Raw genomic sequence first — 123,004 nt, forward strand, 5'->3', positions numbered from 1 at the left:
TATTGATTTAGTCAGGAGGGGAGTAGGGTTGTCAATATCTGTGCTAAGGTGAGGATACAATACATTTCCACAGGAGGTTGTTACTCAACCCCATTCTAGCTTTAGTCAAGGAAGAAAAAAATATATAGAGGTTTTAAAAGACATTGACTTGTACATGAAAGCATGAAATCAGGCACATAACTGTATAGAAACAACCCTACAATAAAGCAGAAGAAATTAAAAGTATAGCTCACACATTGCTTAAGGAAACATCTATATTCAAAATAAATATGACTCTCCTTCAGCAACATAAAAAATTTCATGTTACATTCTTATTCAGTTTATTGTATGCTACAAGAGTAGGGAATAAATTAAAATCCATTTCTCAGAATTTTTTTCAATAGTTTAATTTGTCTTTCAAAAAAAAACCATAATTAGGAATCTGATGACCCTATTTCAGATATGGGAAACTGATACCAAGGAACTTGTTATCTATAAAGGCTTCTAAATACAGGAAAGCTATTTCCCTAGAATCCATCCAAAGTAAACAAGTCCTATCTCCTTAATGATATACTCCTTAATGAACCATAGATTTTACTCAACAAAAAAAAAGCTGCATTAATCCATATGGTTGGCAAAATAATCCTATTGGGTTTTATGATATCTAAAAGTTTTTTTAGTAGACAAAAAGTATCAGGCCCAGACTGGTAGTCTGTGGATTCTGGCTTCTGTAAGATGCCATAGACAGTCACTATTAGTGGGCTGGTGGTGGGCTGTTTGGGCCTCTGTATAACTGAAATGCCAGGGCCTATTTTTAAATCCAGCCCAGTATGGCATGGTGATCCAAATTAAGAAAAGATCCCAGATTCTGAATAATAGATCCCAAACCTGAATTTTCAGCCATAGCTTGTAAGCATAGGTAGAGCCACCTGTACAAATGATGAATAAATCTAACAAATATTAACTCAGTGAAGACAGACAGGGCTGGATTTCCAAATTGGCAGCCCTAAGGCCGCCCCCGGTCGTTGCCCCCCCCCCCCCCCCCGGGAGTGCGCACGTGCGAACAGCATGCATGGAAGGCTGCACTTGCATCCGGAGCAGTGGGGAGAAGTCCCCATTGATCCGCATGGGAACAAAACCTTTACATTTTGGTGCAGTGGGGCAGCATGCTGCCCCCAAGTTTGTGCCGCCCTAGGCCCGGGCCTTTGTGGCCTCTCCACAAATCCAGGCCTAAAGACAGATATTGTTTGCTATGCTTTAGACTACATAAGGGTTTAAGATTATTTAAATTTCCCTGAGCTAGAGTTATAAGATTTGAAAAAGTGCATCCCTTTGTGCTCATCTAACAGGCGCTTGTACCCCAGGGAAAGCTGAACTATGGCGTGATCAGCGGATCACTGTATCAGGAGGCACAGATAAGTCCTGTCCTCACTGCTTACCCATTGCAGCCTGTGCCTCCTGCCTCCCCATAACTTGGATAGAGTCCTGCCTAATGCCGGCAGTGATTTATTCAAAGGGCTACCCTCAGAGAAGACATTCAGAAAGAGCAAAGTTTAAAAAAATGGCCAATTTTGGCTTTTTATTGCACTTTTATGTAAATTTCGCCTTTAATGTTAAGTGTAATAATGTATCTTCCTATGAATTACTTTCGAAGGCTAATCTAATGAAATCTTTCAAGTGCAGAAAAATAAAAAGTATACAAAAAGTCACAGTTCAGTAAATTATTCAAATTAAAAATTCAAATAGCAAGCTATAGAACACGGCAAAATAGCATCTGCTGTTACCATTTGGCGATGTTTAAAATGACACACCATTTACTCAAATCATTTTTTACTTAGCATCTAATCTTGCCACAGAAAAAACTAAATCTACATGAAATCATCCCAAGAGATGCCTGAAAAAGGGGAGAGAAATCCAAACAGTCGTGGGATATATGTACAATACAGTAATGTTTGAATGAGCTAAAAAGTCATGTAAGGGGAGTAGATCATTTAGTACATGTATTTCATATTGATTAGGTGTTGTTACAAGTTCCAGTCACTGGAAGGTTCTGGAAGAAGAAAGGTGGGGGATTGTCCTAGGAAGTCTATAAAAGCGAGTTAGTAGTTAAAATAGTCTCTAATTATAGGGGAGAAATGATGATGTTGTGGGCCTGAGGACCTATTTTTACTGAAGCCTCTGCAAGAGTTTCAAACCACCCAAAGGACAAAAAGTGCATTAAAACACACTCACAAGTGCAGATAAGGGTGCAGGTAGACTCGTCTTGTAAAAGACAGTCTCAAAAACACTCCACATCACCCAGCCAGAAGGGCCCACCTTCATCCCTTTTATCCCCTGACCCCTTCTCTACAAGAATAGGGGAGTCCCTTTGTTCCACAATCTCCAGCCAGAAGGCCTACAATGGTAGAAGAAAACAAGCAGACCTCCATGGAAGTCCTATCAACATTCGGGCCCATAGCAAGATCTAGTTATGGGGTAAGAAGCCACACCCCCTGATCCATGCTAAGACCCATCAAATTCTATTGCACCCGATCCATGAAAAGATAACAAAAAAGGTGCATGTGACATAAGTGGAGGAAAAAAAAAATATCAAAAAAGTTGCTGTGTGCAGAACCAGCCTATCAGCCAGATTTTAAAAATTCTCATGCCGGAAAGGTAAAGAGAAGGCACAGTGTAAGGTTCCAAAATAAAGTGCAATGTGCCTGCCAAGGTGTGGTAATCCACCATTCCATTGTTGCCAGCACTATGCCCAGAGGATCAATTGAGCACTGCCTTATTACCAAGCCGGTGAAAAACCAACTACTGAAAAGAACAGATATTACACTTGGGGGCATATTAATTACAGTTTGTAAGCCAACATCACCAGTCACCTAAAAGTTAGAAAATAAAAACAAAGATCTGATTTCTATGGGCAACATCACCGGTGATGTTGGCTTACACACTATAATATATAATGTGTATAATATATGCCCCTTGTATCTTAGTCAAAAGGCCGAGAGAGCAATCCTCAGATAATAGCCCAGGTGAGAGCTTTGCTATTCAACACCATTTAGGCAGGCCAGCTAGTGTTAGGGCCGCTTCTGTAAAGCTCATCTTAGTTGGTGAGAGATAGGGTAGGACAGCTTGCTGAGCAGCTAAGGAATGATGGAATTAGTACCCCGGCAGAACTTTTGAGTACTGCCAGTGACATTATCGTGGCTAGATATTTACTTAACTGTTAACTCTATAAACTGTAAGTAGTGACCCTTTTGTTCCAAACCCTAGGCCGGACACCCTCTGAGCCAAGGTGGTCCCTTTGAGATAAATCATGACCTGTAGGGCAGCAGTGTGTACCATGAGCCTGTGGTGTTTTTTATGTGAATTGTGGATCATATAAGGGACAAATGTATTAATATTCATCTTTCAATGAGATTAAAAAGTTAGGGTTGCATTACACTACATATACATTTCCAACAAAAATAACTTTTATATATACAGTATATATATGCAAAACTTTAAAAATTGGCAATATTTTCCAAATTAAACGTTTTGTTTAAAAAATGTACTCATTGAGGGTGATGTTGAGAGAATATGGTTGTTAGTTTGCGAATTCACCTTGCTGCAAATTTTAAAAAAAGCAATTACTGTATTTTTCAATTCTTTATTTCAGTTTTTATTTTCTTACACATTTTCTGTATATAGTGTAGGAGTAAAAGCATGTGATAGAATAATATATATAGTACATGAATTATGAAGAAGAGAAAAAAAATTCAGGGCTACTGTACATCAACATCTATTGACAAGTCATAACATCATATTGCCAACACATTGTACAACATGGGCTTCAATGCAATACAGAATTCAATAAAGACATGGGAAGGACATTAACAAAAAAAACAGTGATAGCTGGGTACAAGGACAAGGAAAAAATGATGTGAAATTGTAATATAAAGATAAAGCTTGTTTGACTTGAAAATATTGGAATATTTGCAGAAGACTATAAATCATGGTCTAATAAAAATAAATGAAAAATACTTTATTAAAGGACCAGAGTACCTTTATTTTTTACATTTTCCCTATGGGATTGCCTAATAGAAATATTAAAAGCTGTATATATATTTATTTTCCATTCGCTTTATTTCCCAAGAGATCCTGTGAAGTTGTTATTGGCTAAGGACAATATGGGGCATGACCTGATGGTCAAGGGCACATTGTATGAGGGAATTAGAATTAAGGTTAGCTAATTAGGGCTGTAAAAAGCAATACATACAAAGACAGCTCCTTGAAATTTGTTTTGCAGCCTATATGCTTGTACTAAGGACAATTCTGTTACAAATAAGGGTACCTTGGCCCTTTAGGCTAAGTCCACAATGGGCTGATTATCAGCCAGCAGATAAATTCAGGCTGAGATTCAGCCCCTTCGCTGCCATCAGCCTTTTCCTGTGTCTGCACCTGGAGCCACTGCATCAGCCGAGTGCAGGCACAAGGAGTGGATTTCACCATGAAACACGCGAGTATGCATTTCACACCAAATTCTGTTCTGTTTGCCTGCACCCAGGCCAACGCAGTGGCTCCAAGTGCAGACACAGCATAGAGACTGATTATTCACAGGCCGAAAATCAGCCTCAAAGCACTTTGTATGCACTAGAGCAGTGATGCCCAGCCAGTGGCTTGGGAGCAACATGTCGCTCTCCACCACGTTTGGTGTTCTCCCAGTGGCCTAAAAGTGGGTGCCCATTTTTAATCTCTAGCTTGGAGACAAGTTTTGGAAGCACAGAGACTCCAAGCAGAGCCTCCTCCAGGCCAGTAGTCCACATGAGGATACCAAATAGCCAATCACAGTCCTTATTTGGCATCCCCAAAGAACTTTTTTCATGCTTGTGTACATCATGAGTAAAGAAGATTCCTGCACTAGAGAATATATATAAAGGAAACAACTCTGCTGCAGCATCGCAACTTTCCCAGTTAAAGGTTTTGGAGAGAACATTTACTGCACTACAGATTAAGTCACCCGGTATTCATCATGGAACAATAGGTACAACATAAGAGCAGCGAGTGAGAGTTATACTATATACTGAAATCACTTTCAGCTTCCTGTCTGCCTGCTTAATTGAAATGCCACACATAATTTCTTCCTGTTTCTGGTGCTTCTGGACATCAAGACTAAAACAACAGTTCTATGTAAAGCAGTAAAGACAGATGTATTATGACAGAGGAAGGGATCTGTTAGAATACAGAATGTGCATGTTATGTGCATGTTATGACTATTTTACAGTTACTCCATCAGCAGTAACCTAAAGAAATACATTTTCTATAGAAGTCACTGTTCTGCTGGGTCCTGACAGGCAAATTCACATGGAAGAATTACATAGCCTATGCAGGAAAAGGTGATGTACCGTGTTAGCCAGTCAAAAATGTTTACAGGGTAACCCTTTTGAAATAAAAAATAACAAAAGTGGTATAGAGGTGATACCTTTATTGGCTAACTAAGATAACCATAGCAAGCTTTCAGAACATTTTAGTTCCTTTTTCAAGCTGATTATATGACTTTGTTAACACCTTCCACATAGATATTCTTTTTTTCTGGTTATCTGATCTATGAGCTAAATGTTGTATAGATATCAGAGAGCACCACAGCTTCATTGTAATCAGCTTGAAAAAGCTTGCTATGGTTATCTTAGTTAGCCAATAAATGTATCACCTTTATACCACTTTTGTTATTTTTTATTTCAAAAGGGTTACCCTGTAAACATAGCCTATACAGTGTCATGTTAATAAGGGGAAAATATTCATGAAAGATAATTAAGTTTGCTACTTAAATTGAGCAGGCAAAAGTATGATTATTTGAGATAACAGAAAAAGATCATAGAAGCTGTAAGGTGGCTGGACCTTTTATTCATAAAAGTGCTTGTCCACAAGTGCAATTTGAAGAGAATTTTTTTTTCTCTTCAATGTTTTTTTCCCACAATGCATTGATTTTTTTTTACCAGAGTTCCCCCAGCATCATTGCAGTCACAAAGGGGCGATGTACTTTCATTGCCAATTGGACACAATTGCATAGAACTCTGTCTTTCTGATAGTTTAGGTGCAAATGTTCTGGGCACAAAGGGAACATTTGAAGCTACTGCCTGGTCAGTAGGAGCGTCAGTAGGTGCAGTAGGAGCATCAGTAGGTGCAGTAGGAGCATCAGTAGGTGCAGTAGGAGCGTCAGTAGGTGCAGTAGGAGTGTCAGTAGGTGCAGTAGGAGCATCAGTAGGTGCAGTAGGAGTGTCAGTAGGTGCAGTAGGAGCGTCAGTAGGTGCAGTAGGAGCGTCAGTAGGTGCAGTAGGAGCATCAGTAGGTGCAGTAGGAGCGTCAGTAGGTGCAGTAGGTGCATGAGTAGGTGCAGTAGGAGTGTCAGTAGGTGCAGTAGGAGTGTCAGTAGGTGCAGTAGGAGCGTCAGTAGGTGCAGTAGGAGCGTCAGTAGGTGCAGTAGGAGCGTCAGTAGGTGCAGTAGGAGCGTCAGTAGGTGCAGTAGGAGCGTCAGTAGGTGCAGTAGGAGCGTCAGTAGGTGCAGTAGGAGCGTCAGTAGGTGCAGTAGGAGCATCAGTAGGTGCAGAAGGGGCGTCAATGGGTGCAGTAGGAGCGTCAGTAGGTGCAGTAGGGGCATCAATGGGTGCAGTAGGCATGTCAGTAGGTGCAGTAGGAGCGTCGGTAGGTGCAGTAGGAGCGTGAATAGGTGCAGCAGTGCTCAGTTCAGAATGGAAGGCAGGAAGCACTGAGCTCAGCTGAGCTAAACTATACGGAAGTGCAAGAAGCACATTTTATGGCAAGTACATTTAATGAAAGTTGTTTTACGCACAACTGACTGCAGGGAAATTTCTGGAACAGCAATTGAATTTGCAGACATAAATGAGCCCTAAAATCTTCTGTATAAAAGGAAAATGTATATTTTCTTAAATTAAAGGTGGCCAGGTGCATTTTAGACACATGCCATAAAGATATGTTTTCAAAAGGTGTAAATTACAAGGTTAAATTACTGTTTCTTAAAAAATGTTTTCCAACTTTATCTTTCTATAAACCAGATGGCATTGGCGAGTTATGTTTAATCCCTCAAAAAATAAATCAAATGTCAGAACATTACGTCTTCAATAGAGAGCTTTATATCCACGGCAATATATGGGACATATGACGTATCACAGGGTAGAGTAAGAATTAAGCAGAAGCCAAGGAAAAGTTGCTTTATAATGAGGGCATTATGGAATTCCTTGCCTGGGGATGAATCTCCCGAATCGGTAGATAACGCTGACAACGTAATACCTGTAATATAGCTTTAACATGGTCAGTGTTCAAGGTTATACTTGATTAGACCAATTATGTGTTTGAATTGAAATCTGATTGCCTGGCTGGGACCACGGGATCAGATAGGATTTTGTTTTAATCCTCTTGAGGCAAAATAACTTTAACAGCCAAAACCCTCAGCAATATATTGATTTATAGAAAAATATTTTTTCAAAAAGAGAGAGAAACACGGTTATTTTTGCCTAAGGAGCTTCGTCATACAGATGAAACCAGAGTTATCACAAAGCAAAATCTCTGCAGCCAATTGCCAAGCAGCACTCTTTGGGCTCAATTAAAACCGAATTGGCTCACGATAACCTGCTGCAACTAGAGGTCCCACATGACTGATATAAATCACTAAAATAAATAAATATAGGTCAACATACATTTGTATTCTGTTAGAGAGGAAAATTTGAAACCATCTTGTTGGGGCTTAAGTGCCTCTAGGCAAACTTAAAAAATAAAAAACTTTATAGAAATTAAATCCTTTGAAACTAAGAGAAATTAAAACAACAAACAAGCAGGGTATATTGGCCAATTAGGGCAAAATATATAGTGTATGCAGAAAATTTGGCAAGATGTGTTATAGCACAATTATATATAATTAATAGAAATCATAAGCTGAAAAGGCCTTACTTGCTGTGTAAATGATTGCCCATGGGTGGACGTAATTATATGACTCTATAAATTACAGCTCCTCAAACAGTACAATAAATAACTGGGAAATGAGTGCAGCAGTCACACAACTTGTTTTATTAATAACGCTAATCCGACCCTTTAACTGCCAGCGGCTGAGGCTGCACTGTCATTGGCAGTTTAAGGGTTTAACTATTCATTTTAATAGACTGCAGATTATTATTATTATTATCATAATATTTAGAGCAACTGTTGAGGGGTACCAAGTGAAAAGAGAGACACCTTTAAAGGAGAAGGAAAGGTAAACATCGCTGGGGGGTGCCAAAGTGATTGTGATCGCTTACCTTTTACCCCCAAAATATTAGGCACCCCCAGTGACTTAGCCTTTCCTTCTCCTTTAATGCAAACCCAAGGGTTGATATTGCAAATATATTAAAGTTAAAGCCAACCACAGCCTTTAGCAGGAATATCAGTGCCCCCAAAATATCCCCCCAGTAGCCCCCCATCTTCTTTTTATGCTGATTCACTGCACATGCTCTGTGCTGCTGTCAGTTACTGAGCTCAGGGACCCACTCACAATATACTGTAAATATTAAAGACTCCTTTACTACTCAATAAATAAAAAATATTGTATTTATTTCAATCCATTTAAAGCATTAACAACCCCATATGGATAGGCTTATGCGTTTCATGCTTACACAGCATTTAATCACAGGCACCAAAGAGGAAATACACATGTGATATACGTGTTTGTCACCTCCCCTTTACCTACTTTTATCTGTTCTACTGTCTGCGCTGATAATAACCAACCCTGTAGCATCACCAGCGCCGGATTTTTAAATCCGGGGGCCCCGAGGCCGCCCCCATTCGTGCCCACCCCTGTGTTAAAAACACACTAACAATCCCCCCAATCGCGCATGTTTGAACATCTTTTCTCTTCCCCCCCCTCCCACCCGAGCTGGCGCAAGTGTGCACAGGCATTTATACTCCAATACGGAGCTCTGGGGAGCAGTCCCCATTGCTCCATAAGGGAGTGAAATTTCAAAATTCTTTGCAGCAGGGCGGCATGCCACCCCTAAATTTGTGGCCTTGCCACAAATCCAGCCCTGAGCATCACCTTCTATGACAGAAGAACTTTTCTGCTTGTGGATTTGCAAAGACCCCTTAGCTTAGCTTCTCAAAAGCTGCTCAGAGCTAGCAGTCCTAACAGAATCCAACTTTGAATGCCTGGATCATTATTCTTATGGAGATTCTAAACCTTTAGGCTGTTGCTATAAATTCAGTATAACAGATATGGTATTTCTAGCCATATTCATTTCAGGGTTTAGTTCTCATTTAAGTAAGCATTTACTACGAAAATGGACTACAAGCACTGTAGAAAGTTTATTTTATTTGACCTGCCATACAACAGCTGAACATTTTTTAATAAAATAGTACCCGAAACAGATAAATAGATTTGCATAGAGCTTAACTCTGAAAGGAACCAGCTATTAAACTTTCAGAGTAATAATCCAAGACTTTTGATTTAGTCCATTCCCCAATTATTCTTTCAAATGATTTATGGGGCATGGTTACCCTATATGACTATTACTTTTAAACATCCTGCTATTACCCATGGTGTGCTTGATTCATTGACTTGAAAATGGGCTGGTCCAAAACAGCCCATAATAAGTAGACAGGTCTGCTGTTACCAAAAAGGTGCCATTTTACACACTACTGCAAATTTAGACGTGTGATCTGGCATAATTTGGAGTATTTCTGATGTTGATGTTGGCATTCTTATGTGCTGCCCTTTCTCTATCTATCTATCTATCTATCTATCTATCTATCTATCTATTAACTCTATCATCTTTCTTTCTTTCTATCTATCCATCCATCCAACTATCACACACTACTGTGCACATAGGCATTTGCTCTGGCATAATCTGGTGTATTAATGCAGGTGATGCTGGCATTCTTGTTTGCTGATCTATCTATCTGTCTGTCTGTCTGTCTGTCTGTCTATCTATCTATCTATCTATCTATCTATCTATCTATCTGTCTGTCTGTCTGTCTGTCTGTCTGTCTGTCTGTCTATCAATCCTGTACGTAAGCAAAAGAACACACAGGACTCTTCGTGTTGGAATGAAACACAATCTGGTTACTTTTATAAAGAAAGTGAATGGGAAGTGAAGTCAAGCAGGAACTCAGGTCACTGAATATTATTACTATACATCAACACTTATTTATTATTTTTAATATCTTACCCAGGTCTGTCTGTTACTTTGCTCTCTCAGTTGTCCAAAGGAATCATTTATAGTTGAAAGCAGTATAAGACTGTGTCTGGATACAGCAAAGGGGGATCAACCAAGTGTGAAATAATTCTTGAGCAAAACGCTGTTTTTATAATAGCTACAGCAGCTCACAGCAGAGATGAAAACTGTGGAACAAGTACTACCTGAAGCAAACATAATTTGGATTTATACTGTGACTCTGTTACAGCAAATTCTATAACTTTCTTCTAAAAGTACTAGCAGCCTTTGGTTTAGGTCTCAGATATTATGAGGTCTCAGAATGTTTTTTTTATCAGTTAATATTATTGCATGTACAAATAAAACATTTACAATTAAGAAAAATAAAACGAGATGGGACTGATGTCTCTGTATATGTTGCTGGGAAATTTAAGCCCTGGATAAAAATTATTTTATGATTGTGCCATTTGCCAATCTTACTTTGCCTATGCCACCCTCTGTACTTAGCAGACTTAATGCCAATGGTTCTTTGGTATGGCTCTTCTTTTTCAAGTGGGGGTGCTAAACATATGCACCAGGATGAGGGCTGTACAGGGGCAATTTTGGCCTTACAACTCCTTCGTTTTAAACCAGGCACCTGCTTTATACTGGCCTCTGGTCTTCCAGGTTGGGCCACGGGAGGCAGTGTGATTTGGACTTGGCATGTTGTGTCTCTTGTGACTTTCCCCCTGTTTCTTTCCACTGTTTTGTTTCCACTGACTAACACCACTAATGATAGGCGAAATAATTCGCCAGGCATGGATTTGCGGCAAATTTCTGTGTGTATCCATTGGTGGATTGTTTTACGAAAAGGGCAACAAAATTCACTGTGGAAAAAAAATGAGTAAAAAAAATGTATAAAAAAAATTACGTGCATCAAAAAAATTGTTGCGTGCATCGTTTTTTTTGCCCCAAAATTTTTTTGATGTGCAACATTTTCACCACTTCCAGAATTTTTCGCTGTTGAAAGATTCGCAGATTTTGTAAAAGATCCATTAGTTTGCGATATATTAATGGCTCGTGTATTATATAGCGGTTAATGTACCCCCTACTGTAATTTACAGAGATATTAGAAGTCACCAAGGAGTCACAGTATGTGACCATATGAAAGACGAAGCCGCAGGGTGAGTGCTTTTATACAGGTTATATAACTCCGAGGTGATTACTAATATCTTTGTAAATTTAAGTAGGGGGTTAAAAAGAGCTGAGGAGGAGGAGAAGTGAGGGAAGGAGCCAAAACTAGACTAGAGAGGAAGGTGGGACAGAGGGAACAAGACCTGGTAGGGTGGGAGGACAGGAGAGTTACATTATGTTGACGACTGAAGACAGAGGGACAGGGGAGCATGACCAGAGAAGGGGTGGCATGGGAAGCAGAACCCGTGAGGAAGGGTAGGAGGGGATGCCAGACTATAGAGTTACGAAAACAGAGGAGCAGTGAGACTGAAGACAGAGCGGGACCAGAAAGGGAGGGACAAGTGGAGTGAAATCTGAGGGAAGGAAAGAAATGTGTGTGGGAGGGAGACTGGAGGAGTGAGCGTGGAAGTCATTTGTGAGAAGGGACAAGGAGAAGGGAGAGGTGCAGGGAAAGAGAAGCATCAGCAGCAAGGCTCTCTAGCTTATACATGGCATGTTTGGCCCCACAGGGAAATTACCAAACTGTAGATTATATATATATATTGGGAAGGATCACATTTTAGTTTGTAATACTGAAGTTCATGTAATCTGCTTTTATTAACCACTGAAAAGTTGTGATCTTTACTTTTATATCGTACCGTTTGCAGCCTTTTAACCCTTGCATATCCTGGTTATAAAGAGTGGTATTATACCATTACACCATAAACCAATCACAAATCAATTTGTAAATATGCAGCCAAAGTTTAAGTGGCATTTTAGCTTTCATGGGAGAAGTGCAAGCAAAAACCTATGCAAAGGATGCTAAAAGTGGGACAGGATGCAAAAACCATGGCAATTTGTGCCCCACACTTAGGAGCAGATTTATCAAAGTGTGAGTTCACCACACCCTATTCATTACTGTGGGATTTTTAGAAGTGTGTGTTTACCAAATGATGAACCCTGCAGTTTTATCAAAATGTGAGATTAGAGCTCACCACACAAAAATTCACCCACTTTCTATTCATTCCAATGAGATTTTTAGAAATGTATTTATCAAAAGGTAACTTTCACACATTGATAAACACTTCTAAAAATCCCATAGGAATGAATAGAAAGGGGGTGAATTTTTCTGGTGAGTCCTAATCTCACATTTTGATAAATCTGCCCCTAATTTCCCCCCATAGATAAATGTACCTCTAAAAACCCCATGGGAATGAATAGAGAGTTGATGAATTTCTGCTAAGCTCTAAATTTACACTTTGATAAACCTTCATTTCTATACAAATTTCATCACTATTACTCACACATTAATCACACAAGGAGCAAAACAAACTTGATTTAGTAACTAAAATCTCATATTACTGCAGTCAGGCTGTGGTTTGATAATACATAAAGTGAATTAAAATAAGATCACCACCACTAAGTGCTGAGAACATTATGAAGGGCTAATTAGTAGTAGGAACGTTCTGAAGAGTGTACACAAGTAGTAAACATAGATCCTTCTGATTTTTTTTCAGTCCATTAAGAGTAGCCGGAAACTGTAAAAAGATTTTTCTTGTTTATGTGAAAGAAAGAGATGAACATCAATATTTACTAGCTTGTTGTGTCTTCAGTGCCAGGCTTGCTGAAAATAGAAATTTCATTTTACCAAAAGCTGAGAAACATAATCAAGTACAAATACAAAGCTATAATTAATTAGAGAGCAGTAGGGATAAATCACATCAAAGACGCATCTAAAAATAATGAAAATCTAAAAAAAAGGAGCTCCACATTGAATAGAAGGTATAGGAATATAAAGAGCCTTTTCAAGGGATGAAGCAGCAGGTATCTGGTACAATGGGTCCATTTTCACCTTTCTTTCATCCATTGAACTAATGCTTTTGTTCAAAATGTAGGCTGAACAATTATACCTTTTAATAACCAAAAGCAAAGACGTACTAAATGCCTAAGAGCAAAATTATAGTTTAGAGTGCAAGGAAACCTTTGTTTCAAGGCTTGGAGGTCATGTTTTCAAGAGAAAAAAAAAATCATACCTGTGGTTTCAGAAAATATTTCTCATTATCCTTTTGTTCCAATTCTTTGGGATCTGTGTTGGAAAAGACCTAGGGAAATGTATGTGCGAGTAGCAGCACCAATGCCAGATTCACACTGTTTGTAGCCATCGTGCCTGCTCTACTTTTATGTCAAGTCATATGATGTGGGAAAGGAATTGTATATTATATATTAAATCAATTAAAAAGAAAAAAGTAGAAGATTTACTGTGTTAATAGCAACAATATATAGGAAAGTTAAAGGGGACCTATAACCCCGATATAAAAAGCTATGTATACTACCTGTTATAAAGTTATTTAAAAATCTTAACTGTCAATCAAATGTTGCCTGCCCCGCCTCTATGCCTCAGGGCAGTCAATTACATTCACTTTCCATTCAGCACTTCTTAGATGTCACTGCACTTCTATCATTCCCGCTTTCTCCTCATGGAGAAAACTTGCACAAAATGGCACCTGCCTGCTTGCGGTGATTGTGAATTTCTAGACCGAAGCAAACACAATTTAAATAGTTTATATAGTCAAAGGAAAGTTTATTTTTCCTCAACTAACGCTATAGAAAAAAAATTTGAATATATACAGTATATAGTCACTATTCTAGTAACAAAGCCAGAATGAAAACTGTAGAAGTTCTTAGAAATGTATCACATTTACTTCAAATATTTTCATTTTTCATGTATACATACGCCGTACCACAGTACTGATGATTACCCCAAAGATGAAGAACACAGACTAGAATTAAGCTGTAATCAAATCTAAACTACAGAGTGGTTCCCATCAGTTTTCAGTGTAGGCGGGGCTAATGATTAGTCTATGTGCAGTTAGGGAAGTTGTTATACACAGATGGTGTATTACTATTACAGAGAGTATAGACTGATCATAGCTCCATTTTACTTGTATGCAAAGTCAGGAAAATGTATATTTTCATGGAAAGCCCTATAAGTAGATGTTTTTTCCACTGGGGTTTGAATCACACATATGGGTAGGTGCTAAATAGATCTCAACTACAGACCCCTATAAAGGTAGACCTTTTTACTGTTTGTGTTTCTTTTCATTAGAAATGGCTGCTTGTGTTAAACAGAAACCTACACTGATGGAGATCTAATCAACAATTAGCCATATCTGTGCTTCAAAGGCTTAGCTTAAAGAGAATGTCTCTCAATGGAAGAATTTGAGGCAGAAAATAACTTAGTACCCACAATTCCTTCTTTCGTATATGTGAATTTTAAACAGCTGTCTCATTGGTTGTAGCAACTGAGGCATCATTGTCATGGTTACAGCTTAATGCAGAAATACCGTATATACTCGAGTATAAGCCAATCCGAATATAAGCCGAGGTACCTAATTTTACCTAAGAAAACTGGAAAAACTTATTGACTCGAGTATAAGCCTAGGGTGAGAGATGCAACCGCTACTGCTAAGTTTCAGTAATCAAACAAATAACAGATAAATAAATAGATAACTTTAGGGAAAGAAAAATGCTACAGCAGCAGACAAAAGAAAGTTTGGGAAGGTTAAGGAAGCTGCCATACTAATTATCAAGTACTTGGACCCCAGTGTACAAGTCCCACCACAGTACTACAATAGTAGTTACAAGGGCAAAATAATTCTTGATGCTGGACTTAGTACAAATTTAATTTTTGTAAATAACAAGTTATTGTACCAATTACTTACTCTGGCTCGTTGTGCAGATGGATGTGCAGATGTAACATGCTCACCCTCCCTCCCTCTATTATTTATACCCTGGATTTATCCTTGTACTCAGATTTTTGACCAAAATTCAAAGTAACGCTTTCATTTGATCCTGTGCTTGATATCTATATGAAGCTTATGTGCCCCTACTTATATTTTTCTCTGGGTTTAATGCAGGCCAGTGGCAGTTAGTATTGTGCAGTATATTGTGACACCATGGAATGCCAATGGAGGATAAAAAATGACATATTATCAAGTGCCCTGCTGCCTTAAAGGTCATTCCATGGGTGCACATAAAAAGTAATATGACAGTCACTTGAACTGTATTTGCACAATACACACACGCACACACCTCTCCCTGTAGCCGGACATACCTTTGAAGGACATACTTCCCTCCCTCCACCCCTCCACATGTGTCCATGCTTACCTGGCCTAACGCACACTCCTGCACATAATAATCGCACATAACTCTCCCCAAAGCCGGATGTGAAGTGTCGCACATAACTCTCCCCACATAACTCTCCCCAAAGCCGGATGTGAAGTGCGTGCGTGCCTTCGAGTGTGTTCAGCCAGGAAGCCAGAGTGCGCGTATGGCCAGGTATGCACAGACTCGACTCATATACTCGAGTATAAGCCGAGGCTTACTTTTTCAGCACATTTTTAGTGCTGAAAAACTCGGCTTATACTCGAGTATATACGGTAAGTATATGGGATGCCCCCTTATGGTCAGAGTTAGGACCATAAACAGTTTAATTCCTCTCCTCCAGCTCATAGTGCCCTTGTATACATTTTATACATTATTCTAGACGAGCTTTTGTGATTTTGTGCCATTTTTAAAGATGGGCAGGCAGGGTACCTCTTCTACTGTGTCATGCACACTGAATGCTTAGGAAGTGCCTAGAAAAAGAAACAGAGACAGTCTGGGCAACACGAGAAGAAAGGCTGAGTGCGAGTAGGTTAATAACTAAATAATGATAAAAACAAGGTGTGGATAAATACCTGACTAGTGATGGGTGAAATATTTCGCCAGGCATGGATTCCCGGAACAATTCGTTGCACGTCCAAAAATTGTCGCCGGCGTCAAAAAAGAATAGTAGCAGGCGTCAAAAGAATAGCAACGCAATGAAATAATAGCCGCGGGCGACAAAAGAATAGCCGTGCGACAAAATAATAGCCGTGCGACAAAATAATAGCCGCGGGCGACGAAATAATAGCCGCCCGACAAAATAATAGTCGCGGGCGACTAAACAATAGCCATGCGACAAAATAATAGCTGCAGGCGACGAAACAATAGCCGCGCGACAAAATAATAGCCGCGGGCGACGAAACAATAGCCGCGCGACAAAATAATAGCCGCGGGCGACGAAACAATTGCCACACGCCAAAATAATAGCCGCGGGCGATGAAACAATTGGCGGGCGACAAATTTTTTTTGTCGCACAACATTTTCGGCGTTTCGCGAATTTTTCGCTCAACAGATTCGCTCATCACTATACCTGACAACTACAGTACCTATTCCCCAATTCTATGGTCAGCACATTCATATGGGTCTTTATAATAAAAATTCTTCTGGACTTGTTGGGCCTAATTGTTGCATGCTTCTTAAATTGCAAATATATTCTGAGCTGTCATATTAAATGAGCCCAGAAAGCCTACAATCCCTGCAGTTGGAGATCAGCAAAGCCATTTTCACACTTCTCTAGCAGAATGAAATAACAAACGCTCAGGTTAATTTTGTTCCAGAACAATTCAACAATTCTACAAATTGTTGAATTCAACAAATTCGAATTATATTTACTTGAAATATTGTTATTACCAAAAGGAAGCACAAGGAATAAAAGGGTTATGGCAATATAAAATGTACATTGTAACATCATATCGACTAGACAGTTTATTAGATTTTACTATGACCTTTTGGAAACCTTTGTCCTGTGAAATGGAAACACAAAAGTACAAGCTCAAGGTTTTCGTTTTTCATTCACGTGTTGTATTGATTTGATATTGCATTTAGAATTCTAGGTATTTTGAGGTCCTGTTGCGCTTTAGTGCATTTGATTTTAGTCAAAAGTATGCAACTATGTGGGTATAATATATGTGTATATGTATGTATAACTTTTTAATAAAGGACTACAAGGATACTCAGTGCTGTACAATCTTGCAATATGCAGAATTACACACAGGGAGGACAAATGTTATAATAAATAAGTATAGATACACAGAGATTAAGTGCCATGTGGTAACAGAAACCGTAGGAAGGAGGTCCCTGCCCCATAGAGCTTACAGTCTATGTGTGAGTACAGTACTTGGTAGACAAGGTAATAACCTAGACCTGCTATTTGATTAATGCTCTAGTTAATCATACTCACTTCAGACCTCAAACTAAACCATGTACAGGTATAGGACCTGTTATCCAGAATGCTCAGGACCTGGGGCTTTCCGGATAAGGGATCTTTCTGTAATTTGGAGCTCCGTACCTTAAGCCTACTAAAAAATAATTTAAACATCATTTAAACCTAACAGGATTGTTTTGCATCCAATAAGGATTAATTATATCTTAGTTGGGATCAAGTTCAAGTTTCTGTTTTATTATTACAGAGTAAAAGGTTTGTAAAAATTTTAATTATTTTCTTACAATAGAATCTATGGGAGATGGCCTTTCCATAATTCAGAACTTTCTGGATAACAGGTTTCTGGATAATGGATCCTATACCCGTATATGTTTATTGTGTGTCTTTAGATAAGTCTAATTTTATATTCTGGATAATTACAATTATAACAATTGTGTACAAATATTTATAGCTTAAAGAACCACAAATAAGAAAAGAGGAAACAATTTGCAGATGCTCTATATTTTCCATGTTCTTGTTAATCACAATGACAATAAGGATATGACTATGAGGCCATTTTATAATAAAAACACTGATCTTTTTTAATTTAACAATTTCATTGTTACAGCATAGAAAACAATAGTCCAATTCTGTTGTATCTAATATCACCAGGAAGCTAGAATCTGGACAGGGGCCATAGCTAGGCAGTGAGGAGTACTGACATACATAGAAAATCAGTGCATTTTACTGCTCAAAGCATCAAATTCATTCTGATGAACTGACATGTATCTGCCCTGATAATGTGTTTATTTGTTAGCACTTTCCGGAATGCCAGGAACACTTGGCTGACAGTCAGGGAAGTGTTGTTAAATAGGAATTTAGATTGAACTGCTGGGAATCCTTCAGGATTGCCAAGTTCCGTCTTATTAATTTCCCCACATAAATCTACTTAAATATTGATGTAGCACTTCCTATTTTAAACAAGGGCCAAAGTTGGCATTATAAAGAACGTAACATGCTAAGAACAGAGTTAATAACAAGGGAGGATTGTATTTGAGTGTTTCTTTGTACATACACGCAACTAATACACTTAAAAATAAATGATCATTATCTCACTTTGATGAATGTTATAATGAATTAAGAATAAAATAATCATTAATTCAGCTTTAATTGTTACCTGGCATCATCATAACCCCATAAAGGCAAGAGGCTACAGTGCAGGTCGTGGAATGCCCAGGTGACTTTTAATTTCCTTATGTGTTACACAGGGCACATGATTTTATATAATACAAGGTTTTAATAACATAACATCAGTGACTACAGTAAACACCAATAACAGTATTTAACGCTATATATTTTATATTTCTGTATAAATGTGAGACAAAAAGGTGTTGATTAGCGTTCTTCTAAACCACTGATTCTTCTTTTCAATGACCAATTGTTGAAATAGTTGTAGAAGTATTGATTTCTTATTTAAATAAAGACCATTTAATTGCTGATGTCCAGCACTTTCCTTTCAGTATATCTGAGGCATTACCAGTATTAGTATTTCTTGCAGGCAGTGCTTTAATAATTTCAAACAGCTGACAAGGCAGCGGACAGGAAATCATTACATGCATAGCGCTCATGGTGGGCTCCAGAAAAAGGTCAGTGGAATCGCTGAAGTGTAAAAATGTTCTTGTTTAGTTCCCTCCCTACCTCAAATAAATCAGTAGAATCAGGGTGCAATAACTTTCCCAAGAAAAGTTTCAGACTTTACCAAATAACATGTTTGAGCAGCTAGAATAATGGTTACTGGGAAAACATGCAACGATCAATAAATGCAGTTAATCACATTCTAATAAGTCAGCGAATAACGGCACCATTGGGTGGGTAAATGAGCTTGACTTTATTCCATACTACAAATTCATGTCATGAATGAATTTTAAGTTTTAATTCATCCAATTAGAATTTAAGCATTTTAAAACATTTAAAAATTAAAAAATTCTTTCCAATATATATATATAGGTGATAGCAAACTTGGCCAATTCAACAAGATGGTAAGCCTTAGGGGGACATTTACTAATGTACGAATGATCCGAGCGTATTGTCTGCGACAATTTCGTACCTTGCTCGACAATTTCGTACCTTGCGACAAAATTTGTGCGACAAAATTGTATTGTCACGCCGAGTACGAAAGTTTCGGATCCATTCAAGCTTCGGTATTGTGACTTTCCTTGGGCCAGGTTGGAGCTGCAGAGTGCCATTGATTCCTATGGGAGACTTTCCTTGGGCCAGGTTGGAGCTGCAGAGTGCCATTGAGCCCTATGGGAGACTTTCCTTGGGCCGGGTTGGAGCTGCAGAGTGCCATTGAGCCCTATGGGAGACTTTCCTTGGGCCGGGTTGGAGCTGCAGAGTGCCATTGAGCCCTATGGGAGACTTTCCTTGGGCCGTGTTGGAGCTGCAGAGTGCCATTGAGCCCTATGGGAGACTTTCCTTGGGCCGGGTTGGAGCTGCAGAGTGCCATTGAGCCCTATGGGAGACTTTCCTTGGGTCGGGTTGGAGCTGCAGAGTGCCATTGAGCCCTATGGGAGACTTTCCTTGGGCCGGGTTGGAGCTGCAGAGTGCCATTGAGCCCTATGGGAGACTTTCCTTGGGCCGGGTTGGAGCTGCAGAGCGCCATTGAGCCCTATGGGAGACTTTCCTTGGGCCGGGTTGGAGCTGCAGAGTGCCATTGAGTCCTATGGGAGACTTTCCTTGGGCCAGGTTGGAGCTGCAGAGCGCCATTGAGCCCTATGGGAGACTTTCCTTGGGCCAGGTTGGAGCTGCAGAGCGCCATTGAGCCCTATGGGAGACTTTCCTTGGGCCAGGTTGGAGCTGCAGAGCGCCATTGAGCCCTATGGGAGGCTTTCCCTGGGCCAGGTTGGAGCTGCAGAGTGCCATTGAGCCCTATGGGAGACTTTCCTTGGGCCAGGTTGGAGCTGCAGAGTGCCATTGAGCCCTATGGGAGACTTTCCTTGGGCCAGGTTGGAGCTGCAGAGTGCCATTGAGCCCTATGGGAGACTTTCCTTGGGCCGGGTTGGAGCTGCAGAGTGCCATTGAGCCCTATGGGAGACTTTCCTTGGGCCGGGTTGGAGCTGCAGAGTGCCATTGAGCCCTATGGGAGACTTTCCTTGGGCCAGGTTGGAGCTGCAGAGTGCCATTGAGCCCTATGGGAGACTTTCCTTGGGCCGGGTTGGAGCTGCAGAGTGCCATTGAGCCCTATGGGAGACTTTCCTTGGGCCGGGTTGGAGCTGCAGAGTGCCATTGAGCCCTATGGGAGGCTTCCATAAGGAAAGGATCAAAGTCAGAAAGGTTTTCCCGCTGTTTACAATCGTTTTGTGACTTTTGTGTACAATTATTTGTGACTTTTGGAGCGATAATACAATATTATTGCAACTATTACGATTTTTTTCGTAAGCATTTTCGTGATATTTGCGATCATCAGAAATTATACTATCCAATCCAAATTTTACTGACTGTTTAAACTGGTTTAGTTTAAATGGCACATCAACCACTTCATTTATATTAGTGCCTTCACACATTCAATTGGAAAACTACTAGATATATTCCAAACAATTTATCTCTATGTGACCATTATAGCCACTAGCTATAATTTTTTTTTTTTTGCATGCTTTTTTTTTTTTTTTTGCATGCTTTTTTTTTTTTTTTTGCACAGTTTTGCATGCTTATGTTGTCATATTATTGTGTAAATATTGGTCACAGCACAATGTTTCAATCGAAATATATATAGGGGGGAGCATGAGACAAAATGCAAAATTTCTGCAAAAAAAGTGCTTAATTTTTATGCCATACACGACATGTTTCAGGCCCCTTTATTGCCCTTTATCAAGTGTACATAACAAAGCAGTTAGTGAGTTTTAAACACAGTCATACCCACCCCCTTCCTTTGGTAGCCAATCAATTCAAAGCATACTTAACGCTTTAGTATCCTTCGTGTGCAATTAATAAGATTTTAGACACAAATCACAGCGCTATTAACACATTAATGTCCATGATGTACAACCTTAATAACCCTTATATAGTGTTCATCAAACGCATCAATATACATCCAGAGTCCATAATCCATGTGTACCTAAACCAAAAATATCAAAAAAGTACAAAATTACAATTAAATTTTTTTTTTAAACCACCATAAGGAACTGCACATCACTGTGCCTACCTATGCACTTCAGGGGTTACAGCAAACACTACGTTATTTTATTTCATAGTGGCTCCTACCGTTCTCAGAGGCTTGCAAACTTCTATATACATTTTATCATTATAGTAATTTCCTTAAAAAAATCCTCATCGAGCAATATATTAGTGCTCAACTTTTACATTAGTCACTAGCATTTTTAAACCTCAAATTGGTTGAGACAATTCGCAGTTGGTCTTTGTTCCTTATTATTCTGTTCTATTCTATTGCTGGGGGTTTGATGCATTAGGTCTGGAAGGCTGGGTGCAGAGGACCTACCTAGTACAGCACAATGTTTCAGGGGTTAAGTTGGCCAACAGGCGCCTGTTACAATGGAAAACTTTTTTGAAAGGAATAGTTATGAATAGGTTTTTCAAAGGGGATACAGATAGAAGAAAACGTTAACAAAGAGGGAAGAGGTGAAAGAAATGAATTGGATAGTACATTCACATAAAGGGACCTGTTATCCAAAACCCCCCTGGTCCTGTTCATTCTGGAAAAGGAATCTATCTGTAATTTGGATCACCATACTTAAAGTGTACCAAAAAGGTTATTTAAACATTAAATAAACCCAATAGGCTTGTTTTGCCTCCAATAAGGGGTAATTATATCTTAGTTGGGATCAAGTACAGGTACTGTTTTATTATTATAGAGCAATAAGAAGTCATCATAAGAAGCATACAACTAAACCTTAACAAGGAGTGAAATATAAAATGACCTAGTAGTACCATGGAATATGTCCGTAGTAGTTGAGCCAAACAATGGACAACAGAAATACTATATTACTATCATTGCTGATGACTGAAGTTCCCTTTGTATTCAGTAGATATGGGTGAAAATGTAGATTCCAATTCAAATTCTAGTTTGTCACATAGAAAAGAAGGACTGTGTTCCTTTTTCTTAGTAAGAATTTTAGATATTCCAGAGTTAAATAATTCCCTCAAAAATATTTTCCAGGATTTTACATTATTTTTTTTACAATATATACCAACAGGAAACTACGGTATCCATATTATTTATTATTACTTATGAAATATGCAGTATTACATTATTCATTATAAACGGTATATTTGCTATAACCATTCCTTTCAGTGGGCAAACAATAACATCTATTCCACTTCTAGTCTGCGTTTTCTTGGGTTATTTTTTTCTTTTTATTTGTATTGCTGAGTTTTCATGAGCAAGCTGCTGTACTGCAAGAATAATAGCTTTAAAGTTCCCATTCATGAACATCTACATCAATTTTCAGGTACTGTGCCACCTCCATGAATATGAATTAACTATGAATAAATGGTTCAAAGGGATACTGTTGGTGCTATAAAATCATGAGAAATATATATATATGTATACTTGTATCCTTATAATATATGTATACCACACTCATTCGAGAAATAGTGCAAATAAGTGATTTATTGAGCACTGCTGTGCTCTTCCTCAGGGACAAACAACTTTTTTTTCAATAAATCACTTATTTGCACTAGTTCTCGAATGAGTGCGGTACCTTTTTTGATATAAAAATATATATGTTTTTCACTCCAAATGAAGGTTTCTGTGTAAAAAGCCCATTGCCTGGGTGCAGTCTGGAAACAGGAATATCCAATATGTTTATATATATATGGGGCAGATTCATCAAAGTACGAGTTCGAATCCCGAAATGGGAAAAATTCGGATTAGCAAATATCACAAAAATGCTTATGAAAAAATCAGAATAGTCACGATAATATCATATTGGTGATGCGAAAGTCACAAAATTTTTGTATCCGAACGATCATAAACAGTGGGACTTTGATCCTTCTGTGCATGATTTTGGAAGCCTCCCATAGGTCTCAATGGCACTCTGCAGCTCCAACCTGGCCCAAGGAAAGTCTCCCATAGGGCTCAATGGCACTCTGCAGCTCCAACCTGGCCCAAGGAAAGTCTCCCATAGGGCTCAATGGCACTCTGCAGCTCCAACCCGGCCCAAGGAAAGTCTCCCATAGGGCTCAATGGCACTCTGCAGCTCCAACCTGGCCCAAGGAAAGTCTCCCATAGGGCTCAATGGCACTCTGCAGCTCCAACCCGGCCCAAGGAAAGTCTCCCATAGGGCTCAATGGCACTCTGCAGCTCCAACCCGGCCCAAGGAAAGTCTCCCATAGGGCTCAATGGCACTCTGCAGCTCCAACCCGGCCCAAGGAAAGTCTCCCATAGGGCTCAATGGCACTCTGCATCTCCAACCTGGCCCAAGGAAAGCCTCCCATAGGGCTCAATGGCACTCTGCAGCTCTAACCCGGCCCAAGGAAAGTCTCCCATAGGGCTCAATGGCACTCTGCAGCTCCAACCCGGCCCAAGGAAAGTCTCCCATAGGGCTCAATGGCACTCTGTAGCTCCAACCTGGCCCAAGGAAAGTTTCCCATAGGGCTCAATGGCACTCTGCAGCTCCAACCCGGCCCAAGGAAAGTCTCCCATAGGGCTCAATGGCACTCTGCAGCTCCAACCCGGCCCAAGGAAAGCCTCCCATAGGGCTCAATGGCACTCTGCAGCTCCAACCTGGCCCAAGGAAAGTCTCCCATAGGGCTCAATGGCACTCTGCAGCTCCAACCCGGCCCAAGGAAAGTCTCCCATAGGGCTCAATGGCAGTCTGCAGCTCCAACCCGGCCCAAGGAAAGTCTCCCATAGGGCTCAATGGCACTCTGCAGCTCCAACCCGGACCAAGGAAAGTCTCCCATAGGGCTCAATGGCACTCTGCAGCTCCAACCCGGCCCAAGGAAAGTCTCCCATAGGTTTCAATGGCACTCTGCTGCTCCTATCCGGCCCAAGGAAAGTCTCCCATAGGGCTCAATGGCACTCTGCAGCTCCAACCCGGCCCAAGGAAAGTCTCCCATAGGGCTCAATGGCACTTTGCAGCTCCAACCCGGCCCAAGGAAAGTCTCCCATAGGGCTCAATGGCACTCTGCAGCTCCAACCCGGCCCAAGGAAAGTCTCCCATAGGGCTCAATGGCACTTTGCAGCTCCAACCCGGCCCAAGGAAAGTCTCCCATAGGGCTCAATGGCACTCTGCAGCTCCAACCCGGCCCAAGGAAAGTCTCCCATAGGGCTCAATGGCACTCTGCAGCTCCAACCCGGCCCAAGGAAAGTCTCCTATAGGGCTCAATGGCACTCTGCAGCTCCAACCTGGCCCAAGGAAAGTCTCCCATAGGGCTCAATGGCACTCTGCAGCTCCAACCCGGCCCAAGGAAAGTCTCCCGTAGGACTCAATGGCACTCTGCAGCTCCAACCCGGCCCAAGGAAAGTCTCCCATAGGGCTCAATGGCACTCTGCAGCTCCAACCCGGCCCAAGGAAAGTCTCCCATAGGGCTCAATGGCACTCTGCAGCTCCAACCCGGCCCAAGGAAAGTCTCCCATAGGGCTCAATGGCACTCTGCAGCTCCAACCTGGCCCAAGGAAAGTCTCCCATAGGGCTCAATGGCACTCTGCAGCTCCAACCTGGCCCAAGGAAAGTCTCCCATAGGGCTCAATGGCACTCTGCAGCTCCAACTTGGCCCAAGGAAAGTCACGATACCGAAGCTTTAATGAATCAAAAACTTTTGCAATCGTTGCAACAAATACGATTTTGTCGCGTAAAATTTGTCGCAAAATATGAAAAAGTTGCGCAAATTAACGAAAAAAAAATGCAGAAAATATGCACAGTTCTACAAATTAGAAAAAATACAATTTTTTTGTATTTGGAAGCAATCGTACAGGATAAAATTCAAACTAATGACCATTATTTCTCAATCTTGATTTTTCCTTCATAATATTATATGATCATAAAAAATATTATTGTTTACCACCTACCATAAATGTTTGGTAGCCTTCAGTAAATACTCTGCACAATATCCTACACTAGATATAGTGTTCAATAACAAAAACAAGGTCATTTTCATAACATCCACTTTATACAAAACACTTAAAAAGTATTTTTATGAGTAATATGAGTGGTATTAATTCCACTGTATTTTGTGAAGATGCATTAGTAAAGAAAAAATCCATTTATTCCTGTTTTGTGTTTAGAGCTGCAGTGCTGTCTTATAAAATTCAATATTATTTTTATAATGAGAAGATGGAATAAAAAACCCTATAATGAACTGCCATATAATTGTAAGAGCATGCCGGTGCTACAGTATGCAGATGCAGAGTTTATGTATTTTTCTTTCTGAGGTTTTGCATATTAATTCATACAGGGGGAATTTAACATGTATTTGAGGAGGCTCTGTAATATGGTTAAAACATGGGTCACTTTAATAATGTCTGGTCACAGGATCATTAGTAAATTGGCACACCTGCTAAAAACTGAGTAATGGGAATAGGCTCCTTCATTGAAGATGAGTAAAAATGATCATATCTCGAAAGCTGATCACGATCATTAGGCTGTAAACAAATATGTGTGTAGATGGACATAGTGGTGCACATCATTTCCACATCTATTAACTGGATTACTTTCATTTAAGGGTGGGCCTCATTAAGTATCCGGTGAAAGGCAGACAGGGAGTCCATGTTACCCCTTCCGGAGGAGAAACACATTAGCAATGTATCTTCACCACGTTGCACATAACAAGACAACATTAGTATAGACATGTTCCCATTCATACCAATACATAAAGGAACTGGCATAGGCAAGGGTGATATTGGAGCCAATATCTGTGCCCTGCAGCTATAAGAATTAGAACTCTTTTAACTTAAAGTACTTGCGATTTAAATATCAGATCAAGTCGCTGTATATCTTGTATATGAAGAATGTAGGCACTCACGTATATTAGAGTGCCTGGACTATTTACAACCCACCCTAATAAACCTTAATTACTTTCACTATCTTCACAAGTTATCTCTATCTATCTGTAACTTCCTAATTTATTGCTTGTAAGCACTTCTGTCTGATCTATCAGTATAAATGTTGTGCCATTTCAGTTCTCATTTGTATTTCGCCTGATGAAGGGGCCTTAAGGTGGCCATACACGAGCAGATCCGCTCGCTTGGCGATGTCGCCAAGCGAGCGGATCTTCCCCCGATATCCCCACCTACGGGTGGGCGATATCGGGGACCATTTAGGTAAAAAAAATAATAATCCGATCGTTTGGCCCTGGGGCCAGACAATCGGATTATGTGGGCGGCAATGGGGCAGTCGGATCGGGGACCGCATCAACGAGCCGATGCGGTCCCCGATCCGACCAGATTTTCTAACCTGGCCGATCGAGATCTGGCCAATTTCAGGCCAGATATCGGTCGGCCAGGCCGCTCTGCTCTCCCCATATACGGGCCGATTAGCTGCCGAATCGGTCCAAGGGACCGATATCGGTAGCTATAGTCGGCCCGTGTATGGCCACCTTTAGAGCTCCGAAAGCTTGCAATGTATTTTTATTGTTAGCCAATATAGGTATCATTTCTACAATACTCTTGTATTTGTGTTTTGTTTTTTTTTTATTATTACGTATATTAGACACACTTACTGTGTCTAGGTGCATTCATATGTTGGTCAAAAATATTTATATTAAATATGATCAAGTCTCATTTATTAGTGGACTGGGTTCTAGTGGATTTTAGGAATGTCATATATAACAAGGTTAATCCACAGCCACATGACCTTTAATTCAGACCAACTTAAACACACTGCCTCTCTCTCTCTGGCACTTTGCACTTATGCCATTGGAATTAAATCTTTGTTTTACTTGTTGCTTGGGTCGTTAGTGGCAGTTGTTACATTGTATACATATATACCTTTAACAAACTGATTATTAAAGTGTTTATAAATCTGTAGTGAAGAGCAAAATGGGCACAGTTCCCATTAAATAAATTCACACCATAAGAAATTCTACACTTTTTTTATTGTTTTTTTTTTTCTCTGAAACAGAGCACATGGCAAAGTTCTAGCATGGATTTATGAAAGTATAACAATAAATACAAATAAATACAAGTACAGTTGAAATAAGTTAAGAATCTAAGAGACAAGAGGATCAAAGTCCCTGCCCCGTAGAGCTTACAATCTAAATGATTCATGTCCTGTCTCAGTGCGGTTCCCAAACTTTAATTAACATGCAGGTATTTATTCAAATACAAATTTGAACTAGAAAGGGAAATTTGAGAACAAACTTCATGTTGGGTTGAAAAACATGAAGTCACTTTCTTTAACCTTGGACCACAGTTTTATAGTAAAAACCACTGTGCAAAGTTTGGGGACCCTGGTTTTAATAGTGTGCAAAGTTTGGGGAGTGTAGCCTCAAAGCAGTTTCAATTTCCCCATAAAAGTCAATGGGTACAATTTTATTGGCTGTTGTCGGCCCCTCCCACTTTGCATTTAAAAAAAAAAAAAAAAAAAAACTTGAGTGCGCAGTCAACCAGTGACTGACTGTGCAAAGTTTGGGAACTCTGGCATCAAACCAATAAAATTCAATAGGTAAAATCTGATTGGCTGTTGGTGGCTACTCCCACTTTTCAAAACTAAAACTGCAGTCCCCTAGTGACCAAGTGTAAAAAGTTTAGGGACCTCGGCTTTATTACTCTGAGAATGGCAGCAGGTTGGATTTCTGCCACGTCAATAGGTAAAATCTGATTGGCAGTTCTCAGCTCCGCCCACTTTTGGGCATCCAGCAATCATTTGGCTGGCAGTAGTTTCAAATTCCCCGGGTGAAATTTGATTGGCTCTTGTTGGCCCCTCCCACTTTCAGATAATCCAACAAATGTTGCTATTTCATTCAGGGTGACCCCATGATTATGTTATTCAAGTTTGGGGGGTGTAGCTTCAAAGCTGTAAGAGTGGCAGCAGTTTGAAAATCTTCCCTGTCAAAGTCAATGGGAAAATTGGGGGGTTAGGAGCGGTGCCACAAAAAGACGGGGGGTGAGATCGCTTAGAAAATCACAAGCAACCTGCTCCGCTATAGGGCGAAGAAGTGTGGAGAGTTTGGGTGCTGTACCCCTAAAACTGTAGGAGGAGTAGCGTTTAGAAATTGGGGGGCGCTAAAAAGAAGAAGAAGAAGAAGCAGAAGAATAAGCTAAAGTCGAAGAACAGTATTTTGGGGTTTTCAACCCAACACAATAAATACAAATATTGCTTGTTTTTCTATAGCGACTGTACCCTATAAATTTTATACCAGCCACTAATGTTTAGGAACCAACTATAAAGACAAACAACATGCATGTCCCCTGGTGAATTCAGCCGTGAAATGAATTGGTGCTATAAATCAACAACATAATGTTGGTGAAAACTATTTGAACCTTTATTTAAATGGTAATAATTCCATTCCACCAAGGACAATGCTTGCAAGATACATACAAGCACTACAAAGTATGCATTAATAGTGCAAAGGGTCTGTTTATGACTTGGCTGTTTTCCTTCAACGGGGACAGAGATATTGTGGTTCATTTTTATTCAGCTGCCTTCATCTGGGTTATTTAGAAAGCAGTGTAAACCAGCTTATAGAATAGGAACATTCTCTGGTGGATACAGATGCAAATAACATCCTTAAAAATCAATACAAATATTGACAGTGCAAAAATATGACCTGACAAGGTTTACTTCACCTTTGACTTCAGTAATAAAATTGTACTATAGAATCTCAATCTCAAACAAAGCATTCCAAATTATTTTTGATGTGTTACTTACACACTTAGGGGCAGAGTTATTAAAGTACGATTGCTCGGAATCCGACATTTTCGTACTGAGCATATTTTCTGCAATGTTTTCGTAGCTTTGTGCGACTTTTTCATACTTTGCGACAAAATTTGTGCGACAATACGATCGTGTTGTCAGGCCAAGTACAAAAGTTTCGGAATTTATTCAAGCTTCGGTATTGTGACTTTCCTTGGGCTGGGTTGGAGCTGCAGAGTGCCATTGAGCCCTATGGGAGACTTTCCTTGGGCCAGGTTGGAGCTGCAGAGTGCCATTGAGCCCTATGGGAGACTTTCCTTGGGCCAGGTTGGAGCTGCAGAGTGCCATTGAGCCCTATGGGAGACTTTCCTTGGGCCGGGTTGGAGCTGCAGAGTGCCATTGAGCCCTATGGGAGACTTTCCTTGGGCCAGGTTGGAGCTTCAGAGTGCCATTGAGCCCTGTGGGAGACTTTCCTTGGGCCGGGTTGGAGCTGCAGAGTGCCATTGAGCCCTATGGGAGGCTTCCAAAATCCTGCACTGAAAGGTTTTCCCGCCGTTTACGACAATTTCATGACTTTCGGATCACCAATACGATATTATCATGACTAATAAGATTTTTTCTTAAGCATTTTCGTGACGTTTGCAATTTCCTTGGGCCAGGTTGGAGCTGCAGAGTGCCATTGAGCCCTATGGGAGACTTTCCTTGGGCCAGGTTGGAGCTGCAGAGTGCCATTGAGCCCTATGGGAGACTTTCCTTGGGCCAGGTTGGAGCTGCAGAGTGCCATTGAGCCCTATGGGAGACTTTCCTTGGGCCGGGTTGGAGCTGCAGAGTGCCATTGAGCCCTATGGGAGACTTTCCTTGGGCCAGGTCGGAGCTGCAGAGTGCCATTGAGCCCTATGGGAGACTTTCCTTGGGCCAGGTTGGAGCTGCAGAGTGCCATTGAGCCCTATGGGAGACTTTCCTTGGGCCGGGTTGGAGCTGCAGAGTGCCATTGAGCCCTATGGGAGACTTTCCTTGGGCCAGTTTGGAGCTGCAGAGTGCCATTGAGCCCTATGGGAGACTTTCCTTGGGCCGGGTTGGAGCTGCAGAGTGCCATTGAGCCCTATGGGAGACTTTCCTTGGGCCGGGCTGGAGCTGCAGAGTGTCATTGAGCCCTATGGGAGACTTTCCTTGGGCCGGGTTGGAGCTGCAGAGTGTCATTGAGCCCTATGGGAGACTTTCCTTGGGCCAGGTTGGAGCTGCAGAGTGCCATTGAGCCCTATGGGAGACTTTCCTTGGGCCAGGTTGGAGCTGCAGAGTGCCATTGAGCCCTATGGGAGACTTTCCTTGGGCCAGGTTGGAGCTGCAGAGTGCCATTGAGCCCTATGGGAGACTTTCCTTGGGCCGGGTTGGAGCTGCAGAGTGCCATTGAGCCCTATGGGAGGCTTCCAAAATCCTGCACTGAAAGGTTTTCCCGCCGTTTACGACAATTTCATGACTTTCGGATCACCAATACGATATTATCATGACTAATAAGATTTTTTCTTAAGCATTTTTGTGACGTTTGCAATCATCAGAAATTGTCGTATCCAATCCGAATTTTAACCATTGCGGGATTCCAACTTGTACTTTGATGAATCAGCCCCCTAGGGTGTCATGTTTTGCATTTAACATATTGCACTATTAGTTTTATTTTGTTTTATCTTTCATGCGCTTCCTATATATTTATTTTGAGAATCTCAATAGAGAATGTCACATGGGGCATTCAATCACTGCTGTCCTCTCAGAAAGACTTATTACTCCTTATTAACAATGAGAGGAAAATGTAGTCTCCACGTCATATACTCTTAAAACATTGTAAAACCTTTTCATTTTTCTAAAGTACTAAAGCTGTTATTGTGTGCTCCGCTTATCCACAGATTTCAGCTCCATGAAGCCCTGAGGGGTAACTAAAGTTTCAGTAAACATTAAATTCAGACAAATCATGTTAAAGACCTACAAGAGACAGAAGGTACAGAATCTGCATGTGACATCAACAGTGGATATATGTGTCTATGGGGTGGAATGAGATTGAAAGCACTTACAAGGTACAGAGACCTTTCCGCGGAGTTCTAAATTCTCTCCAGCCCTAGGATAAAAGGACATTGGATCCAGATAACGTTTACAATATCATTTGAAGTCAAAGCTGTGTTATTTATGTTTTCGTATGTAGGGATCCCCAAGATTTGGGGCCCCTAGGATGGGTTCTCCTTAGACAGGCACTAGAGGGTGGCCTTAGGGAATTGGACACCTAAAAGTGGTCCTAGATGTTATTCTGCTGAAAGGGAGTTTCCCCTGCATTTCTCACCAGCAACCACTAGATGGGGTGCTGGGATATATAAGGGGATGCAGCCATGTGCTGAGGGTCAGACATTTTAGCCCAGGGGCTGCTCAGGTAGTGTGCTCCCCTGGCACAGTTTAGATAGTAGTTCTATAATAGGTCGCTCTAGGAGTGATATGTAGGACACCAGGAGTTTAGAATGGGCGGACATTGCCCCTCCAGGAGTGGAAGTGAGGTTAAGACCTCCCGGCATTACATCAGCCGGAGTGCAGGGCCATAAGTGGCTAGGTAGGTGGACAAGGTCACCGCTAGCCCAGGAGGCTGTATCTGAGGGGGCTTAGGCGTAAGTACCGGGGTGGGCTGCCTGTGGTGATGCTGCCTAGCGCGAGTACCGGGAAGGGCCCCAAGAGGGGGTGCCTTCTGGCGTGAGTACCGGGGAGATCACCTAGAAGGAGACACTTGGCGTGAGTACCGTGAGTTGCCCAACAGGAGAAAGCTCTCAATGAGTAGTAAGGAGGTAAAGCCCTGCATGCTGTGTATCCATAATATGTGCCACTCCTGGAGAGGTCCTGCCCTAATAAACCAATTCAATCTTCTGCATCAAATCTGTTGTGTATCTGACTATTTCCTGCACAAGGATCACCTACCTGCCGGTAAGCTACTACCCCAGGGAGGGGCAAGGTACTGGGGGCTGTGTGTGGATCCCAAGCAGAGGTACTAGAGACTGTTAAGTTCCCAGGGGGTGGATTATAGTTCCACAACACCATCCCTGGGTGGAGGCACGCCATTTAGGGGAGAATCCCTTGTAAACCCCCATAGTAAGCGGGGGCTCAGGACTCCTGTAGCACCAAGTATAGTGCTCCAGCGGGTAGTGCCACACAAGCATTTAAAAAGTGGGCTACATTTGGAGGCACTGCTGAGATCGTTTTGAGAACTGTTTACCAGACAGGGCCCTAAAGGAACTGTGGCCTAGAGTGTCTGTGCACCCTTCTCCCAACTGGGCTAGATTTGGGCCACCCTGATCCGCACCCCCTGGGGGGGATTTGGCGCGAAAGAGGAGCAGGGCAGCTCCTGGCCAATTGGATTGCAGGATAGTGGGCGCCAAGAGAGCCGGGGAAGACACGTGAGATTGAGGCATGCCTGAGGGTGACGCGTACCTGATTTTGCATATTGACCGCCCCGTGAGGTTCAGCGGCCAATAGGAAATGCTAGAAAGTGTGCCAAGGGCTGAGGAAGTGATGTGGCCAGTTAACGTCACAGCGGCCATCTTGGGAAATTCCGAGTTCGCATTCAGCAAGAGTCAAGTGAGTGAGCTCCTCTGCGATATTACAGCAAATATGTCTGCCAAGTCCGGAACCGAGCAGGGCAGTGTACTGTCGCTGCATGAGAGACCGGCGGATGGCATCGCTTACGGTGCAGGGTACCGCTACATGTGGGCTGGAAATTTTGGGTGCACTGTACTGCGCCACACTGCACAGCTGTAACTGAGTTTAAAGGGGAAGTACCACCTACAGTTTTGGTGTACCCCTCAGGAGGGACTTGTGTTCTCCCAAGAAGGGACTGTTGGGGGATGGGAGAAGGATACCCACACCACAGCCAACCGGCTGGTTGGGAAGCAAGGACTGCTCCTGTTTGACTCCCGGAGGGGAGCTTTTGTGTTGGCCATGGAGGATGCCAGGCCCAAAGTTGACCCAGGAGGGTCCATCAGTCTAAAGAGGACTGATCAAAGTACCCACCCGTTGGTGGAAGGTATCCCAGGGTGCTGATCACCTTGGGACATGGACTCCCTCAAGGAGAGGTGGAGATATGATTGATTGAAAATGTTTATGTGTTTACTATTTCCTTGCAGGCAACCCATTGTACCCTTGGCAGACCTCAGGAGAGGCTGTTGAAGTGTGATGTAAAAGTATTGTGTAAGGTATTTGGGTTGTGATGGGATGTGTCAGCCAGGAGGTGACAATTTTTCAGCAGGGGGAGAATGTAGGGATCCCCAAGATTTGGGGCCCCTAGGATGGGTTCTCCTTAGACAGGCACTAGAGGGTGGCCTTAGGGAATTGGACACCTAAAAGTGGTCCTAGATGTTATTCTGCTGAAAGGGAGTTTCCCCTGCATTTCTCACCAGCAACCACTAGATGGGGTGCTGGGATATATAAGGGGATGCAGCCATGTGCTGAGGGTCAGACATTTTAGCCCAGGGGCTGCTCAGGTAGTGTGCTCCCCTGGCACAGTTTAGATAGTAGTTCTATAATAGGTCGCTCTAGGAGTGATATGTAGGACACCAGGAGTTTAGAATGGGCGGACATTGCCCCTCCAGGAGTGGAAGTGAGGTTAAGACCTCCCGGCATTACATCAGCCGGAGTGCAGGGCCATAAGTGGCTAGGTAGGTGGACAAGGTCACCGCTAGCCCAGGAGGCTGTATCTGAGGGGGCTTAGGCGTGAGTACCGGGGTGGGCTGCCTGTGGTGATGCTGCCTAGCGCGAGTACCGGGAAGGGCCCCAAGAGGGGGTGCCTTCTGGCGTGAGTACCGGGGAGATCACCTAGAAGGAGACACTTGGCGTGAGTACCGTGAGTTGCCCAACAGGAGAAAGCTCTCAATGAGTAGTAAGGAGGTAAAGCCCTGCATGCTGTGTATCCATAATATGTGCCACTCCTGGAGAGGTCCTGCCCTAATAAACCAATTCAATCTTCTGCATCAAATCTGTTGTGTATCTGACTATTTCCTGCACAAGGATCACCTACCTGCCGGTAAGCTACTACCCCAGGGAGGGGCAAGGTACTGGGGGCTGTGTGTGGATCCCAAGCAGAGGTACTAGAGACTGTTAAGTTCCCAGGGGGTGGATTATAGTTCCACAACACCATCCCTGGGTGGAGGCACGCCATTTAGGGGAGAATCCCTTGTAAACCCCCATAGTAAGCGGGGGCTCAGGACTCCTGTAGCGCCAAGTATAGTGCTCCAGCGGGTAGTGCCACACAAGCATTTAAAAAGTGGGCTACACGTAAAAAAAATAAAATAGGTAATAAATGTTGTGCCTCTTATTCCTTGGTAGTCCAAAGCCCCTCAGCTACTGACAGGTGAGGTGGGGATTAATTGGGATAGTCATTTTTGAACAAAAATGAAAGTTAAACAAAAAGCCAAATCTTGAATGAGCCCATTAATAACCATGGATCCTAAACTTGCAACCTACTGTATGTTGCAGACTGAGGAATTAGTGACGTCCGTCTGGCCTGCTACTAACACCTATATGTTTACGACTGGAACAGTGGCTGTTTTATCTCTTTATTGTGGCAGCAGGGAAACCAAGATGTGGGGCTCAATGTATGTGACTAGTGATGGGCGAATTTTTTTGCCAGGCATGGATTTGCAGCGAATTTCCGCATTTCACCATTGGTGAATTGTTTCGCGAAACCTTCCGTGAAAATTTGCAGCGGAAAAATTTGTCACATGGAAATTTTTGTTTGTGGTGCGTCAATTTGGGCGTGGTCACGTTAAGCAAAACCACTGGCAACAGAAAAATAGACGTGGGCGACAATAAATAGACACGGGCGGCAAAAAAGACACGAGCGACAAAAAAATTGCGCGACAAATTCACGGGACAGATTCGCTCATCACTATATGTGACTGCTTATTACTGCTAACAGTTCAAGTCTGTTCTGCAGTATTGGAGCATAACATTGTAGATGTTATTGCCATTATTTCCCCATTATTACTGTATTACTTTTCCCAGAATTACTTTTTCCTTGCAGTAAGCAACCTGGTAATTGTAACTATAATAATACAATATAAAATTAACTCTTACTACAGAGAACATCCTATGGGATTTCTGGGTATTTAAGACAAACAAATTTTTCCTATGAACTTGAAATGAGTACAGGTATGGGACCTGTTATCCAGAATGCTCGGGACCTGGGGTTTTCTGGATAAGGGGTCTTATTCAAATTCACTGACCTTACCCCCCCACCCTTCCTTAATAAACAGGGCAATTTGTTCAGAGCTCCCTTTCTACCTTTAAACAAACAAACTTCTCCCTTGTCCAAGCAGCAGCCTTTGAGCAGTATATTATAAGGGCCATCTTAGTTGACTGGTAATTAGTTAAATCGCCTCTTGACGTTGGAAGTTTGTTGGGGTCATGAAGTGATAGGAAGTACTAAAGTGAAACTAGCTCCATATTCTTGTTTAGTGCCAGAAACTAAAATAATAGATATTTCTTTATTAAAGCAATAAACAAAAAGTACTGTATATACAACACAAGGCCTATTCATTGAGCTCATGTAGAAAAGGGGTGTATACATACTGGCCATTTGGAAAAAATGTTCAATTTCTGAAACAATTTATATGGATTATCACAAATAATTTGTCTTGCACATATCAGCCGAGCTACCATCACACAATGTTTTCCATTTGTTGAATGTCAAAATATATAATGATATAATGAATGAAACCATTTCTTTATGGAGAAATATATGCATGTGAGGAGAGATGTCTTGGAAGGTCATCAGTTCTTCCACATAAAATTTTTATTGTGTTTGAGTATTTAATAAATCAGTTTATTAATTCCAACTAGAGTAATTGAAATAAAGGACATTTCAGAAGGCATAGCTGTAAGGGAGCCCGCAGGATTCAATTACCAGAGCACGAGTTCATTCATAAAACAACAACACCGAGTTTTTCATTCACAATATAGTTTACATACATAATGCATCTCCTGTCTGACACCCAATCAAAATTAGTAGCCAGTGTTAATGTCATTTACAATAAATCATTCTGATGTATTACCTGTCACCAGTATCCTTGGTGCACTTTGTAAATGATCACAAATGTTTTGCAAAGTTACCTTGGCTGCTGTGCATATTGATGGGGTCCTGGTTGTGAGTAGACTTTAATTTTCAAAGGATCACTTCCTGGGCAATGAATAGATCTTGAAATATTTTCCAGCATTTTCCACCACATTCTGTATGTGAAACCCACACCTTCACCCACTAATAATTATTAACTACTTTCCTCTTGACCTTCCTATATTCTTCCCCTATATAGAGAGAGCAGCACTACCCCTTTAATTTATAGGATAGCTGTACGGGTGCTGGTAAAAAGTAAATATAAACTGAAAAACCTACCTCACTCACAAACAAGTGATTTATTGAAAAAAATCCAAACTGTTTCGATCACTACCGTGCTCTTCCTCAGGGACCAATAAACCCTTGTGGGGTTAATCACTTGTATGCACTGATTCCTGAATAAATGCAGTACCTTTTTTGGTTTATATATATATATATATATATATATATATATATATATATATATATATTTAATACCTATATTTATAAAGCCCTCTGACTGAGAAACCTATTCATTTCCTCCGCAAGTAGTTACATAATTACATATAGGTTGAAAAAAGACCAGAGTCCATCAATTTTTAACCCTTCCAAGTAAACCTAGCACACACAAAACTATACTTACCAATCTAGGTAAGTAGTTATAATAAATCCTCTCTTCCAAACCACAGAAAAAAAACAAATCATTGAGCCACTTATGTATGGGGGACACTATAGGAGGTTTATGAAAGTATGATCTCATACCTGTGCTTATAGTTAGGGTATCTGGAGCTACCATGGGCGTCCACAGAAGGGGGCAAGAGGGGGCACTTGCCCCCCCCTGGAAAAGTAGCAAAAAAAACAAAAACCTTACTCCGTTTCTGCACTTTCCCCTCAAGCCCGTTTTTGCTGTGCTCCGATTGGATCTTTCTTCTTGTGGATTCACCAATCAGAGCACAGCTTCCTTGACAGACAGTAAAATTGACCAATCAGAGCACAGATGCACACAGGGATCGGGAGATTTTGCAAACTGGAAACAGAAATAAAGACTGAAAAGATGAATCTGCAGCTGTAACTTTACCTAAGAACCAACTCTCAACTTTTGCTGCAGATTTCATCCCACAGGTACTATACACAGGTACTATACACAGGCACTATACACAGGTACTATACCCAGGTACTATACCCAGGCACTATACACAGGCACTATACCCAGGTACTATACCCAGGCACTATACCCAGGCACTATACACAGGCACTATACCCAGGTACTATACCCAGGTACTATACCCAGGCACTATACACAGGCACTATACACAGGCACTATACCCAGGCACTATACCCAGGCACTATACACAGGTACTATACACAGGTACTATACCCAGGCACTATACACAGGCACTATACCCAGGCACTATACCCAGGCACTATACACAGGTACTATACACAGGCACTATACCCAGGTACTATACACAGGCACTATACCCAGGCACTATACACAGGCACTATACACAGGTACTATACACAGGTACTATACCCAGGTACTATACCCAGGTACTATACCCAGGCACTATACCCAGGCACTATACCCAGGCACTATACCCAGGTACTATACCCAGGTACTATACCCAGGTACTATACCCAGGCACTATACCCAGGCACTATACCCAGGCACTATACCCAGGTACTATACACAGGTACTATACACAGGTACTATACCCAGGTACTATACCCAGGCACTATACACAGGCACTATACCCAGGCACTATACACAGGCACTATACACAGGTACTATACCCAGGTACTATACCCAGGCACTATACACAGGCACTATACCCAGGCACTATACACAGGTACTATACACAGGCACTATACCCAGGCACTATACACAGGCACTATACACAGGCACTATACACAGGTACTATACCCAGGTACTATACCCAGGCACTATACACAGGCACTATACCCAGGCACTATACACAGGCACTATACACAGGTACTATACACAGGTACTATACCCAGGCACTATACACAGGCACTATACACAGGCACTATACCCAGGCACTATACCCAGGCACTATACCCAGGCACTATACCCAGGCACTATACCCAGGTACTATACCCAGGCACTATACCCAGGCACTATACCCAGGCACTATACCCAGGCACTATACACAGGCACTATACACAGGCACTATACACAGGTACTATACCCAGGCACGATACACAGGCACTATACCCAGGTACTATACACAGGCACTATACACAGGCACTATACCCAGGCACTATACACAGGCACTATACCCAGGCACTATACCCAGGCACTATACAGTTCTAAAGAATCACTAGCTGACATTAAATTGTTTAATTTATAATCTATCCCCTACCCTAACACATGGAGGGTAAGTTAACTCTTTCCCTCTGAAAAAGCTCATTGTGTGTTTATATATGTGTTGTTGTTTTTTGCACTTACTATTTTTTTTTGTTTTGTCATTGTTTTGTTCATTTATAGTAAGTTACAGTGGGGCCAATGTTGTGTATCAGTGCCAGTGTTATAGTGCCAGGGCCTGAATATCTGCCATCAGTACCCACTGCTCCTCATGGCATATAATGTGCTGGGTTTGTAAATACGGGCTGCGTCTCACTGTATATAATGGGGAGTCAGTACCCACTGCCTTTCTTGCTATAAAACTAACATAAACACATCTAAAGGGGTGGTTCACTTTTAAGTTAACCTTTAGTATGTTATAAAATGGCCTATTCCTAGCAACTTTGCAATTGGTCTTCCTAATTAATTTTTTTGAATAATTTGCCTTTCTCTTCTGCCTCTATACAGATTTCAAATGGGGGCCAAAAAATATTGCTCTGCGAGGCTACAATTTTATTATTATTATAATTTTGTATTACTTATTTTTCCAAGTAGGCCCCTTAACTATTCATATTCCCATCTCTTGTTTAAATCACTACCTGGTTGCTAGGGTAAATAAGACCCTAGCAACCAGATAGCTGCTGAAATACCAAATGGAGAGCTGCTGAACAAAAAGCTAAATAACTGAAAAACCATTAAAAATAAAAGTGAATTCGAATGCGAACTACCCCTTTAAGCTAACTGATCCCAAACACAAATGTTTGCAGATCCCCTAACAGAAGTGCGCGTATGAATACTTTTACTACTAATACTAAACATTTTAGGGTAAAAAAAAAAAGCACCCCCACCCACACTTTTGTACAGTATCCCTGGGAGTCAGTGGGAACGGCAAGAGGTAGTTGGGAGGTTAACTTTTTACGTCAGCAGTGAATCCACTAAGTGTCACATTAGCTGTAGGTCAGTCTGTGTATGGGCCATATTTAGCCTCCCCTAGTATCATCCTGCAAAAAAAAAAAAAATATATATATATTTATCTGTTGCAGGATGATGCTAGCTTACTTGCCCCCCCTTGGAAAATTTTCTGCGGACGCCCATGGGAGCTACATTCAAGTCCATAGTGGTCCCTACGAGCTGCAAATAAAACTAAAAAATATAAAACTAAAAAAACAAAGCTTTCTAAATATAAAATAATTTTGTAAAAGCAAAAGGACAAACTCCTTACTTCCTATAAGTAAACATTCCTTATGGTTCACCAGGGCATTTTTTTTAAATCCAGGTGCTGTCCATGGACCTGAATGCACTGCATTATGTTCACTAGGCATTCCCATTCAATATGCATGCACTGAAACAGTCACAATTTTCCCCAAATTTACCCCAAATACAATGTGCAAAGTGCAACTTTGGATGTAATTTGCGGTATTTTTAACCATGATTAGGCAGCACTAGATTTAAAAGGTGAAGATGTGGGTGGCATGTAATTTACCTGCACCGTAATTTGCACGCCTGTCAGACACGCAAGGCATTGAGTGACAGGGGGCACAGGCCACAGTAATAACAGGCTGTTCTTTGCACTGAGCCCCAGAGGTTTAATCTGGCGTTTTGTTTAAAGTGCAGCATGTCCCTAGGGCTTTCTAAATGACACCTCATGTCTGGCAACATGCTCCATGGAGGGGGGTCAAAAAGGTTTATTTACTAATAGGTGAAAACAGCACATACAGTAATACTGCAGTTTGGACAGACATTTCTTTGCATGGTTTTGTTTACTAAGCAGAGATGCAATGCAATTCGGCTAATTCTATTAATGTAGAAGAATGAAATAGAGTGTGCCAGGTACCAGATCTGTAATACGCCAATTAAATGTTGAAGTATGTGCCTCTGCAGCTAATGAGAATGGGGAAATTTTAATTAGGTACAGGCATAAAGAAATAATAAACAAGTCAATAAAATAATAATATTCCAATGCAGAAAACACCCAGACTTTCCACTATCCTTTCTTAATTTCCAATGACATATGCAGAGAATATCCTGTAGCTCTCAGATACATGTGCAACTGAATCTAAAGAGGTGAGCATAATTGCCACTTTTTCTGGAAAAAAAAACCCCAAAGCCTTCTTATCTGTATTAAACTTTATTTATTTACTTTAAGTATTTATCTTTCTTTCCTTGTATTAACTGGCATCAAGGATCATTATTCTAAAAATACAGGCCAGGTGGCAACAATAGAGGTGAAAGCATTGTATTAAAAAAAGGGTATTCGCTGCTAATAATATTGTACAGAGAATAAATAACCTGATAATATTACATCATTTTTTGAAAGCATTGCTCAAGCATATAAACCTACTCAGGATACCTTCCTATATCAATCTTTCCCTGCCTCACATGTATAAGCTATAACAGTGTAGTGCTATGGAACTATTAAGGGGGTTTTATATTTAACCCAGAAGCATCAGGGATAAAAGAAATACAAGTGGGGTTTGTGGGCTGTTGCTTAGTTTGTTGCATGTGGTTATTCTGTTCTATACTCCATTGAAGAATCACGGATTTGAGTTAAGTAAATTACAAGCATGATTTGTTATGATATTATTTGATGTATATTTAACCCTGTTATGCTAAGGGTACCTGAACAAATTGCAATGGGGGCATAAAGCTAAATATATATCTCTAAAAGCTCTGATTATCAGCAGAAGTATCATTGTCAGAACCAAGTACTGCACCAGAAAACACAGGCCTAAACTTTTTACAGCATTTATCCACATATTCAGGATTTCTGTTAGCAAAAGAGGTTACATGAGTTCCTATAAAACTGGCAGCAAGCACTATCTGTCACTGTAGCTCAGCTGTATAAATAAATCTACTTATGATTCACAGTACTTTGCAAGCTGATTAAATTAGGATTCTAATGGAAAAGGTGTTGGTTTGTAAATGAAAACAAAGATAGTTTGGCACTTGCTCTCTAAAACTTGAGAAAAACAAAACTGAAAATTGAACAAGAACCAAGAAGAAAAAGCATAAATCATTCAGCAGTGATGTCTTTAATTAATTAGAGAGATTTCAGAAGCAGAGAACCTCCATGACATACAAAAATATAGCTTAATGGTTCCTATGAAGCCAACATTCTCTTAAAATATAATATAATAAGTAACGCATTGGGCTTCTGAATTCATTTGTAGTCAAAAATGGAATTTGAATGATTTGAAAGTGTCTTGTTGGTTTTTAAACATTCAATTAACACTATCAAGCTATGCACTGTAGGTCTCTTCCCTAACATTCTGATTTTAGTGCATTTAGTTTTTTTTTTTAAACCATGACTAAACTCTTTTCCACTAAAACCACAAATGTCTGGTCATTTATAAAAAGATCTAAAAACAAAAAGCACAAACAAATTAAAATGTAGAATGTAAATGAAAAGAACACAAAACCTCAAATTTTGTTTTCGTAAGAATTTTCGAACGGCAAAAATTGAAAAAAATGTTACAAAATGCATAGGACAGCTCCCATTTACTTTTTCATGGCCTTGACAGCGTTTAGATGGTGTGTTTTTACATTTGCTGTTATAGTGGTTTTTATGACTTATAAATGGAAAAAAATTGCTTTTTTTACATGAAAAAATCATGTTCCTAGTGCAAAAAAACCTCCACTTTGCGGGGAAAAATATGACCATTGGTAAATCTGCCCCCTATTTTTTCCTGATAAAATAAAAACCCATCAGTCTTACAAACTACTGGTGTAGTGTGATGGGCAGTGAGCCATGCCATAAAGTGACATTACTATTTCAAACATATTTCAGTTTTAGACTGCTAATACCAAGGCTTTTTCTCTCTAAAAGTCAGACAGCCAGTAACCCTAGTGTTAACTGACTATACAAGAAATTCATAAGCATGGTCATGACATTCTGAGAGCTGTTGACCCAAAGGCCTGGTTTTAGTCTAAAACTGATAATACAGGCATGGGATCCGTTATTTGGAAACCAATTATCCAGAAAGCTTTGAAGTACAGGATTGTGATCTCCCATAGACTCCATGTTATTTAAAAAAATTAAATTGATCCCAACTAACATAAAATTAATCCCTATTGGAGGCAAAATAGCCATATTGGGTTTATTTAGGGCAGATTTATCAAAATATGAATTTAGAGCTTAATACATAAAAACTCACCACATTCTATTCATTCCTATGGGATTTTTTAGAAGCATATTTATCAAATGGTGAGTTATTACTTTCACCCATTAATATATACATTTCTAAAAATCCCACAGAAATAAATAGAAGATGAGTGAGTTTTTATGTTTTAAGTTCTAAAATCACATTTTGATAAATCTGCCCCTTAATATTTAAATCATAGACTGGTTTATTGGTTGCTATGGGCTAATGTTCCTGGGCAAACATAGGGCCTTATATTACATATGCGGGTCATAAATATTCTGAATAATAGATCTCATACCTGTAACAGGCATTTAAATGGGATAAGTAAAGCTTAGTCGTGCAGGGATTTTAGCCTGAAGCTGAAATTAAATGATTAAAAATGATCTTTGCTGAAATCGATTAATAACCTTTGATGATTTCTGAGTGCAGGGAATATATATAATTGATACACAAAGTAAACGGCAGTTGTTTTATTATACCAATGTATGTCTGTTTAATTAACATCATATCTCCTACAGGCAGCCATATTGCAATTCCCACAATTAACAGAGTGTACCGTTGTATCTGGACCAAAGCCAAATGTATTAATATTCATTGTTATTCAACATTTTGGTGAATTTGCACTCTGAATAAATTACAGCTGTATGATACATTGCTAGTGATAATATTGCACAATGATATATGGATATAAGGACACCGGAAGCCTGGATTTGGGGGATTTTTACTCAAGGTGAGCTGTGCAATCCTTAAATATTATTATTTGTTGTTTATCTTAGGTGGATCTAATTATTTAATTGTTATTCTCATTGAAATTCTTTATTCCTACATCTCCCATATTGCACAGTGTTATACAATAGGGCAAATCAGTTTGTATAATGAAGGACCTCCTTTGTTGGATTTATCAACTTAAACAGTAAGTCTAAACAGCTTCCAGAAAAATGCTTTGTGCAGTTATGAAGATATATTGATATTTTCCAATCTTCATTTAGCCAAGGGTTATTCCAGTCTTTACATTAGTGAAATATACAGATACATTAGAATGAAAATGCAATGAACAACAACAGAGACTGCAACCTGTCAGGCAGCTCAATTGCATTTATGTCACTGTTGAACCATATGACTCAAGCAAAACTATTTAATAACTATTCTGTTTCTCTGATTATTATTGTTACTTGATAGATGGAGGCTGAATTATTGTACTTCCAACCATAGCTGCTAAACAGTAGAACAGTGTTACATTGCAACCCTTTTACTCAGCTAAGCCCTCGCTGGTATTTGGAGGAGAAGTGGTGCAGCTAAAATATACCTTATGGTACTATGCCATTGATACTTAGACATGAAATGTAGGTTTATTGAACATCCAACCAACACATAATGATGAGGTAAATCAAATTCAGTTAGAAATGGCAGGCAGATTACTGGACTTAGACTCCATGTGCTCATCTGAGGTGGGTCGGAAAACAGATAGAAGGTGTAGTCTCACAGGAACAACATAACAGTGATTATTGATCTTCTTCAGGGAAAGCCTCTCATGGAGAGATAGAATACAGTTGCTTTTTCAGTTGTGATCCCTACACTAAGCAGCCATTGTCTTGGATATACTTCACTACTACTATACTCCACTACTCTTACTAGCTAGCCCATCCCTGTGGGGGAATGTAATAAACGTTGTTAATAGAACACATATACACAATGCAAAAAATAATTCCTATATGTTGTGTGTTGTTCCTTTGTAATGTATATAATTTGGACACACCCAATTCTCTGTTGCAATTATTTTTCTCAGCGTTTTCCTGCTGATTCTAAATCTAAATATTTTTTTTTTTTACTCTTAAGCAGGGTTTAAAAAACATATAACATTTAGAATAGCATGTTCATTTTTTAAGCAATATACAGGTATGTGAGATATTGTCTTCTATGCAATGGAATTTTTGTTTAGTGTATCTATCAGGGGGACATAATTTACTTTCTTAGCTTCTGGAAGGGCCCAGTCAAAGTGGGGGGAACAGCCAAACACGAGTAGAGTGATGCTTAATGCTAAAAAAGGTGGAGTTAGGGCAGATTGGGGTCGGTTTAGTTGGTCAGGGACATGATGGATATATAGGGCCTCACAATTATTTATAGCAAACCTGGATTTTGAGATTTGTAATTGTTAGAGAAACCGCACAAAACAAATGATGCAGATAATGCTTTTTCTACATGTTGTTTTCTGCATGTTTAGGGCTCATATGCTGCCTGTGTGTGCCATACTCTGCCTGCCCTACCCCACCTGTGTGTGTCATATTCTTCCTGCCCTATACTGCCCATGTGTGCCATACTCTGCCTACCCTACCCTGCCTGTGTGTGCCATGCTCTGCCTTCCCTACCCTGCCTGTGTGTGCCATACTCTGCCTGCCCTATGCTGCCTGTGTGTGCCATATTCTCCCTGCCCTACCCTGCCTGTGGGTGCCATACTCTGCCTACCCTACCCTGCCTGTGTGTGCCATACTCTGCCTGCCCTACCCTGCCTGTGTGTGCCATACTCTGCCTGCCCTATGCTGCCTGTGTGTGCCATACTCTGCCTGCCCTATGCTGCCTGTGTATGCCATACTCTGCCTGCCCTATGCTGCCTGTGTTTGCCATACTCTGTCTGCCCTATGCTGCCTGTGTGTGCCATACTCTGCCTGCCCTATGCTGCCTGTGTGTGCCATACTCTGCCTGCTCTACCCTGCCTGCACTATGTTGTCTGTGGGAGGTGAACCTGGCAGGGGTTTGTTTTGGGAGTTTGTTAGCAGTTGGAAATGCAGAAATGCTTTTGCAAAATCTCAGTAGATCACATCCACTACCACGCCAGAGTCTAGTCTTCAGCTCACCTCCTCATAGGAGGCAGTTAAATGTGTCTGACATTACACATACAGTAAAATTGTGCTTATCCAAATTTATAGTATTGCGACTTAAAATGTATTCCATAATACAGGTATGGGACCCATTATCCAGAATGCTCGGGACCAAGGGTATTCCGGATAAGGGGTCTTTCTGTAATTTGGATCTCAGTACCTTAAGTCTACTAAAAAATCAATAAAACATTAATTAAACCAAATAGGATTGTTTTGCATCCAATAAGGATTAATTATATCTTAGTTGGGATCAATTAAAAGGTTCTGTTTTATTTCTACATAGAAAAAGGAAATCAGTTTTAAAATTTTGAATTATTTGATTAAAATGGAGTCTATGGGAGACGGGCATTCCGTAATTCGGAGCTTTCTGGATAACGGGTTTCCGGATAAGGGGTCCGATACCTGTACTGGCATGTCGGGCAAGATTTATTGCACATAAACTATGTTTATACAAATTCATAGTATTGTGATTGAGCTCTTATAGTACCTTTGGTTAAATACCATCAGTTTGTAAACCTTTGTTTACTTTCACATGTTCTAGTCTCTTTGGAACTTACAATGTTAAAGTGTGCAGGTCTTAAATTAAGTGTCTTAGTTACTCCCTTATACAATTGTCTCTGCAACATAATCTCAAAAGAAAACCATGTTATGACCATTGTTCCCTAAATGCTCACCTACAGTGAATTATTTTCCTTCCAACCGTAGCTGTTAAACAGTAGAACATAGTTACATTGCTAAGCCCTCACTGGAATTTGGAGAAGAGGTGCAGCTAAACAATAACTTAAGTAAGTTTTATTGAACATCCAAAATGTACATAATGATGAGGTAAATCAAATTCAATAATAAATAGGCAGGTTACTGGATTTAGACGCCATGTGTTCATCTGAGGTACAGTAGGTAGCAGGGTCGGACTGGGAGTGCAGGGCCCACCGGGGCTCCCGCCCCAGGGGCCCTGCAGGTGCCCCAGCCGCGTCCCCTAACTCCCCCGCAGGGCCCCCGCCTGACGTCCTCCGCGAGCGCGTATAAATTGAACGCGTCGGGGAGGAACTGTCAGTAGGGGGAGCGCCGGCAAAGGTCGGACTGGGCCGCTGGGGCCCACTAGGGCCGGGGCCCACCGGGATTTTTCCCGGTGTCCCGGCGGCCCAGTCCGACCCTGGTAGGTAGAGAGAACAGATAGAAGGTGTAGTAGTGCTGGAGATGAATTCGCTATCCTTAGTTATTACAAGATCAAAAAAGCAATTTAAGTCACTCATAATACAAGGTAACAACTTAACCTAGTTGTCAAGACTCTTCCATTTATAAAAGTAGCTGGGATTCATTCTCCTCACTTATGCTGGGAGGTTTGTACCATACACCAGTGATAATTTTCTTAGTAACTCCAGCTGATATCTCTACACATAGGTCCTCCACACACTCCCCAGTCTGTTTTACTCTTATGACTAGGGCTCTAATTACAGCCTTATGTATCTGCCACATGAGACAAGAACAACATAGACATTTCTAAAGGTTTATTTTCCACTGCTAAACATTAGTTCACTAACGCACTGTTTATTTTTTCAATGAAACACAAGATTTCCCACAGTGGTGAATATTCTATCTAAAGGAACTGGTAACTGGAATTAGTTCAGTCATCTCTATGCAGTTATATTAGCAGGTCAAATAATTCACCAAAGCTTTAGTTAATTGCATGGCCATTAGTAGGTGTGCAAATCTGGATAAATGACCATGTATGTTCTATAAAGGTTTAGGGGCTTATCTATGAATTATATTTATCAGTCCCCTATACTGCCTCTTTTTTCCTTTGTGAATACATATTGGAATAACGTTCAAGTATACTCATTATCTCAAAGGACTCATGGTTAAGACTTTGAAGTAATTTTTTTCTGGAATGATAATTATCTGTTACACTTGATTTGAAGAAACTGGTAAGATGCAATGCATAGACTGCTAATGGTCAATAATATTATGATATATTTGCCCTGGTTCCCAGTGTATGTATTATTACAGTGTCATTCATGTCATGAAAATAGTATGTATTTGTGTTCTTTATATCAAGCCAATATGAATGTTCACAAATCTCTAAGGGTTTTTACATTTTACCTTCATATTTTATAGTCACTGTTCTTCATAAACCATTTCCTTTATTTTCATTTTCAGCCTTGGTCATTTAATTTACAACTAATTTATAAATTATTTGCCTTCTGCTTTCTTTATATCACCTTGGTGTTTGCAATATAATCATTTTAATGACGTCAGACATTAAAAGGAACTGACATGGATATACATTTCTACCACTAACATTGTAACCTCAATTATTTCATGCATTCCTATGTAATATTGTTTCCTTTTTTTGTCTTTATAAAGGCATAATTTACAGTCTGCAAATGATTTTACAAGATACAACTAAATTCTATTGACCTGATTGCTCATGTATTCATTATTGGAAGCAGCATGTATTCATCATGGTTGATTAGACTTAGAGATGGCTTCTTGTAGGATTTATATTTTTCACTACATACAGTATAGTTTTTTTTAAAGACAATCAGGATCAGCCTAGCAATCACAGTGTATCTATATATTCCATGTCTTTTTATTTTAATAATCATGTCTCTGGGATTGCATTAATAGTTGTCCAGTGGAGTATCACTACAGAAATCAAGAAAAAAAACAATCTGTTCCACATCAGTAGTAATAATGCGATGCGTTCCGCACACAAATGCACCTCTTTGACCTTGACATCTACTGTTGTTGTTGTTTAAAAGAGCTGTAATGGTTTAAGAGAGGTTGTCAGGCTGTAATGGTTTAAAAGAGGTTTGGAGAGCATTGTTTTTCTTTATCCTTCTTGATTTACTTGTCAGATTATGCTATTGGCTTGATTCATTTACCTGGAAACACTTTTTGATAACCAGAATTTTTGAGTAGATAATAAGATATGCATTAAAAATAAATACACTGAGACTACATGCATTTAGGTGAGCATACCTCTTGGTACTGAATGCTTTACACTCAGGGGCCTATGTATTATACTGTGTAAAATGAAAGTCCCTGAACAAAAAACTGTGTAAAAAGCAGTGTAGAATAAAAGGAGAAGTTCGCCGTCTGAACGAAAAATCGTGTAAAAAATTATGACAATTTTACGCTGTTTTATGACACAGTGAAGCCTGGCGAATTTGACAGAATTGGAAAACATTAAAATTAGGTTCAATATTGAAAAGTTCAGTTAAGCACTTTGGTAGAAATAATATAAATGCGAGTTATACACTAAATGGTAGTGTGTTGGGGGGGTCCTTAATGGAGAAGGATCTGGTGATTTTTGTAGATAACACGTTGTCTAATTCCAGGCCAGGTTTTCTCTGGAAAAGAGGCGCTTGCGAGGGGACATGATTACTCTGTACAAGTACATTAGAGAGGATTATAGGCAGATGGGGGGTGTGCTTTTTTCCCATAAAACGGTGCATCAAAGGCCACTCCTTTAGATAAACAGAACTTTAATTTGAAGCAGGTCAGGTGGTTTTTTTTACAGTGAGGGCAGTGAGGTTGGGGAATGCCCTTCCTAGTGAAGTTGTAATGGCAGATTCTGTTAATGCCAATGCCTGGATGAGTTCTTGAACAAGCATAGTATCCAAGGCTATTGTGATACTAATATCTACAGTCAGTATTGATGTTTGTATATATATTTTATGCATGTGAGTGTATAAATAGGTTGCTATGTGTCTATGTGTGCACGCTGGGGTTCACTTGGAAGAGTTGAACTGTTTGGATTTCGTTTTTTTTTAGCTCAGCTTAACTATGTAAAAGTTTGAACTTCATGGATGTGTGTTTATCTTTCAACCACAGCTACTATGATGCAAACTCACTAATCATTTTAGTGGAAATGGAAAAAAACAGACCCTGCAACTGGGGGCCCCAGGAAGTATAGGTAACCCTGGTACTTTGATTGATAAGCAGCTACAATAAGAATGGAAAATTTCTTGTTTAGGGGGCCCAGTGATCTTGCTGTGGAGCCAATAACTAATGCTAAAAAGTTCACGTCTCTCATATAAAGTAATGCAAGTAAATAGATCCCAATCTAAACAGTGGGTGTTACTCTATATGTAGCTTATATAAATTGTTTGCATTTTAAATACTGAATAGTTCTTGTAGTTGGGGCAAACCAAAAGTAACATCTACTGTAATTATGGCTATTTGTGTGCCATTACTGAATCAGACAGTGATCTGGAAGCTGCAAATCACGTTGACATTTGCTGCCTCTTTCCTGGCGGTTTGGAAATGACCAAAGCCAGTCCACTGCCGATTAGAGGTTTTTAGTTGATATATCATCAGGGATTGTACTGAATTGAATTAAATTATAAATTGTAGAAGTCACTGAATCTCTTGAGTAGTTGCTTTCAGGAAAAAAAATGTGACCATCATTGTAAGATAATAATTTTCCCTAATCACCCTTAATTTCATAATTGCAGCATAGCAATTTTGAAAAACATTTGACCTCAGACAAGATTCTATCCCATTTGTTATGTTTTATTTTGATAGCTTCTTACATTTCATTACATAATTAAAGTTTTCAGATTCATGAATCAGCATAGTTTAGTCCAAATTGTTATATTCATGAAGAATGATATTGAGGCACCAGACTACTAAGTAAAGTGATTGTGATGGAAACATTCTCTGCAGTGTGCCACAATAATCAGCTCAATAGAGCTGCCAAATTTACCCTGCAGAGAGAGAAATCATTGCTCAATTCCTATAAAAGGAATTAGTCCTCTCTCTATATCGGACATGTGTGGGATACCTTAAATAACTGCACCCATATATAGCAAATGTTTTTAGAATGTAATGCATTCTTATACTCCTACTGGCTTAGAGGTGATGTATAAAAATCATTTGTCGCTCAGATTACATTATGCCCTGTTCCTAAGACTTGGTTATTTATCTTTACATTTCAGAGATATGGTTAAGGAAAAATGTGACAATGTGAAAGGCTTGCTAGGTTTGCAGCTACAGTATTGTAATACACTTTGGGTGACAGGTGAACCATGTATTTATTATAAGAGATGTGCATTATTATTAGAAATGACCACAAATGAGTTAACTTAACCCATGTTCCTCAAAGGCTGAGATGGTTTGTAGATTGTAAGCTCTTTTGGGCAGGGCCCTCTTCACCTCTTGTATCGGTTATTGATTGCTTTATATGTTACTCTGTATGTCCAATGTATGAAACCCACTTATTGTACAGCGCTGCGGAATATGTTGGCGCTTTATAAATAAATGTTAATAATAATAATGGTTTCCTTTGTTGGTAAAAAGCTCTGCAAATTGGACTACTGGTCTGTGTAAATGCTCATCTAATAATATTTATTTGTTTATTGGAGACTTGCAAAATGTAACTGCCAGTCCTCCACTCATCACAAATGACAGTTTTTAAACATAATGTATTTATAAAACCAAACTGTATGTGCTTTTCCTCTGAATATTGTATAGATCTGGTCTCCCAAGTTGCACATGGAATCAGCCTTTGAATCATATGACTTAAAAAAAGTGATGGCTAGTGATGGGTGTAATCATTTGGCAGGCATGGATTTGCAGCGAATTTCCGTGTTTCACCATTGGTGGATTATTTAGCGAAATGGACAACAAAATTTGCCATGTAAAGATTCGCAGCGCAACAAAAAATTGGCAGGCGCGCCAAAAATTGTCAACCGTCATTTTATTCCGCGTCCGTCAAAAAAAAAAATGACGCGCAACAATTTTTTTCCGTTTCGCTGATCTTTTAAAAGATTCACAAATTTTCGCTCATCCCTACTGATGCTATTAGTCACTGAGACGGTTCAAAATGTTTAGGCTGCTTAGCGCAAACAGCTACATATGTATATCATTTTATGTAAATTTGAGTTTTATAAATGGGTTTTCCAAAGCTCGAATGTTTGATATTTAAGCGCAAAATAATTGTATACTTAAGTCATTTATTCAACCCCTGATCCCTAATTTTTATTTTAAAACTGAAAGGAAATGACTGCTGATTCCAACAATATTTCTTCTCCCCATATTTTGTAGGCTGGTTTTCACATAAAGGTATATATAATATCAAGGCACAAACCTCAACATTCATTTATACAGGGAAAAAAAAGTGCTGCTGTGTGTGCAGTTAAGATGCTTTACTTACACTCTCTCTTTAGATCCTTCCCATGTCAAAACAAAAAAAACAGGAGAAAAGGGCACTCTGGAAATCCAAAAACAGGCCAATGTAAAATTAAAAAGAAGAAAACCTTTATTATACAGGTATGGGATCCCTTATCCGGAAACCCATTATCCAGAAAGTTCCGAATTACGGAAAGCCCGTCTCCCATAGACTCCATTATAAGCAAATAATTCTAATTTTTAAAACTGATTTCCTTTTTCTCTGTAATAATAAAACAGTACCTTGTACTTGATCCCAACTAAGATATAATTAATCCTTAATGGAGGCAAAACAATCCTATTGGGTTTATTTAATGTTTAAATGATTTTAAGCAGACTTAAGTTATGGAGATTCAAATTACGGAAAGATCCCTTGTCCGGAAAACCCCAGGTCCCGAGCATTCTGGATAACAGGTCCCATACCTGTACACTCATCTCATGAAGCCTAAGGCGTTTCGTGTCCATCTGACACTTAATCATAGGCTTATATCCTTCTTCCCATGTTACATATGATAGTCTGATCTGATTAACATTGCAGACAGCCAACAAAATCTTACCAAATACTGCAGTATCAGTAAACTGGGTGCTGCACTGGCTGTAATGACACAATAAGGAGTATTTATGGCCAGACAAAGCACAGTACCATTGTAGAGTATCTTTAAAATGCATATTCTTTTACTTGACATTTAAGAATTCAAAAATAAACCATAATACCTATATCTAAAAAATGTTTATTTGGTACATAGACTTTATAATTAGATTTATTAATGATTGTAATACACATTAAAGATTGCGCTCGTAAAGACCAAACATAACCACAGTGCCTCACTGAATAGTGGAAAATCTCATTTGAAGAGTAAAAAGATTCCTCTGGGTGTAGACAAAATGGTACATGATTGAAGCACAACGTATGAGTTCAGCCTGCTGATAAACTGGTCTTGTGACTGATCTTTTCTTCATCAGTTCTTCCTATAAAAGAAACAAAATCACATGATAGAGTAGCTATTATTTTATTGGTAACAATGTACCTGTACAGCTATAGCATGACATTGCTGTACTACTAAGAGGGACCACTTGTAAATAAAAAACTAATTTCCTTGAGCTGTAATCTGTGTCCCATTGACAGCAAAAGGAATTATCGGGTGCTGTCCTGCCAGAATTTTTGCTAGACAAAATAATGGTGTCCCAACAGAGCAGTACACCATTAACATATATATCTGTTATATTATGTAGCATGCATGCTTAGTAGATGTCTACAGATCAAGATCTTTAGACATTAATCACCATTTTAAGCCTGTACAGTGATCATATACATTATACTGTAGTCAAAACAAGAGCAGAAAGTCCCCAATGCTCTGTATAACTCATGTTGTAAAAGCACTTATGCCAGTCCTCAGCCTCTCCTACCTTGTGGCACTGGCCTGCTACTAGAAATAACACACACCCATTACTTGCACACAAAAAATGGCTGGGTAAATTTATATACTGTAAATGAGTAGTTACCCACACTTTGGTCAAAATATGTAAGCTCACATGCCATCTCAAAGCCCTTTATCTTATACTGTATATATCCCACTTGAAATATTGGTGTACAGGTATGGGATCCGTTATCTGGAAATAACTTTTTAAAAATGTATTTCCTTTTTCTCTGTAATAAAACAGTACCTTGTACTAGATCCCAACTAAGATACAATTAATCCTTTTTGGTGGCAAAACCATTCTATTAGGTTTCTTTAATGTTTCAATTATTTTTTAGTAGACGTAAGGTATGGAGATCCAAATTAAGAAAAAAAAAAAATCTTTTACAGAAAACTCCAGGTCCTGAGCAATCTGGATAACAGGTCCCATACCTGTTCTGAACCTTAAAAGGGGTTGTTCACCTTTAAAATGTTAGTTTCACATAGACATTGATATTCTGAATTGGCAATTGGTTTTCCTTTTTTTTTGTGGTTTTTGAATTTTAGTTCAGCAGCTCCACAGTTTACATTTTCAGAAACTATCTGGCTGAATGAGAGACTGGAATATAAATAGGAAAGGGCCTTTATAAAAAGAAAAATAATACAAAGTTACACAATAATAGAACTGTAAGATTGTAGAGTAGTAGCTCTTTGGCTGCCGGAGTCAGTGACCCCCATGTAAAAGCTGGAACGATGTAGAAGAGTAAGGCAAATCATTCCAAAACTATATATAAAAAAAAAAAAGCAAAATAAAGCATTAAATTAATTCTTTACTAATTAAAACTACTGTGGTGCAAAATATATATCCCTGTATGTACAGTCTTACAGAATACAAAATTACACACAGGGAGGACAAGTGATATAATAAATAAATACAATAAATATATATATGTATATATATATTATATATAAGTGCCATGTGGTATGAGACACAGTAGGAAGGAGGTCCCTGCCCCGTAGAGCTTACAATCTAAGTGGTTGGGTAACATACAGGCACAAACTGGAAGGTAAGAGTGCATCAGGTATGGGCATTTGCCCTTAAGCGCAGGACTGGGCAAAATAATGTTTTAGTGCTCCAGAAGGTAACAGCTGAGCTTTTTCTTAAAGAGAGTGGGTGAGTGTTCCCTGTAGATTATACAGTAGAAAACTAACCTGCCAAGACCCTATTGTATTTCCCCCCTCCTCCCAAGACCTAGCCTTACCATTATATTAAAAAATATTCCTCTCTACAATATAATATTTGTATTCCATAGAACACATACTTATCCCTTGGTATGTCTCTGGACAATAGGAGGAAAGCAGCCCAGCCAATACATGGGCTAAACCCCAGATCTGATCTTATTGTCCCTGATTTCTCTCAATCTCTATTACATTAATTTCCCTTGTTGCAATTTTTTTCCTTTATTATTGCATTGATAGAATGTTGCTATATGAGTAACTACTACGGGCAAATAATGAATACAGCACAAATACAGCACAAATAATTTCCAAGAAAAATGATATCAAGTGTAAAAAGAATGTTTGGCTGTCAAGTGGGCAATCAAATCTCTCTGGTATTATATTTTCCAAGAATTTCATTTGTATTGTATTAAAGACAGAGCATTCTCCTCTGAAGATGTTTAGTACAAAGAAATTAAAAAATACCACATGTACACTATAAGGCCAAGAGCTCTCAGAAGTACAAATCTGACTCACGGCCTTTTAATTCAGAGTGTGGGGTGCAACGGCAAGTAATGATTAGCATATACATTGTAGAGGGGAGATATATACCTTTCTTTAGTCTCTTCACCATGAGATAGAGTATAAACCCAGGGAAAATAGCTTAACATTTGTTCGACAGTAAAAAACTCAATATGCAGATTTGGAAGGACGTTCCGAATGTTGGTGCAATGCACATGAACAACCAGTACAGTAGGAATTAAAGAGAAGCTGAGGCTCCTCTTCCCTCCATCGTCTGCCAATGCCCCATGAACTGGCCAACATAGGGAATTGGCAGATTCCATTTGACATTTTCAAACCTGTCTGATCCCTGAACCCACAAATATACATAGTACATGGATATCAGTCTAGCTCAGGCCCAGACTGGGATTCAAAATAGACCCTGGCATTTTAAGAACACAGAGGCCCAAACAGCCCCCACTAGTCCAATAGACATGACAGACTATGACACCTTACAGCACCTTCTCTGGCATTTGCCAGAACCCACAGATTGCCAGTCCAGGTCTGGTCAAGATCGGCAGGCCACCATACATGCACAGATAACCATATAAAACTTTGGTTTGTATAATTGTATCTGTGCTTGTATGGCCTCCTTTAGCAAGATGGATACAAACATGTGAATAAAAGGATAATAATAAATGCAAACCTTGCCAACAGGGAAGATGAGAAAAACTTGTTGAGGCAATTTTTTTTTTTACCATTTAATAAATTTCCCTCACCTAGGATTCAAAATAGGCCCTGGCATTTCAAGTACACAGAGGCCCAAACAGCCTCCCACCAACCTGATAAATGAAGTACTGATTGTCTATGGCATCTTACAGCAGCCCCTCAGCATTTGCCAGAAACCACAGTGGCATCTCACTAGCTACTTTTATTTCACTCGGAGTGCCAATACAAGTTGTTAAACAGCAATAACACTTAACATAATGAAAACTTCGTTTTAGCACATTTAGAGATTTCCATTGCTTGATAAAACAGAATCTTTCTTAATATGTTTAGCAGGCCAAAGGTTGTAATAATCTGCTCTCACAGCTGTAATTTGTTATAGTAATATACAATAGCAAGTGATAAGGTCAAGTTATGCTGCTTCCCCTATTCTGGTGAAAAATAAACAGCATTCATATATCTGCATAATAAGGAGTTTGTTACTGAGAAGATGCTGAATATACCCATTTTTATTCATGCAGGATTGAGTGTGGCTATTATCCTTTCTTCAAATGCTTGGGCTTATGAGCAGCCCTTATACCAGCCCCGTAGTGGATTGTGATGCCCCCCAAGCAGCTGCCTTTAGAAGTACAAAGTGGCGTCTGCAGCTGTGCTTCCTGCCAGTAATCAGAAATAGCAAGGCAGCTGTCAGTCTCAATGCTGTACAGGGAACACACTAACCAGCACTGTGTATGATTTCCTTCCCCAGATGTATCTACATGTTATTAAAGGGCATGCAAAACCCTATATTTCCCTACCATGTATATAAGTTGAGTACATCTCCCCCACTCACACTGCATCATTTGTATGCATATATCCACTCTGTTCCAGAGGTGTAACTAGAATTTTTGGGCCCCCCACAAGGTACTTTCGATGCCCCCAGTTAACACTTCCCTTCCCCATCCTTTCCCTTCCAATCCCTTTTGTGGGCTCTGCCTCCACCCTGTGTGTGTCTGCGTCCTTATTCCCTTTGTCCTCCCTCCCTCCGCCTCAACCCTGAGTGCAGTGAGTGAAGTGTCATTTTTTATACAAATCTCCATGTTTTTAACCATAATAAAGTGTTTATTCCGTTAAGTATGCTCCATGGTGTAGCAGCTGCAGTTCAAAACGGATGCATAGGATGTACCTCGGGGAACAGTATCCGAACGCCAGATTTTACGCCGTTATTTTATGTAAGTTCCGGTGGAAGAAAAAACGTCTAAAAAATTTACGCCGATTGTATACCATTTTTATGCGGCAATGTGTGGAGAATTTTGTTGCCGTTTTTACACTGCATCATTAATCCGCCCCTAAGTCTTTTCACTCTGCTAGTCTGTTCACTGCCTAAGCAACCCTGAAAAGTACTACTTGTCCTATTAATGTTTCCCATGAGAAACATCTTAAGGCACAAGGCATAATGCTTAATTCTACAGTTACAGTTCCGTAAAAAGCATTGCTAACAATTCTGAGGTCAAGAGCTCTGACAAATCTACATTCTGTTGCAGAATAGATATAATTAATTTGAATACCTCTCTTGCTGTGCTTCGAATAGATCTTATTATGCCCCATACTGTGCAAAAATATCTTATAAGGTTCATTCTGTACACCATTTCCATAAAGGGAACAAATGCACTATTTGCTGGAATGCATTTTCAGCATTATTCAGAATTTTGTAAATTATATGTTGCCTTCAATCCATTTATAATTCAAAGTTTCTGTACTGCAATTGGTCTCGGTTGAAGAGGAAGCGAACCCAACCAAATGCTACAAATTAGAGAGATTACTCTGTTGTCAGAAATGTTGGGGCATGGTGTAAAATATAAATAAAAGAGAATGGGATGACTTGCAAATCGTTGCATTCTGTTTTTAAAGGAAAAGTAACACTAACATTTTTTAAGTAAAAAATCTATTATACCTGGGCGATGCGGCGATGCAGGGCAGAATCCACTATGCAAAGATCGATTGATCGATCCTAGCCTTCCTTCTGTATAGGAAGGAGTCTTGCAAGGATCAATCAATCGATCGTCACATAGTGGATTCTGCCCTGCATCGCCGCATCGCCCTAATTCAAATGACCGGAAGCCAAGTTTAGCAGACATTTTCTAATAAACCATTCAAAATAATAAATGGTGTACAGGATAGGGCAATTATTGGGGCAGGGTAGAATAGATTATTTAATTAAAAAATGTTAGGAGCAGATTTACTAATCCACAAACGGTCCGAAGGTGTCCGAATGTGTTTTTTCGCAATGATCAGTATTTTTGCAATTTTTTTCGTCACCTTTGCGACTTTTTCCGTATGTCCCGCGATTTTTTCGTCACCGTTGCGACTTTTTCGTATGTCCCGCGATTTTTTCGTCTCTGTCGCGACTTTTTTGTATATTTTCCGCCGTCGCAAAAAAATCGGATTGGTTTTTCCGCCGTTTTCTATCGCTCACTATGAAAAAATCGCGACGGAGACAAAAAAATCACGCAAAATACGATAAAGTCGCGACAAATACGAAAAATCGCGACGGTGACGAAAAAGTCGCAAAATTTTCGTTTCCAATACGATTTTTTCCCTTTCGGATTCGTGGATTAGTAAATCTGCCCCTTAGGGGCTGATTTACTAACCCACGAATCCGACCCGAATTGGAAAAGTTCCGACTTGAAAACGAATATTTTGCGACTTTTTCGTATGTTTTGCGAATTTTTCGGATTCTGTACGAATTTTTCGGATCCAATACGATTTTTGCGTAAAAACGCGAGTTTTTCGTATCCATTACGAAAGTTGCGTAAAAAGTTGCGCATTTTGCGTAGCGTTAAAACTTACGCGAAAAGTTGCGCATTTTTCGTAGCGTTAAAACTTAACGCTACGAAAAATGCGCAACTTTTCGCGTAAGTTTTAACGCTACGCAAAATGCGCAACTTTTTACGCAACTTTCGTAATGGATAGGAAAACTCGCGTTTTTACGCAAAAATCGTATTGGATCCGAAAAATTCGTAAAGAATCCGAAAAAATCGCAAAACATACGAAAAAATCGCAAAGTACCGATCATTACGAAAAAAACGCAATCGGACTCCATTCGACCCGTTCGTGGGTAAGTAAATCAGCCCCTTAGTGTTACTTTTCCTTTAATCATATTCTATATAGTTGCCAAGATTTTTTGGAAACAGAGTTGTAGAAAGAGTTAAATAATTCATCTGGCAAATCAGAAGAATGCGACTGAGGGCTCTGTGTCCTTTTAGATAGTTTTCACCGATAAAGTCAATATCAGATAACCCCTATAATAATGAAATTGGAATTCTACCTTACACGATTTTATTGAGGGTTTTCTGTGAATACATGAGTACAATTTCAATACAAAAGAGAAAAAAATAGACTTATTCCCCAAGAAGAAATGTATTATGCAAATCATAATGTGAAAATCAATATTTAGTCATCCAGAAATAAATTGTTAAAATAGCCTACCCCATAAAAACAAAGCAATCTCTCTTATCAATTGATACAAGAATAATTCAATGACAATAAACCACTTCCTAAATTACCATAGAAATCAATATTAAATTTCACGTCTCAGTAAAAGATTCCCCAAGTTACAGTTGTTCAAAGGAACATCAACAAGCCTGATTGTATCGTATGCTGGGATTGTGTCTGGTTAGGGCCAAAACGTAGAGGACCTTTTGCATACTTGATTTTTGAAATGGAGGAACAAAAGAAGCCAAGAAACTTCCAATTTAAATGTATGAATCATGTGTTCATTGTTGGTATTTCAAATAAGCCTTAGGGGTAGATTTATCAAAATGTGAGTTTAGAATTCAATACATAAAAACTCACGTTCTATTCATTCCTATGGGATTTTTAGAAGCATATTTATCAATGGATGAAAATTACAACTCACCATTTGATAAATACACTTCTAAATCCCATAGGAATAAATAGAACATGGGTGAGTTTTTATGTATTAAGCTCTAAAACTCCATTTTGATAAATTTGCCCCTTAATGTTTGCAAAAAGAATGCTAATGTCCGACTCCAGCTTGCATTCGGCATTTGTTACTGTGCATGCCGTCCCTCTCTTGCTTCATTTGCATTGCAGTGAATCTTGCCAGCCAACTGTCTCACAGATATACAAATGAAGCAGGAGAGGGAAGGCATGCATAGTAACCAGTTCAGTGTCAACTTCCTGGGCCGAATGCAAGCTGGAGTTGGACATTAGCATTCTTTTTGCAAACATTAAGGGGCAAATTTAAAATTTTCAACTTCCTGTTTTGGGCAGAATACAAGATGGAGTCTGCGATCCCTTTAGAAGACAGAAGAGAGAGCAGCGCTGGTCCTGGTCTGTAGCTTTAAAGGAGAATGAAAGGTAAAAACTAAGTAAGCTTTATCAGAAAGGTCTATGTAAATACAGCCATAAGCACTCACAGAAATGCTGCACTGAGTTCTCTGAAAAAAGATTTCTCTATGTCTGTAATTCCTGTGTCACAGACACGCAGCTTTCTGTTCTCTGCTCTCTCCTGCTCCCCCCTCCCTCAAGAATGCTAAGAACTCACTACCCCCCCTTAGGAATGTGGATCTGAGGCAATCAGCAGGAAGCTAACTCATAGTCTTACTGACTGAGCATGTTCACTAGGTCTGGGTGTCTGTGCAGGAGCGAGGCATTATGGGAACTTTCTTTACAAAGCTCAGCGTTTTTTCTTCCTGTTTGGCTTCTGATCTTCTGAACAGGTGAAATATGGGGAGACTTAAGGGCACTATTGTGAACACTGAAGGTATGCCTGCAGCTTGAGATTAACTCTTTACTAGCCTTTCCTTCTCCTTTAAACCTAAACATTTTAAAATAATTAAGATTGTTTACAAAACTGTTTCTTTCTGACAGGGCTCTTCAAATGCCGACTATTGTCTGAAGGTGAACATCCCCTTTAATAACATAAAACAAATAACACAATACAAAGGAGGTGCCTACTTTTGAAAGGCAATGTATATAGGGATAAGAAAACTTTTTGCCTGGTATCATTTTGCAACAAAATCGGGTTTTTAGCAGTGAAAATGTTCACCAGTCCATGCTAATATTTCTCCATGTGTTTTGTTTCACAGAAAAAATAGCCACTTTTTCTTGTGCTGGAAAAAAGCATAGGGGGATTCTCCATGGAGTTTGTTTTGACAAAACATTGCCATTCCCATTGCCTAATAAAGCAGGCCTCATCATCAGAGTAAACAAGTGTCTAGCATATGTTCTAGGAGTACTGTATAGATCACTTTTAGCAATGAGAAAAATTGTGGCATTCTGTGTTGCTAAAAATTCTCCATAACTTCACAAAAATGAGTCAATAGGAAGGCAAAATGATATTGCAGTTACCACATTTTTGTCCACACTGCATTGCGAAAGTTTTCAGCACTGTCAAAAACCCTAGTTTGGCTTAAAACTATACCAGGTGAAATAAATTGGTCATCCTCAATCACTTTTTTCAACTAGAGGTTGTGCAATTAGGAGCAATATGGTATAAATGCATGTTGGGCAGTATAATGGAGATATGCAAGTATGGGAACTGTTATCCAGAATGCCTGGGACCTGGGGTTTTCCAGATAAGAGATTGGAGTCTCCTAAAAAAATCATTTAAACATTAAATAAACCCAATAGGATTGTTTTACCTCCAATAAGGGGTAATTATATCTTAGTTTGGATCAAGTACAGGTACTGTTTTATTATTACAGAGAAAAGGGAATCATTTAACCATTAAATAAACCCAATAGGGCTGTTCTGCCCCCAATAAGAATTAATTATATCTTAGTTGGGATCAAGTACAGGTACTGTTTTATTATTACAGAGAAAAGGGAATCATTTTAAAAATGTAGAATTATTTGCTTATAATGGAAACTATAGGAGATAGCCTTCCTGTAATTTGGATACTTTTGGATAATGGGTTTCAGGATAATGGATCCCACACCTGTATTCTGCAGCTGAAGAAACCTTAGTCTTTCTCTCTTTGGTTCAAAGAATTTCACAGTAAAGTAATAGAAAAACCAAGGTCCCTACTGGTGTAGAATAGCTTGAGCCCGATATCTCATTATTTCAGAACATCGTAAATTACCCTTATCCAATACAGCCTTAGGAACAACAGGCTTTCAGGGAAGAACTACTGATGGAAAATTAGATAATGGCCTTTTCTTTTGGTGTGATAAGCTGTCTATGTTCAGATTATGAGTAGAAGTAACATTTACCAGAAACCATCACAGTAGTACAAAGAATTTTCAGAGAGAACCTACTATATGTGTTGGTATTTGTTTAGATGTATGATGGATTTACAGAAGCATATTTATCAACTGGTGACTGGTGAACTTACACCCATTGATAAATACACTCCTTAAAATTCCATAGGCATAAATAGAACATGGGTAAGTTTTTATGTATTAAACTCTAAACTTACTTCTAGATAATTTCAAGAATTATGAATGGGTTCTTGCCAGAACTGGACTTTTTCATTATTGTTCCCCCCAAGAAAATCTAGTTTTCCAAAAATAACTCCCATAATTTGCAATTTATTAATGTTTATTCAACTTTTTGTAAAGGCTGTGACAGCCTCACATTTTCAAGGACAAATTAATCATTGTTGTCATTGTTTTCAGTTTCAAAATGAAACTCAATACCCTCATTGTTTTCAGTATCACTCAGCTTCAAGGGGAACTTAATCCCCTCATTGTTTTCTATTTTCACACCTTTCAAGGGGAAGTTAATCCCATCATTGTTTTCAGTTTCACCCATTTTTAATTGAAACTTAAACACCTGGTTTTCCAAGAGTGCCAATGCTCCAATGCTGGAGCAATTCCTGTTTGGGAAAAAAAAGGATTCATGGAAACGAATGTTGGTTTAAACTCGAGTTTAAACAATACTTTCAACTTGAAAAATTAAGGATTTTCAAATGTAAACTCAAAATTTTCATACGAACGATTGAAGCATTATCGTGGCATTTTATAAATACAGCAATGATTGAGTTTGATTCAAATTTATACCATGTCGAGTTCATACATCTTTCAAGGCCCCTAAGTGTTTACAACTGTTAAATAACTGTGTGTTAATACAAATTTGAAACATTTCATGAGATTATTAAATAAAAAAATGACTTACACAATTCTTGCTCTTGTCTGCATAAATCAAAGTTTCTTAGGTAGGAGTCACGTTATGGTTCTAAAGTGCTCTCGGCTGTGCCTCCTGGTCCTGCTCACAAAGATCACAAGATTAGCACTAGAATGAATGTCACAAGGTCTTTCACTGAAATTCACGATTCACTGTGTGGCTTACTATTGAATGGGTTTAGTTGCTTCAATGACATGATTTCTAATTCTAATACACTCAGTCCCCAACATTTTTACAGCAGTAAAGTAAAGTGTTGTATGTTTCTAGGATTTCTACTCGCTTTTAAGAACACTCTGTGGTGTTTTGGCAAATATAATTTAGTTAAAGTGTTCTATAATAGGTTAGGCCTAAAAATGTGCAAAATCAACAATATTTTTAATTACCAGTTTCTTTATGTTTGCTTTAGTTTCTCTTTTCTCTATGTTGCTAAGTGTTTATTTTCGATTATTTTTTTTGTTTTGTTTTTGTGAAAGCCAGGGCTACTAGGTCTGCTGTCATGGGGTCCTACCACATTTTTAACCTGGATTTGGACTACAGAAAACAAAGTCTTCTTTCATTCAGCAATAACTGGGCCCAGGTGGTGCTTACAAAGGGTCTGCTGAGTTGGTTGATGGTGGCACATATCATTTCATTGAAACTGGCAAAAAAACCAGCATGGAAATGTCAGCATCAAAAGAAAACAAATATATTAAAAAAAAAGCTTTAGCCTATATAAAGGCCATAATGAGATTGAAAAATGTCAATAGCAATAGATGTTGTTGTTGTTGTATGGCTTTTTTGAAATACATTAATTTACTTTAGATCCTGAGACTGCTGCACTGGTTTGCTATTGTTCCTAAATCTGGGAAACTGAGCAGGCAGTGAGGACATAGCTATTATAATTTCCTTTTGGGAATTCGTATGCTTATAAGCAAATGAATGTACAATTATGTTTTTCCAAAAAGTTTTATAGTATAGTTTTTGTATAGTTGGGCACATTTCCCCCACCTGAGCAGCATCATTTGTACTGCAAATATCCCCTTTGTTCACCAGCACCTAAAACAAATAGCAGCTTTCGCCTGGCGGCCATTTTCCCTTTCGCACATCTTCAGTGACATTCATATCTGCAAACAGCACGTGTGCGTTGTAAAGTTCACGCAATGAAGAATGCAGGCTTACACAGGCAGAACTTACTGTGATAAAAAGTTCTGCTTGGATTGTGCCCTGTAACACTGAGCTCAAGAGAGAAGGTTATGAAAAAACATGTTTCTCCAGCAGAGGGCATAGCTAGAGCAGAGTTTCTATGGAAACCAGCATTACCATCTTTTCATTAGCTGCTAGACTAGAAGGCATGTTTAGTAATCTGAGTTGAGAAGAAATGAGCATGCCCAGTTAGCCAAGAGCCAAAGTTAATTCCTAAGGGTGGGGGCCGAGTGGGTTAGAGGAAGAGAATGAATTCTAAGGGATTAAGGGGATGCTGCAGCCTTACTGTTTACCTTTGAACAACAGGAGTGGCAGGTACAATGTATTTAAAGGAGAAGGAAAGGCAGTCACTTGGGAGTGCCAAAATGTTAGGCACCCCCAAGTGACTTAAATCACTTACCTTGTACCCCGGGCTGGTGCCCCTGTTGGGAGAGAACAGCGCCAGCCCAGGGTACCTGTAGCGCTTCCTCCTTCCTGCTTCGCGTGCGCGCATGCGCAGTACAGTGAATAGCCGAACTTAAACAGAGAAGACAGCTTTTCACTCTACTGCGCATGCGTCTGTCCTTAGCCCTTCCAAGACGAAGCAGGAAGGAGGAAGCGCTCGCTACAGGTACCCCGGGCTGGTGCGGTTTTCTCCTAACAGGGGCACCAGCTCGGGGTACAGGGTAAGCGATTAAAGTCACTTGGGGGTGCCTAACATTTTGGCACCCCCAAGTGACTTAACCTTTCCTTCTCCTTTAACAATTTCAAAGATGCTCTTCACTGTTCACATTTTTTTGTGGGGGGTTTACATGTCTTTAAAGTTGCATGCATTGAAAAGAGAAATTTTTAGCTAAACTTTGTTGTGAAGAGGCTGCTCACAATTTGTTTCACAATTCCATTGGGGTTTCAGGTAATTCAAGTTTAAGTGAAATTATTTGAAACAGGTTGCCATTATTTCACAACCTCTTAACTTGCCAGTTTCACAAGAGAACACTTATTACACTGCCATAATCACTGTTTGTAATTCTAACATTGTAAGAAATAGGATTTTCAATTACCACTCCAAATCAGACCTCTTTTATAAAAAAGTGTTATTTTGCATACAAAACATTTTAGCCTCCATTGTATTAACAAAATGAACATTTTTTCAGTTGTCTTTTTTGGTAAACTGTATAATTTACATTATTTTTTGGGAATATTTCCAGGTAACAGTTGAGAGTTTTTTTTTGTTCTTGCAGTTATGTCATTTGCATTTCTTGTAATCCTAAATTGCAACACACATAGAACATTAACTAAAATTGAATGCTATAATTTAATTCTAGAGCCTGATATTGTTGGACATTTCTCTATCCTTTGGAATGTTTCCAATGCAGCAGTGCTTCTTGGCTTGACGTTTTGTTGAATATTGTCACTGGCTGCAACAAATGAGAATGGCACCACACTGGTTTTAGAGGGGACTTACTTCTTCCATTAACTCTACTACTGCATCCCTGAGCTCTCCAAAGCTGGTGCCTAAACTTAATTAGCAGTACAGTTAGATGGTCCAGTGGGAATGGAGTCTAGCAGTACCATGTCAGTATTGTCAGTAACACTAAAAAGAAGAATATATACGAGAGCCTTAAGTGGACCAGGAAAAATGCAAAAAATGTCACTGAAGAGATTGTAAGGGACATATATTGGCACATAAATACACAAATAAAAGCTATACAGCAGTGATCCCCAACCAGAGACTCATCACCAACCCCTTAGATGTTGCTCTCAGTGCCCCCAAACCAGGTAGTTATTTTTGAGTTCCTGACTTGGGGGCAAGTTTTGGTTGAATAAAAACAAGATTTCCTACCAAATAAAGCCCCTGTAAGCTGATAGTGTGCATAGAGGCTGCCTAATAGCCTTATTTGGCACCTCCATGAATTTTTATGGTGCTTGTGCTGCTCTCCAAATCTTTTTACGATTGACTGTGGCTCACGAGTAAGTAAAGTTGAGGACCCCTGATCTACAGCTTTTTAGGCAAGCCTACAAGTTTTTCAAGAAATAAAGGATTTTTTTAGAACCCGCCCCAATTTGAGACAAAAAGCAAGACACATTCACATAAAACTTCAGGCACATTTATCACCCCTAGTATAGAATAGAGTATAGTGCTATCACTGTTGATACTGATCTCTTTGGGAATTGTTTCAATTTAAATAGCAAATAGATGAAAAGGAATCTGGTCAATTCTGACATCTGGTAATGATCTCCTAACCAAAGATACTTTTATGTTGCTATAAATACAGTACAAGCCCCAGTGGTTGTGATGGGAAGATGTGAGAATGCTAGATAATTCAATATGTTAACATAGATTATGAGTATTGTTCTTACAAGGCACGATCAGGCCTTTCTGCTAGCTTCAACGCCTCGTGCATCCCTGCAGCAGACAGCTTCCGGTTGATATTTCTGTACCTGCATTGTAACAGATTTCGATAGGTTGTCCTCAGATCTCTGTTAAAAAAGGCGTAAATAAAAGGGTTTATAAGAGAGTTTGCATATCCCAGCCATAAAAAGGTCCTCTCCAACCATAACGGAATGCAACTGCACTCAGTCCCACAAATAAAAGGTCTTGCAGTTGAAAGTAGAAAAAAAGGTAGCCAGCAAATTGTAAACGCCCCTACAATAATCCCAAGGGTTGTAGCAGCTTTCTGTTCCCTTTTAAAAATAGAAATGTTTTTCCTATCATTTCTCAGCAGCTTTGAGAGATTTGTACATTCTTCAGACTCTTTATGGGTTTTCACATTTCCGTTTGCAGAGATCATTCCTTCACTCTCTTCAGGACGGGGAAGTCCAGTAAATTTGTGCTTGGCTGCACTTCTTTTAGCAGCTTTAAAGATTCTGTAGTACATAAAAAGCATCACGGACATTGGAATGTAAAAGGCAACTGCTGTGGAATAGATGGTGTATCCAAAATCCTGGCTGATAAGGCAAACTTTATCATCATTTACATTCTGGGCCCAGCCAAAGAGAGGAGGTAATGTTATAGACGCAGAAAGGAGCCAGACACAAAGGATCATTTTGGCCATGCATCTGCCGTTCTGTCTGACAGGATACGTAAGTGGCCGGGTGATTCCTAGGTACCTAAAAAGTACAAAAAACAGATGTTATATGGTTACTAACAATAACAATGTATACCTTATTCAAACCACACTGCTGTGCTTGTTACTGGAAAATAGCTATACAATGCCGGCACACAGGGACATCTCAATAAATGGACCAAAGGGGCATTTTTCCAGGGCCAACCAGGAAAGGTTGCCAATGGTATAACCTATGAAGGAAGCAACCTCCAAACATGGCAGACCCCCTCAACTAGATGAGCTCTACATTTTAATTTGTTTTCTATTTTTTTTTTACGTTACCTTTTATTGAAAAATATCTTGCTGGGGGATCTTTCTAATAAAAAGTGTGTATCTTTAATGAAGATTGTGGTGTCCCCACTGGGGCAATCTTTATCTTCTTTCATGGTCCAGGGCAGCATGCCTGGGCACCAGTAAGCACTGATCAGCCTGAGGGTAGTTCTATAAGACATTTTTGGGACAGTTGAAGGTTCACCATTGAGATCTTTGCCCTGGGCCCACTGCAGCCCTACCTGTTCAGGCTATTAGCCTATACTCATAGCTGAAGTTTTTGATTTAGTACACCATGCTTATACTTTCACTTTCAATTCAGAACTTCTTAGATGTTGCTGCTGTCCTCATATTCCCCCTTCTCCTCGCCATCTAATTTTGTAAACAGTGCATAGGCATGGGTATCAGGCCCCCCCATACTGGCACAGAAACAAGATTTTAGCTGGAAGCCTGCCTGCCTGCTTGTTGCAAGACTGAAGAAAATAAGATTAAAATAATTTATATAGTGTAAATGAAGTTTATTTTGCTTGACAAACACAATAGAAAACAATCTGGAACTATTTCTTAAGGTGACAGGTCCCCTTTAAAGTGATACTGACAACTTCTGAAAACTGCACCTCTACAATCTTAATACTGTATATACTGCTTGACATGCAAGATTGTCTTAATGTTTCCAATACCTGACAATTAATCCCTTTTATGCTGGTCACAGCTGCAATCCACATATTACATGGTTACTCAGTACTCAGCACAGATCCACATTGCAGAGAGAATTAGTTTTTTAAGCAGCCTTGGAAATTACATTTAGGAGTAGGAATGTAATCCTTCCCTTACTGGAAAGAGTTTCCAGTTATGGAATGGACCTGTTTCGAGTGGGGAGAAGTTCCACATACCCTAGTAAGCTAGTCCATTAAAAGGAGGAGACCGCAAGGTTCATAGGAGATGAAGCTGAAGTGGAGGTATGTAGGACCAGCTAGTGGGGTCTAGATCAGGTTATAGCTAGGATTAGAGTAATAAGTAGAGTATCCAAAGGATAAACCAAGGACATAATGGGTCATTACCCTACATGTTACTCAACAGCATATAAACTCATGTAGATAGGCCTAGGGATAGACAAATTGCAATTGAAGCACATCTATGAGGGCCTTGTACCCTGGGGCGGAACTCCTGAACTATTGTTCTGCCAATGCCCATGTCTTCAGGAAACTATCTACCCTGAAATATTTTGAAGCAGAATTATATAAAGTAAATATATTGTGTACCATATAAAAGGAACAAGTGTGATAGTATATTGTGAGGTTTCAAGTTACAATATCTTAGATGCATGCTTCACCTATTTGAGAAAAAAAGCATCTGAGTTTGATGGCATTTTGTTCTATTTCTGTCCGGATTAGTGTATTAGTTCAAATATAAAATGAAATGAAAATTAAAAAGGATCTGATTCTAATTATCTCATATGTGGGATTTCATGGAAGCCTCAACAGCTGTACTAATGGAATGCTATTTACTTGCTCACTGAAATGGCAACTAATCAACATATTAATTCACATCTGCTTCTGTGAGTGGGCGAGAGGTTATTTTTTTATATGAATTCATTATACCCTTTTACGAGCCACATACTTCAAGGTGCTGAATATTTTGCACATCTAACACTACTATCACTAAAATGCAAATGATATTGCAGAGGTTAATTGAAAATAGAGATATTTTACAATTTTATAGAAAATATCAGCAACTACATTTCAACAATTGTGTTCATTTATGTGTGTGCACCAATGATTAGGTCTAAAAATTCAGTTATTCATTATAGGAAAACATAATATAATGAATGTCAGTCAGATGCTCTGCCATTTAATGCCCCGCGGTGTGAGCACTGGGGGCCCTGTTCTACCTGCCTCTGTTGGGCATTTAGAGAACATGCACTTGACAATGACAAACAATCTGGCCAATGACAAAGGGATTCAGTGACGTAGTTCTTCAATGTCGTCATGGAGGTTTTTCAGCTTAAACAAGATGGCCTGGCATGCTGTGCATTGTTTCCCAATTAATGTACAGGTAAAGGATCTATTATCCAGAATGCTTGTGACCTGGGGTTTTCTGGGATAAAGGGTCTTCTAGTAATTTCGATCTCCATATAAATATTAAATAAACCCAATAGGGCTGTTCTGCCCCCAATAAGGGGTAATTATATCTTAGTTGGGATCAAGTACAGGTACTGTTTTATTATTACAGAGAAACATCAGTTTTAAAAATATGAATTATAAGATTAAAATTGAGTCTATGGACATGACCTTCATGTAATTCAGAGCTTTATGGATAATGGGTTTCCAGATAATGGATCCCCTACCTGGTACTGGAGCTACAACATCTGGCTGAAGCTAAAAGTATACTTATATAGAAGTAGGTGATCTAAGTGAGATAAGAATGGTATGGAGCCAAACAATACTGTAAAGACCATGGGGCCGATTCACTAAAGTCCGAAAAAACGAGTGAAATTTATAGCATGCGTTAAAAATATTATCACTTCTTATATTTTGAGAATTAACGATCGATTCACTAAAAGGACACTTGTCTGAATTAAGAAGCAATGTTACTATCATTATTTATCTGGCGATTACATATTTTAAGCGTCATTTTAAACCATGCAATATATTTATACATTATTTCGTAGTACGGATATTAGCGCACGCTATTACGCACGTAACTGTTACTTTCTGAAAACCACCGGTCTGAAAATGACCATTTCCCTGAAAACTGCAGGATGCATCAATCTAGGGTGAACACATACTTGAAAAAATGCGACTGCATCTTGTCACCACAGACAATCACCAGCTGCAATGTTGTTTAGTAGCGCCTACTCCTGGGAGGCGTTAAGTTTCACGGTAATTAGCGCCACATTTTATGCTTTTAACGCTTCAAATATGTCTGGGAAGTATGCGTTAGTATTATTTCTATTAGATAATTACCTCAATGCGATGGAAATAACGCTTTGCGATAATCAGGATTTTTGCACATGCGATATGAGTAGTAACGCATGTGAAATGACTTGAAATGATGAATCTGTACTTAATTATCGAACACTTTTAAACGCATAAAACTATGCGTTAAGCGTTAACAACCTTTAGTGAATTGCCCCCCATGTCTGGGGCAACTTTTCGTATAAATACCAATCTACCAATCCAATATGTAATGGGAAAATGCACCATTGCACAAATCTGATACTAATTACTAGTGTTGTAGTACAACTGTTCAGTAACAACAATTACCGATCACAACCTGCAATATTTGTGCTTCTCAGAAATATTTTACTGTAAAATCCAACAGGAAATGTATGAGTAGAGAAAGGCAGCCGTTTGAAGTAAAAAAAATTGCAGATGCTTTTTCACATGAAGAAGAAAATTTTGGGCTCTTTTTAATAAATCTTGAATTGTACTTACAATAATGTGAGAAGAAAAAAATACTAGAAATTTCAAACTGCCTGGCTGAAGGAATCATGTAGTATATGCCCAGAAATAAATCCATAACCTATTTATTAACATGCAACTTGACTGCTGTTTTCAAGAGATTGATTTATTGAATCATGTTTTTATTACGTAAGTGTTATAGTTAACCTTTTAGTCACTGATACACATACAGTACTTTTTTATTTATTCCTATGGGATTTTTTAGAAGTATAATGAACTCTGAATAAATAGAAAGTGGGTGAGTTTTTCTGTAGTAAGCGCCAATAAATCTGCCCCATACTGTATGTATGTTGTGTGTTTGAAGTCCTGGGAGATTGAAGTAATCAGACATATTTATGCTCTGCCTGAGCTTGATAGTAAAATGCAAGAAATCAGGTCAGCCATGTTAGATAGCAAAAAAGCTGTAAGTCAAAAGTTAATATGGGGATCACTGAAATATAATCCTCCATATACAAATATTTACTGAAACTAAAGGTGGCCATACACCAGCCCATAAATGCTGCTGAAAGGCCAAGTCGGTGGCTTATTGGCCTGTGTATGGGGCCCTGTTCAATAGATATCTGACCGAAAATCATCTAGAATTCAATCGGGAAGGTTTCAAGAACCCATTGGGAAAAAGAACACATCAGCTTGTTGATGCAGTCCTCACCCTGATGCCCTATATTATATCAATATGATTTGATCATTTGGGTCGTTAGCCAAACAATCAGATCAATCTGATATTGCCCACTTCAAGGTGAGCATATTAGGGAAAGATCCACTTATTTGTAAACATTACAACATCTACCATTATCAGGACCGAAGAGAGTCGTTAGAGAAATTCGTAGGGGAAGGACCTCTCCTACACCTCCCACTGAAGCGACAGCCGCTGATGGTGGAGACAGGACAGGGCCTAGTGGAGGAGTGGCAGGAGTGCCGAACCGGAGCGTCAGAACCAAATCAGAAGGCAGGAGCGAAGTCAGGCGGGCAGAGGGTCAGTACAGGCAGCAAGGGTTCAAAGTCAAGTCAGGCCGGGTCAAAATCAGAATCTTGGTAGCAGAAAATAAGGCTTGGTGTTTTCCAACAGAAATGATCACTTAGCAGTGATCCTAGGCCTCTAGCGTGTTTTTATACCTTGTGCGCATGCGCAGGGCGCCGGAAGCGCGTTCCCGAGCGCGTGCGAATGTGCGCGCCTCCATGCGCGTCATTACAGCGCGTGCGCATATTCGCCGGCGCCGTGACAGGCGCGCGCATGCGCAGAAGGGCGCGCCGCGCGCCTGCATCAATCGGCGGCGGCGGCGCTTCGGGACCCGGCGGCTGGAGGCAACAAGCAGCCCCAGGTACCCTACAACCATTCTCTACCAACCCTCTTTAATTGCTCGGAGCTATAGAATCCTTCGACCCCTATTTCAGAATTCCAGGACTAGGACAATCTTTACCCATACTCATCATAAGCCAAGTCTTCCAACACAACATCTGGATCACTAGGGGATACAAGAAGTTCCAGTGCTTGTGATGTATCTGTTATCATCCATACCTCCCCTGATATTGGGCAGAGTAAAGATATTTGGAGATAAGGTGCAGGCTAGGCTTCCAGAAGGTGCCCAACAATGTAAAGCAAACAAAAATGTTTTTATGTGTCTCACCTAAACTCATGAGATAGGACAATGGACAGAGTAGTGAAACATAAGCCAGGAAAACAGGGTGACCTGATCTACAGGTACATAGGGATAGTATGTGTCTAGTTGCCCTAGATAGTGACCAGCTTGCCTACTTTAAAGCAATAATACTAAATACATTTTACAGCAGGATAGCAAGATACCATGTAAACAAGAAACATAACAATCCTACAAAACAAGCTACATGAGTGAATCTCACCATTACTGTCTATGAGACAGTATCAGCCTGGAAAACATTTGAATTATTGGGCTGCTCACTTAATCTCATTAAAATAATGTTATGTCCTTAGAACACTCCAACTAATAGGGTATGATTTAATTACAACCTAAATCAATGAGAGGTCAAAAGAAACACAACAGAGCTGGCTGTTAAAGGGAGCTAGGCTGGTCAATGATGTGGCTCAGCAGGACCTTGAAGAGTTAAGCTGGCCATACACGCACCGATAATATCGTACGAAACCCCGTTTCGTACGATATTCGGTGCGTGTATGGCAAGTCAGCGAGCCGACCGATATCGCAGGAGGCTGCTGATATCGGTCAACTCGCCGATCGGGCAGGCTAAAAAAGATTTTGATCGGGTGCCATAGAAGGCGTCTGAGCAAAATCTGCCTTCAGCGCTGAATCGGCAGAAGGAGGTAGAAATCCTATTGTTTCTACCTCCTTATCTGCTGTTTCAGCCCTGAAGGTTAGCGGCGGATTTGACGATCTTTCGTGCGACTGATGGTCGCACGAAAGATCGCAAATCGCCACGTGTGTGGCCGCCTTTAGAGCCAAAAGAAAATTAACATCTGAAAAGAATGGGAAACTTTGTGCTGGTCTTCCACTTGCTCCCAGGGATTTCCTAAATGACTCCTACATTTATGGAGGCCTTGCTACCTTTATCAAATTAAATAGGAGGTGTATAGTAATAGACCTGCACTTTTATACAATATCATAAACAACTGGAGAATTATAATAACGTTGGTGTAACTTTAAATGTATATTTTGTCTAAACATAATTATATAACCAATTTTCCTGTGAGTAAATGCCTTTCAGGTAGGCACAAATGCTTGCAGGGGGGCATAATGATTCAGAGACACAGTCTCACAGTCTTCAAGGAAACTGGGAGATGAGCAGAAAAACAAATTGTAATGGAAATAGAAAATAAATGAATACTTGCTTGTGGTAATAGACCAATAGGTGCAAATGTTTTAGTTCTAGGAGCTAACAACTATTGAGCCTGTGTTGGCTTGTTGTTTGCAAGAACAGATCTGAGTGGTTTCTTTGGGTTACCTGATCTACAGACAACGTTATCCCTGATATAATGTTAATCTAAAAGCAATACTTTCATAGGAAAATATGTTTTTAATAAAAATACATCAGTTAACAGCACTGCTTCAGCAGAATTCTGCACTTAGGTTCCTTTTATAAAAGAGCAAATAGATTGTTTTTATATTTATATATTTAAATTTGATTTGACATGGGGATAGTCATTTCTAACTTTCCCAGGTGCCCCCAGGCTATGTGACCTGTGCTCTGATGAACTTTAGTTTCTTTTTACTTGGAGTGTTATCACCCTCCTACCTTTCCCCCCCAGCAGTCTATCAACAGAACAATGGGCAGGTAACAAGATAACAGCTCCCTGACACCTCTGCTAAAGGATTCTGATAGTGCCTTCATGGGCTAATAGCACTGCTGGTACCGCCCTGAATTGTAATCAGTGGTAAACAGGCATATACTGCTTCCCAATAAATTAGGGTAGCTTTAGCTAAAAAAATACACTGTTGGAAAACTGCCCCATGTGCATTAGCCTCAATTAGCTTGTACAGTAAAAAATATATTATTTATATACACACACACAGACACACACTCACTCATTCACACAGTATGCACTTGTAAATAATGGTACATTGACTTCTATGAATACTAACTCCAGATCCTAAATACATTATACAGTGAGGGGCAGAAGAAGTGGCACCTAAAATACATTAAATAAAGTGAGAGACATTGTAAAGTGGCATCATGAATACATTAAATACAGTGATAAGCAGTGGAAACTTTAGCCTCAAATACATTAAGTACAGTAAGATACATTAAATACAATGAAGGGCAATGATTTCTGACAGCCCAGACTTATTTACACATCTAAAAAGCAGGATTTCTGAAGGATGGAGAAGATTTCAGAATTGTAGAGATCAAATAAATTTAGAAATACATTGCATTATTAAATATACTTACATGCCCCGCTTAGTGGTAGACATGAAAGTAACACCCAGGCAGGAGAAACCCTGTATTATGCCACTTAAGTCCTATTGACAATACATGGAGTAGGTAAAACAATAGCTTATCTGAAAGCAGTTCTAATGTGTAGCGCTGGCTCCTACTGAGAGCTCAGACTCAGGCACAATACACTGGGATGGCACCTACACACCAGTATTACAGTTTAAAAAAATATATTTGTTGGATCAAGAATAACATTTTAAAAAGAAGAGTCAATTATTTGCGGCAAACAGTGTGATATAGAAATATAAAGTACACCAAAAATCATGACAAAATCTATTTAAATTACATTTCTAGACATGCGGTGTCTTAAGTGCTGTATCACTTGAAACCCCAACAGATTGTAAATATAACTCAGTACAGTAAACCACTTATTAAAAAATGTTCTACGACATAATGTTTGTGTTAATTTATAATCATTTATAATACCAAAACCATTTATGGTAAAAGAAACATTGCAGCTCTATTTGATATATCAAGTCTCTGTTGTATCAGATTTCCTAAAATGAGCAGTGTATATGTAATTTTTACTTAGACAACATTAGGCACTTTCTGTATTACAGATAGTTTGTCTCAACTTTTGGTAAGGTAATAAAACAATTAAAGAATTGTGCAGCGTAGCAATTTACTGGGATTGTCAAAATCTTTTAGGGCCCCCACACCTCCAGGAAGGAGATAAACAAGCTTATTTAAAATCAGTTAGTATTCCCATAGATCCTTGGCAATCCTGCCTAAAGGTCCCCATACACGGGCCGATCCGCTCACTTGGGATGTCGCCAAGTGATTGGATATTCTCCCGATATCCCCCACCTACGGTGGGCAATATCAGGAGAATCCACCCTGGGGCCAAACAATCGAATTATAATGACGGGTATAGGAAAAGTCGGTCCGGGGACTGCATCAACGAGCCGATGCGGTCCCTGATCCGACTAGATTTTTTAACCTGCCCAATCGAGATCTGCCCGATTTCAGGCCAGATATCGGTCGGGCAGGCCGTCGGTAGTGCCCATACATGGGCCGATTAGCTGCCGAGTCGATCTAAGCGACCGTTATCGGCAGCCAAAATCGGCCCGTGTATGGGGACCTTTACCCATCCAAAACCACCATGAGAACCGATTGGTCAGGTCCCCCTGATGTTGCATTCCTGCTTCTTTGAACAATCCAGGATTTTACAAGTAATGTACACAAAGAAAGGGGGAAAATACCCTCAATGGTTACAACTTCACCCATAATCAACTAAAGAAAAAAGTAGGAAGTTGGTCACATGAAGGGACTACTAGAACCTCAGATTTTCCAACTAGAGTTTGTCATACTTTAGAGAAAACGTTTTAATTTTAAAAGCAATATATTTTAATCCACTAAACAGCTGTACACACTGTCTCTTTTCAGTGCGTATTCTGCATCTTAATGTAGCACTTATGCAAAACCATACCTGCATTTGGCAGGGAGAATTAGCAGTGGCTCCAGCAAAATACTCATTAGTTTAAAATTCAGACAAATTACCTAATCAATTTCGGTTTTCCTATATAAGCGAAAGTGGAGACACAACATCCGTGTAGAAAATAAATGCTGCCAAAGCAAGCCTTCTGTGAAAAAATAAAAGTATGATTCCAGGAATAGATGAAATAGTATTTTGGATTTTAAACAAGCAAAGATTATGAAAATGGGATGCCCTTTTCAATATGCAAAAAGCAAATATTAGAAAATAACCTCTGCCATGTTGGAAACAGTGGCCTCGCTTCTCTGCTCTGCTAGAAAATCCAATACATTCAGAGACTTCAATCTCCAGGGAACTGAATCCATGCAATTTCCAGTTATGCCAAGGTCTATAAATATGGGTGACTACCAAAAAAACGAGAAAGGTTGACAGGTCTGTACCTCCCTATTCAGAATATAGAAGGTACGAAAAAGTCATATTCATTTTATACTTTGGAAAAGCACAACTAAAGGCATAAAAAGAGAATATATAGGTCTAATTAATAATATGCATGGCCCATGGGATGTCATCAGGGGGGTACTGCAGTCATGGGACACATATCAGAGGGGGCTCAGAAGACATAAAGGCAATTTGTGGGTTGCAAATCAGGGCATTTGAAAGAGTGGGTGGGTTTTGGTATACTGGGTGTTACTGGGATGAATCAAAGCAGGCAGTATGGTTTATACATTACTTGGAGTTACTAAATAGAAAAGTAGAGATTGTGCTACAGACAGAGCACTGCAGTGGCATCCCATGAGCAATATCTTTACAGTGTTTATTTGCAATTATAAAGTCAGCAAAAGCTAGGTTGCAACCATATGAGAAAATGTTGTAAATGCCTCTACATCATTTACTCTAAAATAAGTTGTTTCAATTGTGTTTATACATTGGACATAGGTTGTACTGGAATGGATAATACTTAGGACAACAGAAGCAAGTTCCTGGGGAATATTTCATTCCCACATTCCTATAAAGCGCCACAAGGGTACGCAGCACTGTACAATCTTACAAAATACAAAATTACATACAGGGAGGACAAATGCTATAATAAATAAATACAATTAATATATATAAATGCACAGGGAATAAGTGCCATGTGGTATGAGACATAGTAGGAAGGAGGTCTTTATGGTTTAAGCAACATAATTTGGTTGCTTTATCATTTTTCTTCCCTTTATTTTTTATAGGTTAATGCACTGTTTAAACTTATTAGTTCACATTTGTATTTATAGGGATATATTTATTAACATTGGAGACAAACATCACCAGTAATGTTTCCCCAAAGTGTTTGAAACTAGGCTTCAGTAGCTAGGGCTATGGCGTGTGGCATTTTGCTATGAGTAAAATTCATTCATCACAGACCCATTAAAATGTAATCTACTCCCTTAACTACCTGCATTCTTTGTTTTTTTCAGATGTACCATCTTTGTAAATGCTATAGTTCTGCCCCCGTATACAGGACACCTTAATTTCTACACCAAAATAAATTTCATAATTAGTGAATGTCACCTTGCTGCAGAGTCATCATGATGTCCTACATTTGTTTATTTATGAGATGTTGACAAAATACAAATACAACATGAGCAAATTGTGATTATCTGCCATCTGCATTTTTTTATTAGTGCTCATTTTTAATATCTAAGAGAACAGAATATTAAGAAGTGAATGAATCCTTAGCTGCAAAGATGACCTGAGAAAAATGAGCAAACCTGCTTTGAATCTGCAACTCTTTATCTAAGGACTGACAGTTCATCTCTGAAAAGTCTTCTCCGCCCGGCATTTTAATCACTTTTTCTTATAAGATTTTAGCTGGTACCTCTGACAGCCTGGCTCACTTTGGTGCTACCTCTATTGCTTCCCACTGTTATTACATTTCAGGTCTGACATGGAATTCTGTTACTACCACATGACAGCAAATTTATTTTCAAGAGATTAAAAAAGTGTCAAAAAATGAGACACACCATCACAACTACAGGAAGCCTGGATGTCATCGTTATGATTTCCAGTAGGGTACAAGCACATCTTAAATCATTTTGTGTGTTCCCATAGAGCTTCACAATCCTGTCTTCAAGTATACTATTAAGTTAGGTTAGCTAACAATAGCATTTCTGTGCCAGTATGAGTGAGGTAACCAGCAGTAATGGCATCTAAGGGCATGCTTAAGGGTTAGCAATCAACCCTTATCCCATGAAAAGTCTGTGTCGTAAACTATAATAAAGGTACAGGTATGGGATCTCTTATCCAGGATGCTCGGGACCTGAGGTCTTCCGGATAAGGGATCTTTCTGTAGATTAGCTCTCCATGCTTTAAGTTTTCTAAAAAATCATTTTAACATTAAATAAACCCAATAGGGATGTTTTGCCTCCAATAAGAATTATATCTTAATTTGGATCAAATACAAGGTACTGTTTTATTATTAAAGAGAAAAAGAAAATTATTTCTAGAAATTAGAATCATTTGTTTAAAATGGAGTCTATAGGAGATGGCCTTTCTGTCATTCGGAACTTTTTGGATAACAGGTTTCCGGTTAATGGGTCCTATACCTGTACTAACAATGAAATGAGTGAGTATCATAAATGAGGTTGCTCTTGAGCTGCTGATCTGATGTTTACTTAGGCACTCCATAAAGCACTAGTTTGTCTGTGTGGATCCTCTGTAAGGGCTGTGTTAATCCTATGGATGCAACAGAATGTACTCCTGAATATTAATGACTATTATTAAAGACAAAGTGGGGGTAAAGTACAGTACAACATTTTCAACAGATCTAGTAACCCATATCAATTAATGAGGAGATATCATTTAAAGATCAGTTGTTTAATACTTAACATCTGATTGGTTGCTGTAGATTAATAGACCTGAGCATCTGTGGGCCTTTTTCATGGAGTTTATATTGGCTGTACACCGACAAACACACCAGATTTACCGAATATGAATAGCTTGCCATGGACAGGTTTATTTGAGTTCCATATAATGGGCCACATTCAATTCCATGAGAATTCCATTATCACACAAAAACTTATGGGTGAGAATCAATATGATGAGGAAAAAAACTTTGCTCCCAATCGACATCCAATTTTTTCCCCATAGACTTTAATAGAGTTTTCATGTGATAAACAGTGAGCTTTTCTCATTAAATTGCAGCAGGTTCTATGGGAAAATCTGGAACTGAATTAGGAGATAAGCCCATCTAACTGAATTTGGCCCACTGTATAGTATAGTAGTAAGAAAAAGTAAGTAATAAAACTGGGAATGGATTTATAGTTGTCTACAACATTGTTCCATGGGGTCTATGGGGCAATGTAGCTATGGTTACTGCATCTGCAAACCCTATTTCAATACAGAATTCTTTTAGAGAAATGTAATAAAATCTACAAAGTTTGCTGCCGGCCTAATCACCTATTGCAACCAATCAGCGTGTGGCTTTTACTGGTCATCTGTTTATAACCAATAAATATTATTGGTTGCTATAAGTTACTGCTCCTCAGCAAACGTAATGTTTTTTTAATACATATAGAGGTAAGTATGTAAATACCATTGTTTGTCCCAAAATTGCCCTAAAATTCATTTTGTTAAAAGTAACTGACTGTCAACAATCAGAAACATGTACATTATTCATTAGTAGCCAACTGCTGAAATATCTATTAATTCTACTTGCCTGAAGATTTATGTAGATGAAATTTAATGTCGGTAAGGTCATCCACCTGGGATGTAAAAATATGCAGCCACTTAATGGGACTGCACTAGGCAAATCCATAATGGAGAAGGACCTTGGAGTCCTTGTAGATAATAAATGTGGCTATAGCAAGCAATACCAGGCAGCAGCAGCAAGGGCAAACAAGGTTTTGAGATGTATTAAATGAGGCAAAGATTCACTGGAGGAGGGTGTTATTTTCCCTTTACAGAGCGCTGGTAAGGCCCCATCTAGAATATGCTGTTCAGTTTTGGTCTCCAGTGCTCAAACAGGGCATTTGGAAAGTGTTTCTTACAGTGAGAGCTGTGAAGTTGTGGAATTCCCTCCCTGAATCAATCGTACTGGCTGATACATTATATAGCTTTAAGAAGGGGTTGGATGGCATTTTAGCAAGTGAGGGAATACAGGGTTATGGGAGATAGCTCTTAGTACAAGTGAGGGAATACAGGGTTATGGGAGATAGCTCTTAGTACAAGTGAGGGAATACAGGGGTTATGGGAGATAGCTCTCAGTACAAGTGAGGGAATACAGGGTTATGGGAGATAGCTCTCAGTACAAGTGAGGGAATACAGGGGTAGGGGAGATAGCTCTCAGTACAAGTGAGGGAATACAGGGGTATGGGAGATAGCTCTCAGTACAAGTGAGGGAATACAGGGTTATGGGAGATAGCTCTCAGTACAAGTGAGGGAATACAGGGTTATGGGAGATAGCTCTTAGTACAAGTGAGGGAATACAGGGGTAGGGGAGATAGCTCTCAGTACAAGTGAGGGAATACAGGGTTATGGGAGATAGCTCTTAGTACAAGTGAGGGAATACAGGGGTATGGGAGATAGCTCTCAGTACAAGTGAGGGAATACAGGGGTATGGGAGATAGCTCTCAGTACAAGTGAGGGAATACAGGGGTTATGGGAGATAGCTCTCAGTACAAGTGAGGGAATACAGGGTTATGGGAGATAGCTCTTAGTACAAGTGAGGGAATACAGGGGTAGGGGAGATAGCTCTCAGTACAAGTGAGGGAATACAGGGTTATGGGAGATAGCTCTTAGTACAAGTGAGGGAATACAGGGGTATGGGAGATAGCTCTCAGTACAAGTGAGGGAATACAGGGGTATGGGAGATAGCTCTCAGTACAAGTGAGGGAATACAGGGGTAGGGGAGATAGCTCTCAGTACAAGTGAGGGAATACAGGGTTATGGGAGATAGCTCTCAGTACAAGTGAGGGAATACAGGGGTATGGGAGATAGCTCTCAGTACAAGTGAGGGAATACAGGGGTAGGGGAGATAGCTCTCAGTACAAGTGAGGGAATACAGGGGTAGGGGAGATAGCTCTCAGTACAAGTGAGGGAATACAGGGGTAGGGGAGATAGCTCTCAGTACAAGTGAGGGAATACAGGGGTAGGGGAGATAGCTCTCAGTACAAGTGAGGGAATACAGGGGTATGGGAGATAGCTCTCAGTACAAGTGAGGGAATACAGGGGTATGGGAGATAGCTCTCAGTACAAGTGAGGGAATACAGGGGTATGGGAGATAGCTCTCAGTACAAGTGAGGGAATACAGGGGTAGGGGAGATAGCTCTCAGTACAAGTGAGGGAATACAGGGGTATGGGAGATAGCTCTCAGTACAAGTGAGGGAATACAGGGGTTATGGGAGATAGCTCTCAGTACAAGTGAGGGAATACAGGGGTAGGGGAGATAGCTCTCAGTACAAGTGAGGGAATACAGGGGTAGGGGAGATAGCTCTTAGTACAAATTGATCCAAGGAATGGTCCGATTGCCATCTTGGAGTCAGGAAGGAATTTTTTTCCCCTCTGTGGCAAATTAGAGAGGTATCAAATTTTAATACAAAAGAATTATTTTAGGGAAATGTAATAAAAGGTACATTTTGCTACTGGCCTAATCACCTATTGCAACTAATCAGCATGGGGATTTTACTGGTCAACTGTTTGAAACCAATACATCCTATTGGTTGCTATTAGTGTTTGCCATAAGGATTCATAAATTAATTCAGTTCTCATTGTCTTATTGACAAAACATATTTAATACAGAGATATTTTCAACCTGACAAAACAGCATTTTTGAAAGCTAGCAATTAATGTTGTTAATGAAGCTGTTTGTTCAAAACCAGGTCAGTGCTGATACAAAGGAAAAAAAAGATAAATGATTCCCGCTGCAGAAAAAAATACAAGTGCAATTTTGGATTAAATAGAGCTGTATTGTTCAAAGCAGCCTTTGCCTTGACAAAAAAATAAAGAAAGAAATAAACAATTCTAGCAGCTGTGGCAGTTCAAGCAAACAGAGTTTGGGTCATTTGTTATAAATGGATGTGCCTTGCTTCTGGAAATGGGTCCTTTGTCCAAAGAAGAGCCAAATACAAGATTTTCAAATGGACTAATTCATTTTTTTTTTTTAAAATAGACAGTGACGCATATAAAAAAACATATTCTGACACACACACACAGAGGCACATACTGAACCTATATTTATGTATATACCTGTATATATATATTGGGCAATGAGAGTGCTGTGGAAGTTCACAGTAGGGGTTTAAGATTTTCAATATAAATGTAATCATTATGGATTTCAGGAGTTTTCCAAATGTAAAAAATGGTGAAAAATGTCCACAGAACATCTAAACAAATGAGTTTAAGCTATTTCTTTTTCATTGCTTTCACGTGGTTCTTATTTTTTCAAGCTCACTGAAGGGGTTTGAGGAGTTTTCCAAGAAAATCTTTGGTCATTTTGGTCATCAAATATTGGCTTATCTGCTTATTTAACCTTAGGCCAACAATGAGATCACATGGGGGATATGTGCAGACATTTCATTTCTGAACTACCACATCCGTGTGTTAATGCATCCTCGGCTGGATTATCCAACATTTCTTAATGATATGTATGTATATCTTTATTTATAAAGTGCTACTTATTTATGCAGCGCTGTACAGTAGAATAGATTTATACAAACGGGGGATTATTAAGATAATAATAGATAACTACAAAGTATAACAATAAATACAGATAGATACAAGATAAATACAGTTGCAATAAGTTAAGAGTCAAAGACACAAGAGGATGGAGGTCCCTGCCCCGTAGAGCTTGCAATCTATATGGGAGGGTAACTTACAGACACAAATAGGCAAATATAAGTGCTGTAGGTCACAGTGGGTGACATTACAATATAAGTGCCAGTTCCCAGATCAGGTGCTGGGTGAGTTCTCCAAAAGGTAGTCTTTAAGTTTGGTTTTAAAAAGACTGGGGGAGGATTCTCTCCGGAGGAAATCGGGGAGGGCATTCCAAATGTAAGGGGCAGCAAGGCAGAAGGGTTTAAGGCGGGAAACAGCAGTAGTAGTGGGGGGCGCAACCAAACGATTGCTCTGCGAGGAACGAAGGAGTCGGCCAGGAACGTACGGAGACACAAGGGAAGAGATGTAGTGAGGAGCAGAGGAATGGAGGGCTTTGAAGGTTAAGAGAAGGAGTTTGTAAGATATTCTTTGTTTAATAGGAAGCCACGATAAGGACTTTAGCAGGGGAAGGGCCTGAACTCTCCTGGATGAGAGGAGGAGAATTCTGGCAGCGGTGTTTAATATAGACTGTAGGGGGGAAAGATGGGAGTTAGGGAGGCCGGTTAGTAGCATCTAAATAGGGATGCTTAAAGGAGAATGCAAGTCAAAATTTAAAAAGCATACTGCCCAACAGTCCTCCTATTGTTTAGTAAAAACGCCACACTTTTGGCTCACCTAATCAAATATTTACTCAGTCACACTTACTTCACATTTTCTAGAACAGGCAGCCATCTCTAAAAAGGTATTCTCCCTTCCTTTCCCTCCTTGCTTCATACTGCACATGTGTTTCATTCCCTCCCCCCCTCCCCTCTGCCAGATCCGCTTCTGATTGGCTGGTGGGCATGTATAGCTCAGAACAGGAGACAGGATCAAGTTACACACATGCTCAGAGAATAGGAAGGCTGCCGCTGGCAGCCTACAGGAAGGGGAGAGAGATTTCAGTGATGTCACTGTAGTCTTCACACTGCTGTAGGCTGCCAGCACCATGTCTCAGACAAGCAAGCAGGGATCTGGGATTTTAGATATGCAGTAAGTACTTAAAAAGAATGCCTTTAGACTTACTTTTAATTTATATTAACCTTTCATTGTCCTTTAAAAACCAATACCAGCCTTCCTATTTCTGTTCCTCCCTGTTAATAACAATGGCCAGTAAAATACCAATCAGGAGCAACCCACTTCTGAGACCCTAATATATATTATTTGGTAAGTATTGTATATATTCCCAGCCAGGTGTCTGTTACCAAAGTAATACAAAAACATTCCAAACCAAATATTATCCTAAGATGATTATACATACAGGTATGGGATCCGTTATCCAGAAACATGTTATCCAGACAGCTCCAAATTACGGAAAACCCATCTCCCATAGACTCCATTTTAATCAAATAACTAAGAATTTTAAATCTAATTTAATTTTTCTCTGTAATAATAAAACAGTACCTTGTAATTTGAACCCAACTAAGATATAATTACCCCTTATTGGATGCAAAACAATCCTATTGGGTTTAATTAATGTTTTATTCATTTTTTTAGTAGACTTAAGATAAGGAGACTGAAGACCAAGGGTATTACGGAAGGACCTCTTATCCGTAATACCCTTGGTCCCGAGCATTCTGGATAACCGGTCCTATACCTCTACAACAAACATTTAAAATAAGATACTATATGATAAACTGCTATATGGTATGTAAAACTACTAGTTTTCATTTTTCCTGACTGGGTCTCCAAAAATCCTTAAAACTAACATTCATGAAATGCATTAAAGTCAGCAGGTGGAGCGGCTATTTCCATACTGCTCAACATTTTTTTGCGGCCATTGATCTCTATGGCAGTTTTCTCACAGCCAAACCTGGGCAAGAATTCGCTCATCACTACTCTATATGGAAAGTACACACATACAGTATTTATATATACATAACATGGAATAAACTAGATAAAAACACAAGTACATGGCATTGCATTAGTTTAAATCTACTGTAACACCAGTATTCTGGGTTAATCGTGCCAATAGCTCCCACATTTTTCCATAGTTATTACATTTGATTATACTTGCTCTTTGCTTTATTCATTACAAAAACAGTGTAGAAATGGCATGCAAGACTCAACAGCTGCAAACCCAAAAGTACTACTGGTTTACGTCTACAAGTGCAGACCATAAAACAAACACATATGTGGGAAACGGCATTTTTTCCAGAAACTCTGACACTGAATAAACTGTCCTTGAATCCTGTTTGGAAGTTAAAATCCCTAGGAAGAAATTCTTCAAAGTAGCTATTTTAAACAAGGAAATTGATACAGGTATGGGATCCTTTATCCAGAAAGCTCTAAATTATGGGAAGGCCATTTCCTTTTTCTCTGTAATAATAAAACAGTACCTTGGACTTGATTCTAACTAAGATATAATTAATCCTTATTGGGTTTATTTAGTGTATATGTTTTTCTAGTAGACTTAAGGTATAGCGATCCAAAGTATGGAAAGATCCCTTATCTGGAAAGCCCCAGGTCCCAAGCATTCTGGATAAGAGGTCCCATACCTGTATTCCCTTTATGCATTTACATACAAATCAATATTCCCCATTAAAATGTCTGCGCTTCAAAACTGTCTGCTGACGTCATTTCCAATGTTGTAATTAAAAATGAGTCAAAGGAATATTATTGAATTATTATTAGTCAATAACTAATTATTATGATAACTGTTTACTTCCAAGGCATTTAACAACAGAATTATTAATAGGGATGAAAGGTAATGAGAAAGGAGATGGCATTTTGCCAGGTCTGTACTGGCACAATAAATGCAGTTTTAGGTGAAGCGGATGTCAAAGTAAATAGGAAAACTTTGCAATTTTTTTTCCAATTGTAATACTTGAAAAAAAGCAAAACAATCCTATTGGGTTTAATTATAGTTTTCATGATTTTTAGATCCAAATTACAGAAAGATCTCTTATCTAAAAACCCCCCAGGTCCTGAGTATTCTGGATAACAGGTCCTTTACCTATATAGGTATTCACCATATTTATATTTCCCTCCAGGCTGCCAGGGGAGTTAGTTTAATGACCTTACAATTAACTTTAAAATTCTACTATTTTTGCTTAAGGTTTTGTGCTATAAATTTAGATTAGGGGGCCCATTTCCTAAACAATTTTGAGATAATTTCGTATTTATAAAACATTTCAGGATGCATGTGAAAAGTTTGTTAAAATTCCTCAAGTTTTTCATGGTTTTCGTTTAATGTCCACAAAAAAATCGTACTTTGTGCAAAGAAATTCGTTAACGCTTTGGTTACACTTCCTCAGGACTCGTTAACGCTTTGTTTACACTTCCTCAGGACTCGTTAACGCTTTGGTTACACTTCCTCAGGACTCGTTAACGCTTTGGTTACACTTCCTCAGGACTCGTTAACGCTTTGGTTACACTTCCTCAGGACTCGTTAACGCTTTGGTTACACTTTCCCCAGGACTTTTTCTCCAGGTTTGATCTGTCGAGTACCACTGAGTCCTATGGAAGGCTTCCAAATCCAGACATGGAAGGCTTCAAACCCAGAAAGGTTTTCGTGGCGTTGACAAACTTTTCGTCACAAAAATTTTGTGACTTGGATATTGGAACGCAATTGCGATATTTTCGAATGAACAATAAAAGCATTGTCGAGACATTTTTGAAAATCAGAAATTATCGTGGTTACTCCAAATTTATACCATATCGTGTTTTAAGCCCAGAAAAAAACAGATTTTTGTGCCCCTTAGATTCACCCATTGATAAATACACTTCCAAGAAACCCATAGGAATGAATAGAAGTTTTAATGTATTAAACTCTAAACTCACATTTTGTATAACCTATAACTTTGTGCAATCCACAACTTGCAAGTCTTGCCTAGTTTTTGATACATATAGACACACCCTCGATATACATAAGTCTCTAATACTATCAAATTATTGTTTGGCAGTTCCCTATGTTGAATAAATAGCTCATTTTTATTTTTAATTAAGTGCTTTACAAGGCTTCACAAACAGGGGTTTAGTTATAAATTAGACAGTAAGAATGAATGATGCAGTGCTTGGAGTTACTATACATGCAGTGCTGGAATTGGGAAGGGATGCGGAGGGATGCCACTCTTCTTTTAAATCTTGGAACTATTTTTATTGTAATGCAGAAGCTTTTTTTTGCTCCTCTCTACCTCTGCATGCAAATAAAACCAAGAGGTTAAAAAGCACAAAGAAAAAGAACATACAGAAGTGCTTCCTCTAGAAAGTGATTTATTTAAGAAGCCAAGAACACAGTAAGTGTGGAAGCTTTAATGACGCAATTCAGCTCTTACACTGTATGGTCAATAAATTATCCAGAGCTGACCACAGGGCCCAGGACAGAGTATATGAGAAGATTAGAGCAGAAGCAGAAGAATGCAAGGCTCCCATGGACAGGATCCGAATTTTATACTTAATGTGCCATTATCATATCTGATTATGTAACTGGAGGTTCTTAGAATAAAACAATTCTCGACAATTTACAAGCAAAACAGACAATTTCTGCAGAGCTGTAAACATTACATTGAGGACATGAATATTGTTTAATTGTTCAGAATTTGCTTAAAGCAGGCAGAACCTCAGGATCCCACAGGTGTTTGGAAGAATTCCCAAGTTAAACATCAGTGAGAAAATGAAAACAGCGACTTCCCATTATAAAGGCATGCTGTATTGTGCATTAATGTGATTGAAAAATCACTAACCCTCCAACCCTATAAACATTCATGTGCAAGAAGATACCATTAGAATACAAAGACTTTTTTAAAGTTTCTAATAGGCCATAGGCATCTATGTACTGATCCCACTTAACAAGTTACATCTGTCTGCAACAACAAACATCTAATTTAATTTCACATTCCACTATTCTATAGGTAGGGTGTAATAAAGCAGTGTTTTTCAACCTTTTTTGGGCAAAGGCACACTTGTTTCATGAAAAAAATCACGAGGCACACCACCATTAGAAAATGTTAAAAAATTTAACTCTGTGCCCAGCAGCAGTGCCCCCCTAGTACATTGGTGCCAAGAGCAGTGCCCCCCTAGTACATTGGTGCCAAGAGCAGTGCCCCCCTAGTACACTGGTGCCCAGCAGCAGTGCCCCCCTAGTACATTGGTGCCAAGAGCAGTGCCTCCCTAGTACATTGGTGCCCAGCAGCAGTGCCCCCCTAGTACATTGGTGCCAAGAGCAGTGCCCCCCTAGTACATTGGTGCCCTGCCTACGGCACACCAGGCAACATCTCACGGCACACTAGTGTGCCGCGGAACAGTGGTTGAAAAACGCTGTAATAAAGTAATAAATCAGAATTAGCATATATATAGGAACAAAGAACAGTGCTAACATATGCAGTTGGAAGAAGCTTTTTTTTTAAAAAAATAAGGATAAGTACATTTTTTAATGCAATTGCTATGTTTTTACCCACAATGCAACACTTCCCCTCATAATTTTAGCATAGTTGCCAGTGATGCAATTGTGGCCAATGGGTCAAAAGTTGTAATCTTGCACTTCATTGTCCTGTTACAGGTATGGGAACTATTATCTAGAATGCTCAGGACCTGGGGCTTTCCAGATCTTTCCATAATTTGGATCTCTGTGCCTTACGTCTACAAAAAATAATTTTAGCATTAATTAAACCCAATAGGATATTTAATAAGGATTCATTATATCTTAGTTTGGATCAAGTACAAGATATTGTTTTATTATTAGAGAGAAAAAAGAAAACATTTTTTTCTATGGGAGATGGCCTTTCCGCAATTCAGAGCTTTCTGGATAATGGATTTCTTGATAACGGATCCCATACCTGTTTATTACTATTTTGTCCACTAGTAATACAGTTAGTGGATCAATGGCCATCAGCAATGACCTGCTAATCTGAAAAGAAGTGAGAGGAAGCAGTGGTCCTTTTTTTAATCTCTCATCCAGAATCTGCAGTTGATACTTCTTTTTTTTTTTTTGGACAGACTAACCAGTCTGCCAAAACTGACCTCAAAAAGTGGAAGATATGCTTAAATGTTCAACTAGTATAGTTAAAATCAGCCATACAGTTGAGCTATATCTAGTTATGTATGACCACCTTTAAACTGTTTATGACCAGAAATCTACCCTATCTATCTATCTCCAAATTACAAGGATACCATCTCCCATAGACTCAATTTTAATAAAATAATTCACATTTTTAAAAAATGATTTCCGTTTTCTCTGTAATAATAAAACAGTACTTTGTACTTGATCCCAACTAAGATATCATTAATCCTTATTGGGGGCAGAACAATCCTATTGGGTTTATTTCATGTTTAAATGTTTTTTTAGTAGACTTTGATATACAATATGGTGATCCAAATTACGGAAAGATCCCAGGTGCCGAGTATTTTGGATACCAGGTCCCATACCTGTATAGCTTTCGCAAACCTGGAAAGTATTTAGCGACCAATCCTTATTGGAGGCAAAACAAACCTATTTAGTTAATTTGATGTTTACATGATTTTCCAGTAGACTTAAGTTATGGAGATCCAAATTATGGAGAGACCTCTTATCCAAAAAATCCCAGGTCCTGAGCATTCTGGACAACAGGTCCCATGCCTGCAAAGACAAATCTGGTGTCTAGTACATAGCATTTGATATAAACAGACACAAATTATCCAGCAGTACAGTATAATTTGTGGTCAGACTAAAAATGCTTTACCAACACAGAGCTGCATAGTAAGGCGAATGGAGGACCTAAGTAGAAATGTCACTTATCCTAATGTGCAGCTTCACAGTGGACACAATGGGAATTGTGATTACATTAATTGCCCATTTATTATACCAATAAGCAACAGTTTAGCTGAAGGAAATAATCAGTTGCCCACATCCTGAGATCATCCAGCCTATGCACATATATATCGTTTACATTAATGACAGCGAGTAGTTATCGTATGTGATTGAATCAGAGGAATCAGCATGGGGGGGGGGGGGTCACATGATTTGCACATAATTACAACACAGCTTGGTTACTGAGGAATGTTGATAATAATCACATGGCAGCCATTCACTAGTGTGTAGCTCATATAAGACATGGTGGAATATACTCTTCCTTTAATTGAAAAGTATAAACAAAATGCATTGATAGTTTTTAAGAGATTATGTTCTCTGTTTAGACAAGTTGCAGATTTGCATGAAAATGATGCCATATGGCAACCACTGGTTAAACAGGCACCGTTATGCACCAAACCAAGTTTTTTGGGTTCGGCCGAACCCCCAAACCCACTCCGATGGATTCGGCCGAATACCCAATCAAATTCTAATTAGCATATGCTAATTAGGATGGGTAAGGGTTAAAAATCGGCACGTGCTGAAACCCCCCCTAAGATTTAACCCTTCCGAATGCTAATGAGCATATGCTAATTGATGCTAATTAGGGCTTGGATTCGGTTCAGCCAGGACCGTGGATTCGGCTAAAACCGAACCCTGACAAAAAAGGCAGAATCCTGGCCGAATACCAAACCGAATCCTGGATTTGGTGCATCCCTAATATGAACTGGAGCCCAATGGCTGGTTTATACTGAAAAAAACCCAAAGTTTTGTTGCTTCTTTTGCCATAATTGTGTTTTTTTCCCTTAAAGTTGAAATTTGATAAAACTGCCCCTAGGTACTGTATATAATTACAACATAGGACCTGTTATTATGCAGAATACTTGGGACCAAGGGTTTTCCGGATAACTGATCTTTCTAGAATTTGGATCTCCATACTTTAAGTCTGCTAAAAAATCATTTCAGCATTACATTAATCCAATAGGATTAGTTGGCCTCCACTAAGGATTAAAGGGGTTGTTCACCTTTACATTAACTTTTATCATAGTATAGACATTGATGTTCCGAGACATTTTACAGTTGGTATTCATTTTTATTTTTTGTGGTTTTTTAGTTATTTGGCTTTTTGTTCAGCAGCTCTCCAGTTTGGAATTTTAGCAGCTATCTGGTTTCTAGGGTCATGTTTACCTTAGCAACCAAGGCAGCGGTTTGAATAAGAGACATGAATAATGAATAGGAGAGGAACCGATAAGGAGTAAAAAGTAACAATAAAACTGTAAGCTCACTGAGCAAAAATACTTTGGCTGCTGGGGTCAGGGACCCCTATGTGAAAGCTGGAAAGATGTACAAGAGTAATACAAATAATTCAGAAACGATATAATATAAATACTGAAGACCCCTTTAATCACATCTTAATAAAAGGTCTTGATAAAATACAAGGTACCGTGTTAGTACATAGAAAAGGAAGTTATTTTTTGAGTCTATGGAAGATGGCCTTCCCATAATTCAGAGCTTTCTAAATATAGTTTTTTTTGTTTTGTTTCAAAACGAGCAACTGTACCTACTATACAAAATCACATGAATATTTAGGCTAAAATAAGTGCTAGAATTTATTAATAACCCTGTGGCTAAATATGTAATGACATATCTTTTTTCAATCCCCACTGTCAGCTCTCTTATAATTATATTGTTGCACAGAGTGATACATTAATGAGCGCTATAACAAGCAACAGAGAAATGTACATTTTGGATGTTGTTTTGAAAATGAAAAAAAAGAGTCTCTATTCCCAGTTTGTTCAGAAAACACCTGCAATGCTATTTCTGTCTTTTGTTTGCGTATGGATTTTTATTATATATGGATCAGTCAGATAATACAAATAATCCTATATTCTCCACTAGCAGCTGCAAAGCAAGTCTCGTTCATTTATCATATAGACAAACAATGTTTGCCTATAATTTTTCAAAGATGGCATCTTGAAGAGCTTTAGTTTGAACTATCTTGTTAGCATATAGTTAATATGGACTAAGCTTCCTCTGTGGCCAGTGCTTGCCTAATGTTATGTACAACATAGTAACACTGGTATCTCTACTGAGGTTGTGCCCCTATAATATTTCCCCTAATAAACATAGAGCAATTGTGCAGTAATAAACTGCACCGGTACCATTGCCAATAGCTAGCAGTCAGTTTCAGTCAGACTACTACAAGCTAGGAAGTAAAGTCAGAAAAATGATGGTTGCTGTGAGCAACTTAATTGGTCTTAGGAGGGTTTAAAGTCTATTTTATGTTGAAATGGGAGTGCCTAGGTAGTAAAGGCAAATAAGGACCAGCACACAAGGACACAATGATGCAGAGATATTCCCTGCCTTTATTAGGTGTAACACCTCCTATTTTCCTTTATTACAAGTTGGTGGGGATCCACCTGATTGAAGTTGCTTAGGAGCCTTTTGTGTGGCTGCATTCCTGTCCTTCAGTAGTGCCTAGGTAGTGCCATGTTGCTGAAGACAGAAGGGGTGTATACCTTTATTGAATCCTCGCTAAAGGTCCCCATACACTATAAGATCCGCTCACTTGACGATGTCGCCAAGCGAGCGGATCTTCACCCGATATCCCCACCTACAGGCCCTGGGGCCAAACGATCAGATAACATTTGCGGCGATGGGGCAGTCGGTTCCGACTGGATTTTCTAACCTGGCCGATCGAGATCTGGCCAATTTCAGGCCAGATATCGGTCGGCCAGGCCGCTCTGTTCTGCCCCTACACGGGCCTATTAGCTGCCGAATCAGACCAAGGGACCGTTATCGGCAGCTAATATCGGCCCGTGTATGGGGACCTTAAGGTATAGGAACAATGGATAGATTCAATTCCGAAATCTCCCATCAACTCCAATGGAGCTTTCACATAATAAACATGACATGAGTTTTTCTCACTTAATTAAATGGTACAAATGCTGCTTACTGATGTCCTTGTCCAGCAACGTTAAATGCACCAATGGTTGTTAACATATAAGAATATTAAAAGGCCTCCTCAGATTTCCATGACCTTTATATGGCCATTAAACTCCTATAATAACCATATATTTTACAACAGGGGTTAAACTTGATAAACTGATAACAAATGATTTTCTTCCTATATCTAAGGCTCATTTATATGCAGACACAATTTATCTTGGAGCTTTAAGCCCCTGTTTTTAAAAGGGTTTCATTTTATCAAGATATATTAACATGTGTCCTCTTTAACATATTTTGTTTAGTCATAGTAGCATCATAATCCTCACATTATGTATAATATGAATGTTAAATCAAAAACAAACAAATCTATTTTGATCCATTATACTGCATAGTAATATTATATCATTAGTCTTTTTAATATGATAATAACAATTGGACATCTTACAGACAAAGTTAGCTTTATCCCATTAGGGTAAACATATAATAAATACACATATTTATCTGGTTACTTTTACTTTTATTAGTCATTTATTAAAGTCATTAAAGGGGTTCTCCTTTGAGTTAACTTTGAGTTTTTTGTAACAAAAAATGAGACAATTTGCACTTGGTCTTCATTTTTTATTATTTGTGGTTTTTGTTTAGCAACTCTCCAATTTGGTTGCTAGGGTTCAAATTAGCAACCAGCAACCAGCGAGTGATTTGAATGTGAGATTGTTATACAGTATGAATAGGTGAGGACCTGAATAAAAATAAGGAATGAAAAGTAACAACAATAAAATTGTGGCCTCATAGAAAAAATGTTTGTTTTTTTTGACTGCCGAGGTCAGTGACCCCCATTTGAAAGAGTCAGAAGAAGGCAAATAATTATAAAACTATAAAAAAAGAAATATTGAAGACCAAATGAAAAGTTGATTAGAATTGGCCATTCTATAACATTTTAAAAGTTATCTTTAAGCTGAACCCCCCTTTAAAAACAAAAGCAATAAATCAATATGTCATGAACCAATGGAGCACATATGATGGTAAATTATCGCCCCCCCCCTGATCTTTTACAAGCAGCTGAACCTAAAACGCAGTTACCTTTTTCATTCGTGCACTTGGATTTTCACGCTTACTGTGTTGCCTGTATGTTTTATGTTGATTAAAAAGTTAAACACTGATTCACTCAGGGTAACAGATTCCTGTAACAGCCCAAGGAATTCTAGGGTTTCTGTCCTAAAATCAAAATCAAGGTGCATTATGGTAACTAGAAGAAAACTAGAGATAAGTTTCCATGATTCCAAAGGCATAATGGAATAGTGCAAGGAACCAAATAGCAGGTAGCATTACTGGTCACCTGTTTAAAATAACTTATTGGTTGCTATACAGTAGATTACTAGACCAAGATAAACTTTGCACCTTTTAGTACATTACTCAGTATGTTCATTATCAGTTGAAACTGAGACTCAAATCTCTAACTGCCTCCTGGCTATCTCCAATTGGATGAACCAACGCCACCTCAAACTCAACCTAACAAAAACTGAACTAATGATCTTTCCGCCTAAACCTGGTCCTACTCCCCCCTTTTCTATCTCTATTGAAGGCACCCTCATCAACCCTGTCAATTCCATGCGTTGTTTGGGGGTGATCTTTGACTCCAGTCTCTCCTTCTCTGACCATACTAACACCACTGTCAAAACCTGTCACTTTTTCTTACGCAATATTGCCAAAATCCGGCCCTTTCTTTCTACTGTAACAGCTAGGCTGCTCATGCATGCGCTCATCCTATCCCGACTTGACTACTGTAACCTGCTGCTAACCGGCCTCCCTAATTCCCATCTTTCCCCCCTACAGTCTATATTAAACACCGCTGCCAGAATTCTCCTCCTCTCATCCAGGAGAGTTCAGGCCCTTCCCCTGCTAAAGTCCTTATCGTGGCTTCCTGTTAAACAAAGAATAGTTTACAAACTCCTTCTCTTAACCTTCAAAGCCCTCCATTCCTCTGCTCCTCACTACATCTCTTCCCTTGTGTCTCCGTACGTTCCTGGCCGACTCCTTCGTTCCTCGCAGAGCAATCGTTTGGTTGCGCCCCCCACTACTACTGCTGTTTCCCGCCTTAAACCTTTCTGCCTTGCTGCCCCTTACATTTGGAATTCCCTCCCCGATTTCCTCCAGAGAGAATCCTCCCTCAGTCTTTTTAAAACTAAACTTAAAGACTACCTTTTGGAGCACTCACCCAGCACCTGATCTGGAAACTGGCACTTATACTGTAATGTCACCCACTGTGACCTATAGCACTTATATTTGCCTATTTGTGTCTGTTAGTTACCCCTCCCATATAGATTGTAAGCTCTACGGGGCAGGGACCTCCTTCATCTTGTGTTTCTGACTCTTATTGCAACTGCACTTTGTATTTATTGTATTTATTGTTGTACTTTGTATTTATCCATTATCTTTAACCCCCCTGTCTGTATTAATGAATTCTACTGTACAGCGCTGCGTACATAAGTAGCGCTTTATAAATAAAGATATACATACATACATACATATGTAAAGATAGCAATACCAAAAATATGAATAGAGCTCTGCTATTAATAAAGCAACTGCTTCAATAGCTTTTGAAATAGTAGGCAAAGACCAAAAAAAACAAAACAAAACATCAATAAGGTGCTTATGTTTACAAGGCACCAATACACAGGACATTTTCTCATATAGCTGAGTTGCAGTTTCCTGACTACCCCATGATCTCTCCCAGACTCTGGACCACCTCCAGGTTAACCTTGTTACTCACAGTTCATAGATAATCTTCTCTATCCGCCAGGCCACACAGCCTTCTTCCAAGTGAACTTCAATGCTGCACTTTCTCCAGAAAGATTGCCTTTCTCCAGGCACAGGCCCCTTGGCCCTCTCTTTCTCTCTCAAGCTCCACAGACCCCTTGGCCCTCTCTTTCTCTCTCAAGCTCCACAGGCCCCTTGGCCCTCTCATTCTCTCTCAAGCTCCACAGACCCCTTGGCCCTCTCTTTCTCTCTCAAGCTCCACAGACCCCTTGGCCCTCTCTTTCTCTCTCAAGCTCCACAGGCCCCTTGGCCCTCTCTTTCTCTCTCAAGCTCCACAGGCCCCTTGGCCCTCTCTTTCTCTCTCAGTCTCCACAGGCCCTTGGCCCTCTCTTTCTCTCTCAAGCTCCACAGACCCCTTGGCCCTCTCTTTCTCTCTCAAGCTCCACAGGCCCCTTGGCCCTCTCATTCTCTCTCAAGCTCCACAGACCCCTTGGCCCTCTCTTTCTCTCTCAAGCTCCACAGACCCCTTGGCCCTCTCTTTCTCTCTCAAGCTCCACAGGCCCCTTGGCCCTCTCTTTCTCTCTCAAGCTCCACAGGCCCCTTGGCCCTCTCTTTCTCTCTCAGTCTCCACAGGCCCTTGGCCCTATCTTTCTCTCTAAAGCTCCACAGACCCCTTGGCCCTCTCTTTCTCTCTCAAGCTCCACAGGCCCCTTGGCCCTCTCTTTCTCTCTCAAGCTCCACAGGCCCTTGGCCCTCTCTTCCTCTCTCAAGCTCCACAGGCCCCTTGGCCCTCTCTTTCTCTCTCAAGCTCCACAGGCCCCTTGGTCCTCTCTTTCTCTCTCAAGCTCCACAGGCCCTTGGCCCTCTCTTTCTCTCTCAAGCTCCACAGGCCCCTTGGCCCTCTCTTTCTCTCTCAAGCTCCACAGGCCCTTGGCCCTCTCTTTCTCTCTCAAGCTCCACAGGCCCCTTGGCCCTCTCTTTCTCTCTCAAGCTCCACAGGCCCCTTGGCCCTCTCTTTCTCTCTCAAGCTCCACAGGCCCTTGGCCCTCTCTTCCTCTCTCAAGCTCCACAGGCCCCTTGGCCCTCTCTTTCTCTCTCAAGCTCCACAGGCCCTTGGCCCTCTCTTTCTCTCTCAAGCTCCACAGGCCCCTTGGCCCTCTCTTTCTCTCTCAAGCTCCACAGGCCCCTTGGCCCTCTCTTTCTCTCTCAAGCTCCACAGGCCCTTGGCCCTCTCTTTCTCTCTCAAGCTCCACAGGCCCCTTGGCCCTCTCTTTCTCTCTCAAGCTCCACAGGCCCCTTCGTCCTCTCTTTCTCTCTCAAGCTCCACAGGCCCTTGGCCCTCTCTTTCTCTCTCAAGCTCCACAGGCCCTTGGCCCTCTCTTTCTCTCTCAAGCGCCACAGGCCATTGGCCCTCTCTTTCTCTCTCAAGCTCCACAGGCCCTTGGCCCTCTCTTTCTCTCTCAAGCTCCACAGGCCCTTGGTCCTCTCTTTCTCTCTCAAGCTCCATAGGCCCCTTGGTTCTCTCGCAGGCTTCCCATCACACACTGGGGGAAACAGCTAGAACCAGCAGGTACTGGAGCACATCCCTTTTAGTTCTACAGGCTACTGCCATTAAATTACCTGATTGAAATTTAATATTAACCCCTTCACCATATGTTTCCCTTGGCAGCCCATATCATGCACTTTAAATGTACACTTCCCTGTGCCCATTTATGCCAGACAGATGTATTTTCCAAACACGCTGTCACAAGGAGCCATATAACTAATTATATCAGAGATCATTTTTCTGTTACAGTTCTGGCAAGTTTGTTTTTCTTTATTAACTGATGAGTCACGGTACATCTTGGTGATACAGTATATCTCCTTCACTTGCACTGAGAGAGCATGCAAGCACAATAACAAAGCATACCTCAACTGAACTATATTTCAAATATATGCACTGTTCAGATTAGAAAACCCAATAATTACGTGTAAATAGCAGGGGTGGGCCAAGCCAACCCTAGGCAACCTGGTCGGCCACCTTTCCCCTGCAACCTCCCTTCTCCCCCCTCCACGTGCCCATATGTATTCGCAATGCCCTCGTGGGGGAGGTCATTGCCCCCGCCATGCAATACCAAGTGGTGGGGGCAATGACAAGGGAATGCAGACTAGGGTTAGGCAGGAGAGGCACCTGCCTAGGGCACAACAACAAGGGGGCACCAGGCAGGTACCTTTCCTACCTACACCTAGTTCTGGCCCTGATAAATAATGTATAATAGAGCCTAATACCCCTTTCCTAGACTAGAAAGCAGAGTTTTTCCATATTTTAGGTCCAAGTACCCATCTGTAGTAAAACATTTGGTCAATGGTGAATGATCCTTTACTTTATAGAGGATAAAGATATACAGTATGAATAAATAAATAAATAAATATATATATATATTTATATTGCTGACACTGTAACAATTTTACTTATATGTAGGATGCCAAATAAGTGTTTGCCATTATTATCTTTGAGGGCTAAACTCCACAGGAAATTCTGATTAGATTTTGTGGGTCAGATTTTATCTGATCTTGTCATGCAACGCCATGCAACTCCATGCAATAGTAAAATATATTGGCTGTAATGTTAAGTTGGATCAGATTAAGTAAGATGGAGTGTTTTGTTCCTGCACCTGTACATTTAACTGTCAATGTATTTCAATGAGAAAAAAGTCTTACACTATCAGATTTTATCTTGTGCAGCATGCAGCGTTCCTTTCTGACAGGCGTGTCATGTTTAATGAAAATTTCATGTAGTTTACACATCAGATTTTTTTATCAGTTCCATTATATTTTAACCCATGTGGCTTCATCCGACACCATCCTACAAAATCTCCCATGGAGTTTAACCCTTATGCTGGGGTTCTGTAAGAGGACAGAGTACAAGAAATCACATCCTAAAAGGACTAAATTGGCTTCAGGCTGCCCTCTCCCCTATTAAACTATCTGAGTCTTTTTACTATTTGTGTGTGATTTTTGTGCTATGTTTTTCCTTGATGCAATCTGGATAAACTAAGCTCATGTCAGTCACTGTGAATCCTTAAAGCTACAAATGGTTAAGCATCACATTTATATTTTCCATCTACATCCCTATTAATTATTATTCATTAAATTAAGGGACAGACTATATCAGTAGTTTTTAAAATTATACGGTTTCCCAAAGGTGCATGATTTCTGGTTATCTTCACAGCGTCAAAGCTGGATCAGTAAATAGACTAATGATTCAGTAATATTTGATTTTTTTGAATATTTGATTTGAGAATATGCAGAACGTGCTTTTTCTCTACTTCTTGTTGTTTTTCTACTCCTACTGCTGGTGAAAACATTTATTCATATATATATATATAGAAGAACAAGTAAAAGAGAAAAATATAGAGATGAGAAGAAGACAAACTAAAATATAGGACGAGGAGAACATACGAAATGTTGGCAAGAATGAACCAATAAATGCTGCCCCAGCAGAATGGTCTGTGGGGAGGTATCAGGCCAGGAAAACAACAAGTACATCCTCACAAAGAAAAGCGTGTGAGATTTGGGGTGTTAACCATGACTGAAAAGGGAGGATTAGTGAGATCACTATGTGGGGAGTAGGATAACTGAGAACTCATGAGAAGGTGTGGAAAAGCACTGGAAGAAGCTAACATAATTGAAAATGTAAGAATACTTAATGGGTTCAGCGCTTGAGGGGTCAAGGGTTAAACTAAAATAAGATAAATTCAGTGTAGATCTACAATGTACATCTATAAAAAGGCATTTTCTTTCCTGGAGTACCACTTATATAGATTAAAATTTATGTATTCTGGGCAAATGAAGTGATGTTTCAACATGTACAACAAAGCAATTCCATTATAAAGGCTTTCCTTAGTAATAACTATGCAACTGAATATTTACTATTTGTTAATGGGTTTTTTTAAATTATCATTTAAAATGTGTATTGGTGTGAGTTGGGGGACACCAGAAATGAGGCACACTACTAGTCCTGATGTATTGACAAACAACCCTTGTTAAATTAGGTCACTGCTCTATGCTGTTGGTGCTAATCTTCTATAATAAATCTTCCTTCTAAAGTTCAGCAGAAGTCTCTAAAATGTAAATGCCAGTTTCTGGTCATAGCATTCATCTTCAATGGGAAGTTTCCTTCTAAAGTAGTTGTCTGAGAAATATTTCGAAATTTTGTCCTAATTTAACTGTGTGGCTTTTGAATAATTTTTTTCTTCCTGTAAAGCTGCACTTTGGTATTAAACTGTCATAGACTTACTAGACTTACATAGACTTACTAACTGCAGTAGCCAGTCTCTCCTATGAATAATGAAGAGAAGACCTAAGACACACTGCCTTCCTTGATCAAAGTATTTCTACAGGCCTCTGCCCCCCACCTCACCAAATACACTCATGCCTACATTCAACAGCGCTGTATTCATGAAGGGTGGGCATGGCAAGCCTTGTAGGTGTTAAGCTGGCAATACACGTGGCGATCTGACGATGTTTCGTGCGACCATCTGTCGCATGAAACATCGTCAGATCCGCCACACACCATTCAGGGCTGAATCGGCAGGTAAGGAGGTAGAAACAATAGGATTTCTACCTCCTTCTGCCGATTCAGCGCTGAAGGGAGATTTTGGTCAGGAGCCTTCTATGGCGCCCATTCAAAATTTTCAAACTGGTCCGATCGGCGAGTCGGCCGATATCAGCAACTTCCTGCGATATCGGTCGACTCGCCGACATACCATACACGCACCGAATATCGTACGAAACGAGGTTTATTATCGATATTATTGGTGCGTGTATGGCCACCTTTGCAAGTAAGGAAACGGGCCACAAGGAGGCCATGTACTTGCTGCTTGCCTAATGGAAGCCAGCAAGGACAGGGCTGGCCTGCGCCCAGTAGTTGCACTGTGGGATCTGGTAGCGGGTATGAGGTGCAGACCACGGTCAGACACAGGGAAGACGTTCTGCCTGAATAAGCACTACGGGACATGTTCTTAGTGCCCTTAGTGCTATTGTACTTCTTCCCCTGGTTGTTATAAATGACCCCCTTAGGATACTGTCATTGCACAGGAAGAGTTGATTTCAACCAGAAAGTGTTCAATTGTGCATTTTTTTCAAGTTATTTGTAAATATAATTGCAGCTACAAGTAGTATCTGTCCCTTTCTGCAGTCCTGGTCTTATAATAGAGTTTTCATGTGTCTCTAGCTCTATGGGAAAATCTGGAATTGAACCAACTCTCATCAAATTGAATCTGACTCAATGTCAGAGAAGTTAGCTTTCCTTCATCCATGACAGGTCTGTTAATCATCTGGCTTCTGCTGAACCACCAAGGAAGAGAATAGACAAGGGACAGACAGATCATTTCAATTAGATTTACAAATAATTAATTGAATTTTGAATGCATGTAGATTGGAAAGTTACTTAGAACCACAATTTTGTTCATTAGTCAAAAGTGTTTTTTGGGGTTTACATCTGCTTTTAGTCTGCCTCTGTGACTCAAGGTAGTTGAGCATATCTAAATACCTTTTAGCAACAGCTAAGGAGAAGAATATAATTAGAGATGGGAACACATAATTATATATTCTTGTTTCTTGTAAATGTTTATGCGACTGTTTCTCAGAAAACAAGATGTTCATTTGTAAATATTACGACTACAACAATAAAATCCAGGGGGAAAGAAAACTTATGGGCTCATTGATAATAATTCTGTTCTGAGCTCATTTTTAAAATATGAATAACCATATGCATGCATATAAAAATACATCCTGTTAGAATGCTCCTTATTTATTTGTATTGGTGCAGCACAGCTCCTTAGGACTAAGGAACGGGGCTCAATTTAAATATAAAGACACCTGTGGCCTTGTGGCTAGGGCAGGAGCTTTAGGGGATGGCCCACGAATGCCTATATATAAAAAAAGAAATGCTTAAAGGAGACATATCCTATAAAAATTAAGAATGTACCAGTGAATTATACTCCTCTAGATATAGAAGGATTGTGCTTAAAAAAGTTGTGTTTCAGGCTGATTTATTGAGAAATTCCCCCAAAACCCCACTAGTCCCGCCCATCTGTTCCACTTCCTGCTGGCTGAATTCTCTGGATGTGCAGGGGAGCTGTCGGCTCTCAGTACACTTCACTGTAGGATAGGAACCAATCAGCAGCTAGGCTGACCTGATAGGGAACTGAAGCCCGTCTTTGCTTGTGTGAGTGCAGGGTTGTGATTGGCTCTCCCCCTCCTACTGTGCTTCTGGCAGGGACCGTTAGGACACACCCACTTTTCATTTCAAACATAGTCAGAGAAGAGATAGGATCTATAGGGAGCTCCAACAAAGGGGCCATTTTTACAGATAGGATTACTTTTAAGCACAAAGGGAAACCAGCACTGTATAATATTCATAATTGCCAACAATATAAGGGTTTTTCCAATTTATCCAATATGTCTCCTTTAAAAAAGATTCCCCTGTCTCCTGCCAGAGACTTGCGGTTAAATCCAGTTATAGAGTTGGAGGTTAGAGTGGCTACAAAGTCCTCTGGAGGTCAGCACTTGTGCAATATGTAACCTTTTCTAATCACCATGGAGGGGGGGTGAGGTCCCATAGGCCTTGTGCCAGCAGAAAAAGAATATGCAACCTTGCCAGGGAGTCATTTACAAATGCATCCGCAAGTGTGGTGCCCTGAAATGGGCAAAATGAAGGTGTATATCATTGCAATTCATTAAGGTACCACACGCTCCTGCACTTCAACATGGTTGCCAGTGTGTCCATTTTATCTCTTCTGATAAAAAATTGTTGGGGATACCTGAACCCAGTGCTAGCTCCATGGTTCCCATAGCAGGGTGCATCTACAGCAGTGTTCCCCAACCAGTGGCTCGTGAGCAACATGTTGCTCCCAGTGGCCTCAAAGCGGGTGCTCATTTTTTAATTTCTGGTAAGGAGGCAAGTTTTGGTTGCATAAAAACCAAGGATAATGCCAAACAGAGCCTTCTGTAGGCTGCCAGTCCATGTAGGGGCTATTAAGTAGCCAATTATAGCTCTTAGTGCTACCCCCAGGAACCCTTTTCATGCTTGTGTTGCTCTCCAACTCTTTTTCCATTTAAATGTGGCTCGCGGGTATAAAAGGTCTCATCCATCAGCCCACCCTATCCACCATTTATATTGATATATATATATGATATATCGCATGCAGTGGGAAATAACGCACGCGGTGGGAAATAATGCAAGAAAATCGTTCATCGCAAGTTAACGCAAACCGTTGTCGCAAAAAATAAGAAGCGATAAAATGTTTAACACATGCTATAAATAGCGCTCGTTTTATCGACCTTTAGTGAATCGTCCCCTATATGTCTCTTCTATTAATCATGCCTACAGTCACAGTAGATCATTCAGAGGTTTTATTACACGCTGTACACTGTTAAAGCATACTAAATGTATTTTCTAGCCTTTGCTTATGTATTGCTTGTTTTACAAGTAAAAATCATTTACAAGACCCCACTAGCTCCCCAAAGTATGTACCCCAAATGTAAGTACAGATGCCAATGACAATGATCCCTACTAGCACTACGTCAGTTGTGCGCTTCAGCACATATTAGGATTACCATGCAAGTTTTATTTGCCTATATGGTAATAAAGGGGTGGCCAGACTTTTTTCCGTCGCAACCGGCTGGACCGATGCGGAATGAATGCGCACGGAAGCGACACAGCGTGCATACGCATTCATACAGAACTTCCACATCCCTGGCTTGATCGCGGTCCACCAGAAATCCATGGGGGATTGACTGGTGGACCGCAATCGATGTATTGGCCACCCCTGTGGTAATACAATTTCAGATAGTTGTTTGTGAAACAATAATATAAAACCAAGAACAGAGAAGACACAGCAGGCAGGATTCAATCAGAGAATGCTCTTGTTTCATTTGGGCTGTTGGGCCTGGAATTTTTTTTATCATGCAATATTGTTTTGTGAATTTATTCCTGATGGTTCTGGACTACAGACTGCATCATGCTTTAATCCTTGAAAACAAAGTGGATTTTTGGGGTTATAGTCCCCTGAAAAAAAAGCCAATGCCACTCCAGGTGTTGGGTCAGGTATCAATAATTGAGGCATCATACAGCTTCAAGCCTATGGCTCCTTACTTCTGGTGGAATTCCATATCTAAAATTTGTGTTCAAGATTAACCCACATTACTTTATCTGTAGCACATGCATTAGATACACTGTGCTAAATAGTTATGATACGGGCACAGTATTTTAATGCATTTACAATTCCTGCAACATCCATCCACCTAAACCATTGGGCACATGTTAATGCATTTTATTCATAGAAAACCACCGGCATTTATGTGTATCACATTGTATCTTACAGAAGGGGTTGCCATCAGTATTATTAACGGAACACTTTACAGCTGATACTAGCCTAAGGGCCAGAATTACTAAAACTCTAAGAAACTCATTTCCACAAATGACATTTATCAAAAAAATCTGACTTGAAAAAGCATATGTGGGAAACGTAGCAGAAAAGTCGCAAAAACATCGATTTTTTTTTACTTGTCACTAGTAATGAGCGAATCTGTCCCATTCCGCTTTGCTGGAAATTTTGTGAATCTCTGCAAAGTTTTTTGAAACAGCGAAAATGTTGTGCATCAAAAATCAAACAAAATTCTGCACGCCACAATTTTTTTGATGTGCATCATTTTTTTTGTCAAAAATTTTGGCAAATTTTTACACGCCAAATTTTGATGCCCATTTAACTAAATAATCCGCCAAAAATGAAATGCAGAACTTTGCCACAAATCCATGCCAGGTGAATTATTTTGCCCATCACTACTTGTCACGACAAGATACCTGCGACTTTTTTGAAGTGTTGAACAAAAACCAGCATCAAAAATTCGAAAATATCTAAAGTTTCAAAGCAAAGAAAGATCTTCCAGGGAAGGAAAGGGACATCTGCCATTGACCTCTACATGATCTCAACAAGTTTTAGATGCTGTATTTTCAGATTCAGAATTGTCGCAGTATTTCTGCATAGTAAATTTAGAAAAAGTCACAACTTTATTTTAGCGAATTTTTAAGCTAAAAAATCTGAATCACATTTCCCACCCTAGGCTTATACTCGAGTCAATAAGTTTTTCCAGTTTTCTTAGGTAAAATTAGGTACCTCGGCTTATATTCGGATCGGCTTATACTTGAGTATATATGGTAAGTACCGATTCATCAAGGTAATTTCCCATGCGTTACTACTCATATCACATGTGCAAAAATCTCAATTATTGCAAAGCGTTATTTCCATCGCATTGCGATCATTATCTAATAGAAATAATACTAACGCATAATTCACAGACATATTTTAACGTTAAAAGCATAAAATGTTGCGATAATTACTGTGAAACTTAACACCTCCGAGGAGAGGGCGTTACTAAAAAAACATTGCGGTTCACAAGCGTTTGAGAAGACAAGATGGAGTTTGCAGTCGTTTTTTGTTGGAATGTGAAAAAGAGAATCAAGTATGTGATTGCCCTAGAGCAGTGCTGTCCAACTGGCGGCCCGCGGGGACCCCCCTCTGTGTGGCCCCCCACCTGTCTGGCTGCTTTGATGTCTTACCTTTGTGTAATCTTTAAATGGTATCAGTACTGAGATTAACTGGCCCCCTGCATGGTTCTCACCTCAGATTCAGGCTGTAATCCCTCTGTATTGTTTAAAAATGTAATCCCCTGTGTTTTTCACACCTTTTAATCCCTGCATTGTTCACCCCCTGCAGTGTTCACACCTCAGGCTCAGGCTGTAATCACCCACATTGTTCACTTATTCACACCTCAGACATAGGTACTGTAGGCAGAGTATGGCACACAGAGGCAGTGTAGGACAGGCAGAGTATGGCACACACAGACAGTATAGGAAAGGCAGAGTGCTGCCTGTGTGTGCCATACTCTGCTTGCCCTATGCTGCTTGTGGGAGGTGAACCTGGCAGGGGTTTGTGGGAGTTTGTTAGTAGTTGGAAATAGCCATTAAATGGTCCCTAAGGTGTGTAATTATGTACTGGAGGTTGCTCTGCTACCCACAGGGGAGGAGAAGGCATATGGAATTTAAGGGTATATCTTAATATGACATAATTCTTTCACATATGAATGATGGTTGATATCCCCACAGTAAGGACCAAGCATTTGGGATTTTGCTGTGCTACCACCATTGTGATAAAATAGGTGTGGTCTGAAGTGGGTGTGGTTTCAAAAAGGGGAGTGGTCAAAACTGGCTTCCATTAGCGGCCCTCCACCATGTATGCTAGAGAAATTCCAGCCCTCGGCACCGTAGAAGTTGGACAGCACTGCCCTAGAGTGATGCATCCTCAAGTTTTCAGAGAACCTGTCATTTTCAGAGCAGTGGTTTTCAGAAAGTAACGGTTACGTGCGTAATAGCGTGCGCTAATATCGCATTCTATGAAATAATGCGTAGATATATTGCATGCTTTAAAATATCGTGCAGCAACTAATCTCCCCGTCTGCAACGGTCCTAAAATTGACAATAGGGGTAATTTACATATTAAAGCTCATTTATAAACTATGCAAATTTGCACCTGGGCAGTAACCCATGGCAACCAATCAGAAATCTGCTTTTATTGTTATACCTGCAGTTGGCTGGAAAAATGAAATCACTGATTGGATGCTATGCGTTACTGCCTAGGTGCCAATTTGCCTAGTGTTTATAAATGAGTTCCAATATGTCAGTATGTAGGAACCCATACACAAATTTCCTAGGAGTTGGTATGGGCACATTGCCAGTAACTCTAATTTGTCTCTAATATTTAAAAAGTAACTCAGCAAAATGGACAAGGAAAGGTAGAATCATTGAGGGGTATCAAGTTGTTTGGCATCCACCCCATGATAATGTTGCTTATTCAATTCCCAGTGCTCATTCTTCCAAACATGCACCAGCCCAGGGCACTTTTATTCTCAGCACTGTGCTGCAATACCCTTCTGTTACAGAGCATTCTTTATGCAGCCCTGGGTGAGTGTATAAGTGGTACCTAACTTCTTCTCCAATTTTTGTACTGTGTATGGTCAAGTGGAGAGGAAGCTGGGGCACAGAAAGAATATGCCAGAGTTGTCCTGTGAAGAAAAGTAGCCTAGGGAGTTGCATTTTTGGAAGAAAAGATGCACTGCCTAAGGGTCTGAAATAACTGTCTAGGATCACTGGGGGGGGGGGCTTAGAACTTGCCACCATCCAGTGATTCTACTGGAAGAAGGGATTGTAATCACTTACCTGATACCCTGGACCAGTGCTCCTGTTAGCAGAAAATTGCACCGGCCTGGGGTACCTGCGAGCAAGCCATCCTTTTCCTTCTTCGTTACACTTGCGCATGTGCAGTAAGCCAAACTTTAACAAAAAAGCCAGCTTTTTCATTCAGATTTTCACTGCACATGTGTCAGCCCCGGGATCATAAAGAAGGAAGACTGGAGAAAAAGTATGGCTCGCTGGTACCCTGGCCCAGTGCAGTCTTCTAAGAGGAGCACCAACCCGGGGTATCAAGTGATTGTGACTTTCCTTCTAAGGCGTACAAGACAACCGCAATGCTTAATGCAAAAGTAGAAACAAAACTTCAAATTCAAAATAATTATTTATATATTAACTTTAAAGGGAATATTCACTCAAAAAATGAACAAGCATGTTTGCATAATAAAAGAAAATGTAAACAACTTTTTTTAAAAACCAATTAAAAACATAATTTAATGATTTTAAAGTTATTTGTAAATTCACTGAAAGCAGCTTCTGTCTGTCTCTTTCTATTCCCTTCTTTGATAAGTTTGTCTCTCCTTATTCCCTCCTTCTTCTTAATTCAGAGCTTTTTGGATAACAGGTTTCTGGGCAATGGCTCCCAAACCTGTACATTGTTCTGTCGTCTAGAAAACTGAGAAGCCAATAGCAAAGGACAGACAGAAACTCCTTTCAGTTACAATTAAATATCCAAATAACCAAGATCATTGAAAATGCTTAATCTACTGCCATTAATGCCTACTAGAAAGTCTCTTATAATTATAAAACAAATCGTTATTTGAGTAGACATCCCATTTGATTACTGTCGGTTTTCTAGTATCAATGATAACAATATGAAAGTAAGGTTTTAGATCTAAAATAAAAGTAAGTGCCAAAACTGAAATGAACAGCGTACTATATAAGGCATTTCTAATATTTACTGTAAAACCAGGAATATAACATTTCCATTGATAATATAACCAAAGCCACATTAATAAGATCCAGTCCCTGAGTCACTCTGCTTATGAATAGTTAAAGAACAATTGAGGCAGAACTACATCATATAATGATTTAAACATTCAGTGGCTAAAAACTGATTCCTCAGAATTACCACTGGGATTGAAGATCCTTTAGGCGAGTATAACATTCCTGACTGAATCCTTTCCATTTTTACTATATCTTCTCTCCTTTTTACATACCATGTAAATGAATTCATTGATTTTAAACTGATTTCCACAGTTCAGATGTGTGACCCAGGAGAGGAATCCCACTTAGGGGTAATTTCTAAAATGAAATACTATAGGTTATTATAGGCCAGGTTTCACCTGGGCCCTGATATCTGCTGTTGGACCTCTGCTGCAGTATCCATCAACAGTGAGGGAGTTGTTTGTTCTGCAAGATAGTGCTACTCTACTAACACAGGAGAGTGATAATACTTGTTTGGCGTTTTAGCATTTACAGTAAGTTAAATACCAAAGCAGTTGCTGAGTCACTGAATGTCAGCAAGTGTGTCTAAAAACCAAATCTCTTAAAGGCATTGAGCAGGGGGGGAAATTTAATAAAAGTCGTAAATGGAAAATCGATTTTCCCTGATACGGCTGCTTTAGTTACATGATATTCCTAAACCTGACTGTTTTGCCAGCCTGTCAGTTATAGCTTCTAATGCTATAGGAGTACTGCTGCACAAATATGGGGGGATCTGTTAGGTAAAAGCACCAGGAAGTACTTGCTTGGCAAAATTATAAAACACATGCAAAATCACTGTTATGATATAAAAAACAGTTTAATTTTAGGTGAAAGTAATGCCTCAAGTTCAGTTCAGCCAAAATAACTTTACCAAGGATGAAATTTAAAGGGGTTGTTCACCTTTGAGTTACCTTTTAGCATGATGTAGAGAATAATATTCTAAGACAATTTGCAATTGGTCTTCATTTTGTCTTAATTATAGTTTTTTAATTATCTGATTTTTTTGTTCAGCAACTCTCCAGTTTGGGGTTCAGCAGCTATTTGGTTGCTGGGGTCCAAATTACCTTAGCAACCAGGGAGTAATTTGAATGAGACTGATACATGGATAGGAGAGGACATAAATAGAAAAATAAGTAATAAAAAGTAATAATAACAATAGAACTGTAGCCTCACAGAGCAATAGTTTCTTGGCTGCCGGGGTCAGTGACCTCTGTTTGAAAGCTCAAAAGAGTCAGAAGAAGAAGGTAAATAATTCAAAAATAATTAAATATCAATAATGAAGACCAATTGAAAAGTTGCTCAGAATTGTTCTATAACATACTAAAAGTTAACTTTTCCTTCACTGCCACATGTGTTTGCTAAATACTTTCCAGGTTTGCAAAAGCTATACAGGTATGGGACCTGGTATCCAAAATGCTCGGGACCTGGGATCTTTCCGTAATTTGGATCACCATATTGTACAGTATATTTGTATATTGTACTGTATCAAGTCTACTAAAAAACATTTAAACATGAAATAAGCCAACAGACTTGTTTTGCCTCCAATAAGGATTAAGTATATCAGTACAAGGTACTGTTTTATTATAACAGAGAAAAGGCAAATTAATGTTTAAAATAAATTATTAAATGAAGATGATCTTCCTTTATTTGAAGCTTTCTGGATAACAGGTTTCCAGATAAGGCATCCCATACCTGTATTTAGTTTGTGCAAATGTAAAATTGTCTGCATAAAGCAATAATTTTACATAGCACATATTTTTTCCATTAAATGTTTTATTACAGTCCCCCATTTTAACACTTCTAAAAGCTCACTTAATGAAATGCATCATGTGAAAGAATTATCCAAGACTATACAGAGAGCCTGAGAAACACTCTAGGGAGCATGGACATTAAATCTTCCCAAGCATCTTAGCACTATCATCATGGTTTCAGCTTAAATCACAGTACCATTAGACCCACCAGTGCTCCACGGCAGATCTAATAACATAGATAGAACTAATGGAAGGAAACGGTACAAGACTGATATCACTGATCTCTATTAACTCTACAAGAACATTCCAAGTAACTGCATAATGTAAGAATAATGACAGAATATAACAGAAAATAGCAGAATATAAATTAAAGCCAAAGTAACTCAATTCTACATATTTAGCAAGTAATATAATTATGACACGGGTATATTAATAAAAATATGAGTTTAGAGCTTAATACATAAAAACTCACCCATGTTCTCTTCATTCCTATTGGATTCTTAGCATATTAATCAGTTGCTGAACTCTTTCAACCATTGATAAATACGTTTTTAAAAAGCCCATAGTAATGAATAGAACATTTTTATATATTAAGCTCTAAACTCTAAATATTTTCATAAATCTGCCCCTCAATGTTAATATCAGTTATTTTTCTCTTCCTTCGGGAGAGTGAGGCATATACAGGCCAAGCCAGCAATTATGCTTCAAAGGAAAATGCAAAGCATAAATATTAAAATATTTCTGGCTGCTATTAATCATTATTTGATTTAGGATGCGTTAGGAAATTATTTATGAGGCCGCATTTCAAAATAAACCTAAAATGCAAAAGTGACCCCTGGTGGAAATTTCCTTCATTAGATTCCCCTTTAGCATTCACACATTCAACAAGTGAAATGAAAAGTTGTGAATGAATCTGGTGCCCGTTCTGACAGCATGGGCAGACATCCGAGGAGCTTGTAAGGCAGCACTGTATAGTAGAAACCTAAATACACATTACCTGTCAATGCTTATAACGCACAAAGTCATAATGGAAGCTGTGCAGCACATGACATCCATAGCAATGAAAACGTTGCAAAATACATGCCCAAAGATCCATTCTCCGCCAATGAGATCAGTAACACTGACAAAAGGCATGACAGCTATAGCGACTGAGAGATCAGCCAAAGCCAAAGACACAATCAAATAGTTGGAAGGCTGTCGGAGTTTTTTCACAAAGCATACTGATATGACCACCAGGCAATTTCCTGCAATTGTTAGCAAAGTGATCAAAGATAGGATGGCTCCTATGACCAGTTTTTCAATGTGGCCATAATTAAGAATCATCAGTTCTCCGCACTGTGTGTCATTTTCACTGCTGAAGGTAGATGTTGAAATGGGGCTTGCTGTGGTGGCATCCTGAAGAATCTTAGGCAGACGGGGATCGAAAGATCCAGAAATCATTATAGAGGTGCTATGATCTTTCAGCTCTTCGATTACATAGGATCGGATGTTGCTGTGCATGTAACTACTATTGATAACGATGACCATGATGATTTATGTGGTCCATGTGTAAGCCCCCCAACTCATTGGGTCTTCAGTAATCACCTTTCAATGTCAATGACCAGATCATAGAGTGGTTCCTTTAATACTGCCATCCGTTTGTGTGGTTAGGTGAGAGTAGCACGAAAAACATAACAAGGAGACAAAAAAGATAATTCACATAACTGACCTGACACCTTCACTTACTGCCATTCTGCTGGATATGAAGTTTACACAGAGCCCCAGAGAAGTCTTTCCAAAAGCAGCAGAAGTCCATTAATGGCACAATCTTGGTCCAGTGCAGCAAACCTTATGCACTAACTCCTGAAAGAGCAATGCTTGAGCCAAAAAAAACCAAATTAGTACAAAAATCTTCCAGTGAAGCCTTAGCTTTCTAGTCCAAGTGTAGCAAGTGGGATACTGTGTGCTGTCTGTTCTTCAAAGCCAAGCTGCAAAGCATGATGCTAGATCTTGAGGGTAGCAGAATAATCATGACTTTCACCACCAGTAGCTCTGGGAATTTTAGTGTTTCCTATGCCTGTTTCATTCCTTGCAGCAACTTAGAGGCAGCGTGTAGTTTCCGTACTGAATGGGAAACAGGCAGACCCATCCTTTCATCATACTGCAATGTAATTTGGGTTTATGTTGTCATGCCATTAGTGCCATCTAGTGGATATAATCCTTATAGAAAAGTGTTGAAAGCCATAAATTTTGCTCACAAACACTGGCAATAACCAGACAATAATATATAAACTATTAGATTCCACATCTGCTGTAGCTTCTTCATTATAAGCACTATGATTTATCTACATTGTTTGCAAAACAGTTTAAAAAGAAGGTCAGATAATAAAATAGCATTTATTATTAAAATAAAATCAACATAAAATCAATATACCTATAGTGTAATCCAATAACTTTATCACAAAAGGTACATTTATGCTTACAGAGTACCAGCATACAAGAGCTAATCTGGCCAACTGCATGCCTCCAGTGGTGAAACAGTCCATTCTCTCAGCATAGCGGCATTATAAATCCATAGACAATTTTTCGTATACCCCTTACAGAGTACTTATCGTAGAAGATAATATTATCAATATTATAGATCTATTTTTATTAAAGGGGAACTCTACCCAAACACAACTTAAGCTTTCTGAAAAGTAAACATAATTTTAAGCAACTTTGCAATATATATTAATTCAAAAATATCAGCCTTTTTTATCATTTTTAATGTAATAATATCATTTGGAACAGTTACCTAAGCCTGGCCCCCTGTTCTGCTGATCTGGCTGGCTACTATGCAACTGCCCCTTTAGCCTGCCTTCAACGTGCATCCTCCAAATACCTGAAATACCCCTGCTGAAAAAGGCTGGATAACTTGAGAAAATATGGTGCCTATGGACAGCTGACCATACTATATCTCAAATACAGGAAACTAACTAAAATATCACAGTATGTCTATTAAAACCTAATTGTTTTGTTATGATGGTGTGTACCCCATAGCCTTTTGGAAGCCATTTGGAAACAGCTAAAAATATTCTAATGGCTTGAAATATGAATATCTGATTGGCTTCATAGAATATACCCTTCTGTCTCAAACACTGAAGACAATGTAGACAAAAAGGAGATGCTATCCATGTTTGGTGGATATTCCCCAGAAAACCACAATTTAGTCTTATCCAACAAGTAACCAATACAACTCAACCAATCTGTAGCTCTTTTGAGCATTCTCCATACAAAACCATCTCCTCAATAGCTCTCAGTCCTATATTATTTTTATAGCTAAACATTGGAATCTTTTTGACCCACTGAACATTAACACTCTGAAAGCAGAGCTATCTTCCATTGCCCAGAGGCAGCTGGACTCAATGGTAACTTGCACAAAGCTGCTGTAGTTTTAAGCAACGTATTTCCTCTCTCCAAAAGCATATAGGCAGGTTAATTGGCTCCTCGTAAAATTTTCCCTAGTGAGTGTAAATGTGATAGGGACCTGGGATTGTAAGCTCCAGTGAGGCAGGGACTGATGTGAATGATGTATAATTTTTGCGCCGTAAAATATCTTGACACTATTAATTATCCAAATTGTTAAACATTTCCAGTAATTTTAAAGTCATCTGTAAATAAAATTATTAAAAGAACTTTTTGCCTGTCCTTTTCTGTACTCCTGGGTCTGACATTTAAAGAAATGCAGCAGAAGTCAGCTTTCCTCCGGACATGATAATTAATCTTCTGCAATAGCAAAATAGCAATCACATTTACAAGGGCAACACAATAGAGGAAGCAGGAAGGTAAATTGTCTTGAGTTCATTTTTCAGAATTAGAGTAAGACTCAACAACCTCAGTTAACTGTACAATCATCACCAGCAGAGAAATATATAGGTACGGAATCCCTTATCAGGAAACCTGTTATCCAGGATGCAGAAAGCAAAATGATCTACTCTATCTATCATCTATCTATCTATCTATCTATCTATCCAGCTATCTTTCTATTATCTATCAATCAATCAATCTATCTATCTATCTATCTATCTATCTATCCAGCTATCTTTCTATTATCTATCAATCTATCTAACTATCTATCTATCTAGTATCATCTATCTATCTATTTTCTATCTTTCTGTCATCTATCTATCTATCTATCTATCTATCTATCTATCTATCTATCATCTATCTATCTATCATCTATCTATCTATCTATCTATCTATCTATCCAGCTATCTTTCTATTATCTATCAATCAATCTATCTATCTATCTATCTATCTAGTATCATATATCTATCTATTTTCTATCTTTCTGTCATCTATCTATCTTTATCTATCTATCTATCTATCCATCTATCTTTCTATCTATCTACCAAGTTCACAAGCATGCCTTAAAAAGTTTGCAACAAATTGATTAAGGTGTGCTACACAATGGACAAACCGGCTAGTTGTAGCCCCAGGTGCAAGCTGAACCCTCAGCCAGGGTAAAATAATATCCAGGATAAAATGAAAAAACAGCCGCACTCCGGAAATGTTGTTCTACAACATTTCCGGAGTGCTGCTGTTTTTTCATTTTATCCTTAAAAAGTTTGCAATGCACCATTAAAATTTCCTATTCAATAACAGTCTAATGAAGAATATTACATTATGAAATACAAATTTGTATTCTTATTTGTGCATTTTTCCTTTCCGTTTACGCCTTTTATAACATTCCCCCGAGATTCTTTTAAAATGGCTCAAAGGCTACTATTCTTAGTTAGAACGTGTTTCTTATTTGCTGTTTTACAGTGTATTCATGCCAGACGATTATTTATTGTTGCTCCTATAACAACAGTGAGCTGCTTTTTAACAAACTCCATGCAGACAGTTGGAAAAGCAAACTGAGGCTAAATATGGTAAAAACACATCCTGCGCAGGCCATGTATTTTGTGTAATGACAAAAAAGCTTGACAATGATCCCATTTAACCCCAAACTGAAATAGATTATAGAATCTACAGCAGTGACCAAGATGAGCCAAAACATACAGTAGGTATATGGGACTAGGTAATATTAACATTATATACAAAAATGTCTTGATTAATTGGTAAAACTAATGTACTCCCATATGTAAATGTTCTGGCAGGCAAAGAACTCTTCGTTGCCCATATTTTCACATGTGCAGGAAGGCTGCAGAAGATTTGCACAATCAGGTTGGAGGTTTGATAAACTAGGATTGATAAACTAACATAAACTATTATAATTAATAAAATTATAAATGTGTTGATTTATGGTATGAATTAATGGGACCAGGCTGATACATTGGATCCATTATCCAGAAACCTGTTATCCAGAAATCTCTGAGTTATGGGAATGCGTCTCCCGTAGGCTCAAAGATTTCACATTTTTAAAAATGATTCCTTTTTCTCTGTAATAATAAAACAGTACCTGTACTTGATCCCAACTAAGATATAATTACCCCTTATTGGGGCAGAACAGTCCTATTGGGTTTATTTAATGGTTAAATGATTCCCTTTTCTCTGTAATAATAAAACAGTACCTGTACTTGATCCCAACTAAGATATAATTACCCCTTATTGGGGGCAGAACAGCCCTATTGGGTTTATTTCATGGTTAAATGATTCCCTTTTCTCTGTAATAATAAAACAGTACCTGTACTTGATCCCAACTAAGATATAATTAATCCTTATTAGAGACAAAACAAACCTATTTTGTTTATTAATATTTAACTGAATTTCTTTTATTAGACTTAAGGAATGGAGATCCAAATTTCGGAAACACCCCTTATCCCAAAAACCCCAGATCCCGAGCATTCTGGCGAACAGGTCCCACACCTGAATTGGTTCTAGGTTTGATTTATGTAGCTTTGTAAAGAAAGAAAAATCAGGCCCCTGATTGGACCCCTAGGTTATAGCCTAGATAGAAGGGCTGCAGTTGCCCTGGGCTGGTACAGAAGCCCAAAAATAATGTAAAACACTACTGGCCTACTTTTTAGTTAAGCTTTAGATCTCCTTTATATGTGAGCTATCCCTTTACTTTAATATGGAAATAGGACCTAAATATTCAAACATCACTGTTTTATTTTACTTTAGGAGAAAAACAGACATTTAAATACCCAAATTTACACAAGCATACACATTTACATGCATTCACAAACATTTTAAAATTGTTTTTTTCTTTAGTTTCTTTTTAATAGATGTAGGGGTGTATGAAATCACTTGAAATCTATCTTTAAATATTGTACAGGTATTAGACCTTTTATCCAGAGTACTCGGGACTTGGGGTTTAACGGATAAGGGATCTTTTTGTAATTTCGATCTCTATACCTCAAGCCTGCTCACCATACAGTACATCTGCTCAAAAACATTCAAAAATGAAATAAACCCAATAGGATTGTTTTATCACCAATATGGATTAAAGGACAATGAAAGGTTAATATAAATTAAAAGTAAGTCTAAAGGCATTCTTTTTAAGTACTTACTGTATATCTAAATTCCCAGATCCCTGCTTGCTTCTCTGAGATATGGTGCTGGCAGCCTACAGCAGTGTGAAGCCTACAGTGACATCACTGAAATCTCTCTCCCCTTCCTGTAGGTGCCAGCGGCAGCCTTCCTATTCTCTGAGCATGTGTGTAACTTGATCCTGTCTCCTGTTCTGAGCTACTCATGCCCACCAGCCAATCAGAAGCGGGTCTGGCAGAGGGGAGGGGGGGAGGGAATGAAACACATGTGCAGTATGAAGCAAGGAGGGAAAGGAAGGGAGAATACCTTTTTAGAGATGGCTGCCTGTTCTAGAAAATGTGAAGTAAGTGTGAGTGAGTAAATATTTGATTAGGTGAGCCAAAAGTGTGGCATTTTTACTAAACAATAGGAGGACTATTGGGCAGTATGCTTTTTAAATTTTGACTTGCATTCTCCTTTAATTATATCTTAGTTGGGATCAAGTACAAGGTACTGGTTTAATATTACAGAGAAAAGGGAATCATTTATAAAAATTTTAATTATTTTGTTTAAATGGAATCTATGAGAGATGTCATTCCTGTATTTTGGAGCTTTCTGGATAATTGGTTTTTAAATAACAGATCCTATACTTGTATATGTGAGGGGAAATATATAACATCTTAACAAAGAGTGTGGCTGAAGACGCTGGGAGTTAGCCATAGCTGAAACCAGAACAGATACAGTCACTTGAATACAATAAATGACAACAGTGTACAGAAGTGAGAGAGGGATAATGTCCAGTAGATGAAAAGCAGGTCATAAATGGGATAGAGTTATTATAACAGCAATGACAAACTTCAACTAACCATTAAAATAAAATTGAGAAATACATATATAGATAATAGAGATTTTATACACATACATATATATATATATAATCATAGTACTATGCGAATTGTACTATAATCATAGTTATATGTGAATCTGAACTACATGTTCTCTCTTGACCCATTTAGCTCCGCCGGGGCCCCATGCTTTATGCACAGCTGCACTTTTCTTTCATAAATGGGTTCATATGGGGCACCGCAGCAAATGAAATTGCAAGCCTTTGATTTGAGGAAAGTGGCAGTAAAATAAACAAGTGAACGTGGGAGCAACAATATACAGTAGTTACCCCAAACAGGATGTTAGGACTGCTCAGTGATCCTGAAGAATAATACATATTTCTGGAGACTATGAATAACACAGTAGTTTATGGTTCCCCCTGGATACTGTTGTTGATATTATACAGCAGTTATAAAAAGCTGAATGTGTTAGCAAAATGATATTTTTTTTTAAGCATGAGTCAGTTATGCAAATCCACAGCTAGGCTTCCAGACAGAAAAGGTGGATCTGATGATATTTATATTAAATTGCAGATTACTAATTCTTTCATCCGCACTAGTCATTTTAGCAGTGTGCCTCGGTAAGATGCCTGCATGTCTCTCAGCAATGAAAGGTTAGGTGTCAGGCTTTCAGCATTTGGAAGAAATATCAGCTATTTCTATGAAAAAAAAATCTGTTTTCCTGCCATGCCCCAGAGCTGGAAATGTTTGGATGAGATAAGTGGAGTAATTAGCTGCAAATTTGCTGACTAAATCCTGTCGACGTCAAAAAACCAAAGGTTCATAGATATTGATTTTCAAGGAATTGTTACATTTATGAGATAAAAGAACTCATTTAAGCCCCTGCCTCTGGAGCAAATCTTTACACATGTGGGTATACTAATGGGTGCCATTTCATACCCTGGGAGAAGTGAAAATAAAAGCAGATTTTAGGTTCCTGTCTGTAATTAAATAAGTATGAATAAGATGTTTTGCCAAGATATGGCTTCTACTCACCAACTGAAAGCGGCTCAGCTCCTCTGTCATTGTATTCTGAGTTCCTTGATAGTGGTCCTGACTCTTGTTCCTGTCTTTGGATCCTCCTTGCCACCAATTTTGTGATGATCTATACTGGACTGTCTCCTGTGTATGACCCAGCCTACTCCTGATATTCTGCTTTCTGTTCCAGTCACTATTTATGATGCCTTTGTTCATGCAAGACAAAGTTAGAGTCTGCACATTACTGCTTGCCTACTAGTTTATACTGCAACTATCTGCAAAGTTAACAGGAGAATTTGTTGCATATTATTACTCACCTGTAGAACAGTATCAGTTATTCTATCTATAGAACAAAGTATAATTTCAGGATCATTCCTGTCTGTGTTATAGTTTATGATTCAAGTTGCACCTATATTCCTGTACTCTTGAGCCTGGGTCCCTTTCTTGTCTGTAAAAGGCCTTCATGACCAATAAACCATAACGTGGTATAATTATCAGGCAAGAGAACTTCATGGATAGGATTTCAAGTAATTTTAATCAGTAATTAGCACAAGATGGGGGTACCACAAACTGACAGTATTTACCTAAAGTGTCCCACAAATAGTTCATGTGAAGCCAAGTCACAGATGGTATACTGCAGTCCTTGATGTTATTTTTCCTCCAGGTTGCCCAGATCCTGGTGTGCTGCACAGATCCAGGTGAGCTGATGGGTCTGTAAGAGTCCAAAGGGTATTAAAGGGAAGGATGTTGGTCTCTGGGCATCCCGTTATTTGGCAAAGGTAGTTCCTCTCCTTTAAGGGGGTTGGAAATCTCCATGGCCTTCACAACTCATTCTGCAGTTGCTTTCTTTTCAGTCTCCCAAAAACTACCCAGTCACTCATAACCCCCCTGGAACATATTTCCTAACTTATCTATTGATTTCCCTCACTCATTCCCCAAGATAGAGGGTTCTCTTTCATCCCTTTGTCTGATGACCTTTCTGAGCTGTAGGTGTGAAAAAGTTGACAAGGTATGGTCAAAAACACAACAAGGGATGAAGCTCTCATATTGAAAGGAGTTTGAGCCAGCAGACAGAATGGCACCAGTACCCCTAAGGACTATAACTATCCAAATCAGACTATTTTAACCAGTTATATTGTGTAACAATGCATTAAATCCTCCACATGAAATAGGGTTTTTACTGTAAATACCGGAGAACTAGGAATAGAAAACACGCCCATGAAACCGCCATTCTAGTTCAGTGTTTACCAGCCTTTAGGCCTCCAGACCTTTTCTTGCTTGCTATGAGCATGACACATGCATGCAGCCATCAGACTCTTGAATTTAAGATTGAAGATTTAGGGATTTATGACAGGAAGACAGCTGTGATCACAAACCTCCCCTATGTAACATTCAAGGGTTTCATGTTTCCCACTGGTCTACAAAGTAATAATTCATGTGTTTTACAAAATTTGGATCCTTGAATACCTTGTCTGTCTTGCATTGTGAAGTAAGAAGCCCAATATATATGTCACCAAGTTAAACCCTTTGCCTGATATGACTTGGGTTTAGCAAATATTGTCCTAAATCTTGGGGAAAATTTATAATAAACGGTGTTCCCAATGCAGATGTAAAAACCGCTTTTTTCTAATTTAAAAACCACTACACTGCCTTGCCAAATTAAACAAAGCCTATAGATATGATGAACATTCAGTCTAACCCACAAATATTTATTTTATTAAATATATCAGTGACTTAAGTGTTCATACAGTATGTAAGCAGCTGAGAAAACACAAATGTTGTATTAGGTCTCACGATAAAATATGGACTTTGAATCATGTGTTTTTAAACAGTAATACCAACAATTGAAATCATATTATATTGGACCTGATAAGAGGAGAGGTTTAATGTCAAACCAGTATTGCGTTGTTATTTTATCTGCCAGCATTTGCATTAATAATATATCATTTGGAAAATGATTTCCAAATTTTAGAATCTAAGATACTGGAGTAATAATTAGATATTTTGTATGCAATAAAATAAGATACATGGGGGTTAATGTAACAAATGGTCTTTTTCTACTTGCCTAGTAACCCATAGCAACCAACCAGCATCATTAAAAAAATATATACGGCTGTCATTTCTAAAGCCTCTGCCAGATATACAATGGATTCCTGGGTCCAAAACTGTATACACAAAAGCAGTAGTGTACGTAAACAATTTGATCAGAAGCCTTTGAGTGCATGATCACGATTCCTACTTATTTCTCTTAGGAACAAAGTATAAGCAAAATTTTACAAAGCAAATGATGCAAGATTTATTTCCCCTTTTACAGTGGGATATAATAAGCTTTTATATAGTTAAAAAAGTGCATTTTTGAACATTCTTTTCAAGTTTGGTAAAATCAGAAAAGACAGGGACTCAACGCAGAAAGTAACAAAAAGAGGGAACAACAGATTAAAGGAGAAGGAAAGGCTAGTAAAGAGTTAATCTCAAGCTGCAGGCATACCTTCAGTTCTCTCAATAGTGCCCTTAAGTCTCCCCATATTTCACCTGTTCAGAAGATCAGAAGCCAAACAGGAAAAAAAAAAACGCTGAGCAGGGTAGAGAGGACTCCCATAATGCAACGCTCCTACCCAGACTTGGAGACTTGGGACTGTAGGCGGCGCATGCGCACACAGCAGGAGCGTCTGGTTGCCATGGCGACGGCGCAGACAGGAGAGCGAGAAGCGAGTGTAGGAGGATGAGTCACTGGTGAGTGGTGAACTCTGCAAAACTCGGGGGGGTTTGTGGCAGGTGCGGGGAGGGGGGGTTTGTGAGCAGGTGCGGGGATCGGAGGGGGGCTGGCTTGTGCTTTTCAGCAATAACCCATACAGACATGCTGGACAAGATGGCGGTGCCGTTCACTGAAACAAGTATGTAGGTTCAAGTATGTGTATCTCTGTAAATCTTTAGGCAAGCCAGAAATATAGCGTTTTTACACAGCAATAGTAGTACTATTTAATAGTGTGCTTAATAGACTTTCCTTGTCCTTTAATGGAGACTGGGTTGGGGAATGGGGTTGAGTTATTAATCCTCAGTAAATGTAAGGGAAAGTTTTACCCATGGAGACATTCTGGAATCCCCTTTTCAATTTTAGCCTCAAAGTTGATAATCTGTAAATATATATACATATCCTATCTGCAGGAGCACCCATGCCATACTAGCTGGCTATGCTTATTGCCCTGGACTGCAACGTGTGGGTGGCACCATACCTAGATGCAAATGGGACACAAGGCAAGAGTATTTGGCCTTTACAAGGTGTACAGCTGTTCCACCTAAAGACAAACAGAGAAAATAAATGACTGGAAAACATTCATATTTGGGCTTTGCAATCCTCTAAAGCAAAAACACGCAATCATCACTGAAGATGTTAATTTCTTTCTAGCTCGTAATACCTTAACATTCTTTTATCAACACTGGGCAAATCTGGGCCTTGGCAATAACCCATAGCAACCAACCCAGCTTTACTTTCATTGTTCTACCTGCAGCTGGCTGACAAATGCTAATCACTGGTTGTTTGCTTTGGGTTACTGCATAGAATCAATTTTGCTCAATGCTGATAACTGTGCCTTGTTGACTTGTTTTTATAAAGAATGTCCGCTAAGAGTGAGCCAGGAATTGTGAATGCCAGGACCATGACAAGGCTACAAAGGAGGGAACTGGAAGTAGGTGTTGTATTGTTATTATTATTGTATTATTATGTTGGCATTATGGGTGTTGTAGTTTCCTGGGGTGCTGTGGGGATAGGTGGAGACAAAAGGGGTTAAAAGGGGAAGGAAGAACAGCAGACGGGCTCCTCACTCTTAGGAACAATTGTGTGCAGCCTTCAGCGACTATGGGCTGTTATAAAAGTTAACAGCTAAAGATTATATAAATGTGATTGTACATTGCCCTACACTTGACTGTTGTTGGTTTATGTTGGTCGTTATTTACAAGCTGTGGCCTTTTCACCAAAGATATCACATGTGGTTTGGTTTGTTATTTTAAGTAGTTATTATTTGGAGGGGTGTTATAGGGAGGGGCCCGTCAGATTGAAGCTGCCCCTGCCATGTAAGGCTAATGGTAAGGGGGTCTCCTGCATGTGTACAGTAAGTCAACAGGAAAGTGCTTAAATCCACTACTGCAGATTCCTATTCATTTAAACAGAAAATGTGTGAATTGGAAGCAAAAGTGGCAGTGTCAAGCTGAAAAAGAAGAGGTAGATGATTTTCCCCATGTTCCATAGATCTAATGCTGGAAATTCAGAACGTTGGATGCCAATGAGGTGACTACCATGGCACTTATAGGGTCGAGTTTAATTGTAGTCTCAAATTACTCACTTTTAGGAAAAGTTTATCGTGTCCCCTACAAAACCATGTGATAGAGCCAGGACAGCTGACGGTGACAAAAGTAACCCATTATAAAAAGCACTCAGTTCACTCTAACCATATAGATATTTAAAATAAATGATGCCTTGAGGTTTAACAGGAACATTCTGTTTCTAGTTGACTACATAACCCGGGCCTTTTACTAAAGCTATCGGCTCCTGTTAAGGTTTAAAGCCACACTTCAAAATCTTGAAACATTCATATAAAGCTGATATTACAAGAATACTGTATCTTTTTTTTTTTTTTTTAACAATTCTTTTATTGAAAATTAAATGCACATAGTTTACAACATTTGTTTCAATTGGCATTTGTTCATTGTACATAAAGTAAATAAAGTAAGTTAATAACATAACTATTGCAGTGTCTTTCTTTTTTTTTTTTATTTTTGTTCATGTATTATTTATCTTACAACCTTTGTTTTGGCTAATAGCTTGTCTTTCTGTGTGTTATTGAGGTATTGCTATTGCCTTTTCCCCTTGTATCTCTGTATGAGGGCTATCTAAGGGGGGATTTGGGCGTGGGGTCTTCCCTAACCTCCAGTGTTTAGGAGGGTTCTGTGTCTATCCATGATGACCATATTTTATCAAATTTTTGAGGGCACCCCCTCCTTATGTAAGTTAGCTTGTATAGAGGTATAGCCTTATCAATCATAGATTCCCATGCTGCCACTCTGGGGCCCTCTGGCGACTTCCAATATAGGGCAATCATTTTTTTGGCATACATACATAGTATTTGAATTAGTGTTCTTTCCGCCCTTTTGGGTGATAGATCCTCAACTTGGTTTAATAGGGTTACTGTTGGGTCTAGCTGAAGTACAAGATTTGTTCTGTCCTTTATAACATTTGCTACTTTCCCCCAAAACCGTTGTGATCGTGGAC

At 39.4% G+C, this 123,004-nt stretch overlaps 1 protein-coding gene across 1 annotated transcript; it reads right to left on the reverse strand.

Annotated features, from left to right (window-relative positions):
• Nucleotides 1-52,560: 52,560 nt before the first annotated feature.
• htr7 (5-hydroxytryptamine (serotonin) receptor 7, adenylate cyclase-coupled) lies at nt 52,561-111,552 on the reverse strand. The gene is made up of 4 exons (XM_031906600.1): nt 110,439-111,552; nt 66,341-67,090; nt 62,810-62,899; nt 52,561-52,814 (listed from the first exon to the last, which is right to left on the reverse strand). Exons 1-3 carry the CDS (start codon nt 110,966-110,968, stop codon nt 62,857-62,859), a joined length of 1,323 nt encoding a protein of 440 aa, XP_031762460.1. The 5' UTR covers nt 110,969-111,552; the 3' UTR covers nt 52,561-52,814; nt 62,810-62,856.
• Between the last annotated feature and the right edge of the window lie 11,452 nt (nt 111,553-123,004).

This window comes from Xenopus tropicalis, chromosome 7 (assembly GCF_000004195.4).
Source record: "Xenopus tropicalis strain Nigerian chromosome 7, UCB_Xtro_10.0, whole genome shotgun sequence".
Lineage (NCBI taxonomy): Eukaryota > Metazoa > Chordata > Amphibia > Anura > Pipidae > Xenopus > Xenopus tropicalis.

What these genes read in the sequence shown, in the direction of transcription:
- htr7 (XM_031906600.1), bottom strand. Translation starts at nt 110,968, where the DNA reads ATGGTCATCGTTATCAATAGTAGTTACATGCACAGCAACATCCGATCC. An exon ending in TGCGTTATAAGCATTGACAG is followed by an intron (nt 67,091 to 110,438) that starts GTAATGTGTATT and finishes TGTACTTTTTAG; the next exon opens with GTACCTAGGAATCACCCGGC. An exon ending in GAAAGGCCTGATCGTGCCTT is followed by an intron (nt 62,900 to 66,340) that starts GTAAGAACAATA and finishes CTTTGTGAGCAG; the next exon opens with GACCAGGAGGCACAGCCGAG.